The 136,254-nt window shown below is 52.3% G+C and overlaps 3 protein-coding genes and 1 long non-coding RNA gene across 17 annotated transcripts; 1 reads left to right on the top strand and 3 right to left on the bottom strand.

Annotated features, from left to right (window-relative positions):
* The first annotated feature begins 24,787 nt into the window (after nt 1–24,787).
* On the top strand, nt 24,788–59,156 carry LOC134757679 (uncharacterized). 2 transcript variants are annotated; one of them, XR_010131953.1, is made up of 3 exons: nt 24,788–24,906; nt 28,715–28,859; nt 58,918–59,156. It is a non-coding gene; the product is annotated as an uncharacterized lncRNA (long non-coding RNA). The 2 variants fall into 2 exon arrangements; XR_010131952.1 differs by lacking the exon at nt 58,918–59,156 and adding an exon at nt 29,365–29,739.
* On the bottom strand, nt 47,262–72,019 carry HPN (hepsin). 5 transcript variants are annotated; one of them, XM_031004394.3, is made up of 13 exons: nt 71,855–72,018; nt 71,205–71,419; nt 64,408–64,509; nt 64,283–64,324; nt 53,964–54,093; nt 53,770–53,892; nt 53,597–53,637; nt 53,254–53,419; nt 52,950–53,140; nt 48,488–48,583; nt 48,152–48,294; nt 47,802–47,966; nt 47,262–47,585 (listed from the first exon to the last, which is right to left on the bottom strand). In XM_031004394.3, the coding sequence occupies exons 2-13, from the start codon at nt 71,218–71,220 to the stop codon at nt 47,547–47,549; spliced, it is 1,254 nt and encodes a 417-aa protein (XP_030860254.1). In that variant the 5' UTR covers nt 71,221–71,419; nt 71,855–72,018; the 3' UTR covers nt 47,262–47,546. The 5 variants fall into 5 exon arrangements, with proteins under 5 accessions (XP_030860254.1, XP_018871272.1, XP_018871270.1 ...); XM_019015727.4 differs by having other exon boundaries at nt 71,205–71,274; XM_019015725.4 differs by having other exon boundaries at nt 47,262–47,966; nt 71,205–71,556; nt 71,855–72,019.
* A 1,259-nt stretch (nt 72,020–73,278) lies between these two features.
* Nucleotides 73,279–83,269, bottom strand: SCN1B (sodium voltage-gated channel beta subunit 1). 3 transcript variants are annotated; one of them, XM_031004578.3, is made up of 6 exons: nt 82,845–83,262; nt 81,015–81,181; nt 79,970–80,210; nt 74,464–74,605; nt 74,022–74,093; nt 73,279–73,931 (listed from the first exon to the last, which is right to left on the bottom strand). In XM_031004578.3, the coding sequence occupies exons 1-5, from the start codon at nt 82,882–82,884 to the stop codon at nt 74,027–74,029; spliced, it is 657 nt and encodes a 218-aa protein (XP_030860438.1). In that variant the 5' UTR covers nt 82,885–83,262; the 3' UTR covers nt 73,279–73,931; nt 74,022–74,026. The 3 variants fall into 3 exon arrangements, with proteins under 3 accessions (XP_030860438.1, XP_018871712.1, XP_030860437.2); XM_019016167.3 differs by lacking the exon at nt 82,845–83,262 and adding an exon at nt 81,929–82,321; XM_031004577.3 differs by lacking the exons at nt 73,279–73,931; nt 74,022–74,093; nt 74,464–74,605 and having other exon boundaries at nt 79,596–80,210; nt 82,845–83,269.
* A 3,967-nt stretch (nt 83,270–87,236) lies between these two features.
* GRAMD1A (GRAM domain containing 1A) lies at nt 87,237–113,381 on the bottom strand. 7 transcript variants are annotated; one of them, XR_010131951.1, is made up of 20 exons: nt 107,764–108,339; nt 104,373–104,583; nt 104,259–104,279; nt 103,730–103,814; nt 103,507–103,610; nt 103,323–103,418; nt 102,134–102,214; nt 100,318–100,430; nt 99,996–100,146; nt 99,300–99,498; nt 97,716–97,859; nt 94,353–94,471; nt 94,128–94,270; nt 92,066–92,169; nt 91,807–91,980; nt 91,633–91,720; nt 90,327–90,434; nt 90,123–90,243; nt 89,856–89,973; nt 87,237–87,654 (listed from the first exon to the last, which is right to left on the bottom strand). XR_010131951.1 is itself a non-coding variant. In XM_063701227.1 (20 exons), the coding sequence occupies exons 1-19, from the start codon at nt 107,784–107,786 to the stop codon at nt 89,929–89,931; spliced, it is 2,130 nt and encodes a 709-aa protein (XP_063557297.1). In that variant the 5' UTR covers nt 107,787–108,339; the 3' UTR covers nt 87,237–87,654; nt 89,885–89,928. The 7 variants fall into 7 exon arrangements, 6 of the variants coding, with proteins under 6 accessions (XP_063557297.1, XP_018871710.2, XP_055224922.1 ...); XM_063701227.1 differs by having other exon boundaries at nt 89,885–89,973; XM_019016165.4 differs by lacking the exons at nt 89,856–89,973; nt 107,764–108,339 and adding an exon at nt 113,178–113,379.
* Nucleotides 113,382–136,254: the final 22,873 nt, after the last annotated feature.

The following is a 136,254-nucleotide window of genomic DNA, read 5'->3' as shown; positions in this document are numbered from 1 at the left end:
TCCTCCAGGCATTCCTTCCGGATGGGGTCTGTGCAGGCTCCCCCATGGTCCCAGTTGGGGGTGCCCCCTCCCCTCAATTCCGCCTTCTTAGACAGAGGGACTTTTGTCTGGGGGCTGGATGGAGAACAAGGATCCTTTGAGCGGTTGGCGGAGGATTGGGGTCACGGGGAGGGGTAGGGCCAGGAAAGGGGTAGCTCTGCCCTGGACACCAGCTGGACTCCAGGCAACCCCAACACCACCGTGGGGGCGGGGAGGAGGGCTGCAGGGCCTGGCCAGGGAGAAGCAGCTGCTGGGAGTGTGGAGCACAGGACAGGAAAAGGGGGTTTGGGTCAAGGCTCTTCCGGAAACTGGCCTGCTGGGGGTAGAGAGAAGGACCCCCCACTTGTCATCGCTGAGGGATGGGGGAGGGCAATGTTCGCCCAGCGCTACACCCTTTCTCTATGTGGTTCCCTGGGGCAAGTTGTCAAGCCCAGGCCCTAGACAAGGATAAGGCTCCCTCCTACCACTGTTAAGGCGGGGCCAGTTCCCATAAGGAAGCCGGGCGGGGGGACCTCGGGGTAGGGCTCTAAGCAAGAGGTCCAGGAGGAGATAGAAACAGGAAGGGGAGGCCCGGAGGCCAACTCAGGTAGCTAAGGCGGGGTCTTTGTGTCTGGGCGGATAGCGTCTCTTCCCTAGACCCTTGAAGCTTGTGTCTGGGACGACCCCTTGGTGGTCTTGGGAGTGGAATGGTGTCTCCCTCTGCTGGGAAGCCTGGGAACTGCAGGCATCCGAGAGCAAGTAGGGGTGTGTACAGGGTGGCTGGGAAGGGCGTGGGGTGCTCTGCCCTTCACCGGAACGGGGTGAACTGGAGAACTGTTGTCTAAAAATCTTGGAGGAACACCCCTGTCCGTGATTAGATACAGAAGTATTTCCCAGACAGCTGGCTAAGGGAAAAAAAAAACAAGGTGTTGGGAAACCGTTCAGTGTGCTACCATTTGTGAGCGGTAAAATAATGCATATGTATATACTTGTAATGAATAAAATATTTTTGGAGATTGGCATCCATACCCATGGCTTCTGGAGAGGGAAACTGGGAGGCTGGAGGATGGGGTGAAAGTGAGACTCACTCATCATCACGTGCCCTCTTATATTTTTTGAATTTTGCCTCTTGAAAATGTACTACCTTAAAGAGATTTAATTTAAAAAATTTGGTTCAGATTTAAAAAAAAATTTGCAGGTCAAATTTTCAACCTAAGGGCTGGTTTCAATCTGGGGGACCAGCAATTAGAGCCTTCTGACAACCTCTGAATGTTCTGTAGTTTTAAACACCATGATCTTACATTCTGAGGTACAGACGTTTACGGTTTTTACCCAGTCCAGGTCAACCATAAATTCTTCCTAGGCTGGACGTGAACATGCTGCATCCAAGTGTGTGTTGGGCTGGGGCTGGGGCTTGGGTTTATGGTCAGAAGGACTCTGAGACCCCAGTGTGATGAGCACACTGAGATCCTTAGGAAGGGCTGTGAGGAGTAGAGTTTGTGCAGTCACTTGCACCCTATTGGGGATTAGGTCTCATTTGGAGTGAGTCTTCCGGGTCAATCTGACTTCAGTTATGTTTTAAATGCACGTAGGTAATATGTTTTATTAATATATTGTATATAATATACACAATAAACATATTTGAAAAAGTTTCTCTCGTTTTGCTTTTGGAATCATTTGGGCCCAAAGAACCTGTTAAGGCTGTGAGTGGCTGTGATTTCTCCGTATCCTGGGAATTTTTGCAAAATGAAAAAAACCAAACCTACAGATAGTTTCTGACATCATAAGTTTTTCAGGAACGCTGAATTAAAGCACAGAATCAAAGCCAGAGCACGTTTTACCATCCCTGATTCAAACTTTTATTGATTTTGTTTCAATAATTTCATTGCTCTTTATTTAAGGCTGGGAGCGTTTCTGCAGGCTCCCGGCCCTAGAGAGGGCAGCCTGGAGGCACCCCCAGCCATGAGAGGGGTGCTGGTTGGGTGGGGCCTTGCCTTTGCAGGTAGAGCCTGAGCGGCCAGGCTGACCAGCTGGGAGGTGTGGTCACAGCGATACGCCAAGGTCCCACTTCCTGGGCAAGATGGGGCTAGAGAGGCCGGTGGACAGGGTAATGTGGCTTCCTGGGGCTTTGTGGAACAGCGCTGTGGTCTCAGCACCTGTGGGAGAAGAGTGGGCACTGGCAGGTAACCCTGTCCCACCACCATGGGGATGGTGTGGCTGTGGACGTATCACTGTCCGCCTGGCTTCCAGGAGCCATGTGAGGTGACACAGTGGCCAAGAGTCCACAGGCTCCCTGACACCTGCCTCTGTGCTGCTCTGACGTCATCACTCACCCACAGAAGCTAGAAACGGAGATTTTTATGATGAAATCTCCTGATTTTTTTTTTTTTTGAGATGGAATTTTGCTCTTGTCGCCCAGGCTGAAGTGCAGTGGCACGATCTCAGCTCACTGCAACCTCCGCCTTCCAGGTTCAAGCAATTCTCATGCCTCAGCCTCCCGAGTAGGTGGGATTACAGGTGTGTGCCACCACACCCGGCTAATTTTTGTATATTTAATACAGACGGGGTTTCACCATGTTGGCCAGGCTGGTTTCCAACTCCTGACCTCAAGTGATCCGCCTGCCTCAGCCTCCCAAAATGCTGGGATTACAGGCATGAGCCACCGAGCCCGGCCTTCCTGATTTTTTTTTTAAGAGGTGAGTTCTTGCTCTGTTGCCCAAGCTGGAGTATAGTGGTCCAATCATGGCTCACTGCAGCCTCCAACTCCTGGGCTTAAGTGATTCTCCCACCTCAACCTCCCTGGTAGCTGGGACTACAAATGCACATCACCACACCTGGCTAATTTTTTAATTTGTTTAGAGACGGGGGTCTCGCTATGTTGCCCAACCTGGTCTTGAACTCTGGGTCTCAAGTGATCCTCCCACCTTGGCTTCCTGAAGCACAGGGATTACAGGTGCAAGCCACTGCACCCAGCCCTGATTTTTAAATGTTGGTAACTTCGTTTTCTTAACACTTTGTAGACAGAATGAAAAATATCCAGTGGTTGGATAAGGCCCTGGGGCCACCGGTTGGAGCCCCCCATCTTACAGACTAGGCAAACTCAGGGGAGGTTCAGGGTTCCCCCAACCCCTGTTGTCACTCACTCTGCTCCGGCCACCTGGGCCTCCTTGCCGTTCCTGGATCACTCCAGGCATGTTTCTGGCCAAGAGCCCTTGCAATGCCTATTCCCTTGCCTGGCTCTCTTTTCTCCCGCATCTGGACAGCTCAAAGCCATGAGGTTCAAGTGGCCTTCCCCGACCACCATCGCACCTACCCCCTGACCTCTCTATGACCTTTTGACTTAGCTCTCTTCAAAGCATATTCTAGGAAACTTCTGTTTGCTTTTTTTTTTTTTGTGGTGCTATCTGCCTCCCCTGCTAGCACGTCAGCTCCTCTCAGGGATTTTCATCTGAATTATAGAACAGGGCCTGGTGCATAGTGGGTGGTCACGAAGTATCTGTTAATTACCAGGCTGGGCACCATGGCTCACGCCTGTAATCCCAGCACTCTGGGGGGCCGAGGCTGGAGGATCCTTTGAGTCCAGGAGTTCAAGACCAGCCTGGGCAACACAGAGAGATCTTGTCTCTACAAAAATAAAAATAAAAGTAGGTTTAAAACAATTATAAAAGAAAGGCTTTCTCCACCGCCACCCCCCATCCACGGAGGCCTTGCAGGAGCTGAGGTGGGGGTGCCGAGGGTGGAGCTGCTGATGGGGGCAGCGGGTGTGGAGGAATGAATGTCTTGGCCAGCTTCCCCATCATGTGGGGAGTGGGGGCGGCATGGTGGGGGTGGGGAGGGCTTGGGCAGACGGCTGGGGGTCCTGGGTGTGGGCAGGAACTACAGGGAAGCAGGAGAGGGCAGGGAACACATTTGGAGCTAGACATCTGGGACAGGGACTTCTGGTTCAAGTGGGAGCCCTGCAGCCCGCCCCCCCCCCCCCCCCAGCCTGACTCAGTCCCTAAGAGAAGGATTGCAAACTGGCGGTCCCAGGGTGGAACCCAACTATTGTACCTTTAGTTTTTACAAAGCATTGCAAAAATTAATAATTGCAAACATTTAAACAGCAGGACAAGTTGTGTTTCCAGCATCTCTGGAAAAGTCTGGACTAAAAGACCCCCATTCCCACCTGGAAGCCATTGCTGAGGTGGCAGGTCTGTCTCCCTGGGGTGCCCCAGGCCCCAGCTCTGCCTGGTTTGATGGAGGGAGGGAGGGAGGGAGGGAAGGAGGGAGAGAAGGAGACGGGGGCTTGCGGTTGCTCTGGCCCAGACCTGCTCCTGTCACCTCCCATCTCAGACCTGCCTTCCACCTTCAAGGCCATGATTACAGCACAGACTCGACAGATGCAGCTTCTGGGGTGCCTCGGGGCATGGTTGACACAGCAAAGGCCCCAGGACTGTCCTCCGCAGACCAGGAAGAGAGGGCGAATCCGCCTGAAGGATTCAGGAAGAGCTCTGTCCTGTTTTGTGATCTCCCTCCAGAAAAAGGCTAAATATTTATTTATTGGTCAACCAACAACAGAGAAGACTGAGTCTTTTGACAACGCCTGGACAAGTAAATAGGGACAGGAAAAGTGAGACACAGAAACTCAGAAGAAAATTACATAGATATATAAAGATAAAGCGAATCAGGTAAAATACTAAGAATTGAGGAAGCTATGTGAAAGGTATTTGAGTGGATTGTACAGGTTACATGACTTTTCTATAGTCGAAAATCTCAAAAGTTGGGGAAAAAAATCAATTAAACAATATATTTTTTCAAGACAGTGTCTTGCTCTGTCACCCAGGCTGCAGTGCAGTGGTGAGATCTTGGCTCACTGTGCAACCTCCGCCTCCCGGGTTCAAGTAATTCTCCTGTCTCAGCCTCTGAGTAGCTGGGATTACAGGTGCCCGCCACCACACCCGGCTAATTTTTTGTAATTTTTTAGTAGAGATGGGGTTTCACCATGTTGGCCAGGCTAGTCTCGAACTCCTGACCTCAAGTGATCCACCCGCCTGGTCCTCCCAAAGTGCTAGGATTACAAGCATGAGCCATTGCGCCCAGCCCTTAAAAATATAATATTAAAGTTAACACAAAATAATAAATCACAAGATAAAAAACAACACCGAAAAAGTGGAAGGAAAAGTAAATTTAGAACTGGGTAAACTAACAGTTAAGGAAACAGAATTTAAATGAACTTAAGAAACTATATATTTATGTATATTACTATCGTTTATATATTAAATATTTTATCTATATATATTTTTCCTTTTACTGTCTATATATTTTTCCTTTGCCTGTGTTCTTGTTGGCCCTCCCACAATGTCTTCCTTCTCCTTCCTCCTGGATCAGTTCACCGTTCACAGCCCCTTGGGTCCCAGCTCTGCCCCTTCCTGGCTGCGGGTGACTTAACTCCTCCTGGCCACCCAGCCCCGGCCCCCTAACGGTGGGAGCCCCAAGGCTCTGAGGCTGGTGCTGGGGCTGGCAGGCTCCCTGCTGGCTGCAGAGGCAGGACCATGAGTCTGCAGTTCTAAGAGCCTGGCTGGCACCCTCGGCTGCGGGGAGGCACTGACCCAGCAGCCTGCTGGCAGCCGGGGCCCATCTCCACATCCCCTTCCCCCTGCACCCTGGTATCCAAGAAGGCAGTGCCGCACTCAGCCTGCGCCAGCGCCACACCCCTGCTCGGGCCTGAGTCATTTACCTACAATTGCTGACTGTCTCTCTATTCTCAACCAATAATCCGGGGGCTTGTGGCTGCAGGACTTAACTGCCTGCGGAGAGTTATACTTCCACTTAGGGAAACTGCGGCACCCGGGCTTAGTTGCTTAGCGGAAAGTCACCCAGTTAATTAATGGGCAGTCAGGATTCCACCCCACGTCTGGCTGCACACACACCCTGTGTGATTGCAGGGAGTGCACGGAGTACTAAAAACAACAGGGGCGGCCGGGCGTGGTGGCTCACGCCTGTAATCCTAGCACTTTGGGAGGCTGAGCCAGGCGGATCGTGAGGTCAGGAGTTCAAGACCAGTCGGACCAACATGGTGAAACCCCGTCTCTACTAAAAATATAAAAATTAGCCAGGCATAGTGGTGGATGCCTGTAATCCCAGCTACTCTGGAGGCTGAGGCAGGAGAATAGCTTGAATCCGGCAGGCAGAGGTTGCAGTGAGCTGAGATCGCGCCACTGCACTCCAGCCCGGGCGACAGAGCAAGACTCCATCTCAAAAAACAAAAACAAAAACAAAACCAGGGGCCCACGTAAACTTGAGGGCCCCAGGAACAGTCAGCCGGGTTTGAAGAAGGGATAAGACCCCAGAGAATATTTCCAGAACCATCCACTTCTCCCCTCCCACTGCCCTTACCCTGGCCCAGCCTTTGTCCCCTCCAGCTTGGACGTCCCAGAGCCTCCTCCCTGGCCTCCCTGCTCTGGTCCCTGCCCCACCGCAGTCTGTTCCCCCCTGCAGCCAAAGGGAGCCTGGGACCACCTGAGTCCCATCAGGGCCCACCTGGCTCAGAGCCCTGTCCTGGGCGCACCTCGCTCCAGGCAAAAGCGAAGTCCTCACTAGCCCCGTAAGTCCCCCACCGTCTGGTCCCCGTCACCTCTCTGACCTCATCGTCTCTTCTCCCCAGCCCCTCACTCAGCTCCAGCCACACCAGCCTCCCTGTGGCCCCTCCAATGCACCAGGCCCCATCCAGCCCCTGTAGGACTCACTCACCCCTGAGATGCGCACATGAGTGCCTCTCTCCTCTTTCTTGGGGTTCTGTTCAAATATCACCCTCTCCAGGAGGCTTTCCTTGGCTTCTCAATTTAAAACCATCTTTTCCATCTGGAAGCCACCACCGCCCCTCCCCATCCTGTTCTGTATGTTCTTCCCTGACACGAACGCATATAGCTCCTGACAAACTATATAATTCATACTGGTGAGGCCTATTGTCTCTCTCTCCTCTGGAATCTCAGCTCCACCACGACGGAGAGACCTTGACCGTTCCACCCACTGCTGTTTCCCCAGCACTGAGCCCAGGGTCTGGCACATAGTAGGTGCTCAGGAAGTTTTTAATGAGTGGATGAATGAACGCCATTCTTTTTTTTTTTTTGAGACAGAATTTCGCTCTTGTCGCCCAGGCTGGAGTGCAATGGTGTTAGCTCACTGCAATCTCTGCCTCCCGGGTTCAAGTGATTCTCCTGCCTCAGCCTCCCGAGTAGCTGGGATTACAGGCATGCACTACCATGCCTGGCTAATTTTGTATTTTTAGTAGAGACGGGGTTTCTCCATGTTGGTCAGGCTGGTCTCGAACTCCCTACCTCAGGTGATCTGCCCGCCTCAGCCTCCTAAAGTGCAATTTTTTTGTATTTTTAGTAGAGATGGGGTTTCTCCATGTTGGCCAGGCTGGTCTCGAACTCCTGACCTCAGGTGATCCACTCGCCTTGGCCTCCCAAAGTGCTGGAATTACAGGCGTGAGCCTCCATGCCCGGACTAATGAACACCATTGTTGAGAGTTACTATATATCCCAGGCCCCACCACAGATGAATCAGACATGCCACCTCCTTAATTTGGCCACAGCTTTGGGAGCACACAGTAGGCCCGCAGACAGAAAGGGAAGGGCTCAGAGCCTGACAGCCTGGGTTCCAATCCTAGCACAGCCACTTTCTCCTTGTGTGACATTAGGCAAGCAAGTCTGCCTTCCCGGGCCTCAGTTTCCCCATCTGTACCACTGGGATAATATCAGCAGTCCATCTGCTGGGCTGCCCTTTGGAGTCAATGGGCTTGTTGTGTGGGACGCTGACAGCATGACTAATTCTGAAAGCTGGTTCCCTTCCTGGAAGGGGGTGGAGTGGGAGGGGCGTGGCTGTGTGTTTTCCAATAGCCAACAATGGAACTCTTGTAGGCAGTGGCCCTCGGGCGTGGAAAACACATCCACCCCTGTGGGTTCTAGACAAAAGTTTCAGGTCTCAGAGTGGAGGTTTACCAGGGCATTTACACTCTTTGAAGACTGTTAAGAAGAAATACTGGTTTGGGGGGACATAAGGACACTGGGGTGGATTCCCATTTTGCCCTCTCTCCCTGCAAGAAGTGGCTTCCAGAGGTGGGGGGTGGGGGCATGATCTCTCCCACCTACAACTCCTGAGTAGGATTAGATAGGCTTAAGAAAACCTCTGGGCTGCAGTGATTGGCTCAGTGGGGTTTAATCAAAGTGAAGCATTGGAATTTTTGTTGAGTACTTGGGATAAGAAAAGATTCGGGTTTTGGACAATGGGGAATACACATTTAATGACTGGAAAATTGGCAGTTATTTTGCCAACACAAGAAAAGCCAGCCTGAGGACAAAGCTAATGCTATAGAGAAACACAGACCAAGAGAAATGCTGAAAAACCGAGTTAGCACCCTGATCAAACCATGCCTGATCTCCCTCTGGAATTTTCAGTTATGTAATTAATCTAAAAATCATAAAACACAGTCTGTGACTGGTTTGAGTTACTTTTTACGAGGCTTTCTGTAACCAAAACAGCGAAAGTGGTATATAGGGAACTTCTGTGGACCCGGAATCTCTACACTTTCACTAGGCTATCACATGATTTTTACTTAGCTTGAGCCAATGTATTTCTTTTAGCTTCAATCAGTTCAAGAGTCTCTAGATGCCAATGAGTGCTTACCTCATCTGGTCAGGGCTCTCTCTGCAGACAAACCTGGGTCCCACGAACCTACATCTTTGAAATGAGCACAGTGGGACTGCTGGACTTGTTTCTCCTTCCCAAGTTCCACCTTGAAAAGGGGCAATGAGCTGGAGGAGACACAGGACTTGGTAAAAGCAGAAGCGCAAGTGCCTGGAAACTCAACACTCTTCCGGTCAAAGGAGGCGACGTGTGAGTGCATGGTTGCTTGATAAATGCCAGGGGAGAGTGGGTGGCACCCAAAGATGCCCCTGAGGGTCCCACATCTCTGCCCCGGCCCACAGGAGGACGGGGAGCAGCACACGGCGTGGGTGGAGGCCTGGCAGTGGCAGAATTGCTCACAGTGCTCCCCAGCCCAGAAGGCCTCCCCGGCCGGGTGGTGGTACCTGCCCCCCATGGAGCAGCCGCACTGGATTGGGGGCACACAGTCCATGCCACTGAGCACAAAGCCTGGGTCACACTGGCAGCCATCCTGGCATGGTGTCAGGCAGCTGTTGGACAGGGCAGGCTCGGCACAAGAGCTAGGACAGGAGGAGCCGCAGAGCTCGTAATTGCTGTGGGGAGGACAGGCCAGCTCTGGAAGAAAACAGGTAGGAGTTAAATAATTGAGCAAGCATTACTATTCTGGAGCATTTCCAACCAGAATAGGACCAAGGGAGCAGAGAGAGGGTTGTGGGGGCCAAGGTTGAGTCATAAAGGCAAAGGAGGGGAGGTGGAGGCATCATCAGGATGTAGCATAATGATGGTGGCGTGGTCACAGTGGTGATAACGGCGGCGGCGTGGTCACGGTGGTGATAATGGTGGCGGCGTGGTCACGGTGGTGATAACGGTGGTGGTGGTGGTCGTGGTGATAGTAATGATGATGATGGTGGTAGTGCTGGTGATGTTGTTGGTGATGTGATGGTGTTGATGGTGATGGTAATGATACTGGTGATGGTGACAGTGATGATAGTGGTGATGGTGGTGGTGGTGGTGATGACAATAGTTGTGGTTGTGGTAACAATGATGGTGGTGGTAGTGATAATGGTGATGGTGATTATAGTAGTGATGGTGATGCTGATGCTGGTGGTGATGGTGATGCTGGTGATGATGATGTTGATGGTGGTGGTGGTGATGATGATGGTGATGGTGGTGATGGTGATGATGGTGGTGATGGTAGTGGTGATGATGGTGATGGTGGTGATGGTGATGATGGTGGTGATGGTGATGCTGGTGATGATGATGTTGATGGTGGTGGTGGTGATGATGATGGTGATGGTGGTGATGGTGGTGATGGTAGTGGTGATGATGGTGATGGTGGTGATGGTGATGATGGTGGTGATGGTAGTGGTGATGATGGCTGTGGCTGTGGTAACAATGATAATGGTGATGGTGGTGATGGTTGTGGTTGTGGTAACAATGATGGTGGTGGTAGTGATGATGGTAATGCTGGTGGTGATGATGGTGGTGGTGATGGTGGTGGTGATGATGGTAATGTTGGTGGTGATGGTGGTAATGTTGGTGGTGATGGTGGTGGTGGTGATGGTGGTGGTGGTGATGGTGGTGGTGATGATGGTAATGGTGGTGATGGTGGTGGTGGTGATGATGGTAATGCTGGGGGTGATGGTGGTGGTGGTGATGGTGGTGGTGATGATGGTAATGTTGGTGGTGATGATGGTAATGCTGGTGGTGGTGGTGGTGGTGGTGATGGTGGTGGTGGTGATGGTGGTGGTGATGATGGTAATGGTGGTGATGGTGGTGGTGGTGATGATGGTAATGCTGGGGGTGATGGTGGTGGTGGTGATGGTGGTGGTGATGATGGTAATGTTGGTGGTGATGGTGCTGGTGGCGATGGTGATGATGGTTGTGGTAACAATGACAGTGGTGGTGGTGATGGTGATGCTGGTGGTGGTGGTAATGGTGACGATAATGATGATAGTGACTGTGGTGATGACAAAGGTGATGAAGATAGTGATGAAGAAACAACCTTGGTCATGCTGGGTCATGTTCAGGTTAGTTCGTTACTTCAGCATAACCCGGACCATCCTGACTGATGCAATAGCACTCAGTGTCATCTGTCATTGTTATTGCAGAGTTTTAAGCAGGTAGGTTCTTCGGGGGAACAGTTAGCCAGCAAGGCATGCAGTGGGTCACTTTGGGTGGTGTTGACCTAGGAAGACATCCTGGAAGTGGTATTGGGCCAGCTGGGGAGGTCAGGCTGAGAAAGACCCTCCCTGGGAATACCCACTTACTGCAGGCCATGAGGTGTCTCCAGGGCTGCATGGGAAGGCTGCGCTGCTGGCTTTCCTGGGCGTAGCTCCCCAGTATGGCACACGGAGTCTCTCTTGAGCCCCCCGTGGCACAGAGGTCATGGATGAAGTTCTCCACATGCACTGGGGATCCACGTCCTTACTGCAGGCCCTGTAGGGCCCATCTTGGGTTCCCAGCAAGCCACAGAAGGCCTGGTATAGGGCTGCCTTGTCTGGTGGGCACAGAGGGGCTGGGCCCCCGTTAAGCTGTTGGCATCAGAGAGCCACGTGCTATCAGAGCCGCTGAAGTCATCCTGGGTATCCATGCTGAAGTCCCCGCCCAGGCCACAGAGGGTGTTGGTGTAGGTCTCAGGCACTGCCACTCAGAGGGCGTGGGATTCGTGAAAGGTAACGGAGAGGCCGAGTGCCACCTGGACTGTGATGGCCAAGGGCGTGGAGAAGGCCTGGAGTGTGCCCCCCAGCCAGGGTCAGGGGCAGGCCAACCTGGGAGCCGTTCACCTGGAACACAGACACCCAGTCTGCGTCGGGCAACCACGTCCAGACACCTGCCCCTCCTGGGCCCCTGCTCCTGCCACTGCTGAGATCCACTCTGCACATAGCACCCAAGGAGCCCTTTGAAATCGCACATTAGATCCTATCCCTCCTTTGCTCAAAACCTTTCCATAGCTCCCTAGTACACTTGGAGAAAATCCAAACTCGCCACCGTGGCCTGGGCAGTCCCACAAAATAAACCTCTGTCCCCTCTGTCGTCATCTTGTCTCACGCACCCCTTCACTCATCTGCTCACTCTGCGCCAGCTCCCCGGGTCTCCCCACCACTCCTCCAACACACCAGGCACCCTTCCAGCCTCTGCTCCTCTGCCTGGACGCTCTCCCCATGTATCTACATGGCTCCCGGTCTCTCCTTCCGATCTCTGCTCCACACTTCACTGCTTCCCTTTTTGTTTTTTTGGAGACAGGGTCTCGCCCTGTCACTCAAGCTACAGTGCAATGGCATGATCTCGGCTCACTGCAGCTTCAACATCATGCGCTCAAGTGATTCTCTCGCCTCAGTCTCTCGACTTGTTGGGACTACAGACGCACCATCACACCTGGATAATGTACTTGATTTTTTGTAGAGATGGGGTCTCACTATGTTGCCCAGGCTGGTCTTGAACTCCTGGGCTCAAGCTATCATCCTGCCTCAGCCTCCCAACGTGCTGGGATTACAGGCACACATCACCACGCCCGGCTAATTTACATGATTTTTTGTAGAGACGGGGTCTCCCTATGTTGCCCAGGCTGGTCTTGAACTCTTGGGCTCAAGCGATCCTCCTGCCTTGCTTTCCCAAGTTCTGGGATTATAGCCATGAGCCACCGAGCCTGGCCTGTTTCCCTGTCTTAAAGGGCAACACCCTCACTGGCCCCTCACCCCTTTCCTGCTTTTTTCTTCTCCAGAACCAGCTGTCACCTTCTGACATATCAGAAATTTACTTCTGTATTTGTTTATTGTCTTTCTCCCAGGGATTTGTGTCTATTTTTCAACAAAATTAAGTTCCTGCCTTCGAAGAACACATATTCTGTCAAAAGGAAGATAGATCATAAACAAAGAAATGATTGACAGAAAAGATGATTTAAGAGACTGACAGATACTTCAAAGGAAAGGGCTGGGCGCGGTGTCTCACGCCTGTAATCCCAGCACTTTGGGAGGCCGAGGCGGGCGGATCACGAGGTCAGGAGATCGAGACCATCCTGGCTAACACGGTGAAACCCCATCTCTACTAAAAATACAAAAAATTAGCCAGGCGAGGTGGCGGGTGCCTGTAGTCCCAGCTACGCAGGAGGCTGAGGCAGGAGAATGGTGTGAACCCCGGGGGGCGGAGCCTGCAGTGAACCGAGATCGCGTCACTGCACTCCAGCCTGGGCGACAGCCAGACTCCGTCTCAAAAAAAAAAAAAAAAAAAAAAAGGAAAGAAAAGGAGTAGGGTTACAGTAGAGAGAGGGTGGGAGTGGTGGTTCTTTTCATGTGTGTGGTCAAGGAGGGCTTCTCGGAGAGGGTAACATTTGTGCTGAGACTTGAAAGATGAGAATGATCAGTTATATGAGGACCTCCAGGAAGAGTGTTTCAGGCAGAGGGAACAGCCTGTGCAAAGGCCCTGAGGTGGGAGCCTGCCTGGAGTATGGGAGGACACTAGGAGGTCACTGCGGCTGGAGCAGAGTGAGTGAGGGGCAGGTGGGAGGGGACAAGGGCAGAGAGGTGACAGAAACCAGTTTTGTAGGGTCACATAGGCCACAGTTTCACTCTGAGTGAGGTGGAGCCATGGGAGGGCATTGAGACAGAAGGAATGTGACCTGAGTCCATTTCTTGTTCTTTTCTTTTCTTTTTTTTTTTTTTTTTGAGACAAGATCTCACTCTGTAGCCCAGGCTGAAGTGCATGGTGCAGCCTCTGCCTCCTGGACTCAGCTGATCCTCCCACCTCAGCCTCAGCCTCCTGAGTAGCTGGGACTACAGGCATGCACCACCATGTCCAGCTAACTTTTTATTTTATTTTATTTTATTTTTTTGAGACGGAGTCTTGCTCTGTTGCCCAGGCTGGAGTGCAGTGGCACAACCTTGGCTCACTGCAACCTCCGCCTCCCAGGTTCAACCAATTCTCCTGCCTCAGCCTCCCAAGTAGCTGGGATTACAGGCGCCTGCCACCATGCCCAGGTAATTTTTTGTATTTTTAGTACAGACAGGGTTGCGCCATGTTGGCCAGGCTGGCCTCCAACTCCTGACCTCAGGTGATCCACCCACCTTGGCTTCCCAAAGTCCTAGGATTACAGGTGTTAGTCACCACGCCCGGCCTAATTTTTTTTATTTTTGTAGAGTGGGGTCTCACTATGTTGCCCAGTCTAGTCTCAAACTCCTGGGCTCAAGCAATCTGCCTGCCCCGGCCTCCTAAAGTGCTGGGATTACAGGCACGAACCACCACACCTGGCTCCTGAGTTCAGTTTTTTTTTTTTTTTTTGAGACAGAGTTTCGCTCTTATTGCCCAGGCTGGAGTGCAATGGTGCTGTGATCTCAGCTCACTGCAAACTCTGCCTCCCAGGTTCAAGTGATTCTCCTGTCTCAGCCTCCCGAGTAGCTGGGATTATAGGCGCATGCCACCTCTCCTGGCTAATTTTTGTATTTTTAGTAGAGACGGGTTTCATTATATTGGTCGGGCTGGTCTCGAACTCCTGGCCTCAGGTGATCTGCCGGCCTCGGCCTCCCAAAGTGCTGGGATTACAGGCGTGAGCCACCGTGCCCGGCCTCAGATTTTTAAAGACTGCATCTTTACTCTGCCTGCTGGGGGTGGGGATGCAGCACTAGTGGTACAACGTTGGCTTGACTTTGCAGTTATATGCTTTATTTATTTACTATTATTTTTAAATTTTAAATGTAAATTTTAAATAGAGATAGGGTCTTGCTATGTTGCCTAGGCTGATCTTAAACTCCTAGGCTCAAGTGATCCTCCTGCCTCAGCCTCCCAATGTGCTGGGATTAAAGGCATGAGCCATCACACCTCACCTGTGTTATCTGTTGATCAAATGCTTTTATGCCCTTACTAAATGCCTTCTAGACAATTCACACCTCTTAATCCTCACATACAGGTAGGTACCATTCACTTCCCTTTTACAGATGGGAAACTGAGGCACAGAGATGTAAAGCCACTAGGTCCAGGTCCACAGCTAGCAAATGGCACAGTGGGATTCAGTCCTGGCCCCCTGGGCCCATCACCACAGGCTTCACCATGTTACCACGTTGCCAGCTAAAGCATCCACCGAACCCCAGGCGGACCCAACACCCATCAACCCTGAGGGGCCCAGACAAGAGTAGAAATGGAGGCACACATCTTACACATCTTCATGTTTAAGATTACAAACCAAGCTGCCACACTATTACATGGAATACGGTCTATCCTCCTGCCTTGATGCATAAACCTCCCTAGTGTCCTGGTGGTCAGGTGCAAAATCAGAATTTCCAACTTTTCCTGGACAGGATCTGGCATCCAAGGAGAGACTGCCCTGGGCCCGTCTCTTCTCTGTGCAGCCCCAGCTCTGGCCCTCACTGCAAGAGGCACTGCGTCCCCATACATCTAGCCTGGGCCGCTCTGCCCAGCTTGGTCCACACTGGCTTCCTGCAATGGTGCCTAGAATGCGTCATGTGGGCCGCATGGTCCACTCTTGTGAGGATGGACCTGGGGACAAGGCCGGCGTGGACCCTGGAAGCAGCTCTGAGCCTTTTAGGCAGGGAATTCCCATTCCTGGAGCATGGTCTGGCAGGGGAGGGCCATGCAGGCTCCAGGCTCTAGGGGTCAGCGGCGTTTCCCAGAGGACTCCAAAGCCCACGGAGTGGGACGCAGCCAGAAGAGGCCAAAGCGGGTGGATCCTCCGAATCTCAGGGCTGGGGCTCTCTGCCCACTTCTAAAGGTCCCAGTAGCTCTTTCTCCAAAGGGAAGGCCCTTGGGCCACCACCATTTCTTCAGCCTGTTTGTGTTTGTTTTTGTTTTTGTTTTTCTTTGAGATGGGGTCTCTGTTGCCCAGGCTAGAGTGCAGTGGCGTGATCTCAGCTCACTGCAGCCTCGACTTCCTGGGCTCAAATGATCCTCCCACCTCAGCCTCCTGAGTAGCTGGGACTATAGGCACGTGCCACCACTTGTGGCTAAATTTTTAAATTTTTTATACAGACAGGGTTTCGCCACGTTGGCCAGGCTAGTCTTGAACCCATGGCCTCAAGCGATCCTCCTGCCTCAGCCTCCCAAAGTGCTGGGATCACAGGCATGAGCTCCCACGCCCGGCGTTGCTGTTCTTCATGCTCATTACTCACTAGAGATCCTGGAGGCCCAGGACCAGAGCTGGGTGACAAGTACCTGGACGGCTCCAAACTGTCCTGCCAGCAGTGACAGCTGCCATCCTGCCACATCCACATCCACCTGCTGGGCCCACATGGCATCCCACGGCTCCTGGCGCCTGATCTCCACCCAGATGGCATAGGCGCTGTGGTGTGGCCGGCATGTTCTAGCCAATATCTCCCAGCCAGGCCCTTGAACCTGGTGGTGGGTCCCATTGAAAGTGCGCAGGTGGGGGTCTCCGTACAGCCACAGTGTCCCGTAGTGCATGGGGTAGCAACCCCAGACACCCCTGTGCTGGCAGCACAGCTCACAGGGCCTGCAGGCATGAGGGTGGCACTCGAGCGGGCATCCAGGTCCATGGTACACGCACCTCTGGTCACAGGGGGCTGCAGGCAGCACCTCAGTACCCAGGCGGATATAGCGGCCCTGCAGGTGGCAGCTGCAGCAAGCGTGGGGCACTGAAGATGCCCGCCTCCAGGGCAAAGCCCTCGAGGCAGAAGCAGCTCACTGTGCACTGGAGGGTGCAGGGCGCGGAGGAGTTGAGGCTAGCACAGGTGGCCGGGAAGGGTGGCCCACAGAAGTCATAGTAGCTGTTGGCTGGACACGCCACACCTGGGGGAGGGGAAAGATCGCCCAGAGGCCACAACCCTGAAACCTTTGCTCCCTCAATTAGAGGGAGAAAAAAATCAGGGTGAGTGCAGGGGAGGGAAGGGCAGGAATGAACCACAGGACGATTCCCAAACTGCCACTGTTCTTTTTTTTTTTTTTTTCCAGACAGGGTCTTGCTCTGTTGCCCAGGCCAACTGCAATGGCGTGATCTCAGCTCACTGCAGCCTCCCAAATGTTCTCGATGAAACTTTTAACCACGTGGTTTGTTATGCATGTCACACCCACAGGCCACTTCAAACTTGCAGCACACAGTGAGCAACTCGGACAATTTAGAGTCCAGTGCTGGGAGGTGAGAGGTAGGATTAGGAAGGGCCCAAGAGGAGCCCTGGTCTGGCTTGAAGCTTGGGTTAACATCCTAGGCAGGGCTGGGGTCTCCCTGGAGATGAGGGCTTCCGATCCACCGGGGAAGGAGGCATCCTAGCTAGCCAAGTGGGGAGGCCCTCGTTGGAGCTGGGGGCGGCGAAAGGGAAGGAGCATGTAACTGCATCGCAGGCTGGCTCGCCATGCGGGCAGGCAACGTGGAGCGCAGGGCACAGAGCTGGACATAGGCCTCCAGCACGGTGCACAGCATGTGGTTGCCCGTGCCATACTGGCAAAGGTCAGAGACACACACCTGCGTGTAGGACACGGGGCTCTCATACCAGTGGCACTTGGCCAAGGGCCCGGAGCGGTTTGCCAGAACACTGCAGAGCTGCTCCACCCGGGGCCTGTCCTGGCAGGGCTCAACGCCACCAGGGTCCCGCCGGCAGCTGGGGGATCACAGGACTCAACACCGCCACCTCCAAGCCTCCTCCTACTCCTGCCTCCCGCCTGGCCACCCTTGGCCAGTCCTCCTCTGCCCGCACCAGGTTCTCCCTCCCAGCAGCTGACAGCTCCTGGTGCGGTTTTAGACACGTTTAAAAACCTCAACCCCACAGTAACAAATGATTTTCATGCAGTTACTCAACATGAGGGAGTCATTAATTTTTTTTTTTTTTTCGAGACAGAGTCTCGCTCTGTCACCCTGGCTGGAGTGCAGTGGCACGATCGCAGCTCTTGGCAACCTCTGCCTCCCGGGTTCAAGCGATTCTCCTGCCTCAGCCTCTCAAGTAGCTGGGACTACAGGTACCCACGACCACGGCTGGCTAATTTTTGCATTTTTAGTAGAGACAGGGTTTTGCCATGTTGGCCAGGCTGGTCTTGAACTCCTGACCTCAGGTGATCTGCTCACCTTGGCCTCCCAAAGTGCTGGGATTACAGGTGTGAGCCACCACGCCCGGCCAGGATAGTTATTAGTTAGATCATGGATTCTAGAACCAACTTTGTTAGCTTCAGATCCCAGCTCTGCTACTTGGACGAATCCCCAAGTCTGTGCCATCCAATACCGCAGTCACTAGCAACCAGAGGCTACCGAGTATTTGAAATATAGGTAGTGTGACGGAAGATGTTTAATTTAATTTACACATAAATTTAAATAGCACGTGTGTTTGGTGCATTGGACTTTGCAGGACTAAGGTCTCAGTGAAGGGAGGCTGGCACGGTGACTCATGGCTGTAATCCCAACACTTTGGGAGGCCAAGGTGGGCAGACCACTTGAGGTCAGGAGTTCAAGACCAGCCTGGCCAACATGGTGAAACCTCATCTTTACTAAAAATATAAATATTAGCCGAGCGTGGTGGCGTGTGCCTGTAATCCCGGCTACTCGAGAGGCTAAGGCATGAGAATCACTTGAACCTGGGAAGCGGAGGTTGCAGTGAGCCGAGATCGTGCCACTGCACTCCAGCCTGGGCGACGGAGCAGGACTCAAAAATAAATAAATAAATAAGGTCTCTGTGAGGAGTGTTTCCTGTTTCCCCTGTGAGAGGTGGGGGGGTGGAGTATTTAGGATCAGGGACCCTGAAGCCAGGATGCCTGGACTCAAATCCCTGTTCCACCATTTTTTTCCCTCTTTTTTGATAGGGTCTCGCTCTGTCACCCAGGATGGAGTGCAGTGGTGCCAGCATGGCTCATGGCAACCTCGAACTCCTGGACTCAAGAGATTCTCCTGCCTCAGCCTCCAAGTAGCTGAGAATACAGGTGTGCACCACCACAAGGCCTGGCTAATTTTTTTTTTTTTTTAAAGTAAAGACGAGATCTTGCTATGTTGCCCAGACTGGTCTCAAACTCCTTAGCTCAAGTGATCCTCCTGCCTTGGCCTCCCAAAATGCTGGGATGACAGACAAGAACCACCATGCCCGGCCCGTTCCATCATTTCTTATTGTGGGAACTTGGGCAGATGCTTCGCCCTTCCATGCCTCAGTCTTCCCCATCCGTGAATGGGTGTAATCATTGTTCCTGATTCTACCTGAATCAGGAGATTCTACCTGAATCTCCTGAGAGTTGTGTGTGCAATTCACACCCTCTTCTTCCACCTTTCTGTTCTCTAAGGCTGCCTGTCTGCCCACTGTTTTCCCTGAGCCCTGTATTTCTCCCAACCCGGGCCCTTCCTGGTCCCAGGCAGCCACCCACCCAGGCCGGCTGTCCTGGGTCCAACAGGCGTTGCCAAAGATGGCATCACTGAGGGTGGGCACCCTGCTGGGGAGCACCTTGTCATCACTGGGGTCGCCACTGAAGTTGCCGCAGAGTCCACAGAGGTGGCCCCAGAACTCAGGCCCCACGCACACCAACAGCATATTGTGGCCATTGAACTGTACCTGGAGCCAGGTGCCCACCTGCAGGAGCACCAGGCCCTGCTTACCGCCTGGCTGTCCACCTGCAGTGCAGGGGAAGAGCTCAGGATCCATCTCCCCCTACCATCTCCCACCCCCTAGTGCCACCCATACACTCCTCATGACCCCACAGCAGGTAAGGTGTATGAATCTCCAAGCCCAGCTGTCTGCTCCGTGCCACCAAGGACCTCACACCTCACACTGCCAAGTTCAACTTAGCCCCTTCCCCTTCGTTTCCCTTCCCTTAGTTTTCTCATCCACTTGCCTGGCTTTAAACCCCAGCTGTATTCTGACAATTCCCAAATGTCTACCTCCAGCCCTCACCAGTCCTAGAACTCCAGGTGTCTACATCCTGCTGTGTCCCACCTCTGGGAGAAAAGAGGCACCTCGAACTCCCCACGTTCAAATCCAAACTCCTAATCTTACCCCAAGCCTCCTCTCCTACCTTCTCCATCTCAGGCAGTGGCAGCTTGTCCAGGACGCGGAGGCCAAAAACCGAATCATGTTGGAACCTGCCCTCTCTCTCATCCCACAGCAGATCCTTTCAAAATATTTCCAGAATCTAACCATGTCTCACTCCCTCTACTGCCCTCTTCCTGATTCCAACCACTGCCACATTCTGCCTGAACAATTGTGTCAGCCTCCTCTCCAGTCTACCTGCTCCCCCCAGGTCCTCGGCCATCTGTCCCCTGCATGAAGCCAGAGGGATCTGCTGACGCCTGAGTCAGATCAGGGGCCTCCTGGGCTCAGAGCCCTCCCTGAAATCCCTGGAACTCCCAACCCATTCTGAGTGAAAGCCAAAGTCCTTACAGTGACCCACAAGGCCCTACAGGATCTGCCCCCATTAACGCTCCGACCTCACCCCTTACTCTCCCCGGGTTTACTCCACTCCAGCCACACTGGCAGCTGGCCTCCCTGTTCTCTCTCTCTTTCTCTTTCTTTCTTTCTTTCTTTCTTTCTTTCTTTCTTTCTTTCTTTCTTTCTCTTTCTTTCTTTTCCTTCCTTCCTTCTTCCTTTCCTTTCCTTTCTTCTTTCTCCTTCCTTCATTCCTCTCTCCCTTTCTTTCTTTCTCTTTCTTTCTTTCTCTTTCTTTCTTTCTTTCTTTCTTTCTTTCTTTCCCTCCTCCCTCCCTCCCTCCCTCCCTTCCTTCCTTCCTTCCTTGTCTTGCTCCATCACCCAGGCTGGAGTGCAGTGGTGCGATCTCAGCTCACTGCAACCTCCACCTCCTGGGTTCAAGCGATTCTCCTACCTCAGCCTCCCGAGTAGCTGGGACTACAGGCATGTGCCACCACCCCCATCTAATTTTTGTATTTTTAGTAGAGACAGGGTTTCACCATGTTGACCAGGATTCAATCTCTTGACCTCGTGATCTGCCCGCCTCAGCCTCCCAAAGTGTTTGGATTATAGGCGTGAGCCACTGTGCCCAGCCTCTTTCTTTCTTTTTTAAAATTTTATTTTATTTTATTTTAGAGACAGAGCCTCACTCTGTCCCCCAGGCTGAAGTGCAGTGGTACTTCCATGGCTCACTGCAGCCTCCAACTCCTGGGCTCAAGTGATCCTCCCACGTCAACCTCCCGAGTAGGTGGGACTACAGGCACGTGCCACCATGCCTGGATAATTTTTTAATTTTTAATTTTTAGTAGCGATGGGGGTCTCACCTATGTTGCCCAGGCTGGCCTTGAACTTCTGGCCTCAAGTGATCCACTTTGGCCTCCTAAACTTCTGGAATTACCCTGTTATTTCTTAATAAGGCTAAGGGCATTTCTGCATCTGGACTTTGCACCTAAGGTTCCCTGTGCCTGGAGGGCTCTTCCCTCATTGCTCATAAGGCTTCTCCTTCCCTCCAGCAAGTCTCTGCTCCAAAGTCACCTCCTCAATGAGGCTTTTCCTGCTCACCCTGTTTAAAAATTATAACTCCCACCCCATACTCACAAGCACTCCTGATTCTCCTTTCTAGTTTTATTTTTCTAGGACTTATCACCATCTGAAATATTATGTATTTATTTTTTACTGTTTGTCTCTCACTATTATAATGTGCACTCTAGGAGAGAAGAGACCTGTCTCTTTTGTTCTTTGCTGTGTCTCCAGAGCCTAGAGCAGGGCCTGCTACAAAGTAGATACTCAGAAAAATTTTGTGAATGGATGGATGGAAGGATGGATGAGTGGATGGATGGATGGATGGATGGATGGATGGATGGATGGATGGATGGATGAATGGATGAATGGATGGAAGGATGGATGAGTGGATGGGTGATAGATGGATGAATGGATGGATGGCATAGGCCAGGTGGTAGGTGCAGGTGCCCTGGAAGTGGGCTATGACCCCAGCGAAGGTGAAGTAATGAGGATCTCCAGTGGCCACGCAGGTGCCCAGGGGGCTCTGGCAGCCCAGCTGGCCACCCTGCAGACCACAGATCTTGCCAGTGGGGCAGCACGCCGGGCTGCAGCAGAAATGCCCCGTTCTGTCACAGCTGCAGCGGCGGGTGCATCGGTTCAGCCAGACCAGGTCCCCAACCTGGGGAGGGAGGCCAGATCAGCATGCCCTGCCCAGCCCAGCCCAGGTGGACCCAAACAGGGCCTGGTGGAGGCCCGAGGCTGGCCTGGCAGCTGACCCAGAAGAGCTGAGGCTCAGGGGCCGGCTCAGCATGGGATGGGCAGGAATGCCATGCCCAGATTCAACAGCTGGGGGTCTGACCGTCATGACAGGCTACTGCCTTACCCAGAGGGCAGCAAACTTGTGACACCTGCTTTCTCTCAGTGGAAAGCACAGCCTAGTGATTAGCAGCACAGTTTTGGGGTCAGAGAGACCTGGAGTCCAGACCTGGCTCTGTCCCTTGAGATCTCTGTGCATCCTGTAGCCTCAGTTTCCCCCTCTGCACATTGGGGGCAATCAAAGGGCTGTTTGAAGGTCAGTGCGGTCATACGCATGAGGCTCTCACCACCCAGCTGGCCTACAGTAACCAAGTTCTTGACATATATCTGATACCATTATTAATAACATGCTGGCCCAGTGCTCAAGGCATAATAAGCACTCAGAAAATATTACCTTTTATCCCGATGACAGGATTACACACGCAGCAAATGACCAAAATATGTTCACGATGGTTATCATTATATATCATTAAGTGGTTAGCACAGCAATACAGCAGATGCCTGGTACATACCAGCCATTATTATTGTTAATATCACCATTATTTTAATATGCTTACACAAGGCACATTGTAAATGCCCAAACTCTTAATATATTAGCCATTATTATTATTATTATTACTATTCATAAAATGCTTAGCCCAGGCATGAACACAAAGTAAATACCCAATATATTTTATCTTGTTCATTTAATTATTTTTTTGAGATGGAGTCTTGCTCTGTCACCCAGGCTGGAGTACAGTGGTGTTATCTCAGCTCACTGCAACCTCTGCCTCCCGGGTTCAAGCAATTCTTGTGCCTCAGCCTCCCAAGTAGCTGGGACTACGGCATGTGCCACCATGCCCGGCTTATTTTTGTATTTTTCAGTAGAGACAGGGTTTTGACATGTTGGCTAGGCTGGTCTCCAACTCCTGACCTCAAGTGATCCGCCCACCTTGGCCTCCCACAGTGTTGGAATTACAGGTGTGAGCCACTGTGCCCAGCCCCCAATACATTTAAAATTTTTTTTTTTTTGAGACGAAGTCTCACTCTTATCCCCCAGGCTGGAGTGCGATGGTACAATCTCGGCTCACTGCAACCTCTGCCTCCCGGGTTCACGTGATTATCCTGTCTCAGCCCCCGAGTAGCTGGGATTATAGGTGCCTGCCACTAAGGGAGGAGACCACCCCTCATATTGTCTTATGCCCAATTTCTGCCTCCAAAGAAAGAAATAAAAGCCAAAAGGCAGAAATGAAATCCACAGGCAGACAGCCTGGCGCCACACCCTGGGCCTGGTAGTTAAAGATCCACCCCTGACCAAATCAGTTATGTTATCTATAGATTACAGACATTGTATAGAAAAGCACTGTGAAAATCCCTGTCCTGTTCTGTTCTGTTCTTACTGGTGCCTGCAGCCCCCAGTCACATACCCCCTGCTTGTTCAATAGATCACGACCCTCTCACATGGACCCTCTTAGAGTTGCGAGCCCTTAAAAGGGACAGGAATTGCTCACTCGGGGAGCTCGGTTTTTTGAGACGTGAGTCTTGCCGATGCTCCTGGCCAAATAAAGCCCTTCCTTCTTTAACTCAGTGTCTGAGGGGTTTTGTCTGCAGCTCGTCCTGCTACACCACCACGCCCAGCTAATTTTTGTATTTTTAGTAGAGACTGGGTTTTACCATGTTGGCTAGGCTGGTCTAGAACTCCTGACCTCAGGTGATCCACTCGCCTCAGCCTCCCAAAGTTCTGGGATTATAGGCATGAGCCACCGCGCCTGGCCACATTTTAATTATTATTATTAGCAGTACGGGACCTGATGTGTGATCACTACTCAGATGTTGGCCATCAAAATAATACAAACGGTTTGGGTGTGGTGGCTGATGCCTGTAATCCTAGTACTTTGCGAGGCTGAGGCAGAAGGATCCCTTGAGTCCAGGAGTTTGAGACCAGCCTGGGCGATACGGTCAGACCTCATCTCTACAAAAAATTTAAAAATTAGCCAGACATGGTGGCACGCAACTGAAGTCCCAGCTACTCAGGTGACTGAGGGGGAGTATCATTTGAGCCAGGGAATTTGAAGCTGCAGTGAGCTAAGATGGCGCCCCTGCACTCTAGCCGCAGCAACAGAGCAAGACCCTGTGTCAAAAAAATAAATAAATAAATAAAAATAAAAAAGTAAAAAATAGCACTGACCACAATGCTAAAACATTTAGGACAGAGTCTTGTACCTATTAATGATAAATAAAATGAGCTGTTTTGATTATTGTTATTATTACTACTATTACATTGCCAAAGTGTGTAGTGGGGGCTATGCACTCAATAAGTGATGGCTAATATTTTAAAAAGTCAATAGTGCTGACAGTAATAATAATAATACATATATTTTTTGAGACAGAGTCTCGCTCTGTTGCCCAGGCTGGAGTACAGTGGCGCCATCTCGGCTCACTGCAGCTTCCTCCTTCCGGGCTCAAGCGATTCTCCTGCCTCAGCCTCCCAAGTAGCTGAGATTACAGGCGTGGACCACAACATCCAGCTAATTTTTGTATTTTTAGTAGAATGGGGTTTCGCCATGTTGGCCAGGCTGGTCTCAAACTCCTGACCTCAGGTGATCCGCCGGCCTCGGCCTCCCAAAGCGCTCAGATTACAGGCGTGAGCCACCGCACCCAGCCAATAATAATATTATTAAGCACTTAGCACACAGGGAATGACCTTAGTAACTAGTAGCAGTATTGGAATCATCAATAATAAAGCAGGTCAACACATTGTGAACCCACAATGTGCCATCCGCACAATTGAATATAGGTGTCCCGGATTGGGCGCCCATCCCTGGCATGTTTTGGGGGCTCCCTGACCCCCATGATGGGCCGACCCCCTCACAACAGCAAGACCCTGCCCCCAGCTCACCTGGTAGGAGGGGCCGCCGTGCGCCGAGCCGCACTCCTTCGGGTGCCGGCACCTGGCCCCTGCCCACAGGTGCGCGTTATCGCTGGCGCAGCCCTCGGAGCAGGCAGGGCGGCCGCGGGGACGCAGAGCTGCACCCGGCGCGGGTCCAAGCGTTGCTGGTAGCTGCTGTGCTTTGGACACGTGGCGGCTACGCAGGGAGGAGAAAAAGCGCGGGTAAGGAAACATGATCTGCAGGCCACATTTGCCCAACTCCCTGACCGAGTGCTTAAAATCTCGGCTCTGTCGTGGTGCTTAACCTCTCCAGGACTCCGTACCCATCTCTCCGAAAAGAGTACTGACCTCAAACTGACTTTGAGGGTTAAGCAAGTTAAAATAAATTAAGTGGTTGGGACAGCGCCTGGCACCCTGGGAACCTTGGATAAATGCGACCTATTGTTATTCCAGAAATAGCCCCTAGGTGGCCCACCTTTCTCACTCCATGAACACTGTCTTACCTACCCCCCACCCCACCCCGCTCCCCGCCTTCCCTATTCCAAACCCTTTGAGGGTTCCCTACGGCCCAGGTGTCAGAGATTCACATCTGGATCTAACATAGGTGGGTTAGAACCTGGTTTTAGGGGTGTCCTGATCCCCAGGATGGTATCGGACAGGCTTTTGTTGCCTGTTGGTTGAGCAAGAAAGCGGCACCTTCCACCCCCACCCCGTAGAACATGACCTGCCCCGATTGCACCCCTAATGTTGGAACCAGCTAGGAACCCTTAATGGGCAAGCATTAGGGGCCAGCAAAGCTTTGGTGCAAGGGAGGAAAGCCGGATGTTTTAGGGACGATCAGAAAAATCTGAACATGAACTAGGCTTTTCATGATATCTGGGAATTACTGCTTATTTTGTTAGGTGTGAGCAAATCACAGCAGGTTTTTTTGTTTGTTTGTTTTGTCTTTGTTTTTTGAGACGGAGTTTCGCTCTTGTTGCCCAGGCTGCAGTGCAATGGCGCAATCTTAGCTCACCGCAACTTCCGCCTCCCAGGTTCAAGTGATCCTCCTGCCTCAGCCTCCCGAGTAGCTGGGATTACAGGCATGCAGCACCACGCCCGGCTAATTTTGTATTTTTAGTAGAGACGGGGTTTCTCCATGTTGGTCAGGCTGGTCTCAAACTCCCTACCTCAGGTGATCCGCCTGCCTCGACCTCCCAAAGTGCTGGGATTACAGGTGTGAGCATGAGCCACCGCGCCCGGCCACAGCAGGTTTTTTTCTTTTTAAAAGTCCTTATCTATTAAAAAAATAATGCTGGAGTATTTACAGGTTTACACGTTGTCTGGGATTTGCTTTACACAAAATAAATCAATAAGGGAGGGGTGGAGGTGGACACAGGTCGGCCACAACTTGGCTGTTGTTGAGGCTGCCTTCTGGGTACAGGGGCATTCAATAGGCTATTCTCTCTACTTTTATGTTCAAATTTTCCATAATAGTTAAATAAGAAAGAAAGAATTAGACGATATGGCTAGTAATAAAACTTCTTTTGTCTCTGGAGAAAGAAAGTCTTAGTTCAAGTCTCAACTCTGTCTGTTGTGATTAGCTGTGGACAAATGGCTTTACCTCTGTGAGCCTCTGTTTTCCCAAATGTAAAGAGGGAATAATAACAGTCATTGCCTCTCACTTGCAGGGTGTTTCTGAGACAGTGGCGGCAAGAGGTACACAGAGCCTTCGGCCCCATGCCTGGGACACTGTAGATGTTCAATAAGTATTAGTAGTTGTTGGGATTGTTATTGTGGCATCTCAGGTCAGGCATTCTGAGGGTGGAAAAGGACATCCCCTTGACCGGGAGCCAGGGATCCAGTCAACCCAGGGTGGTATTCAAAATACATAGCGGGCTGGGTGCCATGGCTCATGCCTGTAATCCCAGCACTTTGGGAGGCCGAGGTGGGCGGATCACCTGAGGTCAGGAGTTCGAGACCAGCCTGGCCAACATGGTGAAACCCCATCTCTACTAAAAATACAAAAAATCAGCTGGGCGTGATGGCGGGCACCTGTAATCCCAGCTACTCGGGAGGCTGAGGCAGAAGAATAGTTTGAACCCGAGAGGAGGAGGTTGCAGTGAGCTAAGAACAAGTCACTGCACTCCAGCATGGGTGACAGAGTGAGACTCTATCTCAAAAAAAACAAAAAACAAAAAAAACATAACAGTCGGTAGCATACAGGCCCCCTACCAATCCACATGCGTCCAGCTGGAGCCTAGGAGGAGAACCTGGAAGGCCTTCCTGTGCTGGAATTGGGAATATGGGAAGTGGTTGGGGCACTCAGGCAGCCCAGGAGTACAGAAGGATGTCAGTCTGTGTGTGGCCATACAGAGCATGCGGATGAATTCCTGCCCTGCTCAACCATGACTCACCACAGAAGGAAGAATTCCTCCAGTGCCTGATGGTGATGTTGGCACCCTGGCAGATGGCGGCATATGTCTGCAGGGCCAGGCAGAGGATGTGGTCATCATCCCCAGCAAGACACAAATCATCGACACAGCTGGAAACATATGGGTCTGGGTTGATATCCCAGTGGCAGTGGCTGAAGGGTCCCTGGGGGTCCTGCAGGAGCCAGCACTGCCTCCTGGCTGACACAGTCCGCCCCTGGTCATTGCAGACTGAGACTGGACAGGCAGCCCCACAGTTGTCCCTACAAGCCTTGCTCTGCTTCTCCAAGGTAATGTCAGCCTTAGCGTCCTCACTGGGGTTGCAGTTGAAGTTGCCACAGAGCCCACAGGTGTGACCCTCGTAGAGGTGGGGCAGGGTGAGGGTGAGGCTGTAGGTGAGATCTGTGCTGAGCCAGAGGCCAAAGTCTGACTGCAGCAGGGAGAAGAGGCCATTCCAGTGGACGGCAAGGCTGCCCCCATTCAGGCTTACGGGGAGGGCTGTTGTCTCACCATTCACCTAAGGAGCAGGCAGAATCAAAGGAAGGCTCGGGAGCATAGGACCACAGTTGGGTCAGTGTTGCTTGGCACATAGTAGGTGTTCAAATACGTGAAAAATGTTGGTATTTTTTTGATATAGGGTCTCACTCTGTCACCCAGGCTGGATGCAGTGGCACAATCATGGCACACTGCAGCCACGAACTCCTGCGTTCATGCAATCTTCCCACCTCAGCCTCTTAAGTAGCTGGGACTATAAGCTGGGACTATAAGCGTGTGCCAACACACCCTCCTAATTCTTTTTTAGATACGGGGTCTCGCTATATTGCCTGCTTGAGACAGGCTGGTCTTGAACTCCTGGGCTCAAGGGATCCACCTGCCTTGGCCTCCCAAAGTGTTAGGATTACAGATGTAAGCCACCGTACCAATACATGTAAAACATTTTTAGATGAAGGAACAAAGACATAACTATAATAGTGACCATCTCTTGTTTTATCCTGTTCTGCATTCGTTTCTCCTTTCTCTGGATTTCCCTGAGAACTCACCCCTCCAAAATCAATCCATGTGGTTCACAGAAAGTCAATCCTATCCTAACTTCCAGCACATGACCCAGGCCCAGCCAATCAGCTAGTCCACCAGGGATTCAGGGGTGGTCACATGACTCAAGCTGGGCCAGTGAGGGACACTTTTCCTCCAGTGACATTTGCTAACCTGGCAGCTGTCCTTGTCCCTACAAGGTGGGATGGGATGGTGTGTGTCTGAAAATGAAGGAAAGGAGAACCCAGAAATGGAGACAGATTTGAGACATATTGTTCAAGCACCTGGGTCCAGCTATGCCTGAATCCACACACCTGTAGATTTTTTTTTCCAATTGTGTAAATCAGTAATTTTTTTTTCTTAAGCTGGTCTGAGAGTGTTTCTGTTATTTTAGCTGAATGCATCTGATGGATATAGTAAAAAATGGGCATATAATCAGAAAATAGAGGTAAAATGTAGAAATAATGGAGACAGAATAAGTTTTTCCCTTGGGCCTATGGGTTTGGGTGAAGGGTTGGAGTTCCTAGAAACGACACATCCCCAAAGCTGGTGCTTATCTGAGCCATGCCTGGGCTGTCCCTCCGCAGGTGGACCTGGGTCCCATTAACCTGGACAGACACCTCCGAGATGAGCGTGAGGGGGCTGCTGGATCTGTTCTTCTTTCACAGCTGTATCCTGAAGAATGGCAGTGAGCCGGAAGAGCCACAGGATTCGGCAAAGACGGACACACAGGTACCTGAGAACTCAACAGTTTTCCCATCAAAGGTGATGATGTGTGAGTGCCCGGCTGCTTGGCAGGTGCCAGGGGAGAGCGGGTGGCACCCAAAGATGCCCCTGAGGGTCCCACATCTCTGCCCTGGCCCACAGGAGGAGGGGGAGCAGCACACAGCATGGGTGGAAGCCTCGCAGTGGCAGAATTGCTGACAGTGCTCCCCAGCCCAGAATGCCTCCCTGGCCAGGTGGTACCTGCCCCCCATGGAGCAGCCGCACTGGATGGAGGTCAAGCAGTCTGTGCCACTGAGCACAAATCCTGGGTCACACTGGCAGCCATCCTGGCATGGTGTCAGACAGCTGTCGGGCAGGGCAGGCTCGGTGCAGGAGCTGGGTCAGGAGAAGCCACACAGCTCGTAGTGGCTGTCGGGGGGCCAGGTCAGCTCTGGAGGAACACAAGTCATTCAATGCAAGGATGTCAACTCACTGCCCCACGTTCAAATTATGTTCCCTGCTATCTCCCCAGAGCCCAGCTCACGGCAAATCTCAATGGATATTTGTTGGAAGAATTAATGAATGTGTCGAAGCCTTTTCTATAGCACATATTTGTTCAACTTTGGCATCCACTACATGCCGGGAACATCCTAGGGCCTGGGGACACAGCAATGACCACGACAGAGATCCCTGACCTCATGAAACAGATGTTCTAGGGCAGACATTGACAAGCTTCACCCTTGGGCCCAAATCTGGCCCTCCACCTGTTTTGGCACAGCCTACAATCTAAATAGTCTTTACATGTTTAAGTGGTTAGGAAAAAAGAAACCAAAAGAGGAAATTTTGTGAGGTGTGAAAATCATGTAAAATTCAAATTCCGGTGTCTATAAATAATGTCTTCATGAAAGCCAGCTCGTCGGTTCGTGTATTGTCTATGACTGTTCTTATGTTACAACAGAAGCTGTGAGTAGTTGTGGCAGAGTGTGGCCCTGAAAGCCTAAAATATTTATTATCTGGCCTTTTATCATAAAAGTATGCTGACCTATTCTAGAGGGGGGAAATGGGCGACAAACTAGCAATAAATAAAAGATAATTTCGGATTGAGAAACTGGGTTAGATCTGTGTTACCCAGCTTTAGGTAGCGCAGAGTGGCCGAGCCCCATGGGCTGATTTGAGGACAGTGGCTAGGGAGGCCTCTCTGCAGAGGTGACATTGGAGCCGAGGCCTGAATGATGGAAGGAGCCAGCCGTGTGTACGTCTGGGAAAGAGCATTCCAGGCCAGGGGGACAGCAGATGCAAAGACCCAGGGGTGGGAAGGCATTTGGCGTGGTCCAGGGACAGCAGAGAGGCCAGTGTGGCTGGACCCTCGGTGTGGAGTGAGCTAGACAAAGCCAGTGTAGGAGGAGGCAGGGTGAGCGGAGAGAGGCCGCTGTGGGGGCCTCTTAGGAGGAGGCTTGGAGGTCAGCTTTCATCCCAGAGGTAAGGGGGACCCAGGGATGCTTTTAATCAGGAATCTGATGAGATCTGACCTATGCTTTTTCATTTTTTTTATTTTTTTGAGACAGAGTCTTGCTCTGTCACCCAGGCTGGAGTGCAGTGGCACCATCTTGGCTGACTGCAGCCTCCACCTCCACCTGGGTTCAAGCGATCCTCCCGCCTCAGCCAGCGCACACCACCACACCCGGCTAATTTTTTTTTTTTTTTTTTTTTTTGTATTTTCAGTAGAGACGAGGTTTCACCATGTTGGTCAGGCTGGTCTTGAACTCCTGACCTCAAGTGATCCACCCACCTCGGCCTCCCAAAAGTACTGGAATTACAGGTGTGAGCCACTGTGCCCAGCCCTGACCTATGCTTTTAAATGCCTTATGGTAGGTTCTGGTGACACACTGGTGACCAAGAGAGACCCCATCCCCAACCCTTGTCTTTGGCGGTTTCACAGATCAGAGGAAAAACATACTGGAGGAGAGATTGCTGGGGAGGGTTGTGTGTGTGTGTGTGTGTGTGTGTGCGCTGGCGGAGGGGGGGTGTCCCCCAGTCTCAGGATTAATAAAGAAAGTCAAAAAAGGAGAAATGTCCTGGGGTGGGACGTGGGAGATTTTCCAGCTCAAAGTTCATCTTGATTTGAGCACCCAGAGTCTGGGGGCTGGGGGAGACGCCTGCACCCTTCCTGGATGGGTTTCCTGGATTCCCGCTGCCTGGAATGTCCCCCCAACTCCCCGCTCCCCCAGCCAGCTCAGCTCCCTCTCCCACCACCTTCAGTCTCCACTCCTAGGGCACCTCCCTGCACCCCACGGAACCCTGACCCCCCAGTTTAATACTGCATGCCCCTTCTCCAGCACTCCCCAGCCCTGCCCCGCCTGACTTAACTGTTTAATCACCTACTTACTGGCTGGACTGACTGATTGTCTTCTCCACTGGAATGTCGCCTCCATGAGGGCAAGGTTTTGTCTGTTTGGGTCACCGCTGTGTCTGCAGCGCCTAGAATGCTGCCTGGCGCTTAGTAGGTGTTCAGTTAACCTTAGTCAAAGTGTATGATGCCCCCGGGGCTTGTCTCTGGCTTTGGGAGGAGGGGTGGGCCAGACAGGCCAGAGGCCAGAGCACCCACCACCAGTCCCTTGTGTTGGCCTTCGGAGCTTGCAATGGGCTGTTTCTTTTGGACAAAGAGAGGTTTTGTTTGCAGGATGCTGAACTTGCTTCCTGCTCTGAGAGGAGTGAGGGACTAGGGGCAGAGAAAAGGAGTCGCGCCTCGGGGTCCTGGAGGTTAGAGGCCCAGTCCTTCGGGATAAAGTCCTCACTTCTTGCCTGCCATTCAAGGCCCCACAGACACAGCCCAGGACCATGTCTCTCTCCAGGCTCCCCCATCTCTGGCTCAAATTTACACAGTCTCTGGGCTTCTGAAAACCTTGTTCCTTCTCTCTAGAACATTTGGCTTCTCCTTGCTTACCTATTGGCTTTGACTTGTCATTCAAGCCTCAGCTCTCGTGGCCCTTCCTCTGGGAAACTTGGCCTGACTTTCCAGGCTGGGCCAGCCCCTCCTCTGTGCTCCCATGTGGCCCTACGCTTCCCTCATCTGAGCCCTGATCACTCTGCCGTGGCTGCCCCACCACAGACTCAGCCACCCTGGCAGTGTGTGGGCCCTACGAGGTCAGAGACCTGGCACTTCTCAGTCCTGCCCTGGCCCCTGCATCACCCAGGGCAAGATCAGGCCCAGGGGGACCCCTCCCTGCCACTCCCCAGCTGTGCGGCTCTGTGTCTGCTCTTCATCTGTGAAATGGTCCCATTGTCCCATTCACTCCAAAGGGATAAGAAGATGGCTCAGGACCCATCTCAGCTGCCTGCTGGACTGGAGAGTGTGTGGGCCGGGCTGATCCCAGGCCCTCCCCAGGACAGGCTGACCCAGACTCTGGGACAAGGCCTGCCAACAGCAGAGCCCTGTGGTTTTGATCTCGGGACAGAGTGATGTTAACCCAGGTTAAAAATCAATTTCAGGCTGGGCACGGTGGCTCACCAGCACTTTGGAAGGCAGAGGCAGGTGGATCACTTGAGGTCAGGAGTTCAAGACCAGCCTGGCCAACATGGCAAAATCCCATCTCTATTGAAAATACAGAAATTAGCTGGGCATGGTGGCATGCTCCTGTACTCCCAGACATTTGGGAGTCTGAGGCATGAGAATTGCTTGAACTCAGGAGGTGAATTTTGCAGTGAGCCGAGATTATACCACTGTGCTCCAGTCTGGGTGACAGAGTGAGGCTCCATCCCAAAAAAAAAAAAAAAAATCAATTTCATAATGACAGCTAATACTTGTAGAGCATTCACTATATTCACTATATTGCCAGCTACTGTTTATTTGTTTGGCTCTCACAACAACCCCACAAGAGAAGTGTTATTATCACTATTCTTTCTCTTGTTAAAGGGGAAACTGAGGCATGGAGAGGTTAAGTGACTTCCCCAAGAGCACACAGCTGAAAGTGGTGGTACTGGCATCCTAACCAAGGCAGCCTGACTTTGGGATCTGTGTTCTCAATCTCAATGCTATACAGATCAGTGGGAGCATTCCCTGCTTTGAAAAATGAAATAGAATAGAAAAGAATGTAATGCAAAGTATTGAGTGAATTTTCCTATTTGGTGACACTTTGTGTGCTGTGTATGCATATATTGGTGTGGTCAGCTGAAGAACAGCCCCTCAAAGTTGTCCACAGCCTAATCGCTGTATCCTGTGTTACGTTACATGGCAAAATGGACTTTGCAGATGTGATTAAGGTTCTAGACCTTGGGAAGGGGGAGATTAACCTGGATTATCTGGCTGGGCTCAGTGTAATCACGTGGGCTCTTAAAAGTGGGAGACAGAGGCCAGAGAGTCCATCAGAAAGAGGCAAGGGATTTCGAAGCATGATGGGGACTTGACCTGCTGTTAGTGGCCTTGAAAATGATGGAAGGGGCCATGAGCCAAGGAATGTGGGTGGCCTCTAGAAGCAGACACCAATCCTCAGGTTACAGCCAGCAGAGAGACAGGGCCCTCAGTCCTATAACCATCAGAAACTGAATTTGGCCAGCAATTTAAATGATTAAGGAAACAGTTCTCCCCTAGGGCCTCCAGAAAGAAATGCACTCCTGCAGATACCTTGATTTTTAGGCCAGTGAGAACTGTGTTGGAATTGTAAGAAAAAATTTGACATAGCAAGTCCCCATCTGTACAAAACATTTTCAAAAAATTAGCTGGAGTTGGGCCGGGCGGGGTGGCTCATGCCTGTAATCCTAGCACTTTGGGAGGCCAAGGTGGGCAGGTCATGAGGTCAGGAGATCGAGACCATCTGGCTAACATGGTGAAACCCCATCTCTACTGAAAATACAAAAAATTAGCCAGCCGTGGTGGCGGGTGCCTATAGTCCCAGCTACTCGGGAGGCTGAGGCAGGAGAATTGCTTGAACCGAGGAGGTGGAGGTTGCAGTGAGCTGAGGTCGCACCATTGCACTCCAGCCTGGGTGACAGAGTGAGACTCCATCTCAAAATAGATAAATAAATAAAAATTAGCTGGGTGCAGTGGCTCACACATGTAGTCCCAGCACCTTGGGAGGCTGAGCAGGAGGATCGCTTGACACTAGGAGTTTGAGAACTGCCTGGGCAACATAGCAAGACTCTGTCTCTACAAAAAAAGTTTTAAAAATAGCCAGGTGTGGTGGTGTGTGCTTGTAGTCCCAGCTACTCAGGAGGCTGAGGCAGAAAAAGCACTTGAGCCAGGAGTTGGAGGCTGCAGTGAGCCATGATTGCACTACTGCACTGCAGCCTGGGTGACAGAGCGAGATCCTGTCTCAAAAAAAAAAAAAAAGTGTTATTTTAAGCTGCTGAGTTTGTTGCAATTTGTTACAGCAGCAAGAGATAGAAAACTAATAGAATTAGATCCTGAAATGAACTATATTTTGTATTGTGGGTCTCCAACAAAAATGTTTGAAAGACTGCTTAATGCTCTTGACAAAGATCTCTTGGCAGCAGGACAAGGATGAGAGGCCGCAGACATTTGTCCTTTGGGCACCAGCCAGTACTACTGCCCACTGCTAACCTCATCCCAACTTCTGCCTGGGCAGTCTCCCCAAGGGCAGAGCCCGCGGTCAGGCAGAAGTCAATCGGAGACTCACATTCCCCTGGCCACAGTGAGAGGTACAAGAAGGAGTCAGTTGAAGCCACAGAGACGCAGTGCAAATCGTGCTGGAGCTTCGGAGACCCACGGAGCTCTCTTTCCTGCTGGGCTGAGAAACTTGAGTGGCTGCAAGGTGTGGAGCCACTGTGGTCAGGGTGAGCCTGTCTGGATGTGGAGCCAATTTGGTGGGAAGCATGAAACCAAGGCCAGTGATGTCGAGCGCCTCACTGGGCCAGGCCTGAAGTAGCTACTCTGAGATCATTAATTATGCAATCCCACAAAATGGGCGGAACTGGTTTTCTGGACCTGGCCGGCAGAACATGCTGGCTGGCACGGAGAGGATGCCACTCACCGCAGTCCACCAGGTGTCTCCAGGGCCTCACTAGGAGGCCGTGCTGCTGGCACTGCTGGACATAGCTCCCCAGAGCCTCGCACAGAATCTGCCAGGAACCCCTTGTGGCACAGAGGTCGCGGATGCAGTTCTCCATGTGGACTTGGGCCTGGGCCAGCTCATCACAGGCCTGGAAGGGCCCATGATGGGCCCCCAGCAGCCCACAGAAAGCCAGTGACTGGTACCGGCCCTCTCGGTCGTGGGGGCACAGAGGGGCAGTGCCCACGATGGAGCAACTGGCTGGGGAATCCAGGTCCTTCAAGCTGAGTGCAAACGCCTATGGGTCAGGCAGGAGGGAGCCATCAGGGGCATGGAAGTCATCATGGGGTCCCCGTTGAAGTCCCCACACAGGCTGCAGAGGGTGCCAGCGTAGGTCTCAGGCACCATAATGGATACATGGTGGCTCCAGTTGTAGGAGACCAAGAGGCCAGCGTCAGTCTCCAGCATGGCCCCAGAATCGCTGAAATAGACATGCACTTGGCCGCCAGCCAGGCGCAGGGGCAGGTGGGCCTGGGTCCTGTTAACCTGGAGACACACCCGGGGCCATGTCCACATCAAACACCCCTAGGTGGGTCTGGGAATCCCTGAGAACCTTTGGGGTGAGGCTGTGTCCCCTCAAGTCTTCCTAGGATGTGAATGGGTCCTCCCTGGATTCCTGAGTCTAAGCCCGCCCTTCTGGGGCCCGATCCCAGCCCCTGCCCAAGCTCACCTGTACCCTCCCGGGGGTCTAAGCCTCCATCATCACCTTCACCTCGTGCACATTCACCTCGATCCGCCGAGCCCCAGTCATGAGGGCCGTGGGGCTTAGGTACTCATTGTCCACCCACACTGTGAAAGCTGGTGCCCCCAGGCCGGCCTGACAGGTGCTGCTCAGCACATAGTGACAGGCACCCTGGGCTGTGAAGGCTGCACTGTTGAAGGTGCGGTAATGGGGGTCACCTGACACCCAGCTGCTACCTCTCCGGACCCCACAGTACCAGGCCCTGGTGAGCAGAAGGCAGGCCTCCCCGTCCTCACACGCCTGGGGGCTGCAGTGGGGTGGCTGCCCAGCCTCCTTGCATTCACACAGCTCACGGCAGTTGGGGCTCAGCTCCTGCGGCCCCAGGTGCAGAATGTGGCCCTGCTGTGGGGTCGGAGCCTTGGCAGGGGGTGAGTGTGATGGCGCAGGCTCCCAGCGAGAGGCATTCAGATAGAAATGCACTTGCCAGCAAGAAGGAGAAGATGCCATGAGGCTCCGAAACGTAGCTGGGACTACAGGTACGGGCCACCACACCTGGCGAATTTTAAAATTTTTGTAGAAATGGGTTCTCACTATGTTACCCAGGCTGGTCTGGAACTCCTAGACTCAAGCGATCCTCCCACCTCAGCCTCCCAAAGCACTGGGATTACAGACATGAGCCACCGCACCCGGTCAGGTAAAATTCTTAAGAGGAAAAGTAGGAGCAGATTGGTGTGTTTCCATCAGAAAGCCTGGGTGAGTGCCCAGGAATGGGTGAAGGTGGGGAGGAGAGGAGGGCAGGCTGAGCCCTGGGCACTCCAGTGTTTAGCGTGTGGGCTGATGGGGACGCATGGCTGGAGGAAAACCGGGAGAGTGTGGGGTCTTGGAAGTTGGGAAGAGTGTCTCATGGAGAAGGGAGGGACAGGGCTGTGTCAGACATAACTGGCGGTCAATCAGGATGTGGCCTGAAGATTGACTGCTGTCCTGGGGGGACCTCATCGAGAGTGGTTTTGGCTGCATGAAGTTGAAGGCGGAAAAAGCCTAACTAGAGAGGGTCCGAAAGAGAGAATGAAAAGAGAGGAACTGATAGCCAGCCGTGGTGATGTGCGCCTGTGGTCCCAGCTACTCAGGAGGCTGAGGTGGGAGGATCAATTGAGCCTTGGAGGTCAAGGCTGCAGTGAGCCATGACTGCACTACTGCATTCCATCCTGGGCCATGGAGTGAGACCCTGTCTCTCAAAGGAAGAAGAGAGGCATTGGAGGCAGTGAGCCTGACAACTCTTCTGTGTGCTTTTCTTGTACAGGGTATGTGAGAAATGAGGCAGTGGCTAGAGGCGGAGGAAGGATTGAGGAGAAAGGTTTTTGAAGATGGCACAAATTGTAGCCTATTGGAATGCAGTGAGAAGGATCCGGTAGAAAAGGGCAAATTGGCCAGGCGCAGGGTCTCACATCTGTAATCCCAACACTTTGGGAGGCCAAGGTGGGCAGATCACTTGAAGTCAGGAGTTTGAGACCAGCCTGGCCAACATGGTGAAACCCCATCTCTACTAAAAATACAAAAATTATCCGGGCGTGGTGGCACACACCTGTAATCCCAGCTACCTGGGAGGCCGAAGCAGGAGAACCGCTTGAACCCGGGAGGTGGAGGTTGCAGCGAACCGAGATTGCACAACTGCACTTCAGCAGAGCGAGACTCAGTCTCAAAAAGAAAAAAAAAAAATAGCAAATTGATGGTGAAGCTCATTGGAGCTCAGCATGCATCAGAATCCCCGGAAGGGCTAGCAAAAACAGACTGCAAGCCGGGAGTGCTGGCCTGCACTCCCTGTAATCCCATTATCCTGGGAAGCCAAGGCAGGCGGTTGCACTGAGCCAAAATCGTGCCACTGCATTCCAGCCTGAGTGACGGAGACCCTGTCTCAAAAAAAAAAAAAAAAAAAATCCAGATTGCATGTCCCTACCCAGAGTGGTGGTCTGGGGTGGGACCCAAGAATTTGCATTTCAAACACATTCCTAGGTGCTACTGATGCTACTGGCCTAATAGCTGCACTTTGAGAAGCACAGATATAGAGGAGAGGGAGAGGAAGCATTGCTGGGAGATGCAGGAACTGTCACAGAGGTGGCCCAGCCAGGAAGGAGCACAGACCACCCTCCATCATGGCAGCCTGGACTGTAAGGGGAGGGTTGGGGAGTGCCTGGCAGGTTCCAGCTGATGCTACCAGTGAAGTAGGAAGCGATCTCATAGGCTGAGAATGAGTTCCAGGGAGGAGGTTTGGTCTAAAGGGAGAGGAGAAGGTGTGAACAGGTGGCCAGGGAGAGGAGGTGAGTGAGGGTGCCAGGGAGGTGGAAGGAAGGTCCTTTCAAGTTCACAGTCACAGGTACGACACCAGCCCAGGTGTGCTCTGCTGCCTACATGCAGGGGTGAGTGCAAGTGGAGAGGTGTGGTTCACCTGTGGGGTATTGGAGGAAGGGGCGCAGGAGGTATGAGTGTAGACAAGCAGGGATTTGAGGGGGAACCTGATGTCCCAGAAGGTAAGAAGTGGGGAAGCACCGTAGGAGCCTAGGCTCAGCAGATGGGGCGGCCAGTGAGGTCAACCAGTCAGGAAACCAGAGGGTGGGTGGCAGAAACTGGGTTGTGTAACAGAGAAAGGTGGGGTCAAGGGGACAGGTGGCACTGAGGCCCCGGAGGGCTGCATCGGTGGGCAATGCAAGGTCCATGGCTAAGATGAGAGCCCGGGAGGCTCTGTCTGCCTGCGACCATCGTCGGCCTCAGCGAGTCCACCAAGTGCTTCGCCATCTGCTCGCCATGTGTCCTTCTGTCCATCTAGCCCCCTTCTGCCGTCTGTCTTGCCACCTGCTCTGGTCATCCCAACGTCACTCTGTCTGTCTTTCCATCAACCTGTCCAACTGTCCAACCCTCCTGTCTTCCTGTCCATCGGCCAGCTGGTCTGTCTTCTTGTCCGTCTCTCTGCCTGTTATTCATTTTGTCTGTCTCTCTGCCTGCCTGTCCATCTAACATTTGACTCTGCCCGCCAGTCTCTGTGGCAGTCTCTGGGGCTGTGGGGACTTAGTGTGTCTGCGACTCCACGGCTGTCTGGGTTCTATCCTCCAGCCCGGCTCCCAGCCCCACTCACCAGGATGTGTTCTATTGGGCCATGCGATCTCACTACCACATCCCAGCCATGAATGACCAGCCGCACCAGGGCCTCTGCCACCGGGCCTCCCCTCCTCAACTCCACCTCCATGCGGATGCCAGGAAGCAGGGCCAGGACGAAGTGGCAGGGCTGGAGCCGCAGCTGCCGTCTGGAGAGTGTGTGCAGGTGGCCCTGGGGACCCAGGTGGCAGGAGGGGCCACGAGGGGCCCAGCAGCGTGGGAAGGGGTGTGCAGGCATACACTGCTGCCCCACCTGGCAGCCCTCTGGCCAGCACCACACCCGGCCTTCCTGCCCACAGTGTGGTGGCTGCAGGCACTGCTGTTCCAGGCAGGGAGAGCCTGATGCCCACGCTCCAGCCCGTAGGGGTACAGGAGCAAGGCTGGGGACACGAGACCACTGAAGCTCCCCTCAGAGCCCCAGGGCAGGGCTGTGTCCCCTCAGTCCCCAAGAGAAAGCTCCAGGTCCCCTGAGGGACTCCAGGGTGGGGCCATGGCTCCTCAGACCCCTGGAGCCCTCCCTGCCTGTCCCCATGGCCCTGTCCTCTCTCCAGGTTAGGGAGCACATCCATTCTCACCTCTGATCTCCTTGCTCCAAGTCACTTGGTTCTGTAGGACTGAGGGGAAGGATGTCAGCTAAGGGCTGGGGCCCACGTGCCACAGTCGACCCCCTTCCGGAGTCCCCACTCCTACTCACCCACCAGCAGAAGCCACAGTATCCCCATGGTGGCTGCAGGTGCTGTGGGCCAGGCGGGCTTATACCAGGGCAGAGGTGGGGCCAGGGTGGGGACGGGGCGGCTGGAGCTCACCTTCCATTGTTCGAGGGTCCAGGGGGCCTGGGAGTCTCCCAGGGATCCTGGTTCCCATCCGGTCTGCCTGAGGCTGGGCCAGGTCTGGGGTTGGTGGGCAGGGCAAGGGAGGAAAGAGGGGATGGAAATCTTCCAGGGCTTTCCCAGGGGGCCGGGTTGCCAGAACCTGGAGGAACCCCCCACCCATTAGCAGGACTGGGCACAAGTCAAGCCATCCACAGTGGGGAAGTTGAGCCACTGCTTGGTGAAGGGCCGCTGCTGACAGACAGCTGAACATGCAGGCAGCCTCTTCCCATGGGACCCTGCTGGTTCTCTTGGAGCAGGTTAGAGATGAGCGCACAGCGTCCGGGAACGGAGTGCGTGTGCATCAAGCAGGGCCAAGATGTGTGGCTGGGGAGACTCACAGGCTGCAGGCCAGCCCCGGGGGCCCAGGGGTGGGCATCTGCAGGGCATGGCTGGGCTGCCATGGTGGATACTCAGGGTCAGGCATTTAGGAGTGTTACTGGACCCAGAAGGGGAGATTCGCCTGGAGACGTGAACGGGGAGATGGGGAGGAGGAGCATACAGGCAAGGGGGCTCATTACTGTGCACCTGTGAGATTCACGGACCACCCTGGTGGAGGAGGCTCAGAGTTAGGCACTGGGGACTCCATCTTCAAAGCAGTGTCCCAAAGGGGTGCTCCAGACCCTCAAACCCCAGACAGCCCTTTACCTGGTCAAGCCACATGGGACAGAGGTTCACCTGTGTTCCTGGACCAAACTGAGGATTAGGCTGCTATTTCTCATGGCCCAGTGATGAGATGCAGATAAACTGGGAGAACAGGGAGGTTTTTTTTGTTTTTGTTTTTGTTTTTTGAGACGGAGTCTCGCCCTATCGCCCAGGCTGGAGTGCAATGGCGCTGTCTCGGCCCACTGCAACCTCTGCCTCCCGGGTTCAAACAATTCTCCTGCCTCAGCCTCCCAAGTAGTTGGGATTACCAGCAACCACCACGACGCCTGGCTAATTTTTGTATTATTAGTAGAGACAGGGTTTCTCCATGTTGGTCAGGCTGGTTTTGAATTCCTGACCTCAGGTGATCCGCCCACCTCGGCCTCCCAAAATGCTGGGATTACAGGCATGAGCCACCGCACCTGGCGAAAAGGGAGTTTTTATTTCTGTAACTGGTTACAGGGCGAAAGCCTGGAAATTGTCCCCAGACCAACTCAAAATTACAAAGTTTTCCGGAGCTTATATACCTTCTAGGCTATATGCCTGCGTGTAAGTGTGCATTCATCTGAAGACATAAGTGAGCAACTTCTTGTAATCTATTACTAAGATCTGAGTCCTGATGACCTTCCTCTGGAGCCTCAGTAAATTTACTTAATCTAAATGGGTCCAGGTGCTGGGGTGATTACCCTTATTTTGTTTCTTGCTAACTCATGGAGGTTTAGGGAGCTCCTTCAGACTCCCGATGAACTTGTTTGTGGAGGCCTGCAGAGTTTCTTCAGACCCCCAATTAAAGTTGTTTAATCCTAAAAGGGTCCTGTTAAGAATTCATTCTTTATCTTGTCATGCTTTAAAGCCCAGGAAAGACCTGAGCAAAACTCTTGGTAGGCTTTTGTTACATTTCAGCTTTTGTATAGGGCACTGGCTCTATCAGCTTTTAATATTTGACTTCGCCACTCAGTCGGTGCTGAAACAGTTGTTATGGAGGCCTGTGTTAGTGAGACCTGGCCTGCCGCACCCGGGCCCAGTCCTCATTCGAAGGCTCCTTTTTGCACCACCAGTCCAAGGAGTGTCTGGGTTAGGGCATCCCATCTTTTTCCCCAGAACACCCCCGGCATTTGGACACATGCACTTCCCTAGGGGTCCAGGGACCCCCCCACCACCCCGCCAGGGAGAAAGTGTCCGAACCCGCTCAGCAGAGAGAGGCTGGGAATGAGAGCTCAGTGCCATATCCCAAGCTGTTCCAGCCCCAGGCCCCAGCGCCAGCCCTGCCCCTCGGAGGTGGACCTTGGACGGGCTATGCAGCCCCTCTGTAGGACAGCAAACCCCACAGACCCTCCTTCCCAGCTTGCATGGCGATGAAACAAGTGTTTCCCAAAGGGCGGCACATGGGCTGCTGGCAGGAAACCCCGGGAGAGTACAGGATGGCAGTGAAGAAGGAATTGTTATTATTTCACTAGTATTTGTTTATTTAATACATTTGTTTTGATTTATATTGAAAAACATATATCTGCCACCGCCACATCAAACCCACAGTTTCTTTTTTTTTTTTTTTTTTGAGACAGTGTCTCACTCTGTCGCCCAGGCTGGAGTACAGTGGCGCGAACTCGGCTCACTGCAAGCTCCACCTCCCGGCTTCATGCCATTCTCCTGTCTCAGCCTCCTGAGTAGCTGGGACTACAGGCACCCGCCACCATGCCTGGCTAATTTTTTTGTATTTTTAGTAGAGATGGGGTTTCACCGTGTTAGCCAGGATGGTCTCGATCTCCTGACCTCGTGATCCACCTGCCTCGGCCTCCCAAAGTGCTGGGATTGCAGGTATGAGCCACTGCACCCGGCCTCAAACCCACAGTTTCATAAACATTATTGTTAAAGTCAAGGCTGGCAGGGCACAGTGGCTCATGCCTGTAATCCTAGCACTTTGGGAGGCCGAGGCGGGTGGATCGCTTGAGCCCAGGAGTCTGAGACCAGCCTGGGCAGCATAGCGAGACCCCATCACTACCAAAAATACAAAAATTAGCCAGTCTCATAACCCGGTCTCAAAATAAATAAATCAATAAAAATAATACATAAATAAAGTCAAGGCTAAGTTTAAAAAAAAAAGACACACACACACACAAAAGGAAAAGAGATAATTTGAATAAAACAATACAAGTAGCACCAGTGGTATTTGTTTGCCCCTAAGCTCCATAAAGTTGGTTTGTCCTGTCCCCTATATTTCTCCAATTCCTAGAACAGTGTCTGGCACATAATAGGTGCTTAATAAATATTATTTGAATGAATGAATAGCAAAAATTAAGACAGCCACTTTCAAACGTCTGAATTTGGGGAAATACTGAAGTAACATGTATAAAACTCTCAGTACAGTACCTGTCACATAGGAAGTGCTCAAAAATATGCATGGATATGTTTATTAATATAAATTATTATTATTATTTAGAAGTGAAACAGGCATTGTGGCCAAATGCTAATTAGTGAAGTATTAAATTAAAGATTTGCCCAAAGCTGAATATCACCTTCTTAGAATGAACTTCTGTAATGTAAGAACAAATGTGAAAGTGTTCTAAAAAGTTATACTATCATAATTTTATTATCCACAATTTTAGCAGAGAAATATTTCAGGTTGAACACCTTACTGAGGGATCATTTCTCTGCTTTGTCAGCTGTTAATTTGCTCCGATAGTCCGTAAGCTCCTAGGGCAGTTTTAAGATGTGGCCCAAATTTTTTGACCTGCCTTCCACCACCAAAGGGTGGGGTCTCCATCTCCACCTCTAGAGTCTGGACAGGTTTGTGATTGCTTCAGCTGACAGACTGGAGCAGAAATGAGGCTGGGGTGTAAAGGCCAGTGTCTGCTGGAATGCTCACTCGGGAGCCATGAGCCACCACGTGAGAAGTTCAGATGTCTTTGGGTAGCCATATTGGAAGGAAGCCCAAGTTAGCCAGACAGACAATGAGTCCAGAGTACCAGCTGAGCCCAGCTTTTGAGTGATCCCAGCCCGGATACTAGACTTGTGAGTAAAGAGCCTCCTTTTGGGATACCGAGGCAGGAGGGTCACTTGAGCCCAGGAGTTCAAGACCAGCCTGGGCAACCAGTCCCATCTCTACAAAAAAAAAAAATTAGTTGGGTATGGTGGCACACACCCGTAGTCCCAGTTACTTGGGAGGCTAAGTTGGGAGGATCGATTGAGCCCAGGTGGTAGAAGTTTTAGTGAGCCATGATCACGCCACTGCACTCCAGCCTGGGCGACAGAGTGGGACCCTGTTTCAAAACAAACAAACAAAAGAAGCCTCCCTATTCCAGTCCCTGTTCCTTTAGGCTTTCTAGCTAAAGGACCTGGTCATTATGGAGCAGAGACAAGCTGTGCCTGCTGTTCCCTGTCCAACTTTCTGAGCCGCAGAATCCATGAGCATTTACTGTACCCACTAGCTTTGGGTGGTTTGTCATGCAGCAAGAGCCAAAACAGCTCCTCGCTTCATAACTGCAGGATTGAAACAGTGTTACTTTTTTTTTTGCAGAAACTAAAGTCCATCTCCCTACTTACACTGCTATCTGAATGTTCACAATAATTATTTCTGAATATAAAATGAATAGCCTTCACCATCATTGCTAATCATGGCTGTGATTTTATGTATGAAATAACTGTTATGGCAGAGTAGCTGTACATTTCTCCTTCAACCTGGCTGGGAGAATGCCAACTTATAACCACATATGGAGCTATCTGTTCCAAGTAACATCCAGAAAGCTTTTCTATATTTGAAAAGGACTATGGAGATATAAATGCTGAATAGGAATGCAAAACTTGGCTTGGGTTCCTCATGTAGTTGCACTAATTCTGTAAGATGGGTCAAATATTTCTGATTCTGAGCGGCACCACAATGACATGGAAGTAATTTTCATATTCAGCTTTTCTGAAGACTGAGACCCTGGCAGGAACTGAAAGCAAACTTGTGACTGTTATTATTCTTTTTAAATATCTTCCTAGCTCTTTGGGGTGAGTGGCAACGTTGCTGGGAGCAGGAGGAGAAACTGAGGCTCACTGACCCCTGGCATACAAGGGAAACTAGTGAATGGCTGTTGAGTGAATCACAATCTCCCCAGCCCCTCCACTCCTCCAACAAAGCAACAATGCAGACAGAACTCAGAATGGCTGTCAGAGGCGTTTGAACCAGAGCAACTCCATCTGAAATAGGACTTGGGTAAAGTAAGGCTGAGACCTGCTGGCCCGCATTCCTGGTAAATTAAGGCATTCTAAGTCAGAGGATGAGAGAGGAGGTCGGCACAAGATACAGGTCATAAAGACCTTTCTGATAAAACAGACTGCAGTAAAGAAGTCGGGAAAACCCACCAAAACCAAGATGGCCATGAAAGTGACCTCTGATTGTCCTCACTGCTACACCCCCACCAGCGCTATGACAATTTACAAATGCCATGGCAACGTTGGGAAGTTATCCTATGTGGTCTAAAAAGGAGAGGCATCAATAATCCACCCCTTGTTTAGCATAACTAAATAATAAATCAAGACTAAATCAAGAAATAACCATAACAATGGGCAACCAGCAACCCTCGGGGCTGCTCTGTCTATGGAGTAGCCATTCTTTTATTCCTTTACTTTCTTAATCAACTTGCTTTCACTTTACTCTGTGGACTTGCCATGAATTCTTTCTTGCACGAGATCCAAGAACCCCTGGGGTCTGGATCGGGACCCCTTTCCAATAACATGGCCACCTGGTTTTTATTTTCCCAGCAGGCTGCCTGTTGGCTTTTAATGACCAAATTTCCATCCAATCCCCTAGAATAAGGCCACATCCCCCCCAGACTTCCCAGGGCAGGGCCATGCCTTCTTCAGTGCCCCTCACACCTGCCCTTCTCCTCACCAGAACGAACTGTGTCCCTCCAGGACATGGTCACCTCAGTTTAGAACCCCCAGTGTGGACCATGTTCTCTCAGAGTCCCCAGACTTCCTAAAACACAGGTACAGTACAATTCTCAGCTGGCAATTACAAAGGAAAACTCAGTCACTCCCTGTTGTAACTCAATACGTTTCTAACAAAGCAAGCCGTAGGTCAGGTCTCAAATTACATCCCACATGCCATGGGTAGAACACCACAGCCAGAGGTAGACGTTTGGGGAAACTGCACTGAGGCTCTGCTAACACGATGTGGGCCTGGGGGCTCCTGACCAACAAAGCAGTGGTGGGGCTCAACCTCGCCAGGGGTGTGGGGATTGGGGAGTGACGCTGGGATCGTTTTCCAAATGCACAGTTTGTCAGTTTCTCAAAGAAGCTCTTGTAGATCGTCTACATTTTAGGAAGCTGGGCTGGGTGCAGTGGCTTAGGCTTGTAATCCCAGCACTTTGGGAGGCCAAGGTGGGCGGATCACCTGAGGTCAGGAGTTCGAGACCAGCCTGCAAACATGGTGAAACCCCGTCTCTACTAAAAATACAAAAATTAGCCAGGTGTGGCAGCAGACATCTGTAATCCCAGTGTCAGGCCTCTCTGAGCCCAAGCCTGCACGTATGCATCCAGATGGCCTGAAGTAACTGAAGAATCACAAAAGAAGTGAAAATGGCCGGTTCCTGCCTTAACTGATGACATTACCTTGTAAAATTCCTTCTCCTGGCTCAGAAGCTCCCCGACTGAGCACCTTGTGACCCCCACCCCTGCCCGCCAGAGAACAACCCCCTTTGACTGTAATTTTCCACTACCTATCCAAATCCCATAAAACGGCCCCACCCCTATCTCCCTTCACTGACTCTCTTTTCGGACTCAGCCTGCCTGCACACCAGGTGATTAAAAAGCTTTATTGCTCACACAAAGCCTGTTTGGTGGTCTCTTCACATGGATGCGCGTGACACCCAGCACTTTGGGAGGCCGAGGCAGGTGGATCACCTGAGGTCAGGAGTTCGAGAGCAGCCTGGCCAACATGGTGACAGCCCGTCTCTACTAAAAATACAAAAATCAGCTGGGCGTGGTGGGGCACGCCTGTAATCCCAGCTACTCGGGAGGCCGAGGCAGGAGAATCACTTGAACCCAGGAGGCGGAGGTTGCAGTGAGCTAAGATCACGCCACTGCACTCCAACCTGGGAGACAAGAGTGAAACTCTGTCTCAAAAAAAAAAAAAAGGAAATTGCTTGGGAGCTGTGGTCCATGGGTGATGTATTATAATTGTTATTATTTAAAGTCATGGTGAACAGGCTCCCCCGCTGAGCCTTTCTTCAGCAGAACAGCAGGTTTTCAGCAACACGCGGCTGACTCCAGGCAGGAAACCCCTTAATGTGTCACAATGTTGGGGCAGCAGTGCCCCCTGGTGGCCATCGGGGCTGCATGAGGCTCTGCAGAGGCTCTACAGAAGGGGGTTCCTCCCCAGAAGCTGCCCAGATGGAGAAAGGGGTTGGGGGAGGGTCTCAGGCTGTGTTCCCAGCGTCTCCCTATCTCCACCTTACAGGGCCCTATTTTCCTTGTTGGTTCAAGGTAGATGTCTTTTTTGCTCACTGAGCATCTATTTCCACTTCTGGAAATAGCACTCTCCTTTGGGACTCCCACACTCAGGTCACACGATTCTTGAAGGCCTAGCTCCTCCCACTCCACCCCGCTCCACCCCTACCGTGTACATCCGGTGCATAGTGATTTGTCAAGGGATGAGCACGTGACCCAAATCTGTACAATGGGAGCTGGGCCTGGGTTTTTTGTTGTTGTTGTTGCCTGGGACTTTTTCTGCAGTGATTGGGAAAGAGTTTGTGTGGAAGGGGACATCTCTCTCTCTGGTTGTAGGAGAGGCTGCTTGGAAATGAAGCTAACACAGCCTAAGGCAGATTTGAGAGAGCAGCTGGATCCAGCTGTACCTGAAGCCAATTTGCTCCAGGAAAATTCCAGTTAAGTGAACCAATTAAAATCTTAAATCTCAAATCAGTGGGAACTGAGGGACGCACACTCTCTGTCTGATTTGCGCCAGGTCCTAATTCTTCTCTTCCTGCCTGCCAAAATGTCCTCATTGCTGTGTGCATTTGTAAGCTCGGAGGCCGCATTAATCAAAACCATCTTTATTATTTAAAGAGCATCCCGTCATCAGGGGCACCTAGACAGGAGTCCCAGACAGCAGAACAATATTTACATGGGGGTCAGGAGGGTGAGGTTGGGTGGTCTCGGGGCTGAGTGGGCCCGCCACTGTGGAAGAGAGGACCCTGGAGGGAGGGTGTCCTTGGACCTGTGGACCGGGCCCAAGAAGAAAAACGTCCCATCTAGGCCCGGCGTGGATCCCACCACCGGGATCACCTCGGGCCCTGGAGGCTGCGCAGCGAGAAGCCACCGGTCAGAGCTGGGTCACCATGCCACTGGCTTCGGAGTGAGTCTGGGGAAAGACAGCTGGGGGCTCCCGAGGTCTGAGAGGCTTCCACGTCCCACCACTGGCTTCCCTTCCCCAGGAACCCTTCAAAGTCCATCTGTTCCCAAGGTGGGCCCTCTTCTAGGCCTGAGCGTAGGTTTCCTAAAACAAATCTCTGCCTCCCTTCCCCCATTAGACACCCAAACATCCCCACCCTGGCTCCCATCTGGACCCAACTTTCACCTTTATGGCCTGGAAGATCCACTCCCGGAAGTCACTGACTTTGGTGTAGACGCCTGGCTTCTGGGCCAGGGCACAGCCAGTGCCCCAACTCACAATGCCACACAGCCGCCAACGTGGCGTCCGAGAGATGCTGTCCTCACACACAAAGGGACCACCGCTGTCGCCCTGGGAGAGGAGAGGGAGGTCTGGCTGGAGGCCAAGGTGGTTGGACAGGAGGCCCCCCCGGGATGACATGGGCTGTGGCCCCAGAGCCCTCAGGCTTTTAGATGGGGAGCCCAACCACCCACTCCCCTGCGTCTCCATCCCTGGGGTGGCAGCGGCCAGGGGGCTGCCCCTACAGAGTCCCTCACCTGGCAGGCATCAATGCCACCCTCGGGGTAGCCAGCACAGAACATCTTGGGCTTGATCTGGTTTCCATAGAAGTCAGCGCCATTGCAGACATCATTGCTGATTATGGGGACTCGAGCCTCCTGGAGTACCCCGGCCTGTTGGCCTGGGGGTGTGCGGGCAAGGCTGGCCAGAGCTGGGGGGTGTACACACCCCCCTTCCCTCCTGGTGCCCACCCCATTCCCCTCAGCATCCCTACTCCTCATGGCCAAGACTCATCCAACCAGCCAGACTGCCCATCCCCAGCCCAGTTCAGAGTCTCCCGAACGGTGGCATCAGAGGCAGAGGACAGGACTCACCATAGTACTGCGTGTTGCCCCAGCCCGTCACGGTACAGATCTTGCCATCCACCAGGGCCTGGCCGGCAGCTGGGAGGCACACAGGCTGGATGTATTCTGTGAGAGAGACAATGCTGGTCCAGCCCCCACTGGCCTGCCCCACCTGGTACAAACCTCTGTCCAGCTGCTACCATGGCCCCTAACACACCCTGCCCTCTCTGTTCTTTAAAAAAAAAACCACAATAGGCCGGGCACAGTGGCTCATGCCTGTAATCCCAGCACTTTGGGAGGCCGAGGCAGGAGGATCACTTGATGTCAGGAGTTTGAGACCAGCCTGGCCAACATGGCGAAACCTCATCTCTACTAAAAATACAAAAATTAGCCGGGCATGGTGGCACGCACCTGTAATCCCAGCTACTCGGGAGACTGAGGCAGGAGAATCACTTGAACCCAGGAGGTGGAGGTTGCAGTGAGCCGAGATCACGTCATTGCACTCCAGCCTGGGTGACAGAGCAAGACTCTGTCTCAAAAACAAACAAACAAACAAGCCACAACAGAAGTCGCCACGTACCGAGAGCTCATCGCATACTAGGCGCCTTCCTGCACCATTTTCTTTAATGTTTCATCAGCCCAGAGAGGTAGGGTCTATATTATCCCATTTTACAGAGGGGGAAAATGAGGCCAAGTCACGTGTCCAAAGTTTCATAACACGTATGTTTTAACACAGCTTGTTTTCATTTCTAAGCCTGCAGTGTCACCCAGGCCAGAGTGCAGTGGCAGGAACATGGCTCACTGCAGCCTCGACCTCCTAGGCTCAAGCAATCCTCCTGCCTCAGCCTCCCAAAGCACTGGGATTATAGGTAGCAGGTGCCTGTAATCCCAGCTACTCAGGAGGCTGAGGCAGGAGAATCGCTTGAACCTAGGAGGCAGAGTTTGCAGGGAGCCGAGATTGCGCCATTGCACTCCAGCCTGGGTGACAGAGCATGACTCTGTCTCAAAAAAAGAAAGAGAGAGAGAGAAGAAAGAGAGAGAGAGAGAGACACTCCTATCTTGAGACATTTGACTTCCACCTGGCAGAAAATCATAATAATAAATACACAGGTCTACAGAGAGAGTGGTAACCCTGAGATATGGTGTCCTTGTGCAGTGCACAACCTATGCAAGGGTTCCTGGCAGCCCTGCCTGTTGCCTGCTGCCTGCTGCCTGCTGATGACATCACCTGCCTGAGTCTTAGAGCTCTCAGATGTAGAATGGAAATAATAATCACTTATCCCCAGAAGTTGTAGTGAGAAATTGGTGAGTCATTGAGTTGCATGCCAGGCAAACAGCAAGTGTTCACATAACTAGTAAAAGTATTAAACAACAACAGTACAATTGCTAACATTTACCAGTGTTCACTATGTGCTGGCAGTTCTCTAAGCTCTTTACTCATATTAACCCTTTTAATTGTCTCAATAACCCTAGGAAGTCATTTTACAGATAAGGGAAACTGAGGCACAGTGAGGTGAAGCCATGTGTCCGAGATCACACAGTTGGCAAATATCTGAATCTGACCCCAAAGCCCATGCTGTGACCCCTTCAGCCCTGTGTCTGAAACCCCAGCCGCTTCCACCTGTCTACCTGTCCGCAAAGATGCATCCTTACTTCGATATTAACTCTCTCACTCTTTTCACTAAGGAGAAGGGTGTGGCAACGATCTTGGCTCACTGCAACCTCCACCTCCTGGGTTCAAGTGATTCTCCTGCCTCTGCCTCCAGAGTAGCTGAGACTACAGGTGCCTGCCACTACACCTGGCTAATTTTTGTGTTTTTAGTAGAGATGGTGTTTCACCACGTTGGCCAGGCTGGTCTCAAACTCCTGACCTCAAGTGATCTGCCCGCCTCAGCCTCTCAAAGTGCTGGGATTACAGGTGTGAGCCACCATGTCAGGACAGGGTTTGGTTTTAAAGAAAAGCATGTATCACCCCCTTCAATGGGAAACCAGTACCACAGATCATGAGAAATAAAATAAACATAAAAATAAACATAATGCCAACCCCAACATGGCCCTGGATTCTCCATCACCAGAGCGTGGGGGCCACAAGCACAGATTCCAGTGCCAGTCCACCTGGGCACAAATCTTTGCCGTTCACCAGCTGTACAAATTTGGGGCATTGTTTGCCTTCTTCGGGTTGGGACCTTTTCCTGGGTGGAAAACAGGATCTTAAGAGAACCCTCCTTACCAGGGTGCGCTGGGGTTGCTGTGAGAACTAAGTGAGTCCATACACAGGACATATTTGGAATGGTGCCTGGCACACTGCTATGTTTACCAGATTATTTTACTGTGTTGTGTACACTCATCATGTACTCCCTTACTCCCTTTTACTATTTCATGATCGTGAACTCGCTATACTCTAATACTCAATCATGAACTCGAATACTACTCGCTATTACTACTTCATGATCATCATTATCACTGTTATTATTGTTATGTTCTGAGACAGGGTCTTGCTCTACCACCCAGGCTAGAATGCAGTGGTGTGATCATGGCTCACTGCAGCCTTGATCTCCTGGGTAATCAGGTGATTCACCTGCCTCCGCCTCCCAAGTAGCTGGGACCACAGGCGCGCACCCCCACAGCCAGCTAATTTTTTTTGTTTGTAGAGATGGGATTTTGCCATGTTGCCCAGGCGAGTCTTGAACTCCTGAGCTCAAGCGATACCCCCGCCTTGGCCTGGGATTACATGCCCAGCCTATTTTTATTATTACACTGCAGCCTGCTGAAATCTGAAGCCCAGGGCCTGCTTTTAATCCAAAAGGAAGATGTATGTGTTGGAGAGGTGTTAAGGACATGCTGGCACCCAAGTGAGTCTCAGTAAGACCAAGGGAATACTCCAGGGAATTGCAGAGGGAATGACTCCTAACTTACTTTCTAAATCTGATTCATTCATTTTTTAACACATTTTCTTTTCATTTTATTAGTTTTTTGGTAACAGCTTGATTGAACTATTATTCACATATTAGACAATTCCTTTTAAAGGCACAAGTCACCAGCTTTTTGTGTAGTCACAGACAAGTGCAACCATGATCATGATCGACTTAGAATCTTTCATCACCCAGACAAGAAACCTTGTCTCCTTCACCAGTCACCTCCCAATCTCCCATCCCCACCTCCCACCCTGCCACCATCAATCAACTTTCTATCTCTACCGATGTGCCTATTCTAGACATTTCTTTTCTTTCTTTCCTTTTCTTTTCTTTTCTTCCTTCCTTTCTTTTCTTTCTCTTTCTTTCTTCTTCTTTTTTTAACAGACAAGGTTTTGCTCTGTTACCCAGGCTGGAGTACAGTGGCACAATCCTAGCACACTGCAGCCTCAAACTCCTGGGCTCAAGTGATCCTCCTGCCTTAGCCTCCTGAGTAACTGGAACTACAGGCATCCGCCATCACACCTAGCTCATTTTTTTAAGTGATGGGGTCTTGCTATGTTGCCCAGGCTGGTCTTAAACTCCTGAGCACAAACAATACTCCCATCTCAGCTGCCCAGAGTGCCGGGATTACAGGCATGAGCCACCGTGCCCAGCCTTGTACATTTCATACAAGTGGCATCCTACAGTATGTGGCCTTTGCGGCTGGCTTGTCTCATTCAGCACTGTTCTCAAGTTTCATCCTTGTGGTAGCATGAATCAGTACCTCATTCATTTCTATGGTCCAATATTCTCCCGTTGTGTGGATATACCACATTTTTTTTTGTTATTTATTTATTTATTTTCGAGATGACAGAGCCTTGCTCTGTCAGCCAGGCTGGATTGCAGTGGTGTGATCTCGGCTCACTGCAATCTCCACCTCCCGGGTTCAAGCGATTCTCCTGCCTCATCCTCCCGAGTAGCTGGGATTACAGGCGTGTGCCACCACGCCAGGCTAATTTTTGTATTTTTAGTAGAGATGGAGTTTCACCATGTTGGCCAGGCTAATTTTTGTATTTTTAGTAGAGGTGGAGTTTCACCATGTTGGCCAGGCTGGTTTCAAACTCCTGACCTCGTGATCCACCCACCTCGGCCTCCCAAAGTGCTGGGATTACGGGCATGAGACACCGCGCCTGGTCAATATACCACATTTTCTTTATGCATTTGTCCGATGAAACACTCTTGGGCTGTTTCCATCTTTGGGCTATTATGAATAATGCTGCTATGAACATTGATGTACGTACGAGTTTTGGTGCAGACACAGTTTCCTTTTGTCTTAGGTATATACCTCCTGTCCTGGGAGTGGAAGTGTTGGGTCCAATGGTAACTTTATGTATACTTCTTGGGGAAATGCTGACAAGTTTTCCAAATTGGCTGCACTGATCATTGATAGTTAAGGCCCACTTTGTGCTCCCTCGAGATCATTCCCCTTATTGCCAAGGATGCCTGAACCATAAGTTGATTGCCCTGTGTCCCTGGTCCCCTCCTCTGTCCTCCTGGCCTCAGGTCCTCAAGCCCCAAGGCTCAGCCCTTAGACTTACCTGTGAGGGGCAGGGGACTGGAGAGGTGGACCAGGGCAATATCGTTGCTGTTCTCCTCGCTGTTGGGGTCCCGAAAGGGAAGATAGCCCCCGTGGTAGACCACAGCCTGCACCCCCAGCTGCAGGCCGTGGGGAGAGGCCTGGGCCACGGCACCGGCAAACACTCGCCATCGGGACAGGACCCGGTTCCGCCTACCAGGGAAAGGGGTGGAGGGTGGCCACCTGCCTGGGCACAATCCGCCCTCCTCCCCACCGTCTCTCCGCTCCTCTGCCTCCCCATCATCAGCGCCATGGGGGGCACTCACTCCGGGAAGCAGTGGGCGGCTGTCAGCACCCAGTCCCCGGAGAGCAGGGATCCCCCACAGAGGTGTGCTCCATCATAGCGAAGGCTGACTTGCCACGGCCACCGGCCCAAGCTGGTGTCCCGGCCTCCCACGATGCGGTCCACGGGCAGCTTCCTGCGGCCACAGTCTGTGGGACAGGAGTCAGCAGGGGGCGGCAACAGGGGACTGGAGCCCAGGTCCCCAGAGCCCAGGCTTGGCCCTGCCCTAGGGGGTCTGAAAGTACACGGCCCCATCCCGGGGAGCTTGAGGGGACGTGGCCTCCCCAAGGGCCTAAAGGAGAGGGTTCTGAGTTTTAGGATCTCACCTTGGCAGATGGTGGCCAAGAAACGGCCTCTGGGGCAATCACTGGGAGAGATGGGATTGGAGACACAGAAAGAAAGGAAATAGAGACCAGTTAAGACAGGTGGAAGGAAAACGGGGAGAGGGAGTGCCTTGGGGGTCCGAGGTGTTGCCCCACCTGCCCGCTGCCCTCCTCACCACACGGAGATGACCTCCAGCAGCCTCTGGGTGTGGGGCAGCCTCCCCTCGTCCACACAGAAGAAGCCCGACGTGCCATTGGCGCCCGCCGTTCGCACGTCCAGCTCGGAGTGGGTCAGTGCCCTGGGCAGGGCAGGGGTTAGGCCTGCTCCCCAGCCCCTCCCTGCTCCCACCCCTCCGAGGGCCCCCAGTACCTGAGGAAGCCCATCTCCTCGCAGCTGAGTCCAGCTACCCTGGCGTTGGAGCGCGAGGAGCACAGCAGCCGCCACGTCCCTTCCGTCTTGTCAAAGACCATGAGCCGAGCGTCCGCAGAGCTGACCTGCACTGCAGGGCGACAGGGCCCGGGGCCGCCTGGGTCCCACAGCCAGGTTCCCCACGTGCTTCCCCAGCCAGAGCCCCTCCTGGCCTGTGCTCCAGCCATGTGGTGTAGACGTGAACCCCAGCCCATCGGAGGGTTGCAGCCCCCACATCTGCGATTGCATCTGGAATCATGACTCAAGGACTTTTTTTTTTTAAGACAGGGTCTCGCTCTGTTGCCCAGGCTGGAGTGTAGTGGTGTGATCTTGGCTCACTGTAGCCTTGACCTCCCAGACTCAAGAAATCCTCCTACCTCAACCTCCTGAGTAGCTGGGACCACAGGCGTGCACCACCACACCTGGCTAATTTTTGTTTTTGTTTTTGTTTTGTTTTGTTTTGTAGAGACGGGTCTTGCCATGTTGCCCAGGCTGGTCTTGAACTCCTGGGCTCAAGCAATCTTCCTGCCTCTGCCTCCTAAAATGCTGGGATTACAGGTGGGATTACAGAGCACCATGGCACTCTGCCAGACTCAAGGACTCAGGTCGGACCAATCAACAGCAGCGTTGGGGCTGTGGCCGGCCCCTCGGCGAACCAGGGGAACTTCACTCTCCATTAGAAGTCCTAAGTTGGCTGCTCAGGAGCTGCAGGTCTGGAAGGTGACTTGGACATTCGGGAAGAAAAAAAACCATTTAACCAAGTTCCCAAGAGAATCCAGCACATGAGGCTGGATCTGTTAAGGGTCATCTTCACCCTCTTGAGGGAAAAAGTGAGCTAACGTGGAGGAGAGCCAAGAGATTTCTGATAACATTTTATTTTATTATTGTATTTTTTGTGGAGAAACCGAAGCTCTTTATTAGTATGTTTGTCATTTGTCTTTTTCCATTTGTCTTTGGCCACACCCTTAGCTCATATAAAAAGACCTCTCACTTTATATGTACACAGACAGCATATGGAAAATAGAAGAACAAATTTGTTGCCAGTTTGTAGATCATAGCCTGGTTTCTTCATATGAACTTTTCCATAGCTATATGGAGTAGTATTATTATTACATAATATAATATTAATATATTGTTATAATATAATTATATTATATTATAATTATATTATATATTATAATTATATATTATATAATATATTGTTATAATATATTATATAATATAATAGTATATATAAATATTATAATATAATAGTATATTATTATAATATTAATATATTATTATAATATAATATTAATATATTATTATTATATGGAACAGATTAACTCTCCTTCCAGAGTGATTTCTATCTTTTAAAATATGTATTTATTTGGGAGGCCGAGATGGGTGGATCACAAGGTCAGGAGTTCAAGACCAGCCTGGCCAAGATGGTGAAACCTCGTCTCTACGAAAACTAAAAAAATTAGCCAGGCGTGGTGGCAGGTGCCTGTAATCCCAGCTACTCGGGAGGCTGAGGCAGGAGAATTGCTTGAACCTGGGCAGCAGAGGTTGCAGTGAGCCAAGATCGTGCCACTGCACTCCAGTTTGGGCGACAGAGTGAGACTCCATCTCAAAAAAATATATATATGTATTTATTTTTATTTATTTATTTTTTTGAGACAGAGTCTCACTCTGTTGTCCAGGCTGTTGTGCAGTGGTGCAATCTCAGCTCACTGCAACCTCTGCCTCCCGGGTTCAAGCGATTCTTCTGCCTCAGCCTCCCGATTGGCTGGGATTACAGACATGCACCACCATGCCCAGCTAATTTTTTTGTATTTTAAATACAGATGGGGTTTCACCATGTTGGCCAGGCTAGTCTCAAACTCCTGACCTCAGGTGATCTGCCTGCCTCGGCCTCCCAAAGTGCTGGGATTATAGGTGTGAGCCACTGCACCCGGCCTTAAAATATGTATTTATTTTAATTGACAAAATTATATACATTGATGGTGTACAAGATGATGTGAAATATGTATACGTTGTGGAACAGCTAAAGCAAGCTAATTAACACATGCACTACCCTTTGTGTGTGGTGAGAACACTTAAAATATCTTTTAGCAATGTTCAAGTATATAATATATTGTTATTAACTATAATCACCATGTTGTTCAATATATCTCTTGAACTTATTTTTCCTGTCTAATGGAAATTTTGAATTATTTGTCCAACAAGATGTTTATATCTTTAAATTAAATAATATTTAATCATTTTGGTATAAATACTTCTCATTTCTTAAACTTACCCTTCTATGTTTTATGAAAAATAACTTTAATAATATAGTATAAATACACATCAATTTTTAATATCGGAATTCATTTCCCATCTGATAACTTTTTTTTTTTTTTTGAGACACAGTCTCGCTCTGTCACCCAGGCTGGAATGCACTGGTGCAATCTTGGGTCACTGTAACCTCCGCCTCCCGGATTCAAGCTGTTGTCCTGCCTCAGCCTCCCGAGTAGCTGGAGCTACAGACACGTGCCACCACACTTGGCTAACTTTTTGTATTTTTAGTAGAGACGGGGTTTCACCATGTTGGCCAGGCTGGTCTCGAACTCCTGACCTCAAGTGATCTGCCTGTCTTGGCCTCCCAAAGTGCTGGGATGACAGGCGTGAGCCACTGCACCTGGCCCCCATCTGATAACATTTTAAAGCCCCTTGATACAGCCAGGTTTGAAGAACCTCTGTGATTGTCGGTTAAGTGAGTTAGTAAATCATATCCCCTTTTGTTTTTAGCCAGTTTATTTTTTCTTTTGTAGGCTGAAAACCTTTGACTAATACACCAGACTGCCAATCTTGACTATTGCCAGATTGATAACCAATATCCTACAGTCAGAAAGAAAAGAAGAGGGAAAGAAGGAAACAAAGAAAGAAAACAATAGTGATCTTTTATGCAGGACTTGTCAGAGCCTTGAATATGCTAAAGTGCATAATTCTCCAAGCAGAGGATGGAGTATTCATTCATTCACTCAGCAAGCATTAACTGGACACATACTCCATGCCCAGTGAGGGGTGATGCTGGAGACACAGATGGCCGAGACAGTCCTGGGCTTTGCTTTCGGCAAACCACATTATGGGGGATAGGGAGACAGATGGCCATAAAATGTCACCCAGCCAAACACATCATTACAAATTGTGACATGAGGCAGGGCTGGGATATACGAGAAGGCTAGAGGGAGCTCCCGGGAGACTGTTCATGTCTGGGGCTGGTTGGGGGGCAATTTGTGGTGAGAACAGATGTCCCCTGAAACCCCCTCAGTCTGTTCCCCACACACCTCAGAGGAACCTGTTAACACCTAAGTCAGGTCACAGACCTTGGGGTATTGATTTCTATTTACCAAACACTTTGTACCTGCCAGGATCTATTTTAGGCAGTGAACAAATCACCACTGCAATGAACAAATCAGACAAAAACCCCGACCCCTGTGGAACTCAAAGCTCAGTAGGTGAGACAAATCAAGAAAGGGACAAATAAGTAGGATATATTATGTGTCACAAGATAGGAAGGGGCCACAGAGAAAAATAAAATGCCACCGAGGGAGGGGAGTGCCGGCATGGAGGGTGGGGTGAGGTTGCACTTTTCAGTCGCTGCAAGGAGAGCATCCCTGGGAAGGTGGTGCAGGAACAAAGACCTGCAGGAGGTGAGAAAGTGTCAGGAGGTGTGTGAGATCAGCACGGAGACAGAGGGACTTGCAGATGCAAAGATCCCAAGGCTGGTGTGGGGGACTGGGGGGAGTGCTCCAGGAACAGTGGGAGGCCGGAGCAGAGTGAGCCAGGGAGGGGCAGATCAGGTGGGAGCTAGAAATAGAGCAACATCAGGGCTTTGCTGGTACCTGGTGTGAGGTGCAGCCAGGGGAGGGCCCTGACCGGACTCAGGTGGTCACCAGCTCCCTCTGGCTGCAAGTGGGGAACCAGCATGAGCCACTGTACCCGGCCCCCATCTGATAACATTTTAAAGCCTCTTGAGGCAGCCAGGTTTTAAGACCCTCCAGAATTGCCGGTTAAGTGAGGGAGTCATATCCCCTTTGTGGGATATGATTGGGGGGCAGGGATGGGAGCAGGGAGGCCAGGGAGGAGGCTCTGGGATGTCCAGAGGGGAGGGGAAGGGGGCTGGAGCAGGGTGGGGGCAGTGGAGGGGGAGAAGAGTTCAGATTTTGGAGAGGTTCTGTAGGTGCAGCTGACAGGGTTTCCTGCAAGATCTGATTCATGGGTGACTGGAGGAACTGGGAGGGTAACCGAGGGGTTTGGCCTGAGCCTGAAAAGATGGGGCTGACAGAGATGGGGACGGAAGGAGCAGGTTCGGGGAGAGATCAGCTGTGAACCTCTTTGTCCTTTCCTTTCCTTCTCCCAGCCACTTTTTTTTTTTCTTTTTTGAGACAGGGTCTCGCTCCACCACCCAGGCTGGAGTGCAGTGGCACGATCATAGCTCCTTGCAGCCTCAACCTCCTGGGCTCAAACGATCCTTCCGCCTCAACCTCCCAAGTAGCTAGGACCACAGGGGCATACCACCACACCCTGCTAATTTGTTTACTTTTTTATGTTAGGATAAAGCTGAGTGACAATAGCCGGGTTAGAACCCAGCAAAGCCTGAGCTAAAAACGCCTTTTAAATTTATTTTTTTCTGTAGAGACAGGGTATTGCTATATTGTCCAGGCTGGTCTCAAATTCCTGGCCTCAAGCAATCCTCCCACCTTGGCCTCTCAAAGTGCTGGGATGGCAGGTGTGAGCCACCATGTCTTTTTGTCCTTTTCTCAAGAGCCTCCTGCCTGGCCTGGGCTCTGAGAGCACATTCTGGGAGACCGAGTCAAATGAAAACTTGCTTTTGCATCCTCTTAGAAGGAACCTGGTGAGGCCACACACCAGCTGAGGGGTCTTCCCACAGCCCCACAGGTTGGGACAAGGAGAAGCAAGACTTCCAAGTAGAACTCTCCCCAGCTGAGGACCTACTGTGTGCCTGGGGCTAGGCTACCTCTGCCCCACCATCAACCAAGGCCTCGTCGCACACCCCAGGAGACACGAAGATCATCCCCAATTTCCAGACGGGGAAGCTGAAGCTCAGAGAGGTGGGGTGGCTTCCCCAACATCACCAAATGCACGAGAAGCAGGGAGAGAGGATTCGAAATCAGGTCTGAGTGACTTCAAACCCCAAGCTTTTATCATTGCCCTGGATAGCCTCTCAAGAGACTTCCCCTCTGGAGGGTTAAACAACAGCACAGTAATAACAGCACTGGCTACGTTTACTGGGGGGTGTCAGTGGGCTGGCCCCATGCTATGCATCCTATCCAAGTGGCTCTCTGAATCCCACAACCATCCTCGGAGATAGTGACCACTTCGGTTTTTTGTGGTTTTTTTTGTTTTTTTTGTTTTTTTTTTGAGACATAATCTTGCTCTGTTGCACAGGCTGGAGTGCAGTGGCGTGATCTTGGCTCACTGCAACCTCTGCCTCCTGGGTTCAAGCGATCCTCCTGCCTCAGCCTCCCGAGTAGCTGGGATTACAGGTGCATGCTACTACACCCGGCTAACTTTTGTGTTCTTAGTAGAAACAGCGTTTCACCATGTTGGCCAGGCTGGTCTCGAACTTCTGGCCTCAGGTGATCCACCTGCCTCGGCCTCCCCAAGTGCTGGGATTACAGGCGTGAGCCACCGTGCCCAGCCAATAGTGACCACTTCTATGCCCATCTTACAGATGGGAAAACTAAGCCTCAGAGGAATAAACTTGCCCAGCGGCACACGGCTAACCAGCAAAACCGGGACTTGAACCCGGGCCTGCATATTCCCTGTTCCTTCTGTGGGTCTCATACAAACCCTTGCCTGTCTCCCTGCCTAATATATTCAGCTACGGCCGGCACTGAAAAGCCACCTGGCTGGCCTGCCTTAATGATGGCCTCCTGCTCTGGGGTTGGGGCAGGGAACGCCTGGCACCTCTGGCTGTGGGGTCCTCATCACCCCATGAATTCCAAGGCCAAGTCTCAGGGTTTGAAACACCAACAGGGGCGGGGACGGGGGGGATTCTTATTTTATTTTATTCTATTTTAAGTTTGTTTTGAGATGGAGTCTTGCTCTGTCTCCCAGGCTAGAGTGCAGTGGCACGATCTCAGCTCACTGCAACCTCTGCCTCCTGAGTTCAAGCGATTCTCATGCCTCAGCCTCCCAAATAGCTGGGATTACAGGCACCAGCCACCATGCCCGGCTAATTTTTGTATTTTTAGTAGAGATGGGGTTTTGCCATGTTGGCCAGGCTGGTCTCCTGACCTCAAGTGATCTGCCCATTTGGGCCCCCCAAAGTGCTGGGATTACAGGCGTGAGCCACCGCACCGGCCTGGCCTGCCTTAATTACGGTCTCCTGCTCTGGGGTTGGGGCAGGGAATGCCTGGCACCTCTAGCTGGGGGGTCCTCATCACCCCATGAAAGCCAAGGCTTGGAGTTTGAAACACCAGCTGGGGCAGGGAGAGGGGTGGATTCTTATTTTAAAACGACTGTTAACTGCTCTGGAAATGTGATTTCCAGAAAGTGTGAGGTTTTAGGGGGGAAAAATCACTTTATAGATGTGTGTTGGGGGAGATGGGAGTGGGGAGAGAACATCAAATGTCCCGTCTGGCTATTTTTAAATTCACACTCTCTGCTGCTGTTTCTCACTTTTAAATTCTTTATTCTTGTTCCTATCATTTCAGGCAACACAAAAAGGATGTTCTGGGTCACCTGGTGTGCCTGCCAAGTTGTTGGATATATTTAGAAGTGTGAAAATCCCAGGAAAAAAAAAGCAAGGTGGGGATACAAACTTGGGGTTGTTTTTGTTTGTTTGTTTGTTTCATCATTTCCCTGAGTTGTTGAAAAACCCAAGTACCTCTGCAGGGCGGCGGCGTGGCACTGGCCAGAGCCAGCTGTGAGTGGTGGCCTCGCTCCTTTCCAGCTGGAGGCCCATGACTCTCTAGTTCATCTCAGTGTTTTGGCTTTGGGTGCATTCATAACTCAAGGATTTCCTGAGAACCTACTATGTGCCAAGCACCGTCTGACCACAAAAGGTCCCTGCCTTCCTGGAGTTCGCCAGGAGTAAATAATTCACAATGAGTGAGGAGGGTTTTACCGGGGTGGCAGGGAAACACCATAGGGTGAGAGGCCATAGAGTCTGGAAGTCCAGGAAGATCTTGCTCAAGAAATTTCAAGAAAGAATTTCAGGAGTGAGATACAAAAGCCAATGTCCACTGTGCTGGCTAAGAGGCAAGTACTGCACAGCCTTTTTTTTTTTTTTTTTTGAGACAGACTCTTGCTCTGTCACCCAGGCTGGAGTGCAGTGGCGTGATCTCAGTTCACTGCAACCTGCAACCTGCGCCTCCCGGGTTCAAACAGTTCTCCTGCCTCAGCCTCCTGAGTAGCTGGGATTACAGGCGCCCGCCACCATGCCTGGCCAATTTTTGTGTTTTTAGTAGAGATGAGGTTTCACCATGTTGGCCAGGCTGGTCTCGAACTCCTGACCTCAGGTGATCAGCCTGCCTCGGCCTCCCAAGGTGCTGGGATTACAGGGGTGAGCCACCGCACCCCGCCCAAGTACTACACAGATTTTTATCTCCTCTTATTCTCACTGATTCTTCTTACCCCCATCTCACAGATGAGGAAATTGAGTCTTGGAGAGAGTAGGGACTGGTGGGAGGCCCCACAGCTCAGAAGGAACTGTGCAGAACGGAAATCTGCCTCTAGGTGTGAGCTAGAAAGAAGTGGGTGAGTAGAGACTTCTGTGTGAGCAAGTCATTTGAGCAAGGGACTGGGCCCTGAGGGTGCTAGAAGCCAGTGTGAGGTGGGGGTGGAGAGGGGCCTCCACACTAGGAGCCTTGGAGCCTGTGATGGGTTGGGATTTTATCTCAATGCCACGTGTTGTCACAGAGGGGCTTTTGACAGGGGCGTGATCCCTTCGCTCTGTCTCTGATGTGTGGTCAGCCTCGGGCAAGTCAGTTTGCTTCACTGGGACTCAATCTCCCCCAAATGCAAAATGTTGGGATGTAACAGCCCTAACTTCATAGGCCTGCTGGGTAAAGGCTGCCGCCAGGGCCTGGCATATGTCAGTCTTTACTGTGGCAATGAATTCAGCTGTTCTTTTTTTTTTTTTTTAACAAGCAATCAAGTGTAGACATTATATACAGTTACTACGCAGGCTGCCTGGGTTCAAATCCCAGCCCTGACACTGACTAGCTCCATGACCCGGGGCAAGTCACTCAGCCTTTCTGTGCCTCAGCGTCCCCATAGGAAAATGGGTTGTGGTGGTGCACACCTGTAATCCCTGCACTTTGGGAGGCTGATCTGAGAGGACTGCTTTGAGCTCAGGAGTTCAAGATCAGACTGGGCAATGTAGCAAGATCCCATCTCTACTAAAAATTTAAAAAATGAGGTTGGGTGTGGTGGCTCATGCCTGTAGTCCCAGCACTTTGGGAGGCCGAGACGGGTGGATCACCTGAGGTCAGGAGTTTGAGACCATCCTGGCCAACATGGTGAAACCCCGCCTCTACTAAAAATACAAAAATTAGCTGGGTGTGGTGGCACGTGCCTGTAGTGCCAGCTACTCAGGAGGCTGAGGCAGGAGAATCGCTTTAACCTGGGAGATGGAGATTGCAGTGAGCCGAGATCGCACCACAGCACTCCTGCCTGGGTGACACAGCGAGACTCTGGCTCAAAAAGATAAAAATAACAATAATTTTGTTATTGACGAAATAATTTTGTGTAGGCATGGTGGCATTAGCCTATAGTCCCAGCTACTCAGAAGGCTGAGATGGGAGGATTGCTTGAGCCCAAGAGATGTAGGTTACAATGAGCTAAGATCGTGCCACTGCACTCCAGCCTGGGCGACAGAGCAAGACCCTATCTCAAAAAAAAAAAAAAGAAAGAAAGAAAAAAAAAGAAAAGAAAAAAAACATGTTGTTGGGAAGACTTAATGAGTTGATATCATAAGGTCCCAAGGCCTTGGCTGGTGCATACAAATGCTAAATGCTGGTAATGAAGATTAATGTTGATGTTGGCTTTTCTTGTCTGGATTTTCATTTCTGATTTTAGTGTGAACTGAATCCTTTATGGAATTAGATGAGGCTCACAGACATGAAAAATACATCCCACCACCCAACTTCCCCTTTTTTCCTGCTGTCCTGCATCAGGGAATGGCAGCTTGAAGTTGGCATTTGGGAAGATTCATTCATTCATCCCACAGTTAGTTTCTTTATCTATTTATTTGTGTGGCCATTCATTCCACATGCCTGCAGACACACTTACAGTGGATAAGTCTAAGAGCTGTTCCTGGCCCCTCGTTCCCCAGCTGCATGTCCTCTCTGGTCCTCATTTTGCACATCTGTAAAATGGAGCTAATACCAGGGACAGGCGCGGTGGCTCATGCCTGTAATCCCAGCACTTTGGGAGGCCGAGGCGGGTGGATCACAAGGTCAGGAGATCGAGACCGTCCTGGCCAACATGGTGAAATCTCATCTCTACTAAAAATACAAAAAATTAACTGGGCATGGTGGCACACGCCTGTATTCCCAGGTACTTGGGAGGCTGAAGCAGGAGAATCACTTGAACCTGGGAGGCGGAGGTTGTGGTGAGCTGAGCCCGCACCATTGCACTCTAGCCTGGGTGACAGAGCAAGACTTTTTTCTTTTTTAAAACAAACAAAAAAACTACCTCCTAGGAGAGTTAGAAGGGTCCACTGAATTTATATCATGCCTCCCCAACATGTTTTCACCATGCCACGCAGTAAGAAACACATTTTTACATCCTGATGTAGCCCATAGCTCTGTGGTCTGGGGCAAACTGCCGCATTGCTCAAAGCCTCAGTTTCCCCATCTGTAAAACAGGGAGAATAACAGTCCCACCCTCACAGTGTGGGCATGCAGTGGGATTACATGTATATGGATGCAAAAAAAAAAACAAACAAAAATTAGCATAACCTTTACTTACTGAGAGATGCACTGTGATAGTCTGTAATCTAATCTATTTCATACTTTAAAAAAAACATGGTTTTCCAACTCACTAATTTAATTTTATGAGGCACTCATGAGTAATACACTGGTGTCTGAAAAAGCCTGGGTTAGACATGTGGGGTGCTTAGAATAGTGCCTGGTACATAGCAGGCACTCGATACAAATGCACTATTATGATTAGCATTTCTGCATGCATTTGTACATTTATTCAGCAAATACGCTTGTTGAGCTCCCGCCAGATACACGTGTCCTCCAGGGCTCCCCCAGAGGGTCCCAGCCTGCTCCACTCACCTGGGTACAGCGGCTCCTGGTCACTCCTGAGGAGAACAGCCACTGCAGAGAAGGGAGGGGTGAGGGCAGGCAGGCTGGAGGCTGCAGGGGCCAGGGGAGGTCAGAGGCACAGGAACCGCTCTCACCAATGGCCCAGGATGCCGCCCCGATGGCTGTCAGAAGTAGCAGGGTCCCCGCAGTGAGAGCTGCCACCTTGGGTCTGGAGCAGCATGGCACAGTCCGGCCACCTGCAACAGACACCATGCTGGGGCCACAGCCAGGCCTGTCCTCATTGCGGCAGGGTCTGGGCCCAAGGCCAGCTCTGCCCTGCCCCCAGGGCTAACTTATTATGCCCAAGCGTGTCCTCCCCAGGCCCAGTTTCCCGAGGCCAGCAGTTGACAGGGCTGTTCCTCCCCTGCCGTGTGAACAACCAGGTGCCCAGCTCCCCCAGGGTTCCAGCTGGGAGGGGGGCATGGCCGGGCCACCTGCCACGGTCTCCACCTCTGCCCTGCACTTTCCTGGCACTTAGGGAATGTCTCCTCCCCAGTGACACTGTGCTTTTGTATTTCTGTCTTCGCTTTGGGCCATCTCTTCTTGGGACTGTGACCCCCAACCTTTGCCCTCTTGGTAGCTCTCTTCCCTGCCGCTGGCATTTCCTCGCTGCCTCAGTCATTGCTGCTGTTCTAGATGCTTTGCCCCTAGATACCCCCTAAATCAGACCTCTCTCATGGTACCCAGTTGCAAGATCAAATTTGCCCCTCCACTTGAAAATCTGCCAGCCTCATTTTATTTTATGTATTAATTTTTTTAGCGACGTGGTCTTGCTATGTTGCCCAGGCTGGTCTCAAACTCCTGGGCTGAAGCGATCTTCCTTCCTCAGCCTCCCAAAATGCTGAGATTACAGGAGTGAGCCACTGCGTCTGGCCACCCTCATTTAAAAATATTGACCCTACCCCTTCCTAGCTGGAACCTAAGGCAGGTGCCATCATATCTTTGAGCCTCAACTTTCTTATCTATTAAATGGGCATCCACTGAGCACCTACTTCTAAAAATAATAATTTAAAGTTATTTTCAAGAAGAAGAATAGCTCAAATTGTATTGATGCCTCCTAGGTGCTAAGCACCGTTCTAAATACATCAGCTCATTTAGTCCTTATTTCAATCCCACAACTATGATTCCTGTTTTTGAGATAGCTCAGAGAAGCGGGGTCACGTGCCCACAGTGACAGCCTGGAAGAGGCAGAGCAGTGTCCAGAACCCTGGGCAGGTTTGATGCCAGGCCCCCTGTGTACAGCCACGAAGCCATCCTGGCTCTCACTGTGTGGAAGTGCCTGGCACATAGCAAGTTCTCTGTAAATGCTTTATAAATCATCAGAGATGTGTGGGCCTGAGCAACTCCCCTCCCCTCTCTGAGCCTAAGCCTCAGTTTTTTTCTTTTCCTTCCTTCCTTTCTTCCTTCCTTCCTTTCTTTTCTTTTTCTTTCTTTCTTTCTTTCTTTTGTTCTTTCTTTCTTTCTTTCTTTCTTTTTCTCTCTCTCTCTTTCTTTTTCTTTCTTTCTTTTTTTTTTGAGACAGGGTCTCACTGTGCTGCCCAGGCTGGAGTGCAGCGGCGCAATCATGGCACACTGCAGTCTCAAGCGCTCAGGCTCAGGTAATTCTTAGCCTCCCAAGTAGCTGGGATCATAGGCGCACACCACCACACCTGGCTAATTTTTGTATTTTTTGTATTGACGGGGTTTGCCATGTTGACCAGGCTGGTCATGAACTCCCAGACTCAAGCTATCTGCTTGTCTCAGCCTCCCAAAGTGTTGGGATTGCAGGCATGAGCCACCGCGCCTGACTCTCAGTTTTTTCATCAGCCTAAAGAAGCTTTATTTGTTTTCCATCCTACTGAACATCCTCTGTGTGCCTGGCACCTTTCTAGGTTCCGGGAACATAACCCAAAGAAGACAGATAAGGTTACGACTCTCAGGGGTTCAAGTTCTCATGCGTGTAGGTGGGGAGTGGGAGACATTAACAAGGAAACAAGTAAATGAACCCAATAATTTCCAGATTGTGGCAGAGGCTGTGAAGAAAACCATGCAGGCTGGAGCAGCAGGTGGGCTTCTGCAGGGGGATCAGGGATCACAGGGCCTCCCCTAGAGGAGACTTCTGAGCTAAGCTCTGAAAGGTGAGGTGCCAGCCACGCACAGACCACAAGGAAGGGCACTGTGGGCAGAGGGAACAGCACAGGCAAAGGCCTTGAGGCAAGAATAAGCAGGCTCTGTTATGTCAGAGGCTGGAGAGGCCATCGAGACGGCCAGATGGCCAGAGCTTGGGGAAGGTAGTGGGAACCAAGGCTGGGGCCAGCTGGGGAGGCCTGGTGGCACAGGAAAAGGGATTTTATTCCCAGGGCAAAGAGGTCCTGGAGATTAAAAGCCAACTCCTAGCCGGGCTCGGTGGCTCACGCCTGTAATCCCAGCACTTTGGGAGGCCGAGGCGGGCAGATCACAAGGTCAGGAGATCGAGACCATCCTGGCTAACACGGTGAAACCCCGTCTCTACTAAGAATACAAAAAATTAGCCGGGCGCAGTGGCAGGCACCTGTAGTCCCAGCTACTCGGGAGGCTGAGGCAGGAGAATGGCGTGAACCCGGGAGGCAGAGCTTGCAGTGAGCCGAGATCATGCCACTGCACTTCAGCTTGGGCGACAGAGCAAGACTCCATCTCAAAAAAAAAATAAATAAATACATAAATAAATAAAAGCCAACGACTTCACTAGGGATTATAAGAGGGCCAAAGAGTAAAGGCTGCTGAAAGCCTTCAGCTGGGCCTGGCTTGGGTTCAACTGCCCTTGGCAGCCGCAAAGCACCCCAAGGCGGCAGGAGCTCCCAGCTCGCCCATCCGCACCCATGGTGATGTGGCTGGTGAACCCGGCACCAGGCCAGCACCTGGAACAGAGCAGGGAGTGGTCTAGGACCTTCCTGGTGTGGCCATTATCTGGGTGTCTTAAGAATTTGAGAGCTCAGGCTGGGCATGGTGGCTCATGCCTGTAATCCCGGCCCTTTGGGAGGCTGAGGCGGGTGGATCACTTGAGGTCAGGAGCTCAAGACCAGACTGGCCAACATGGTGAAACCCCGCCTCTACTAAAAATACAAAAATTAGCTGGGTGTGGTGGCGGGCGCCTATAGTCCCAGCTACTTGGGAAGCTGAGGCAGGAGAATCGCTTGAACCCAGGAGGTGGAGGTTGCAGTGAATCAAGATTGCACCACTGTACTCTAGCCTGGGCAACAGAGCGAGACTCTGTATTTAAAAAAAAAAAAATTGAAAGCTCAGTGGCTCCCATCAAGGCATGAGGAAACACTCTCTTCCCCAAAAGAGGCCCCAGTGGGCCAGACCAGCCCAACTACTGCCGGCTGACCCCTGCCTGTCCTGCGAGGGGCTCTCAGGCCTGTCCCCCAACTCTGCCCAGGACCACTCTCCAGGTTCCAGCAGGAGGTCTTGGCTCCCGACAGCCACTGGGCTGGTCTTGCTTGCTTTGTTTTCAGCTGTGCCTGCCAGGGCTCTAGGCCACGCAGAATGCAGCCTAGAGGCCTTGGCACATCTGGTGGGACAGGAAGCAATGCCACTATGTATGTCTCCTAGGGTGAGAGGAAGAACCTCCTTCCATGCTGTGTGGTTCAGAGGACTTCAGCGCCTCCAGTGGGACAGGAAGCATCTGCATCCTGGGGTTCCCCCAGTATGAGAGGCATCCTCCCTGCATGTCTCTACTGGGACAGGGAGCATCCTCATCTGGCCCAGGGTGTGGGACGCATCCTCATCCTCCCTGCGTGTCTCTACTGGGACAGGCGGCACGTCATCATCAATTCTTTGATCCCAGCAGCAGGGCCATTTCCCTTGGTAAGCCAGACCTCCCCCACCCCTACATCTCCCTGAGACTCTCTGCCCCTGCTTCTCCAGGCCCCTCTGGATGACTTGGGTCTTCTCATAGGTCAGTTCTTCTGCCTCCACCATTTGGCTGCGCAGACCCCCACACGTAACACCTTTGGCTCTCTGGCTCTGAAAATCCACTCAACTGGTGGCTCCGTGTCTCGGGCCTCATCTTACATGACTGCAGCTTCCTGTATAAATGCTCTCCTCTTTGGACTTCTGGGACACCACGTGCACCTGATTTTCCTTCCGGTCTCTGAGGCTGCTGTCTCCACCCACCCTCTACCTACTCCGTAAAATCCAGAGTTTGTAGGGCTGGCTGCAGCCTCCCCCTGCTCCTCCTTGCCCCTAAGTCTGTCTCACCCACCTCTGTGGACTCAGTTTCCCCTCTGTCCCCAGCCCTAGACCCTCTTCCAGGTCCCAGGTCAGGGCTCCTGCAGTCCTTTAAATACCTTTTAAATACCTTTCCCTGGGACCTCCTAGTCCCTTTGCCCCTACCAGGTCCCAGAATGTCTCCCCAATGTCTCCCCAAGTATATTCTTCCCCCCAAGTCCTGTCTCAGAGGCCCTCACTCCTAGGACCATCCCCATCTGCATAACATTCCCCTCCCCCCACAGCCTGCCAATCCTCCTGAGTGACTCTCCTTCCCCCGGTTCCTTCTTTCCGTCCATCTGCACCTTGCTCCGGCCCCATCCAACCGCTGGGCTCAGTCTCCCTTCTAGCACACCCTCCACACGGAGGCTTGGGGAACCTACTGAGACACCAAATCCAACCTGTCCCCTCTACCTATAGAACCCTCTGTGACTCCCTAGTACCCCGGAACAGCTTAAGTCCCTCAGCCTGGCATTTCCAGCCCCACTAGGGTATAAGCATGGCTTTTAGAGATTTGGGAGTATGTTTCCCCCAATTCTCAGACAACCATGTGGGCCACTATCAGGCACCAGAGAGAGCTTCCAAAAAGCAACCCAAAGAGTAGAACTTGTAAAATACAAGTTAGACAAGAGAAGCAGGGACTGACCACTGGCGCCACCTTGTGGAGAGACCTGGCACTGCAAGGAATTGGCCGGCTCTTCCCCAAAACAGTCCCACCCCTGCCTGGTCCAGCTTGCACACCTCTTCTCCCACCCAGCTCCACTTCCAACTTCACCTCCAGAAATACCACAATTGGCTACGTGCACACCAGCGCTGTGTCACCTCCCAGCTTCCCAGAGAAGAGCAAGAGCCTTGCTCTTCCCTCTGCCTGGCATCCTTGGAATTGCAACTCCAGTATCACCTCCCCCAATTCCAAGTTTCCAGGCAGCACCAAGAAGCCAGCAGCAATAACAGTGACACCAACAACAGCAGCCACTGCAGCCACAACGGCTCTCTGAATCACACACGGACGCACCGCCCTACCCTAACCCTGTCCAGTCCTGCACAGCATCCTTAAATCCTCGCAGCTGTTCATGAGGAAGGCACCATTGCCATCACCCCCAGTTTACAGATGAGAAAAGGAGGCCCAAAGTCTGGCAGCCACCAAACCCGGGTCACCCAGCAAGTAAGTGCAGAATCGGGACCCTTCAGCATCTGTGTCCAGGTTCGACCTCCACACCCCTAGCCCTGACAGCAGGACTCCCCTCCGAGACCAGCCCAGAGCTGCCAGGGAGGCACCAGAGCCCACTGTGTCTGTTTCTCTTTGTACCTAGGCCATCTCTGTCCATCCGGGCATTTTCTGCTTTTCTTCCCTGGCTCATTCACCCATGGGCCCAAGCCCTGGTGCTGTCCTTCCAGCAGCTCCAGGAAAGAGATTGTCCCCAGGGAGCTGGACTCTGTCATCCACCTGCTCGGCTAGGGTGCAATGCCTTCTCCTGAGTAACTGGGAGCCTGGGTTCCCTCTGGACCGCAGCTGATTGGTTTGGGGTCTGAATTGCCAGCTGTGCCGAGACCCAAGGAGGCCAGAGATCTGAACTAATCATTTCAGCCAACACGCTCAGTGCTTCCTGCCCACCCTGGCATTTCAGGCCTCGCCCCACGCTGTTGGACATGCACTGTCACCCTCTCCATTTCACAGATGAGAGAATGGAGGCCCAGGGAGAACACGCCGTCTGCCCAGGGCCACACAGCTAGAAAGTGCTACTGCCCAGGACTGAGCCCGGCTATCCTGCAGGAAGAAGAGAGGGAGTCAGCCCCAGCTAGGGGAAGGCAGAAAGAAAAGGCCACCCCTCCATGCGCCCCTCCAGCTGGGTCCCATGTGTGAGAGGTAGAAAGGAAGCCAGGCTAGCTGGGGGCTGCCCAGAGACTCCCAAGGGCCAGCAACTCCATGACGCAGTCTCTCTCTGTCATCCTTATGGTGGTTTCTCTGCCGTCTCTCCCCTCTCCATCCATCCAGGCCCAGTCCAAAGTCCTCCCTCTGCTCTTTTGCCCACAGAGCCAGGAGGTGGAGGAATGTCTGGGATCGGTGGGGGTCCTGGGTCTCTGGGACTCCGAGTCTGCCAGCCTCTGTCATGACAGCTCTGCTTGATGGCATGCATCTTATATGCAGAGCCCCAGCCAGTGCCTGGTGTGTGTCATGCACTCAACAACCTCAGAGAGGGAGGACTGGGATCCATGCTTGACCCAGAGGGAGACCAAAGCCCTAAGAATAATGTCGCTTGCACAAGATCACACAGCAAAAAAGATGGCAAGAGCAAATTCAAATGCAAGCCTGTGTGTTTGACTCCAAATCTGTGTCCTTAACCATGACAGCTACAGCCTTCCCGCCTCAGTCCCAGTAGAGGACAAGTCCAGAGTTAGCTGAGAAATCACTGGGGGATGAGGGGAAACTGAGGCAGCACGCCAGGAAGGTCACATAGGGTAGAAGGGAGGCTGGTGGTGGCACAGCTGCACAGAAAATGTGGTTAATAGTTAATCAGGTGGAGGAGGACTAACAGGGGGTGGGGATGCATCTGGGAGGGGTGCCCGGAGAGAGGGGGCTCTGAAGAGTAGAGGGTAGAGAAAAGAGCACAGAGGGCGGGGCGCCAGGCAGAGCCAAAGCTGGGGCTCAGGGAAGGGGACTCACCCTCCTTCTGCGCCATGTCACTGCCTCTTGTTAATGATTCCCTGGCTGACCTCCTGGGCCAGGGTGGGACCTGTGAGGAGATGGACGGGGAGGCAGGGCCTGGGGGAGCCCAGCCCAGCCCAGTCCTGGCGCCCCCAGTCCCAGGCGTCCATCCAGGCAGGCTGTAGGGACTGGGCCTTGGCCAGAGCACGCCGTGATCACGGACGCAGATTGGGCTGGGTTCAAGGATGGGGTCAGTGTCTGACCAGCAGCGGGGGGACGCCTGGATTTGCAGGGATGGGGACTCCCATGCCTGAGCCTGGTGGAGCAGGGGACTGAGGATCCCGGTTTGAGGGAGGAGACAGCTGAGGACCTGAAATCATAAGTCTTGGGAAAGGAGGAATTTGGGGGCCAGGACTCCTTAGTATGAGGGAGGAGGGGCCTGAGGGCTGGAACTCCTGGGTCTGGGGAGGAAAGGACTGGGGTCCAACGGCTGAGTCTGAAGGAAGAGCAGGCCAGAACACCTAGGTGCTTGGGGGGACGTCATAGTGCCCCCTCTTCAGGTCCCCAGGAACCCCTCTATTAGGAGGTGGGCATTAGGCTGGGTGGGGGGATGAGGGAACCCCTGTCCTCAGGGCTGGAACTGTGAGTCTGGGGGCCCTTGTCCTTACCCTGGGGTCCAGCAGGTGGGGGCGGAGCCTCGAGGTAGTGCCGGGGTCGGGTCAGTCTCCAGGCCTGGGCAGGAGCATGGTGGCCCCGCAGCAGCGGGCGGCCTGGAGGCAGAGGCGGTGGCGTGGGGCCTGCTAGGCCAGGCTGCCTCACCTGAGGAGGAGGGGGCTGGGCGAGGGGCGGGCGAAGGGGCGGGGAGGGGCCGGACCATTCGATTGGCAGCGCTGGAGGCCACCTGGCTGATGGGGCCGGGCTTGTGGGGGCTGGACCAGGCGGGCCCAGCTACGGGGCTCGCCTTGGACCTCCAGGGGGACCCAGGTGTGCCTGTCTGCGGGGATGTGGGAACAGGGACAGGCCTGGCTGGAGGCTGGGGGTTTAGGGAGAAAGTGCAGGCTGAAGGGTGGGGGTCTGACCAGAAGAGATCAGATGGAGGGCCCCAGCTGCCCTAAGCCCACTCCACCCTCGCCCAGCGACCCCTTTCCCCCGCCCTTTCTGCGTCCTCCAGCCCCAGGTCCTGGCTGTGCCCGCCACTTGCTGCACCTCTGCCTAATTCCCTGCCCAATTCCTGGGCCCAAACCCCAGCCCCAGCCTCTCCCGCCTGCCCTGCTCATCCTGCCCCGGCCCCTCCCCCGCTGGCTTCCTACAAGTCACGGGGCTGGTTTGCTTTGGCAGCCTCCGCCCGGCCGCGGTGACCTCTGGAGCCAGAAAGTCCTAGCACTAGATAGGGGGGATGGGGGGCTTGGCCGGGAAAACACAGCGCTAAGGGCAGAGGCCCAGGCCAAGTGGCCGGAAGCGTCCGCAGGCAGATAACACACTGTCCCGCGAGCAGCCAGGCGCGGTCCACGTCAGACCCAGGGCCAGGTAAACACCAGACGTGCAGGGTCACCGCCAGACACCTGCCCGTGCTCAACCACACGCCGGACACAGTCGGCCTCGGCTGCTTGCCCCAGATAGGCCACCCGCACAACCGGCCCCACCCGCTTACCCACACGTGCCCGCTGTGCCCAGCCAAACCCACCTCCACCGCACCCATTTCCTCCACTCAGCCCAGGGCCCCTCATTGGGACACGCTGGTTTAGCCTGGCTTCCTCTGCCTTTCCATCCATACCCGTCTCTCCTTCCCTCTCCTTCTCCCCAGCGCCCACCTCTCCAGAGACTCACACTGCTGGGCACACCACACACCCCATGCCACCCCTGCACCCCAGCATCAGCCTCGATTCTCTTCCCTCCACGGCACCCCCTCCCTTCCTGGCTCCGTTCCACTCTCCCTCACCCCTGAGCCAATGGCTCCCCCAACCCCGACACAGATCAGGCAGTAAGTGGCTTCACCTGTGGGCCCTCAGGTAGGGTCCCTGGAAAGCGGGCTCTAAGATTCGGGGACGGGAATGGGGGGGAAGGTGACGGGGCTCACAATGGAAACTATGCATCAAGTCCAAGAGTCTTTATTTCATGAACAAAACTACTTCTGTAAAGAGACGAGGCTGAATGGGCCCCTTTCTAGGTGGCCACAGTTCAAGGCTGGTGAGAGAGGGTGAGGTTGGGCCGGGGCAGGAGTGCATTACAGGGAGGGGGGACCCCAGGTCCAGCCGGAGGAAGCGGGAGGGGAAATGATGCCGGGGAGGGGGAGTCGGAGTGGGTCCCAGAACCCCCTGCCCCAAACTGCTCCAGCCCATCATCGCGACCCCTGCCGCCAGGCAGGGAGGAGGCGGGGAGGGGCTGGCCCCAGAAGTGCGTGTCTGAAGCGGCCAATGTGTGCAAATCAGCAAGGAGGAGGGGTGCGGGGCCGCTGCCCCCACCTCACCGCCCCCCTCCCCAAACAGGCAGCAGAAGCAGGGTGGGGGCAGCGGCAGTATTGCTTTACCCATCATGCATGGCGGTGCGCGGCCGGCGGGGCAGGAGCTGGAGGAGGCGAAAGTGGGGGTGCGAGCCAAGCCCCCTGCCCCCTCCCACCCCAGTGGCTCCGTCGGCAGGACTCCGAGGCTTTCTGGGGCCCAGGAGTGGCCACCCCCACACTGGGGGCAGGCGGTGCCTGGAGAGTCCCCATTAGGGCTGGCTCTTCCTTGAGGCGGGGCCCAGGGCCTGAAGGGGAGCAAGAGAGGGGGAATTAGGGACCTGGGGGACTTCGGCCCCTCCCAATCCCCTTCCCCTCTGCCCGCCCATCCGCCTTACCAGGGCTATTCGGCCACCTGGACGCCCGTGCAGTTCTCTTTGCTTTCGGAGGTGATGGCCAGGTATTCCGAGCTGTGGGGGAAAGGCCAGGTATACAGTGACCCCATCATCAGACCGACCCAACCCCCGGGGGATGGGGGAAGGTAGCGGCCTCCACCCCAGGTACACAGGGCTCCTTAGTTAGAGAGAGAAGGAGTCTATGGGTGGACTCCTCAGGGTCTTTGAGGAATCTGGCTGGGAGCCTGGGCTCCTGAGTTGGAGGGAGGAAGGGGCTGGGTCTGACGACCCCTATCCTGTGTCTTGACAGGGAGCACTCCCCTCTGGGTAGTACTGAGAGATGGCGCCCTGAGCCGCTCCGCTGCCTCCTCCCTGCCCGGAGTTCCTCTCTGGCAAGTGTGACGGTGCCCTGGGTGCCCTCCCGCCTCCCAGCCACCCTACTCACGCATTCTCTTGTGCAGCAGTCTCCGTGGCGGCAGCGATCTTCTTGTAGCAGTAAATCATCTCTGCCACGAGCCATATGGTCAACACCACAATGAGCACGTACATCATGATCTCAGACACGATGGATGCCATGTCTCTGTTGGCTGCAGGGGCCAGGCAGGGTTAAGGGGGTAGCCCAGGCTGCATGACAGCCTGAGTGTGCTGTGAGCTTGCTGTGTGAGCTTGGATGAGTGGCTCAACCTCCCTGGGCCTGGTGTATGCACTGTGATTATTAATACCCAGCCTTGGGAAGGCCTGGTGGGGGTCACCCTCAACCTGCCTCCCTGTGTAACTCGAGGCCACATCTGTGTCATTCTGGAGGCCCTCAGCACAGTGCCTAAAAGCCGTAGCTCTGCAACCAGAAGGCTCAGGTTCAAAGGCTGGCTCTGCCACTGGCCAGCTGTGTGACCTTGCGCAAGCATATCAATGTCTCTAGGCCTCTGTTTCTTCAATTGTAAAATGAATACCTCCTTCATCAGAGTGCTGTGAGAATTAAATATGCTTTAAAATCCTTAGAATAGTGCTTGATCTATAAATAGCACTCAATGAAGGTTCACTTGTATTATTATTATTGTTGTTGTTATAACTGGGGCTATAAAGCCTAATGGTTAACAGCTGGGGCTCTAGGGCCAGACTGCCAGGGTTCAAATCTCGGCTCTGCCTCTTACTAGCTGTGTGACCTCAGGCAAAGGACTGCACCTCTCTGAGCCTCTGTAAAATGGAGATGGGAGCACTCAGACCCTCTCACAGGGTTGCTGGAGAGGAAATGAGTTAACACCCGTAACATGCTTGGATGAGCTCGCAGCCAGCACTGCTGAAGTGTTGGCTATTTTCCGGAAACCCTACATCCTCTCTACAGCACTGGCCCTGCCGATTGCCAGCTTCTTCTCCTTGAGCCTAAATTTAAACTGTAAAGGGAACGCGTTCAGCCAGGGGACCAGAGTCAAAAGCCACTCTGGTGTCCTCGGCTGGATTTCCTAGGTGTCCATCCCACATCTCTGGCCCCCTCCTAGATGGCTGAGATCCCATTTTCCCTGCTGTCCTCAAATGGCCTCCCTCTGCTGTGAGTGGGGCACTTTCTTTGGCTCCACCCTGTGCAGATGGCACCAGTGCTTTCTGGGCCAGAGTAAGGGAGGGAGCGGGGCCGGATGCCCCCCCTGCCTGCCCTGCCCCAGCTTCCCTGCGGGAGGATTTGAGACAGGGTTTCCTTCTCATTCCTTCCTTCCTTCATTCATTCTTTTCAACAGACTTAATTTTTTTAAGAGACAGGGTCTTGCTCTATTGCCCAGACTGGAGTGCAGTGATGCAATCATAGCCCACTGCAGCCTGGAACTCCTGAGCTCAAGCAATCCTCCTGCCTCAGCCTCCTGAGTAGCGGAGACTACAAGTGTGCACCACTAGGCCAGGTGAATTTTTTCCTTTTTTTTTTTTTTTTTGGTAGAGATGAGGTCTCGCTGTGTTGCCCAGGCTGGTCTTGAATTCCTGGCCTCAGGAAATCTTCCCACCTCTGCCTCCCAAAGTGCTGGGGTGACAGGCATGAACCACTGCACCTGGCCTCCACAGACATTATTAATGTGTCTCATGTTGTGGGCGCCTGCCATCAGTCAAGCTCGGTGCTAAATTCTTTATCCAACCATCTCCTTGATGCCTCGGAAAGCCTCAAGGATGAGCACATCCTGGCTGCCCATGGTGGCTGGTCTCAGGAACCGCTCTGAGCTGGATGCGCACCGGATAAAGCCCTGTCATCGGAATTCTTGCCCCCACTCCTGGAACTCAGTGCCCAAACGGATTTAGGTAACACGGCATCTCACAGGCAGCCCGCAGATGTGAAGGCCAGCCGCGACTCTGCAGGCCGGATTTCTCACCCGCCTCAGACGCTGCTGTGCCTTAAGGCATTTTCCACTCCTGTTGTGTGGATCCAAAATAGTATTACTGTCCCCATGGGTCCCCATCTGCCTTCTCCTAACACAGGTGGGCAGCCCTCAGCAGCTTCCCAGCATCTTCTCCACCTCTTCCAGGTCAGTGAAGTTCTCACCACCATGACCGGTCACCTCCACCTATGGAAATGGCATGGCTCATTCCTCAGGGGTCATTACCAGGAGGCAATATAGGTCGATGGGCAATACTGAAACTGCAGCGAGATGGTGGATAAAAATAATAAAAAGGTCAGTGTGGTGGCTCATACGTGTCATTCCAGCACTCTGGGAGGCCAAGGTGGGTGAATCACTGGAGGCCAGGAGTGCGAGACCAGCCTGGTCTACATAGCGAAACCCTGTCTCTACTAAAAATACAAAAGAATTAGCCGGGCATGGTGGCGCGTGCCTGTAATCCCAGCTACTTCGGAGGCTGAGGCAGGAGAATTGCTTGAACCCGGGAGGTGGATGGACGCTGCAGTAAGCCAAGATCATGCCACTGCACTCCAGCCTGGGTGACAGAGTGAGACTCTAACTCGAAATAATAATAATAATAATAGGCCGGGCATGGTAACTCATGCCTGTAATCACAGCACTTTGGGAGGCTGAGGTGGGTGGATCACCTGAGGTCAGGAGTTCGAGACCAGCCTGGCCAACATGGTAAAACCCCGTCTGTACTACAAGTACAAAAATTAGTTGGGCATGGTGGCGTGCACCTGTAATCCCACCTACTTGGGAGGCTGAGACAGAAGAATCGCTTGAGCCCGGGAGGGGCAGTGAGCCGACATTGTGCCGCTGCACTCCAGCCTGCCTGGGTGACAGAGCAAGACTCCATTGCAAAAATAATAATACTAAGGAATGGCAGGCAGTGCTAACAAATACAGTAATATTGTGGTATTGTGGGTAATGAAAAAATACAGTAGCACAATGAGTCATGTTAAAAATACTGTAGTATCAGGGGTAATGATGAATATAGTATGGTATAGAATGGAATATTTTTACATGCTACAATAGGATTGATTTTTGAAATACTATAGCATAGCATGGTGGGTAATAAAAATACCCGCCATGGTGGGGAACGTTAAAAATACGCTAGTATGATGGATTATAATAAAAATACTGTAGGCCAGGTGCGGAGGCTCACTCCTGTAATCTCGGCACTTATGGCGGCTAAGGAGGGAAGATTATTTGAGGCCAGGAGTTCGAGACCATCCTGGGCAACATAGCAAGATCCAGTCTCTACAAAAAAAAAAAAAAAATTGCCGGGTGTAGTGACTTACACCTGTAGTCCCAGCTACGTGGGAGGCTCAAGCAGAAGGATCGCTGGATTTCGGGAGTTTGAGCCTGCAGTGGGCTATGATCACGCCACAGTATCCCAGCCTGGGCAACAGAGCAAGACTTGGTCTCTCTTTAACAAAAAACAAAAAACTGTTGTGTTTGGCAATATTATGATAGTAAAATATATTGTGTAATATAAAATATCCTATAGTGGGTAATATAAAATACTATAATATAGTGGGTAATGTTTAAAAGGCAATACTACATATGGTGGGTAAAAAACACTAGAACTGGGTGGATAGTGCAGAAAACACAAACTCTGCAGGGCCAACATAAGGAACTGCATATGATGGTAAATGCTGGTAATAGCATGGGCTGTGGGATGTAGTGTCATACAGTGGACAATCCTAAAAAAGAGAGGCTCAGGCCAGGCGCAGTGGCTCACGCCTGTAATCCCAGCACCTTGGGAGGCCAAGGCAGGTGGATCATTACCTAAGGTCAGGAGTTCGAGACCAGCCTGGCCAATGTGGGGAAACTCCATATCTACTAAAAATACAAAAATTAGCTGGGCTTGGTGGCACATGCCTGTAATCCCAGCTACTCGGGAGGCTGAAGCAGGAGAATCACTTGAACCTGGGAGGCAGAGGTTGCAGTGGGCCGAGATCACGCCATTGCACTCCAGCCTGGGCAACAATAGCAAAACTCCGTCTCAAAAAATAAAAATCTAAATTAAAAAAAAAAAAAAAGAGGCTCTATTGGGTCACAGCGTACAGAGGACACAACACCCTGGCCAACTGCCAAACAACAAGATGGAAAGAACCTGGGTGGCTGAACAGTGCCCTGGAGCCTCCCACCCTCTCCCCATCTCACCTCTGCAGATTTGCAAGAGCAATAACACAGGTTTTGTAAAGTCCCAGTACCGCAGGCATCTTTGTCACAGCAACTCCGCAGGCGGGACTCCATCATCCATGTCTGCGGGTGACCCCCACCCCCCAGCATCGTGACAAACACCAGAGTGGCTCAGACATGCCTGCTGAATTGCATTCTGCTACACCAATTTGACAATAAACGTAAAAATGCTAATTATAAAAAGAAACCCACAGGCTCTGGCTGATCACAGAGTACAGTGAATCATGCCAAGAACAGAAACACAGTCACCCAAGCTCCTCCGGATTCAAGTCCAGCTCCCAATCACATGACCTTGGCCACACAACCTTCCCTCCCTGAGCCTTGGTTTTCTCATCCGTAAAATGGGGATAGGAAGAGCGCCTACCCCAGAGGGTGGGGAGAGGATTCACTAAGGGACTCCGTGTAAGGCACTGAGGCCGGCACCCATCTCACAGAAAAGACGGGCAGTGCGTGTTGCCCATGAGGATGTGTGTGCCGTGGCCCTGAGAGACCTTTCTGCCACGGCTTGTAGCTGCTTCAAGGCCTGGGCTGTTTCCCCAACTCTAAGCCAGTGGCCACAGGGCGCTGGACAATTGCAATTGATGCTGAGCAGAAGATGGATCAGAGAAGGGGCGGACCTCCCTCAAAAAAGGGGTCCAGGGTAGCTGAGGCAAAATGATGAGACGTTCCAAAGCGCTGTAGACCCTTGCTGCTCAGAGGGTGGGCCCCGCACCTGTGGCCCTTCACTGCCTCACCTGAGAGCTTTAGAAAGGACCCCTGGGCCCTCCCCAGAGGTGTTGAGTGAGACTGCAGGCCAGCGCAGCTCCCCCGGGGCAGGAGTGCAGAGGGGTGTGCGGAACTCTGCTCTAGGTGGCACGCTCTCTTGCCTCATCATGACAGAGGGCAGCAGGGCTGAGCTACTCAAACAGTAAGAACCGCCACCCTCGCCACCACCTGCAAGGCTCTGCTGGAAGCCAGGCATGTGCCTGCAGCTGCTCAATCCTCATGAACCCCATGATGGAAGAATGGCTCAAACCACACCCCGAGAAACACATCGGATTGTTATCCCGGGCAAGCCCAGGACAACCCTTTGGCTCAGAGACAGAAGGCACCTGCCAGAGGTCATACAGCACAGGTGACAGAGCTGGGTTCTGTACCCGGAGCGTCTGTGGGGGACAGGCATGCTTTGACCTCTCCGTGGGCTGGAGGGAAACAGAGGCCAGAGCTGGAGTGGGCAGGAGGGGCTGCTCCCCTCCTCCTCAGCCCGCTGCTGTGGGCGGTTGGCTGGCCAGGCACAGAGCCAGCCTGTCCTGTCCACTGCCTGCCATCTGTCCCTCCATCTGGCTCTCCGGTGGGTGACGGTAAAGGGGCAGGCAGCACCCGACTCACCTTTGTCCACTACCTCAATGTGGATCTTCTTGACGACGCTGGTGTTGTGCTCGTAGTTTTCGAAGAAGAGCAGGCGGTAGACATGGCACTCGTAGTCGCCCGAGTGGTTGTAGGTGACGTTGGTGATGAAGATAGACAGATCCTGCAGGTCTTTGGTGCCCCGGCTGCCATTCCACACCACGCGGCCCTCGAAGCGCTCATCCTCCTCCAGCTGCAACACCTCATTCTCATAGCGCAGGATCTAGGGGTAGCCAGGGAGGGGAAGGTGTCACTGCCTGGGCCTCTCTTCCCTCACCTGACCCTGATTCTGTCCCCTGCCCTGACACCCACAGACACAGATGGCACACAGATGGGCTCAGACGCCTTGACCTCAGGCAGGGAGGGCACAGGGGTGGGGGGCTAGGATCACTCCTGGAGTCAACCAGACCCCGCTTTTGCCTCTAGCCAAGATGCACACGCGCACACACACGTTCCTCAGTCATCCTCCCAAGCCCCATCTGGCCTCTAGGCTATCATTCTCTGCAGTTCTTTCCCAGCCACCAGACACACTCCTCCAGCAGAGACAGGGCAGCCTGATTCCAGCAGCTGGAGACCCCAACTCTCCAGCACGTCACAGAATTTTGTGGTTCCCTCACCGATATGTAATGCAAAATACACACATAGTTTAAAGGAGGTTAAAAAAAACAGTTCTGTCTTCCCTCCGTAATGACTATCAGAGACATTGTTTGCTGGTGCCAAATAAGTCCATTGACATTTATTTCATGCCAACCATGTGCCAGGTGCGTCAATGCATTCAGTCCTCACACAAACCTATGGGCTAGAGACCACCGCCGCCTCGTCTTTACCGAGGAGGAAACTGACTTTCAGAGAGGCTCACTGACTTGGCCAAGGTCACCAGCTGGCCACTGGCGGAGCCAGAATCTGAATCCAGGTCAGCAATCACAGCATATTATTAAACAAATAAGCCCCCTCCCTGAGATCCAGCCCCACTGCCTCCCACTCGTGGACCCCTGCCCTCCCATGCCCGTGCCCGGCACCCGCACACCTTGACAAACTCCTCAGTGCCCTTCTGGCGGAAGGTCCACTCGGTGAAGGTCTCAGCGTTGGTCTCGCTGCGGCGCTTGCAGGAGATGCAAAGAATTTTGAAGGTCATCCCATACACGGCCTCGGTCTCCGAGTCCACCTCCACGCAGCCCCCACAGGCTGAGGACACTGTGGGGACAGCAGGCTCAGGTCAGGCAGAGGCACCCATTGCCCTAAGCAATGCCAGACCCCTCACAAACCATCTGTCCCCCCTCAATGATTACCAGCAGACAGGACTGGATGCTAGGCTGAGCCCTGTCACTCACTGCGTGACCTCAGCAAGTCATTCATCTCTGAGTCTCAGTTTCCCTCTCTCTTGTTGAAAGAAATGGTCCTTTGCTTCCAGCAATGGCTGGGCCCATTTTCATACATTAGGTAGGGCCTTGTACATGGGAGGCCCCATAAGTGGGACTGTCAACGTTGCTGGTAACTCAGACTTTTTGCTACCCGAGTGCCCCTTCCTCAGAAAGTCCCTTGCTGGAGGAACCCAAGCATCTAGGTGGTAGAATGAGAATTCCAGCTAAGTTAGAAGTTTAAGGTGGCAGTCATTTTCACCATTAAATTGTAAAACCAGCTAGCTCCAGGAGAAATGGGTTGGGAGAAAAGGTCTGGGGTTGGGGGATTGTGGGGAGGTGGGCACTGAAACCGGGGCTGACCCACACTCAGTCCCTCTCCACAGCCCCACAAGCCCCTGTGTGAGCCATCCCCTCCCCAGCCTCTCCTGCCTCCATCATCCCCTCTTCCCCAGGCTCCTCACCTCTAGAGCTCTTCCCACCCCAACCCCATCCACTACTCAAAGCTTTCCTGAGCTCTCTCCTGCCCCAGGGCTTTTGCAGCCCACTGAATTCCAGTCTTAGAATTCCTTCACACTCTTACCTGGCACCTCCTTTCTGCCTCCCAGCACTCTGTAGCTAACGCTGTGTCTCTTCTGCTGCAGCCCTGTGCTGTCCTTGTTTCCTGAGCCTCAGGACTTCTCATCCATCCGCCTCCCCTGCGGTCCCTTTCAGACTCCCTGAGGGCCTCTGTCTCAGTCCCTCCTATCTTTGTCCCTCTCAGGGGTCTCTCTGAAGGTCCCTCCACTTTTTGTCCACTCTCTGGGCTCAGAAGGAGACCTCTCCTAATCTCTTTCCACCTTTCCACGTCTATCCCTTTTCAAACTCCATGCAAGATTCTCTCCCGGTGTTCACGGACACCCGCATCTCCCTCTCTCTTCTCTCCATCTCCTTCTGCCTTTCTCAAGTTTCCCTTTCTCCATCGCGCTCAGTCTCTTAACTCTCTCTCTCTCTCTCTTCAATACCCCTCTCTCTGTCTCCGTCTCCCCCTTGACCCCCATGTCCCCAGCATCCCAGCGGACCACTCCGGTGCGCTCCGAGTCCTTCTCTGTCTCTCGCCCCCTTCCTCCCGTCTTCATCTCTCCCTGTCCCTCCGTCTTTCCCGTCCCAGTCTCCGGGCGCCGCCTTCCCCCCACCCCCCTCCCGCGGCTGTGGGTGTCACATTGCAGCCTGCGGGGCTCCGGGAGCAGCTGACTCCGCGTTTCCTCGCCCCCGGCTGGGCGCCTGCAGCCGCGAGGCTGTGCCAGCCCGGCCCCCGCCCGCTGGAGCCCACCCTCACCTCCACTGCCCTCCCCAAGCCCGACTCCCGCGCGCACAACTTCTGAAGCTGACTTGGCGGGGCCCGGGGATGGGCCAGGGGTGGCCCTCGCGCGGCTGCCCCGAGTCCCGAGCGCCACTCCCGCCTCCCCGCCAGTGCCCCCGCGGTGCCCCCCGGCCGCGCGCGCCCCCCGCGCACTCACCCAGTGCCGCGCCGACCACTAAGGCCAGCAGCCTCCCCATGGCTGCGCGGCGCGTGCTGCGCCCCCCTCCCGGGCCGCCGGTATTAATAGCGGGGCGAGAGGCGGCGGGACCTGGCGGCGGTTAGAATGTCCCCGGGAGCGCGCGGGCGCAGCAGCTGCGGCTCTGGGACCGGCGAGGGGGGAGGAGGGGGGGCGCGGCCCCCCCGCTCCGGTTACCGCCGGGGGCCCAGCCCCGGGGCCCGGCGTCCGGGCATCCCCGCCGCCCGGGCGGCGGCCGCTGCTCGGGCTGCTGCGCTGGCGCGCGCAGCCGGGCACATCCGCTAGGTGCACCGACCCGGGTCCCGCTCCGGCTCGGGCGCGCTCGGGCGCGGACCGCGGTCTCCTGCGCACTGCAGCGGCGGCGGCGGCGGCGGCGGCGGCGGCGGCGGCGGCCTAAGGAGGGAGGAGGGAGGAGGGAGGAGGGAGGAGAGGGAGGGGGCGGGATGAATCACCGCGGGGGGGAAGGCGCGGCCGCCCAGCCTTTGCCGCAGCGGCCCGGGAGGCGCCCGCTGCACCGGCCTCTCCGGGTGGCGCAGGGACCGCGACTTCTGGGAACGGGAAGGGTGGTCTGTGTGTCTCCGACCCCGCTGGGGCTCTGAGGACCCCCCCCCCACCTTCCCAGGGAGTCTGGAAAGGTCACCCCCAGAGTCACAGGAGGACTTAGAGCGCAGTTTGGGGGCCGGGTTTCCGACTTCAAATGATGGAGGTCATCCTCAGGAGTTCCAGAGGGCGAACCTCCAAGTTGTCTCCCCTGAGCCCTGATATCCAGGCCTGGGGGTCAATGTGCAGGGACCCCAAGTAGGCATTAGAGGAGGGTGGGGGGCCGTCAGGCTAGGACTACAGCTACAATCCAGACCTCACCCAAGCAGGCGGGGCACCCTGGAGAGAAGCAGCCCCGGGAATCTGGAGGTGCTGTTTCAGGAGGACCCCTTCATGATCCCCTGCACCCATTTATGTCCCTGATGTCACCTTCTACCCCTCTTTCCTCCCACTCCACTCTGGCTGTGCAGGCCCTCCTGCTGTTCCCAACACAGGGAACCCGTTCCTGCCTCAGGGCCTTGGCCCCAGCTCTCCCCTCTGCCCCTGCTCTCCCCCCCTGCCCCGCCCCTCTCCCTGGGCCTCCATGGCTCCAATGTCACCTTCGTCAGGTCTTCTGTGTCCCTTCAGGGTAAACTGCCTTCCCCGCTCCTAACCTGACCTCCTTTACTCTTTACTCTTGTTGAGTGTTTTCCACAGCAGCCTCACTACCTGACATTATGTTCTTTTTTTTTTTTTTTTTTTCAGACAGGGTCTGGCTCTGTTACCCAGGCTGGAGTGCAGTGGCCGATCTCGTCTCACTGCAACCTCCGCCTCCCGGATTCAAGCAATTCTCCTGCCGCAACCTCCCAAGTAGCTGGGAGTACAGGTGTGCACCATCATGCCTGGCTAATTTTTTTATTTTTTAGTAGAGACAGGGTTTCACCATGTTGACCATGCTGGGATTACAGGTGTGAGCCGCCCCCCGCCATCCCAGCACTTTAGGAGGCCAAGGGGGGCAGATCACCTGAGGACAGGAGTTCGAGACCAGCCTGACGAGCATGGTGAAACCCCGTCTCTACTAACAATACAAAAAAAATTAGCCGGGAGTGGTGGTGGGCACCTGTAATCCCAGTTACTTGGGAGGCTGAGGAAGAATCGCTTGAACCCGGGAGGCAGAGGTTGCAGTGAGCCGAGATCGCATCACTGCACTCCAGCCTGGGCAACAAGAGCGAAACTCCGTCTCAAAAAAAAAGGCTGGGCACAGTGGCTCACGCTTGTAATTCCAGCATTCTGGGAGGCCGAGGTGGGCGGATCACGAGGTCAAGAGATCGAGACCATCCTGGCCAACATGGTGACACCCCATCTCTACTAAAAATACAAAAATTAGCTGGGCGTGGGGGCACATGCCTGTAGTCCCAGCTACTCAGGAGGCTGAGGCAGGAGAATTGCTTGAACCCGGGAGGCAGAGGTGGCAGTGAGCCGAGATCACGCCACTGCACTCCAGCCTGGTGACAGAGTGAGACTCCATGTAAAAAAAAAAAAAAAAAAGAAAAAAAAAATCTCCCAGGTGAGGATATCGTCTTGTGTCTCTTGCACCTTGAACTGTTCCTGGCACACTGTAGGTACTCAATCAATATTTGTCAAACAAATAAATGAATGCCAATGTTCACTAAGTCCTTGGGATTTGCAGAACCCACTTCTACTGCCCCAAACCTTCAGCAAGTTCTGTTATCCCCATTTTACAGATGAAGAAACTGAGGCTGGGAGAGGGCCGTGCCCTTGCCCAGAGTCATGTAGCTGGCCTAGGATGGATGTGGAATCCTGCCCCAGCAGTGGTGAGTGGCCTGTCCTACCAGTAGGTTCTGCCAAATGGAGAGAATGGAGGTGGGAGTTCTGGGCTGTCAGGACCAGGGTGGGAGTGAGACTCTCGGCTGAAGGGTCACTACCCAGATCCTAGCCTCCAATTCCGGGTGGGGTAAGGTCTCAGAATCCCCCTGGCCCAGCCCTGCCAGGCAAGAGGAGCCAGGGTGTGGGGCAGGACCATGGCAGGGGGCAGGGAGCCAGGGACATCCGACACCTCTGTGGTCTAGACTTTTACGCCAGCACCTCCTGAGCTGTGAAATTCCCCTGCAGAGAATTAACCCTCTTGCTGTTCCGGGCCCTTCCACTGGTGGGGGATGGTAGGTGAAGGCACAGTGAGGACAGGCCTCAGCACTGGACAGGAGGCACCTCACAGCCCTATAAGCTATGTTCAGTGAGCACCTACTATGTATGGGCTTGGTGCTGTTCCAAGCATTCTAAGCACTTTACTAACATTAGCTCATTTAATTCTTCCTATAGGTGATATTATTATTATGCCCATGTTACAGATATAGAAGACTGAGGTTCAGCGTGGGTACCTTGCCATGATCACACAACTAGAGGGTAGGAGAGGTCGGCTCTGCCTCCTATGCCACTCCTGATCCACTCTCCAATCCCTCCTCCAGTCCCCTGCTCCAAGCCATCAGTTAGGATGATTCTTATAGCCGGGGGTGTGACATGCCAAAGGTGTCTCTACCCCACATACTCCCTCTGGAACCAGGACACGGTTTGCGTGAGGTGGACCTGGGTTCTTTCTGGACCAGGGACTTTGCCTCCAAGCTCATTTCCTCATCTGTAAAATAGGAATCCAACCAACGTCAGCCTGAATGGGCTGTGGTGGGGTCCTGAGGGGGTTAGGACCTTGCATGTAAATGTGGAGACCCCAGGGGTCAGGCCTGGAGTCTGACTCCCTGCTGGGTAGCCTCGGGCGTGTACATCTTTGTCTCCACCTCATGGAATCACTGTGAGAATAAAATGAACATCAGATCTTGGCACAGAGCTGGGTACGTACGTACTTGGTACTCACTACACGAGTTACTTTTTTCCCTCTATTTTTATGCAATAAGTGTAACATTTATTGAATACTTACTCCATTCCATCTGTGCTAGGCCCTGTTATAAGTAGCCACATTTATGAACTCCTTGAACCTACAATAGTGGTTCTCAAAGTGTGGTCTGGGGCTGGGCGTGGTGGCTCACGCCTGAAATCTCAACACATTGGGAAGCTGAGGCGGAAGGATCGCTTGAGGCCAGGAGTTCAAGACTGGCCTGGGCAACATAGTGAGATCCCATCTCCAAAAAGAAATAAAAAACTAGCCAGGCATGGTGGCTTACACCTGTAGTCCCAGCTACTCAGAAGGCTGAGGTGGGAGGATGGCTTGAGCACAGGAGGTCGAAGCTGCTGTGAGCCATGTTTGTGCCACTGCACTCCAGCCTGGGCGACAGAGACCCTAACTTAAAACAAACAAACAAAAAAACAAAGTGTCGTCTGGGATGGCACCATGAGCAACTCCTGGGAACTCGTTATAAAGGCAGAATCCCAGCCCTGCCCCAGACCTACTGAACCAGAAATTTGGAGGGAGGGGCCCACAGTCTGTTTTTCATCAAGCCCTCCAGGAGATTCGAATGCAGCTCAAGTTTGAGAACCACTGCCTTCTAACAACCCTGAGAGACAGCTACTGCCATTCTACCCATTGCACAGGAAAGTGCACTGGAGCTCCAGGGGGTTGACCTGCTGCAGTTACACCACTGCTAGGAAGCAGGATTTGAACTCCAGCTACCAGAGTCTGTCCCCGGAGTTCCTGCGTTGACCTCAGATGATGTAAAGCTTGTGTAAGATGCTGCGGGAATTCCAGATCGTTTCAGTGACTATGGCCCCAGAACACAGACAGAGGTCCCCTCCCCACCATGGCAGAATCTGAGTGCAACAGGAGGCTCCCACCCACTCCCAGGGCCCCACAGGCACAGCCACAGCCACTTCTGACCCTTTATTGGGGCACTGTCGGCCCCAAATAAATATAATACATTAAACCCAGAGCTGAGGGAATCGTGCACCCCAGGAGGCGCCCCCCACCTCAGCCGGGCAAAATAAGTTAGTGGGGGGCCTGCCAGAGGCCGGGCCAGCTCCCTGGTCTAAAGTGCATCTCGGTTCCGTGGTCCCCACGTCTGCACAGCCCCTGGTTGGGCCGTCGGGAGGGGCGGGTGGGAGATGCCTGGCGCTCACACCGTGCCAGCAGTGGCCGCCGAGGCTCTGTGTGTCCATCTGTCCATGTGGGGGAACAGCTGCATGGCCGGGGTCCTCAGGAAAAGCTGTCATCGGGCCGGGGCTGGGTGTCAAAGGGAGGGTCTGAGACTGTGATGCCTTGGTGCAGCTTCTCCAGTGAGAACTTCATCTGCGGGGAGGAGGTGAGCAGGGTCGGGGGTGAACGCTGGAGGCTGGGGGGTGATGTCGCCCACCCCCATCTTGCCATTGAGAAACTGAGGACGGTCTAGAGGCCATACTGCCCCACCCCAGGGTCCCTTGGTGAAAAGAGCACAGCCATGCTGCACCCAGTTTAACTTCTCAGAGGCAGCAGAGGAAGGGGCTTAGTGTGTGCCTGTGACCCCGATGGCCTAGGTTCAAATCCCGGCTCTGCTGCTTGTTACCTCAGTTAACCTCAGGCAAGTCCCGTAACCACCCTGAGCCAAAATCCCCTCATTTGAAATACGGGTCTATAACACATCTGCTCCACAGGATTATTTCAGGGTTCTGAAGAGCACTGAGAACCTGGTGTACACTAAGTGCTCAGCACATGTTAGCTGTCACCATTACCCACTCTGTGACCTCGGGCAAGCTCCTGAGCTCCTCGAACCTCTGGATGCCTCATATCGCCTACCTATGTATAAAACCGGGATAACGGCCGGGCACAGTGGCTCATGCCTGTAATCCCAGCACTTTGGGAGGCTGAGACCGGTGGATCACTTAAGGTCAGGAGTTCAAGACCAGCCTGGCCAACATGGTGAAACCCCGTCTCTACTAAAAATACAAAAATTAGCCAGGCGTGGTGGCGGGTGCCTGTAATCCCAGCTACCTGGGAAGCTGAGGCACAAGAATCGCTTTAACCTGGAAGGCAGAGGTCGCACCACTGCACGCCAGCCTGGGTGACAGATCGAGACTGTCTCAAAAAAACTGGGATAACAAGAGCATCTTCCTCAAAGGCTGGCTGTGGGGATAAAGCAGTCATGCTTAAAACTTAGAACAGCCCAGCTGCAGGTAAGTGCTCAGTCTACATCTACTGTGAGCACCAATCTGTGACGTCAACTCTGCACCCTTAGCAGTTTGAGAGAGAGGAAAATGATAAAAATTTAACTCAGGGCCAGGCGTGGTGGATCACACCTGCAATCCCAGGACTTTGGGAGGCCGAGGCGGGAGGATTGCCTGAGGCCAGGAGTTTGAGACCAGCCTGGGCAACATGGTGAGACTCTGGTCTCTACAAAAAATTTTAAAATTGGCCAGGTGTGGTGGTGCCTGCCTATAGTCCCAGCTACTCAGGATGCTGAGGCAGGAGGATCACTTGATTCAGGAGTTCGAGGCAGCGATGAGCCATGATCGTGCCACTGCACTCCAGCCTGGGCAACAGAATGAGATCCTGTCTCAAAAGAATAAAATAAAATAACGCAGGATGGGGGGCCCTGCCTACCCTCTCTATGAGTGATGGGGCTTCAGCCTTCATCTCCTCCCCACCCTGTCCTGCCCCGCCCTTTCCAGTGTGAGCCTCTCCCAAGCTTGATTTCGGGGGGCAATGAGACCCCTAAAGATGAGCCTTCTGATATGGAAGGGTCCAATGAGACAAGGTTTTCACCGTCACCCACAACTTCAGCTCTGATGGCCTTGGAAATGCAGGCAACGCCAGACTCTGTTTCCCATCCGCTTTCCCCCTCGACACCTTCCCCGAGTGCCTGACACTTGCTCTGACCCACCGCAACTGCTGGCCTGACACTTGCTCTGACCCACCGCAACTGCTGGCCTGAGTCTACTGGGGCCTGAGGGAATTGTCGTGTGATGACATCACATTTATTGGGCATCTGCTTTGTCCCTGGCGCTAGGCTCACACTCAGGACAGCCAGCCCACATCCAGTGTTTCCTGCAGGCCTGGCACCACTCCCAATGTCAACTTGTCTCATCCTTACAACAGTCTTTGAGGTAGCATCAGTCATTATCCTGTGCACAGAGGAGGCCACGGCCACCATGGCAAAATCACTTACACAAGGTCACACACCAGAATTGGAACCTGGTTGTCTGAGTGGACATTGTCCCTGAACTACACTGGGTGTCTGGGTCCACTCCGTTTTGGAGATGAGACCTCAGGTCCTTTGGAGAGTCTCTCCCCTTCAGACCATGTGACCCCTTAGTTACCCCAGAGGGGGGTAGCGGGTAGAGGGACCACACCTGGCCTGCCCTGGCTGCTGTGATGTGTCAGGGGTAGGCCTGGGACCCCAGCAGCCAATGAGAGTAAGCTCCGTGGTCCCCTGCGGGGGGAAAAGGGTGGCCTCCAATGAAGCCAACCCTGGAGATGGGCACAGGGCAGAGTGGGCACGAGAGACTGACTCTTACTGCTGTTGAGTGACCAAACCCGGCCGTGCCTAATGTGAGACGCCTCTGGACTTTTCTCCAGGACGTGAGCCAATCAGTTCTGTCTTCCATCCATGCTTCCATGCTTTCCCCTGCAATGCTGTGGGGTGGGGACTCTGAGTGGCTTCCTCATTTTACAGAGGAGGACACTGAGACCCGGAGAGGGGAAGTGCCTGCCGCACGGTGGGGTTTCAACACAGGACCCTGCAGCCCTGCAGCCCCGAGCCCTGCCCGAGCGGCGCCTCCTACCTCATCCAGGAGCTCCACGGAGGCCCGCAGGATCTGCCTCCACTTGTGCACCTCCACGCTGTGGAATTGCTTCTGCAGCGCCAGGATCTCGGCCCACTCTGTGGCCGTCTGGGGGAACTTGCTGTGGGGATGCCAGGCCTGAGCAGGGCCTTGGCCTCCCCCGATGTGCCCAAGCCCCCCCATTTCCCCAGGCTACCCACTCACCCCTTGGCCAGGGCCAGGCTGTGCCAGGACTCAAAGGTGTGGGCTGTCCTTTCCAGGGACCAGAGGCGGTAGAAGAGCAGGACATTGAGGGCGATGAGGATGATAAGGCTGGGGACAGGGGTCAGAGGTCAGGATTCCTGGGGTCTAGATGCTCTGAACACCCCCATACAACTACATCTTGTAGGGACACCTCTATCCCCCATTGCAGAGGAGGAGAATTAGGCTCAGAGAGGATGAGAGACATGCCTAGGGTTGCACAGTCCATAGCAGGAAAGTCAGTGTTCAAATCCAGGTCTGTCTGATGCCCATACCCTTGACTGCCATGCCAGGCCACCTCCCTCGGGGAGCTGGGGGGCGTGGGGTGGGGAGAAGAGGCTGCAGCAGGGGTGGGGTGCAGGGAGGGGAGGGCAGGGGGAGGACTCAGGACCCTACCTCACACAGATCCTGCAGCAGCAGCAGTGAGGGGAGACAGAGAGATGAGCGCCGCCTGGCCTGCCCCCGCCACCCCCAGCCCTCCTCACCCGGGGCAGCTCTTAGCTGAGAGCACCACACCCCCTCACTGGATGAGAGCTGAGAGCTGAGGCTCAGAGGCTGAGCATGTAGCCGGCCTGACCCTCACCTCCCAGGGTCTGCTCAACCCCGGGATCCTGCTTCTGTTTCCTCCCAGCGTCCTGCCCGCCAACTCCTGCAGGCTTCTGGGCAGAAGTGTGGGTTCTCCCTGCCCAAGCCCTTAGCCTACGCGGTCTCCACTCTCTCAGGACGCCCATCCTGACTGCCCCCTCTGGCCTGGGAGGAAGCCGCCGCTGGCCTCCCAGGGCTTCCCCACTCCCAGCCCCAACCCCTCTGCCCATACCTCCCCCATCCCAGACCGGATCACTCTGCTCTGGTGTGAGGTCTATCTTTTCCTCAAGGTCACTGCTGTGTCCTCAGCATCGCCCAGCTTAGGAGTGGGCACAGAGAACATAATGTGCATAAATGACCTCACGTGTTAGGCACACCTCTCCCTGTGCACCTAATTCCAGAATCTTTGTGTGCCTGCCCCTCCAGAAAGCCCCCCTTGATCCTTGGGTGAGTTCAGGCCCCTCTGATCTCCCATAGCCCCCCCCGGGCTCTGCTGTTTTAGCAGCGAAGGCTTCTCCATGACAAACCGGCACATCCCAAACATTGCCTTGTCTAATCCTTGCTGTCAGCAAACCCACGCTCCCGCTTAAGCAGAGAGCTCAAAGAGGCCACACACTTGCCCAAGGTCACACAGCCAGGAGGCAGCTTCAGGCCTGTGTGGCCACTGCTCCTGTCTCTTACTCACACAATGCTGATGAGAACCAGGGCACTGGGGATGCCTGCCCCGGGGCCCTGGTCCACAGACGGTTCGGAGAAGCGGGAGCTGAGGGAGCCTGCAGGAGAGCAGCTTGGAGTCAGATGGCCCGGTCCAGGACCCCCGATCCTCCGCCTACCCCAACCCGGCCCCAACGGAACGCACCCGAGGTGTGCATGCCGGCCCGGGCACAGGGGTCAGGATCTGGGTGCTGGGGCCCATCCCCGTGAGCCCGCCAGCTCAGGGGCCGCTTCCGCCGCCGCAGGCCAGATAGCAAGCCCCGGGCATCCTTCCCGCCTTCCTCCAGAGACAGCTTCTCAGCCTTGGCGAGCTCTCGCTCTGCGTAAAAAAGAGGGGGCTCTGGATGTCCATACCTGGCCAGGCCATCCCCCAACCCACACCCCGGCCGGCCTTCTGTCCCTACCCAGATGGTGGAAATAGTCTTCAATGCCGCTCCACGAGTTCTTCTCAATGAGCGACTTCACCAGGCTCCACGGCTGCTTTCGGTAGCGGATCTCAGAGGACACTCTGGGGTTGGGAGATCAGGGGAAGGAGGTAAGGGTCTGACTCCAGCCCTGGCTGCCCCGTCCCACAAGCTGAGTTCTTTCCTTCCCCTAATTCAGAGAGGGCCCCTTGTCACTCACAGACAAAACAGATGGGTTCCCTACCCCCCATGGCTTCCCTGGATACCCCATACACCACCCCGCCCAGCCCAAATGCCAGCCAACTCAGCCCTCCGTCCTTCTCCACCCATGCCCACTACCTGGGCAACGCTCCCGGCGGCCTGGGCCCTGTCTACTCACAGACTGACGTCTTAACCAGACCATGCCCCTGAACCTCTTCCATTCGGCTGCTGCACCCCAGCTCCACACGGGCTCAGCTCAACATAGACAGCTCAGTCCCAAACTGACCTCCTGGTCTTTCCCCAAACCCATTCCTCCCTGCCGCCCCCATCTGGGTCAAGGGCAGCTCCGAAGTTGTAGTGATTTGGGCCAAATGCCTCGGGATATTCCTTGAGCTCTCTTTCCCTCACCGCCACATCCAATCTCTCAGCAAATCCTGTCAGCTAAACCTACAAAATCTCTCCAGAATCTAAACTCTTCCCCCTCCATTTCCTCACCCTGATTCAGCCTCCATCCCCTCCAGCCTGGATGTCCCAGCAGCCTCCTCCCTGGCCTTCCTGCTCCTGTACCTGTCTTTGCAGTCTGTTCCCACCAGAACAGAGGGAGCCAGAAGGAGCCTGGGACCACCTGAGTCAGGTCAGCGCCCTCCTGGCTCAGAGCCCTGGCCTGGTTGCACCTCACTCCAGGTAAAGTCAAGTCTTCACCATGAGCCACATCTGGTTCACCATTTTTTTTTTTTTGGAGACAGGGTCTTGCTCTGTCGCCCAGGCTGAAGTGCAACGGTGTGATCATGGCTCACTGAAATCTCCACCATGTCTGGCTAATTTTTTAATTTGTTTTTTGTTTGTTTGTTTTTTTGAGACAGAGTTTCACTCTGTCACCCAGGCTGAAGTGCAGTGGCCCGATCTCGGCTCACTGCAACCTCCACCTCCTAGGTTCGAGTGATTCTTGTGCCTTAGCCTCCCAAGTAGTAGAGATTACAGACGTGCATCACTACCCCCGACTAACTTTTATATTTTTAGTAGAGATGGGGTTTCACCATGTTGGCCAGGCTGGTCTCGAACTCCTGACCTCAAGTGATCCGCCCACCTCAGCCTCCCAAATTGCTGGGATTACAGGCATAAGCCACTGCACCTGGACCCTGGCTAATTAAAAAAAAATTTTTTTTGTAGAGACAGGGCCTCCGTACGTTACCCAGGCTACTCTTGAACTCCTGGGCCCAAGTGATACTCCTGCCTCAGCCTCCCAAAGTGCTGGGATTACAGGTGTGAGCCACTGTGCCAGGGCCCGGTTCACCACTTTAATCTCAGCTCCTACTCACTCAATCTTACTCCACTCCAGCCATTGCCCACGCCCCTGCCTCAGGGCCTTTGCACCTGCTGTCCCAAATGAGTTGTTCTCAGCTCCTTCAGGTTCTTGGTGAAACATTTCTTTCCCAGCAGGCCCTTCCCTGACCAGCGTGTCGGGTGTAAAAGCCTCCACACCCTGCTTCTTTAGCCTGCCGTGTTTTCCTCATTTTTCTCCATAGGCCTAACTGCCAGTGAATGTTCTGCAGATTTTCCTGATCATTTCTCTATTGTCCAATTCCCCACTAGAATATGAGCTCCCTGAGAGAGGTGATATTGCCTGGCTTTGCTGTATCCTCAGAGTCGTGAGGCTCAAACACCCTCTGTAGATGGGAGGAGCCATCCCAGGGCCACTCTTCCTCTACCCTCCACTATTCGGAGGACAAGGGCCTCAGGAACCCCACGCTTCTGTTCCTCCACCAGGGTGGGAACCAAGGCTCTGCTGTTGACTTGAGGAGTGGACAGGAGGCCCTGGGGCCACCAGGGCATCGGGTGGAGAGGCCCAGCCATCACTCACCGGAGCCGCGCCTTGTTCCGGGCCAGACCCAAGATGCAGTAGCGGTGGGCAGTGTAGAAGTAGTCCTGGTAGGGGATGCCCTGCGTCAGCACCTCGGAGTCCACCACACACCCGCCGGCCTGGGGGCCGCGCCGGAACAGCGTCTGCAGGGACAGAGCCGGAGGAGTCAGGGCCACCCCACTCACCCAGCTGCCCCCACCCACCCGGCTGCCCCACCTGGCCCACCTGTGTCTCCACCACGGAGGCGCTCTTGGGGCCCAGTGGGTTGCTGATGGGGATGGTGTACGTCAGCACCCGGCGCTGGTGGCACTTGCTGTCCCCACTCCAGGGGCTCAGGGTCACGTCTAGAGGAGGGAGGAGCAGCATGAGGAGGCCACACCCCAGTCCTTTGCCCACAGGCCACAGGAGACTCAGCCTTCTGGGAGGTCTCTCTGGGGACCTGTCCCAATCCCCACCACTCCTCTGTGTCCCCACCTTCCTTCCAGGACCCTAAAACCTTAGCTGTTGGGGTAGGGCCATCTCCTCCACTGCTGCAGCCTCAGATTCCCCCTCTGCACCCGTCTTGGCTTCTGCCCTGAGGATTGGACCTGTAATCTTTTGAACACCTTCCCCTGGAAGGTCCCTGGACCCCTCGAACCCACCGCGCTCCACACAGCCTCAGCATCTCCCCAAACCTGCTGCATCTCCCAGGCCCCCACTCAGGGGTGGCCCAGGGTCCTCCAGGCTCCCACTGGAGTGGTAGGCCTTGCCCTGGACACCCCCTAGTCAGACCCCTAGATGGTTACCTACACTGTGTGTTCACCAAACCTCCTGAGCGTCACTCCTGGTTCAGCCCATCTTTGCCTGCCCAGTGCCCCTGCCAGCCTTCCCTTGAGTGTCTGGCCTCAGTCTCCCCATCTTGTCCAGGGGCATCTTGTTAAAGCCAAGCCTGACTCTATCCCTTCTCTGCCTAGAACACTCCATGGCTCCCCAGTACCCCTAGAACAGAGTCTGAGTTTGGTATAGTTTGGATATTTGTCCCCACCCAAATCTCATGTTGAATTGTAATCCCCAATGCCAGAGGTAGGGCCTGGTGAGAGGTGTTTGGATCATGGGGGCGGATCCCTCATGGTTTGCTGCTGTCTTCATGATAGTGAGTTCTTCTGAGATCTGGTCATTTAAGTGTGTGGCACCTCCCCTCCACTCTCTCTCACTTGCTCCCCCTTTGCCTTCCAGCATGATCAAAAGCTCCCTGAGGCAGCCGGGCATGGTGGCTCATGCCTGTAATCCCAGCACTTTGGGAAATTTGGGAGGCTGAGGCAGGAGGATCACCTGAGGTCAAGAGTTTGAAACCAGCCTGGCCAACACGGTGAAACCCCGTCTGTACTAAAAATACAAAAATTAGCTGGGCATGACGGTGGGCGCCTATAATCCCGGCTACTCAGGAGGCTGAGGCAGGAGAATGGCTTAAACCCAGAAGGCAGAGGCTACAGTGACTCAAGATTGTGCCACTGCATTCCAGCTGGGGCGACAGCAAGACCCTGACTCAAAAATAAATAAATAAATAAATAAATAAATAAATAAATACGTGTTAATGATCACAAATTTAATGTCCACTCTGTCAGGCCTATGCAGGGCTTGGAGGCCAGTGGGAGACCAGGATAGATGAACTCCTGTCCTTAGCACCCAGAATCTCTTGAGAACAACAGGAAATATCTATAAATAAAAACCACACACTACCGGCACGGTGTGAGTTAAGGGCAGAAGCTGTGAGTATCTGGGGGTATCTGGGATCTGAGGAAGGTAAGGGAAGGCTGCCAGGAGGATGTGAAATCAAAACCAAGGCCTGAAGGAGAACTGAGGAAGGAAGGGGGTCAGGGCAGATGAGCCCAGGAGGCCGCGTGATACCAGTAAAGGCCCTGAGGCTGGAGGCCAATATTGAGAGAAGTCCCCTGAGGCTGGGATGGGGCAGCCAGGTATGGAGAGGGGCAGCCACAGCGCTGGGTGAGGCTGAAGGGTTGACATGGGACCAGCCAAGGAACTTGGGAGGCTACAAAAGAGATTCAAGCAGGGGAGGAGCGTGTCAGATGGGAGTTTCTCTTTGTTTCTTTTTCTGTATTGATGAGACATGCAGTATCCCCTGCAGTCAGGAAGATGGTGCCTTGTGTTGGGGGGCTACAAGGCCCCCAAAACTATGCTTATGTCCTAAAAGGACTGGCGTGTCGGGCTGAGGAGCTCTGTATTAGGCCATTCTTACCTTACTATAAATACCTGAGGCTCAGTAACTTATAAAGAAAAGAGGCTTAATGGGTTCACAGTCCCACAGGCTGTACGGGAAGCATGATGCCGACATCTGCTCGGCTTCTGGGGAGGCCTCAGGAGCATTTTTTTTTTTAATGGAGTCTCTCTCTGTCACCCAGGCTGAGGTGCGGTGGCATGATCTTGGCTCACTGCAACCTCCACCTCCTGGGTTCAAGCAATTCTCTCACCTGAGCCTCCAGAGTAGCTGGGATTACGGGTGGGCAGCATCATGCTCAGCTAATTTTTTTTTTTATTTTTGTAAAGACTGAGTCTCATTATGTTGCCCAGGCTGGTCTCCAACTTCTGGGCTGACATGATCTTCCCACCTTGGCCCTCCTCCCACCTTTTTTTTTTTTTTTTTTTTTTTTTTTTGAGACAGAGTCTCGCTCTGTCGCCCAGGCTGGAGCGCAACGGCACGATCTTGGCTCACTGCAACCTCTGCTTCCCGAGTTCAAGTGATTCTCCTGCCTTAGCCTCCTGAGTAGCTGGGATTACAGGTGCTCGCCACCATGCCTGGCTAATATTTTTGTATTTTTAGTGGAGATGGGGTTTCACCATGTTGGCCAGGCTGGTCTCAAACTGCTGACCTCAGGTGATCCACCTGCCTCGGCCTCCCAAAGCGCTGGGATTATACGCGTGAGCCACTGTGCCCAGCAACCCACCCCCCGCCCCTGTTTTTTTGAGACAGAGTTTGGCTGTGTCACCCAGGCTGGAGTGCAGTGTGATCTCAGCTCACTGCAACCTCTGCCTCCGAGGTTCAAGCAATTCTCCCACTTCAGCCTCCCAAGTAGCTGGGACTATAGGCGTGTGCCACCACACCTAGCTGATTTGTGTATTTTTAGTAGAGATGAGGTTTCACCATGTTGCCCTGGCTGGTCTCACACTCCTGACCTCTAGTGATCTGCCCACCTCGGCCTCCCAAAGTGCTGGGATTACAGGTGTGAGCCACCGCGCCCAACCCCGCCTCAGCCTCTTAACTTGTATTTATTAAACGCTTACTATATGGTATTGCTCTAGGCACTTTTCTAGTATGAACTCACTTAGTTCTCATGATAACCAATAAGCCAGGTACTATTATCATACCCCCATTATACAGAAGGAGAAACTGAGGCACAGAGCGTCTCAGAACTCTGCCCAAGCCTACCCAGCTAGTAAGAGGCAGAACTGCTTCTGGTCTGACAGACATTGCTTTTCACCACCCCGCCCTGCCCCACTGGCTAGCAGTGCCTTCCCCTGTCCTGGGCTACCCTTCCTCACCCCTCCCCTGCACCTGGGTAACCTCAGCCTCTCCTTCATGCGCCCGCTGACCTGTGAACTTGCACTGCTGTAGGAAGCCCTGGAGGAAGGGCGAGTCCGAGAAGAGCATCTGCTGGAGCCGCTCAGCGCCCACATGGAAGACAGAGTTGATGAGGAGGCGGCCGGAGAGGTCGGGAAGCAGGGCAGCCAAGTCCGCTGGAGACAGAGGAGAGCCGAGGATGATGACTGCCTCCACTCCTCCCTCCCTCTGCAGGCCACGCCTCCCCACTCCCAGGTCTTGTAGTGTGCATGGGCGGACCCAACCTCCCGGAGCACAGCTGGACACTGACACAGAGCCCTCCTGGGACTCAGGGATGGGTTGAGGGTGGGCATGTGCTCCAGGCCCAGACAGACAGCCACTGTGCTTGGTTCTGGGTGGAGAACACACCTAGGCCCTGAGATTTAAATCACAGGGATTCATTACCAGATAGCACGCCTCCTGGGAGCATCAACCTAGGGGCACAGCAATTGGTTCAGGGGTGAGTGGGTGGCCCAGGTCTATCCGATCAACCACAGTGATTGGTTCAGGGGCAGGCACGCTCTCAAGTTGGCCCAATCAGAGCCAACCCTAGGGTGTCCGCTGTAGACACCAGAAAAAATAGGCTGCTCTCTCTCATTGGGCTAGTCTGGGGCAGGGCTGAGGCCATCTCTGCCCCATAAGAGACAAGAATAGAGTCTAGCTGAAAATTAGTGGAGAGAGAAAATGAATACAATAATGATAATAGAAATACTAATAGTCAATGCTTACTAACTGGCCCAAGTGCTTTAGATGTATGAAATCACTTAATTCTCTCCCTTTGTTCGTTTTAGAGACAGGGTCTCGCTCTGTTGCTCAGGCCGGAGTGCAGTGGTGCAATCATAGCTCACTGCAGCCTTCAACTCCTGGGCTCAAGCGATCCTCCTGCCTCAGCCTCCCCAGTAGCTGAGACTACACAGGGTGCATGACAACATGTCTGGCTAATTTTTAAATTTTTTGTAAAGACAGGGGTCTCACTATGTTGCCCAGGCTTGTCTCAAACTCTTGGCCTCATGTGATCCTCTTGCCTTGGTCTGCCAAGTAGCTGGTACTATAGGTGTGCACCACCACACCTAGTTTTTTCCTTTTTTTTTTTCTTTTTTGTACAAAACGGGGTCTTGCTTTGCTGCCCAGGCTGTTCTCCAACTCTTGGCCTCTAGCAATCCTTCCTACCTTGGCCTCCCAAAGTGCTGGGATTACAGGTGTGAGCCATCACACCCGGCCTCATTTATAGTCTCTTAACAACAATCCTATGAAGTGGGTATTATCATTGTTAACCCCATTTTCAGAGGAGGAAAGCAAGCTCAGAGAAGTTACATAATTTGCCCACGTGACATGGTCAGGAAGTGGTGTGACCAGGATGTGAACCGCGGCAAGCTGCCTTCAGTCTGTGCTCGTGTTCACCCTGCCATGCTGCCTTCAAAACAGAGTAAAGACAGAGATTTCTAGCAACAGCGCCTGAACGCCATCCCGCCTGCCCCTGGATTCTCAGTGCTGCGGGCGAATCCATCCCCTCTTGCTTAAGACTGAGCGAGGCTTGCAAGCACCGGAGGCGAATGAATTGGGCCCGCCTGCCTCACCTTCCTCTCCAGTGGATGAAGAGGAGTTACTTGTGTCCGTCAATAGCTCCTCACTGGGCAGCAGGTCCAAGGGGCCCAGGGTGGTGGGCCCGTCAGGCTGGGTGGGCTCTGTGCTCGGGGGTTCAGCCACCGGGGTCACTGTCTGGCTGGAGGAGGCGTCTGGCTGGCTGTCTACCTGCTCCTCCTTGTCCTCCTCTGCCTGTGGAGAAAGGCCCGATGCAGCCTTGGCCACCTCCATCCCAGCCCCAGGGCTCCCAAGTCCACACTGGCCACAAGGATTCCAGAGCCTGTGCAGCCCCGGGGTGGTGTGTGCACCGAGGGCTCACGGCTGAGCTGCGAGCAGCCTGGGACCACCCAGATGAGGGCCCCTCTCAGCCCCTGCCAGGCTTGTCTCAGATGCCTGAGCCATAAGCTTTCTTACCTGTCCTGTCCGTCTGTCTGTCTGCTGCTTCATCTATCCACCCATCTCCCATCCCTTCTGTCTCTCATCCTTTCTGCCTGTCCCCTCTCTTCCCTGTCTCTCTTTCCCTGTCACATGTCCGTCTTCCCCTCCCTGTCCTGTTCCTCCATCCAGGCCTCCCCTGTCCCCCTATCCATTCCCCTCCAAATCTGTCAGGCTGTTCTTCTCCCACTGCACCCCCAGCCCTTCTCTCTCTTCCTATCAGTATCCCACCCCTCTTCCACCCCTCCGCTCACCCCATGGTCTGTGTCGCTGCTGGCTCGGGAAAGGTTGGGCGTGACACGGCCACGGCGCGAACCCACTGGGCTTGGCTCCTGGCTGCGGTCAGCTGCCCCCGAGGAGGTGATGTCGCTCAGGGCGATCACATCTCCCACTTCCTTGGGGGTCCTGTGGGAAAGGGGAGGAAGCGGGACTGCTGTGTCCTTGAGACCCCATACACCCTCCTGAATCCTCCAGACTTCATACAACCATCTCAGGCCCCCCAGCACTCCAGGAACTCTGCACGCCGACCGTCCTGTTTTCCCCGAACCCTTCAACCTCCTTTGACCTCCAACTCACCCCAGACCGTTCAGCTGCAAGGGGGAGACATAGTCCTCATCCTCACTGGTGAGGCCCAGCTCTGAGCCGTAGCACTGATGCACCAGGTGCCAGAGCTCGCGGGGACTCAGCGTCTGGGGAGGCGGGACCTGGGGTTGGCCTCCATCTCACCCCAGCCAGAGCCCGGCCCGCCAGATTCCCCACCAGCCCTCGGCCTCCGCAGTTCCCCTGGCTTCCACAAGGAGGCAGCCACGATCTCCCGCACCAGACCTGGCCCCAGCACGCGGGAAATGCCCTGCTACAGCCCCTCCAGGGCCTGCGCCCAGGACTCAAACTTCCTGCTTCCCAAGTCCCCACAATACTCTGGCCAGAGAATGTTCCCATTTTTTTTATAACTTTTTTTGTTTGTTTTTTGAAGATGGAGTCTGGCTCTGTTGCTCAGGCTGGAGTGCAGTGGTGTGATCTCAGCTCACTGCAACCTCTCCCTCCTGGGTTCAAGCGATTCTCCTACCTCGGCTTCCCAAGGAGCTGGGATTACAGGTGCGTGCTACCACGCCCAGCTAATTTTTGCAATTTTAGTAGAGACGGGCTTTCACCATGTTGGCCAGGCTGGTCTCGAACTCCTGACCTCGTGGGCACCACGATCCGCCCGTCTCGGTCTACCAAAGTGCTGGGATTACAGGCATGAGCCACCGTGCCCAGCCATGAATGTTCCCATCTTTACAGAGAATACGGAGTCCCAGGAAGGGGAAGTCATGTAGGGAAAGTCATGTGTTCAAGGTCACCAAGTGACTTGGTCAAGCCCTGCCAGACTCCAGGGCTGAGTCTCCCATGCCTATGCCATCGTGGCCCCCCGAATCTTTTCCCAGGTGTCCTCGGGAGCCTTGAGCTTTCAGCCACCCATGGCCAGAGTGGCTGAATGACAGTGATGACAGTTAACAGTAAGTGATGATAGCAGCAGACATTTGCCACCTGGTCAACTAGGTGCATTCTTCTAACCACTTTACAGATGTACTAACTCACTGTGTCTTCAAAACCATCTGGAAAGTAGGTGCTAACCTCATCATCCTTTTAAGACAATGGTGCTGAGAAGTGCAAGGTGACATGCCAGGGTCCAGCCAGGAAGTAGCAGTGCTGAGATGTGGCCCCAGGGGAGCTGGTCTACAGCCGGGGGGCAGAGGGGGTGGCGAGGGAGCTAACCGCTGGGCTACTCTGCTCATAAGAGCTGACATGACTGAGTACTTATATTCTGGGCAAAATTCTGGGTGCTGTGAAGTGGGGATGACCCCCATTTGACAGATGGGTTTCAATCACTTGCCCCAGGGGATGGGGCTGCAATCCCGGGGCTCTGCCCTGTCCTCCTTAGGGCCTGACTGTGCGCTGTCCCTCTCTCAGGATGCTGAATGGGACCCTCAGCACTCCTGCCTGCTCCAGGGACATCGGAGCCTCTGAGAAGGCAGCGCGTGAGTGCCGCTCAGCCGGAGGATGGGGCTGGGGCTCTCTGAGGTGCTGTGGACCAGCCACAGCCGGCATCCTGTGATGACCACCCAGCCTCTATCCACACTCCCCCGCTGCCAGTGGAACCTGGATGTCCTTCAGGGTGAAAATCATTCCCAGCCCCAGGGAAGAATTACGACGGTTTACACCAATTCATGTCCCTTTGCCAGAGACTCAGCTTCAGGGTCAGGTGGGGCCCAGGGAGGAGCTGCAGGGGCACTGGGCCTGGTGCCCATGGAGAAGAGCCAGGGCTGCCTCCAGCTCCGCAAGTTCTGGGGTCCCTGGCTCCATGGTCCCCCTGGAAACCCCACATCCCCACCCAGGCCTCACCCAGGCCTACCTTTTCAAGCAGTGCATTCTGCCAGAGGCGGAAGATGAGGAGGAAGCAGCGGTCACGGGCCCCAAAGGAAGTGAAGAAATGCTGTCAGGGAGAGAGAGAGAGAGAGACAGAGAGAGGTGTGAGCAGGTTGGGGAGTGACCAGGACAGAGGTGGGGAAGCGCCACCCTCATCTGTGCTGATGCCACATCTTTGGCCCCATGAATCCACTAATTCACCCCTGCATTAGTTCCACAAAACGTCTGTCCTGCGCCCGGCCCTGCGCTGGACAATTCCAGAATCACTGGGATGGGGAGACGGCCCCTGGCCCTGTCCTTGGAGCTCCCAGTCCAAGGAGGGGACACATGCATCTCTAGACAGGGTCAGCCCAGAGGGGCTGGGATGTGATGGGGGGAGCCCAAGGAACTTGCCCAGCCTCCTTTGCCACTAAGAATGGTCAGTTAATCCCATTTTTTTTTTTTTTTTTTTTTGAGACAGGGTCTGGCTTTGTCACCCAGGCTGGAGTGCAGTGGCATGATCACGGCTCACTGCAGCCTCAACCTCCTGGGCTCAAGCCATCCTCCTGTCTCAGCCTCCTGAGTGAGTAGCTGGGACTACAGGTGTGTGCCACCACACCTGGTTAATTTTTTGCTTTTTAAGAGACAGGGTCTCACTATGTTGCCCAGGCTAGCCTCAACCTCCTGGGCTCAAGCAATCTTCCTGCCTCAGCCTCCCCAAAATGCTAGGGTTACAGGCATGAGCCACTACACCTGGCCAGATCCACTTTTAACCAACAAAACACAAAGAGAAGTGTGCTGGGAAGTGTCCCCCACACCTGTCCCCCTTCTTGTTGGACCGCTGGTGAGAAAGCCATCTTGCAACCAACGGACATGAGGCCACAATGACAGGGACAGGACACAACATCGGGGAGACTTACAAAGGGAGGGGCGGCTGAGGTGCCACATACATGGAAGAATTTTACTATTTCTGCTGTTCTTGAGCAGCTGTGTGAGGTAACAGGTTGCAGGGAAAGAGAGGAGAGGCTGGTGCGGGGATCAGGTCAGGGGTGATGGGCGCCTGGGCTGGGAGAACAGAGAGAAGGGGACAGCTCGGAGAGAACTCAGGGTGCAGAACAAATGGAGCTTTGCATGTTTGGGGGAGGCGGCCTGCTGAGGGGGGGACCGCGTGGTCCCGTCACCGGGTCCTCCGTCACCTTCTCGCTCTCCGTGCAGATCTGGATGGCGTTGGGGATCAGCTTGGCCGTCTTTTCCTTCTTCAGACATGTCACTTCCTTCAGCTGGATGGAGATCTGAGGACAGCAGGAGGGTCAATAGGAGCGGGGTGGGGCCTGGCCATGGGGGCCTCCGCCCCTGTACCCTGCCCTGCTGTGGGCTCACCGTGGTCTCCCAGCGGAAGATGTTGCTGTAGAAGCAGATCCAGTTCTCGGAGAGGTAGAGGCGGCCCTGGAGCAGGATCTCACGCTGCAGGGCGCAGGAGTAATCTGAGAGTGGCGAGGAGAGACAGGAGAACACCCAAGTCACGAGGCTCAGCCGGCGCCCGCGGGCCGGCGGAGAGTCGCAGGGCTGGGCTAGGAGCTGGGACTGGGGGTCCAGGACTCACCCACAATGAGGCGTTCTGCTTCGGGGAGTTTGCTGAACAGTTTCCGGAAGTCCTCATTACGCTGCTTGTAAGTGGGGCTCAGCATCTGAGGAAGTTTGAGAGGTGAGAACCTGGATGGGGGTTCACACTCCCAATGCTGCCCCACAAAGCTCCTGGAACCCCCTCAGTCTCTTAAGTCCCTGACAGATTCCAATGCACACAACACACCAGTAGCCACAATGACAGCTGCCATTTACAGATTTCTTATGTAAGCCGGGCCCCGTACCAAGCACCCACCAGCATCACTGACTCATTCAATGTTCCCTTCCGCCTTGTAAGGTGGGGCTGTTTCTCAAGGACAGAGAGAGGCCCAGAGAGGTTAAGTAACTCACCCAAGATCACACAGCACATAAATAATAGCATAGAATGTGACCCCAGGTCTGCACCCACTCCATCTCAGCACGCACTCCTTGACTGTTGCAGCCTGGGGCTCCTGGCCCAGCACCCTGTCCTCCCAGCCCTCCAGCAAGCCCCTTGCCCAGACACTTACACTGTACCAGCTCTGCATCTTCTGCAAAGAAAAGGAGAGGAGTCAGGATGAGCCCCTAGATCACCAGCCAGCCCCCACCAGCCCTCTCCCCACCCCACCTGGGCTTGCACCAACCTTGCTGTTGCGGATGAAGTTCCGGCTGCCTAGGCTCTGGGTGCTGGGGGTCCCAGGCACCCCACCCTTCTCTGAGGAGCTATCTGATCCCTTCTCCACCATGGTGCCTGGTTCTGGCTCAGGTGGGGGCCGGCTTGGGGGCAGGAGCTGCAGCCGTTTCCGGAGCGATGGGGAGCTGCTTGGCGTGCTCCGGCCAGAGTGGGGTGTGGTGCTGGGGGCAGGAAGAGGAAGAGAGGTGTTAACTGGAAAAAACAGGCTGGGATTCGGGGACAGGCCTATTTTCAGAGGCCCACCCATTGATCCCCGAATACACACCCATCCACCCAGCCATCCTGTTCCTCTTCCCCGCAGTGAGACTCAGAACATGCTCCTTAACGTCTCTGTGCTACGGTTACTTCATCAGTAATCCGGGGATGATAAATACATGTCCTCATCTGGTTGTTTTGGGGCTTAAACAAATCAGGACATGTAAAGCACTTCCTTTATCTTACTTTATTTTATTTATTTATTTTTTGTGACAGAGTCTTGCTCTGTTGCCCAGGCTGGAGTCAGTGGCATGATCTCGGCTCACTGCAAACTCTGCCTCCTGGGTTCAACTGATTCTCCTGCCTTAGCCTCCCAAGTAGCTGGGACTACAGGTTCCTGCCACCACACATGGCTTTTATATTTTTAGTAGATAGGGTTTAACCGTGTTGGCTGGGCTGGTCTCAAACTCTTCACCTCATGATCCGCCCATCTTGGCCTCCCAAGTGCTGGGATTACAGGTGGGAGCCACCGTGCCCAGCCTACTTTAATTTTTTTTGAGACGGGGTCTTCCTAAGTTGCCCAAGCTGGTCTCAAAATCCTGGCCTCAAGCGATCCTCTGGCCTCAGCCTCCCAAAATGCTGGGATTACAGGCATGAGCCACCGTGCCCAGCCCATGTAAAGTAATTCTAACAGAGCATGGCACATAGCAAGCTCTCAAAGACGCCTGCTGTTTTATTTTATTTTATTTTAAGACGGAATCTCTCGCTCTGTCACCTAGGCTGGAGTGCAGTGGTGTGATCTCAGCTCACTGTAACCTTCGCCTCCTGGGTTCAAGAGATTCTCCTGCTTCAACCTCCTGAGTAGCTGGGATTACAGGATCACACTACCATGCCTGGCTAATTTTTGTATTTTTAGTAGAGACGGGGGTTCACTATGTTGGCCAGGCTGGTCTTGAACTCCTGACCTCAAGTGATCTGCCCACCTCAGCCTCCCAAAATGCTGGGATTACAGGTGTGAGCCACCACGCCTGACCTACACCTGCTATTTTTAAAATTAACTTACTGATTCATACAACAAATATTTATTGAACAGCAACTTTCCACTCAGTTGTCGGAGCTAAAACCCTAAGCATCTTTCTTAATTTCTTTATTTTCTTCATCTCTCATTTCAAAATCTATTTCCATTATTTATTTTTATTTTTATTTTTAGAGATAGGGTCTCGCTCTGTCACTCAGGCTGGAGTGCAGTGGCACAATCACGGCTCACTGCAGCCTCGAGCTCCCGGGCTTAAGTGATCCTCCTGCCTCAGCCTCCCGGGTAGCTGGGACTGCAGGTACACACCACTGTTATCAGCTTTTTTATTTTTAAAAAATTTTTGTACAGATGGGGTCTAGCTATGTTGCCCAGGCTGTTCTCAAACTCCTGACATCAAGTGATCCTCCCACCTTGGGCACTACCAAAGTGCTGGTATTACAGGTGTGAGCCACTGCACCCAGCTCTATTTCTATTATTTTTATTTTTTTGAGATGGGGTCTCACTGTCGCCCAGGCTGCAGTGCAATGGCATGATCTCGACTCACTGCAACCTCCACCTCCCAGGTTCAAGCGATTCTTCCGCCCCAGCCTCCCCAGTAGCTGGGATTATAGGCACCCGCCATCATGCCCCGCTAATTTTTGCATTTTTTGTAGAGACAGGGTTTCACCATGTTGGCCAGGCCGGTCTTGAACTCCTTCCTGACCTCAGGTTATCTGCCCACCTCGGCCTCCCAAAATTCTGGGATTACAGGTGTGAGCCACTGCACCCAGCATCCATTATTTTTATTATACCCATTTCTCCCTGCTCCAGCCTCCATCACCTCCAGCCTGGACACCCCAGCAGCCTCTTCACTGGTGTCCTACAACCAGAGGGGGCCTGTGACCATCTGAGTCAGGTCTGAGCCCTGCCCTGGGTGCACCTCACTCCAGGTAAAAGCAAAGACCTCACCTTGGTGTGGTGATTTGGCCCTGGAACCTCACTGACCTCATGTCCTCCCTCTCCCTGTCCTTCCTCTACCCTGGCCATCCCAGCCTGCTTTTGTCCCTAAGTTCTCCAACCTCATTCCCATGCCAAGGCCTCCACACTTGTAGTCCCTCCGCCTGAATGTCCTTCCATGGCCCCGGCATCACCAGCTCTGTCCCCTTCAGCTCAAATGGTCTCCTTCCCCGCCATCCAGCCTAAGGCAGGCACCTCTGTCGCCACACCCCAGGCTATCTGGAGTGTCCTGCTTGTTTACTGTTTGTTTACTGTCTACCCAGACTGTGACCTTCAGGTCTTGGTTACCAGCGCGTCCCTAGAGCCCAAAACTCTAGGCACATAGAGAATGCTCAATAACCACCAGAGGCTAAATGAATAATCTGCACGCTGGCTGGAGCTGGCATCAGTAGAGCCCGCAGGACATGGCCCCTACCCTTGGGGAATGAGCCTTCTGGTGGGGAGGCAGACACTGAACAAACAGGACACTCCCAACTTCACTGTGCAAACACGAACTGTAATAAGGACTGTGGGGATGGCGTTGGGAACTTTAAAAGGACATTCTTTGTTGACTCCTTATCAGGAAATATGTCAAGCTCTACGTATGATTAACTGTATTATTTCTCAAGCCGGTGCCTTTGATGATTCACCATCCCTGCTTTACAGAGGAGGAAACTAGCTCAAGGCGGCAAACCACTTGCCATAGGATACGGGCCTGGTTTCTTTCTTTTTTCTTTATTTTTTGGAGACAAAGAGTCACGCTGTCGCCTAGGCTGGAGTGCAGTGGCACTATCTCAGCTCAATGCAACCTGCGCCTCCCAGGTTCAAGTGATTCTCCTGCCTCAGCCTCTGGAGTAGCTGGGATTACAGGCACCCACCACCATGCCCAGCTAATTTTTTGTATTTTAGTAGAGACAGGGTTCTACCATGTTGCTGGTCTCGAACTCCTGAGCTCAGGCAATCCACCTGCCTCAGCCTCCCAAAGTGCTAGGAGATTACAGGTGTGAGCCCCTGCACCTGGCCACGGGCGTGGTTTATTTCAAGGCAGGATTCCCATTTGGGGGCCTTGATGTATTCTGGGGTGCAGGTGGGATTCCCTCCACCACCTGGGGCAACTCAAAGTTGTCTCTCTTACCTCCAAGCCTTAACATATGCCATTCTGTCTGTCCAGATCGTAGTTCTTCTTTGCCTAGCAAATGCTTATTTGTCCTTCAGGACTTTGGCTCATGCGTGACCCCACAGTCCCCTGGGCAGCTCCCATCCTGGACTACTCTGGGCCGTCACTGTCTGATGACAGGTCCAAGTCCTTCACGGGTCTATGGGTCACTGCTCTGTCCCCAGCACAATGCGGGACAGGATGCAGGGTAGGCATTCATGTAACACTTGTAAAATAAATTTGTGGAATAAAATACATGAATAAAATAATTAAACAGCCAGTGGCCCAGGCCACTGCTTTTCCCCTGGGCCATCCCAGCAGCCTCCTCCCTGGTCTCCCTGTTCCCATCCCTGCCCATACCTGTAGTGGGAGGGAGCCTGGAATCACCTGAGTCCATCAGGGTCCTCCTGGCTGGTCCCTCTCTGCCCTCATCAGCCCTGCACTCCCTCTCCCAGCTCCTGCCTTGGTCGGTGCCTCTGCTCAAAATGCCCTTCCTCCCAGACATCCACATCCACAGGGCTCCCCTACCTCCCTCAGGTCTCTGCTCAGTGGACATCTTCCCTACCTCCCTATTTAACACCCCCTACCCCGCCCTCCCGATCCCCCTCCCTGCTCTCTTTCTGCGAAGCAAGTCTCCCTGCTGCCTCCCGGGACCTTCAGTATTTCCCCCTAGTTCTTATCCTTCTCTCCCCACCCCCACCCCCCACCCACGATGTTGAGTGTCCCCATCACCTAGAGCAGGGCCTGGCGCACAGGAGGTGCTCCGAGAGCACATACTGTTGGGGATGGCCCTCCTCCCCTGCCCCTCATAGAACTTGGGTTCCAGCAGGTGCACGACTCCTTGGACCCCGCAGGTCTCCAGGGCAGCAGCCTGGAGTGTGGGCCCCACAGTCCAAGGACCTTCCAGTCAAGTGCCGCCGCGTCCTTTCTGTGTGACCCTGAGCCAGTGTCTGAACCCACCTGTGCCTCAGTTTCCTCTTGGGTATGATGGGAATTAGTGCCCACCTCCTAGGGTTGCACAGAGATGGAGGTGAGGTGAGATCCACAAAGCCCAGTAACTGGAGGGCACCTGGTTTAACTACGCTGCTTTCCCTCCCGCAGGGACTGGCGGACTAAGATGGAGTGTACAGCCCGGCTGCCAGCCCAGTGCACCACTGTCCATGACGCTCTGCTGACCCTGACAGGGACCTCACAAGCACTACGCCTGATGTTAGGCGCCTCCATGACTGACCCTCAACTCCAGCCTTTCACCTCTAAATACCCTGCACCCGCCACAAGGAAGTGAGCAAAGCCCATACAAGCCCCTGCCTGCAGGGACCTGACGCTGAAACAGGGAAACATAGACCGTCAGTAAGAAAACAAGTGAGCAGGGATGGCGACCTCAGACACTGGTGAACGCCGTAAAGCAATGCTGCTCAGTATGAGCCCCAGAGAGCAGCAGGCAGGACTTGGAAAGTGTTCAAAAGGCAGAGTCCAGGACCCACTCCCAACCTTCTGAATCAGAACTGGGGTGGGGCCAGAGATTCCGACGCACATTCAAGTTTGAGGACCACAGAGATAAGGGATGGGACAACTAGGGGGGCAGAGATGCTTTTTAAATTTTTTTTAGAGACACGGTCACACTCTGTCACCCAGGCTGCAGTACGGTGGCAAAATCATGGTTAACTGCAGCTCTGAATTCCTGGGCTCAAGGAATTCTCAGTCCTCAGCCTCCCAGGTCACTCCAGGCCCGAACTCTTGGGCTCAAGCGATCCTCCAGCCTTAGCTTCCCTGATAGCTGGGACTACAGTCTCACACCACCATGCCTAGCTGATTTTTAAAGTTTTTTTGTAGTGATGGGGTCTTGCTATGTTGCCCAGGCTGGTCTTAAACTCCTGACCTCAAGTGATCCTCCCACCTTGGCCTCCCAAAGTGCTGGGATTACAGGCATGAGCCACTGTGCCCAACCAATTTCTTTAGTAAGAGTCAGCAAAAGCCTTCCTGAACAAAGCCCACTTGTTCACCTGAGGACAAAGAACAGATGTGGCAAAGGCTGGGAGAAGACTGTTCCAGGTGGAGAACATCAAGCTCAGGGACAGGACTGAGCCTGGCAGGTCTGAGTGTGAGTGAGGTGGCCAGTGGGGCTGAGGGAGTAGCAGAGGTGCACAGGCCTGGTGACCCTAGTCAGGAGTTTGGCTTCACCCAGACAGCACTGGTGAGCAGGGAGGGACTCCTAAGCAGCAGGACCACATCCTCCCCTGCCTGCTTTTCTCAGCCCTCTAGCCTGAAACACAGACCTGCCCTACTTTCCCGCAGCCACCCATCTAGGGGCAGGGCCTGGGGGCCGGAATCCTGAAGAGAGGCTCAAGGCACACAGACAGGGCAGGGACCACGCCCCCAGTTTTTTGCTCCAGGGCTGGGCAAAGAGGAAGTACTCAAGGGCGGGCCCTGTGGCTGCCCAACCAGGATAGCTGAAGGCAGAGTGAAGGGAGGAGCCTGGGGGACTGTTATAGGGGTGAGGAGACTCAGAAGGGATGTTGTTTTGCTTCCGCAGACACCTGACCTCCAACTTCCTAGGCCCCAGTGGACCCAGAGCGGCCTCTGGTCAGAAAAGGGTGGATGCATCCACAGGTGTGCATAAAAGGGAAACTCAATGATTGTCACACAGTAGGTGTCAGGGGTAAACTGCATTTCCCTACAATTGCAAGGAGTCTCTTTCCTCTCTCTCTCTCTCATATGCGCGCACACACACACACACACACAGCAACAGCATCATAGGTATGCTACAGAGAGCCACAGAGTAATTACACACACACACACACACACACACACACCTGCAGCATTGCTAGTCTGCTACAGTCACATGGCAATTTCCCAGAAAAGTTATCCAGACACATGCATGTGTGCACACAGACACAGAGCTGCAGAGGGTCACAGAAACATACAGCAACCCACAGAAAGTCCCGGATAAATTATATTCACACACATAGCCACGAGGAAGTCTCAGCAAAGAGCCAAAGACAGCCATACGGTGAAAGACCAGTCCCAAAAGACCCCAGGTGACACATACATAGTCCCAGGTAAATCAGGTCCCACGGTCAGCCAACACACCCCCAGTGAGTTGTTCCTGCGCCCGCACTGGGCTCACCGTCTGGCAGGGAAGACAGAGAAAAGGCTACTTCTAAAGTGGCAAGGGGCTGGGTGCAGTGGCTGACGCCTGTAATCCCGGCATTTTGGGAGGCCGAGGCGGGTGGATCACCTGAGGTCAGGAGTTTGAGACCAGCCTGGCCAACATGGTGAAACCCCATCTCTACTAAAAACACAAAAATTAGCCAGGTGTGGTGGCACGCACCTGTAATCCCAGCTACTCGGGAGGCTGAGGCAGAAGAATCGCTTGAACCCAGGAGGCAGAGGTTGCAGTGAGCCGAGATTGTGCCACTGCACTCCAGCCTGGGCGACAGAGCGAGACTGTGTCTAAAAGAAAGAGAAAAAGGAAAAGAAAAAGTAAAGTGGCAAGGGGTGGAGGTGTCAGTGGCTGTAGCTGGTGGAGAGCCCTGATGCTCACACAGTCAAGTAGGACTTGGGAATAATGCAGCCGAGCAGGGCATGGATCTCGAGGACACAGTGGCCAGGTAGTGGAATAATGTGTGGCACATGCTATACTAACTGTAACAGGCGGACAACGTCAGTTATCATTATTGCCTCCAAAGTGCCCTGGGTACTCCCAGGGTCTTAGAAGGGAGGGTTCCAAGCCTACAGAGAGCCACAAGGGGTCTCACACTGTTCACACACACACAAAACCACAGAGGGTCTCAGCTGTACACAGAGAGGCCTAGGTACCACTCAATACTGTCACAAAGGAATGCACAAGGGAATGTTCACACAAAGATGGAATCAGATTAAGTTACAGCCACACTCACAGAGCCCCAGACACACAACAATGTCACAAATGTAACTTACATTGGCACACAGAGCTAAATGAGAGTTTCAAGCCAGGCGCGATGGCTTAAGCCTGTAATCTCAGCACTTTGGGAGGCCGAGGTGGGTGGATCACCTGAGGTCAGGAGTTCGAGATCAGCCTGGCCAACATGGTGAAACCCCATCTCTACTAAAAATACAAAACTTAGCCAGGCGTGGTGGCACACGCCTGTAATCCCAGCTACTCGGGAGGCTGAGGCAGGAGAATTGCTTGAACCCAGCAGGAGGAGGTTGCAGTGGGCCGAGATCATGCCACTGCACTCTAGCCTGGGCGACAGAGCCAGACTCTATTTCAAAAGAAAAAAAAAAAAGAAGAAGAGCGTTTCAGAGCTAAATTACAGGCATATGCAGGCACAGAGGGTCATGGTAGAACCCAGAGCCCCAGGCACACTTGTACACACATCACTAAGTCACAATGGGATGCACACTGGTAACTTACAGCGACGCTTGGAGCTACAGATGGAATTAATGGTAAAACACACACAGCCCAAGAAGGATCAGAGCTGCTACACACGGTAACTCCAGACACATGTACACACACTCCAACGTCACACTCAAGACACACAGGGGTAATTTATATTTGCACAGGGAGCTACAGATGGAATGAGACACAACACGCACACAACCAGCTGCTCACAGCCACAGATTTGGAGCCCCAGACACACACAGGTAACTTACAGTAACACACAGAGTCGCGGTCAGAATTAGTGGTTAAGTTACACGCAGGAACTCTATCAGAGGCCCAAAGCTGCTGCAGGCTAGCAGCCCCAGACACACGTACACACACTTGCAAGACAATTCACAGTCGGAAGCACATGCGCCCACCTGGACCGGAAGGGGAGTAAGAAGTCAATTCCGAGCACACAGGACCCCCCGCCCTCCATGATCTCAAGCACGCCGTCCTGGAGAGACGCAGGAAGCCCCCACCCCCGGCAGCCCCGAGACCCGCAACAGCCAAGGACGGTGGGAGGGGGCCCAGGCAGGAGGGGGCTGCCTACTCCCGGCGCGCCCAGGGCTCCGCGGCCTGTGGGCCTGGGCTGGTCCCGATCCTCTCTCCATCCCAGGCCGGAGCCCCAGTTCGGCCTCGCGCTCACCCCTGGCTTACCAGGCAGGGGGTTGCCAGGCCTGAGGGCCCTCCCCGCCAAATGAGCCTGCGGGCCCCCAGCCAAACCCCGCAACCCAGTGCGTCGCGGGCCGGCAGTGGCGACTCAGACCCCGGGCCCTGCCCTGCGTCCGCGCCCCACTCCCCAGCTGCACCCCTCGCCCGGGGGCCCCCTGCCCCGCCCCCACCCCGATCGCCCCGGCCAGGGCCATGTGCAGAGGCCCCCGACCTCTGCAGCAGCCGCGCCGCCCCCTCCCCAAGCCCGCGGCGCCCCGTCCCTCCGGTGGCCTCCCCCGCGCGCCCGGTCCCTGAGCTCTAGTCGCCCGGTCCTTACTCGAACATGGATGCGGCGCGGTGGGCGCGCCCCGGGCGCAGGGCAGGGCAGGGCAGGGCTGGGCTGCGCGGGGCTGGGCTGCGCTGGGCGTCCCCGCAGGGCACCGGCCTGGCCTTCCGCGGCCGCCGCCCCCACCCGACCCAACCGCCCGCACAAAAGGCCGGAGCCGCCGGAGGCCGCCGCGGCGTCAGCGACACCCCCTTCCTTCCCCCGCCCCGCCGCGTCACGGCGCCGCCCCCAGCCCGGGAGGGAAGGCGGGGAGGGGCCGCAGAGGCCTAGAAGGAGGGAGAAGCCGGGGAGGGACTGGACAGAGAAGGGAAAACAGAGGGGCAGAGAGACAGAGAAGGAAACAAAGAGACTTTATTAAAACCAAACATCGTGGAGGCAGCTGCCTGCCCGCAGGTTGGGGAGCCCCCTCCCCTAGTACCTAGAAAAGGGTCCCTAGCAACTACTATGCCCCTGGCCAGAAGCTCCTGGACCTCCCAGGGAGGAACCTGAGAGCCGGGGCGAAGGTGGGGGAGGACTGGAGATGCTGGGAGACCGAGGTGTGTGTATGCCGGAGGGGGCCCGAAGCTGGCGGGAAGGGGTGGGGCCGGTTGGCCGCCTCCTCCTTCCCTCGCCCAGTCTCTGAGCCCGGGTTCCTGGTCCCAGGAGGTCCCGTGCCTCCGTTTCTAGGGACTTCCCAGTTTTGGTCAGCCAGGCCAAGTACCAAGTCAGAATCCAGCCTCCCTGGCTCTTATCTGTGCTGAGACCTTGCGCTCATCACCCCAGTGCTGGGAGTCCCACTAACTCGGTGGTAAGGGCTTTTCCCGGGGACAGCGCAGGAACGGGCAAAATCAGTCCTTTTACGGAAGGAGAAGCCCGGCCTCTAAGATGGGAAGCGACTTGTTGGGGTCACCCGGTAGGTAGGCGGCAGAGTTGGATTCGATCCTGCTCTGACGCCATAACCTGCGTCCCCCACCCCCCGCCCCGTCTGCAAGAGGTCAGAGTCAGGTGGTGTCCTGGACTCCTGGCCCAACCACACAGAAATGCGAGTCCCACCTCACAGCTCCGGGGCTGTGGCTCCCCAGCGCTCTCCAGGGTACGCTGTCCCCGCCTCTTTTGAAAAAACTCCCTTCCCAACCCTCTCCATCAACCCTTCCCCTCCTCCTGCAAAAGAAGCCCACCTGACTTCTCCATTTTGATGAATGGCAGAACCAGAACTTCAGAGTCTTTTCTGACCCTCTCTTTTCCTTCACACCACATCCAATCTGTCACAAACTCCGTGGGCTCCACGTATAAAATCAATCGCTCCAGATTCTAAACTCTTCTTCCTCCGCTGCCCACGCCCTGGCCCAGCCTCCATCCTCTCCTGCCTGATCTCCCTGCTCCCATCCCTGCCCCTACTGTCTGTTCTCACCTGCAGCCAGAGAGAGCCTGGGACCACCTGAGTCAGTTAACTACCCTCCTGGCTCAGAGCCCTGCCCCAGCTGTACCTCACTCCAGGTAAAAGCAAAGTCCTCACCTTGGCACCCAAGGCCCCTGTCAGCTCTCTGACTTCAGCTCCTCATCTCCCCCTGGCTCACACCCTCCATCCAGCCTACCCGCTGTTCTTCTAACTGACCAGGCACCTTCCTGCCTCCTACCCCAAGACCTTTGCACTGGCTATTCCCTCTGCATGGACAGCACCCCCCCCTCGCCGTGCCCTACCTCTCATGCTACCCCCCACCTCTAAAACCCCCATCCACCATCTGACATTTGCTGCCTCCCACCGGCCAATGTAAGAGAGGCCCTCCTCCCACCACCTTCCTCTGTCCAACTGATCTCTTTAGATTTCTCTTTGGTCTGTTTCTTCTAGTGTAATGCTTTTAGTTTTTTAATTAAATAATATTTATTTCAGGTCGGGCGTGTTGGCTCACGCCTGTAATCCCAGCACTTTGGGAGGCCAAGGAGGGTGGATCACCTATCAGGAGTTCGAGACCAGCCTGGCCAACAGAGTGAAACCCCATCTCTATCAAAAATACAAAAAAATTAGCCAGGTGTAGTGGCTTGCACCTGTAATCCCAGCTACCCAGGAGGCTGAGGCAGGAGAATTGCTTGAACCCAGGAGGTGGAAGTTGCAGTGAGCCAGGATCGCACCACTGCGCTCCATCTTGGACAACAGCGCAAGACTCCATCTCAAAAAAAAAAAAAAAAAAAGGAAAAAAATATAACGGTCCTCTGTGTCCCCTGTACCTATATAGAATAGATGTGGACATTTTGCCATTTTGCTTCAGGTCCTTTTTTTAAAAGAAATAAATGATTACACTTACAACCAAAGGCCTGGCTCCCCATCCCTCCTTTCCCTTCCCGTGCCCCCCAAGGAGGCTTCTGCCTGCCATGCAGTTGGTGTGTTTTCCTTCCTGTGCTTTTTTTTTTTTTTTTTTTTTTTTTGAGACAAGGTCTTGCTCTGTCACTCAGGCTGGAGTGGTGCAGTGGCTCGATCTTGGCTCACTGCAGCCTCCACCTCCTCGGTTCAAGCGATTCTCTTGCCCCAACTTCCTGAATAGCTGGGATTACAGGCATGCGCCACCACGCCTGGCTAATTTTTGTATTTTTAGTAGAGATGGGGTTTCACTGTGTTGGTCAGGCTGGTCTTGAACTCCTGACCTCAGGTGATCTGCCCGCTTCGGCCTCCCAGATGCTGGGATTACAGGCATGAGCCAGCACGCCTGGACCCTGTGTACTTTTCTGTCCTTTTTCTACATCAGGAGGCATCCACCAACACTATCACCTATTATCCAGTATCTTTTTAAAAAGATACATGATTAGGCTCCCTCTGTTTCATTTGCAACTTGCTGTCCCCCATCATCATTGTTTCTGCGATTTCTCCACATCCATGCACAAAGCTCTGCTTCCTAAACTTTAACTCTTATCGAGTGTCCCTTGTTGGAAGAAACCACAGTGGCTGCTTGTTCTATTCAGGGTCGGTAGAGTTCTTTCCTCTTCCCCCTATGGCCCTGAACCTCCCATTTCCTGTCTCCTTGTACCAGAGATAGTGTTTCTTTGCAGAAGTTTTGTTTAAACTTTCTTTTTTTCTTTGTTTTTCTTCTTCTTCTTCTTTTTTTTTTTTTTTTTTTTTTTTGTTTTGTTTCTTTGGCCTGTGATCTACAGCAGGAAATACCTTTCACATGGGCTTCCAGCACGCACTTAGAAATAAACATAATGCCACAGAAGTTGTAAGAAACCACACTTACCCTCATTAGGCCTCACGCATGGTGTTATTTGCAATTCTATTTTATTTTGATTTGGATAAAGAAGTGCTGATTGCGGCCGGGTGCCTCATCTCACAATCCCAGCACTTTGGGAGGCCGAGGAGGGTGCATCACCTGAGCTCAGGAGTTCAAGACCAGCCTGGGCAACATGGTCAGACCCCGTCTCTACTAAAAATACAAAAAAATAGACAGATGTGGTGGTGCACATCTGTGGTCCCAGCTGCTGGGTGGAGGGGGGAGCAATGGAAGTTGCAGTGAGCCAAGATCATGCCACTGCACTTCAGTCTGGGTGACAGAGAGATGCTGTCTCAAAAAGAAAAAAACAAAAAACAAAAAACTAGGGCTGATTGCAATTCACTATATTAGTTTTATGGCCCTTAAATGGGTCTTGACCTACAGTTTGAAAAACACTGGGTGGTGTCCCTCTCCACCCATCCACTCTTTTTTTTTTTTTGAGACAGGGTCTTGCTCTGACGCCCAGGCTGGAGCAGTGGCGCAATCTCGGCTCACTGCAACCTCCGCCTACCAGGTTCAAGCAAACCGCCTGCCCCAGCCTCCTGAATAGCTTGGATTACAGGCATCCATCACCATCGCTGGCTAATTTTGTGTTTTTAGTCAAGATGGGGTTTTACCGTGTTGGCCAGGCTGGTCTTGAACTGTCGACCTCAGGTGATCCACCAGCTTTGGCCTCCCAAAGTGCTGGGATTACAGGTGTGAGCCACCGCGCCCAGCTTCCCCTCCACTCTTACTAGGCAGAACTCAGCTGAGCTCACTCATACCTGGTTGTCCCAACGCACACCCTCAGTTTTTACCTTTTGTTTGTGCTCCTGTTTTGTGGCTTTGAGTCAGCCCTCTGTGGGGCTAAGGTTGTGCTCTGACCCGCAGCCACAAGGAACCCACCCTTGACAGAGAACCCTCCCTAGACAGAGAGACCCTCTTTCCTGTCCCACTGCCCAGGTCTGACCTGTCCTGGGACAGACTCTGCAGGTCTGGCATCCTCTGCTGCTGCCGGCGTCGGGGGGTTGGGGTGCAGGCGGGGGACTCCCCATCACTGGATGGCGTTATGTGAATGATGGGCACCTCCAGGAGCTTCCAGGACTCAGAGGCCAGGCCCTGGGCCCTGTCACCCTGTGGCTGCTGCTTCTGCTGCCCTGCTGGGAGATCAGGCGAGCCCTGGGGACTGCCCTGTGCCAACAGGGTCTCCCAAGGCATCAGGGGCAGGACATCATCCATGGAGAGGGTCTGGAACAGCGGTATGGTCTCTGGGAAAGAGAAAAGAGAGATAAGGGATAGAGCTCCCGCTTAAGCCCCCTTACCACCTTCCCCCGTGGCTCCACTAAGAGAAATGAGCTATGATTAAGAGCACAGTTGGGGACCAGGCACGGTGGCTCATGCCTGTAATCCCAGCTCTCTGGGAGGCTGAAGCAGAAGGATCACTTGAAGCCAGGAGTTTGAGACCAGTCTGGGCAGCATAGCAAGACCCTATCTCTACAAAAAGTTAAAAATTAGCTAGGCATGGTGGCACGTCCCTACAGCCCTGGCTACTCGGGAGGCTGAGGCGGTAGGATCACATGAGAATCCCGGAATTTGAGGCTGCAGTGAGCTATGATTGTGCCATTGCACTCCAGCCTGGGCAACAGAGCGAGATCCTGTCTCAGAAAAAAAAAAGCAAAAAACCGTGATCTGAGAGTCAGAGAGATCTGGGTGGGATTACCACCCCTGCTAACCTTATTCCCTTATGACCCCAAGCCTGTTTCCTCTTTTGGAGACTCGAGATCTGATAGGACCCCGCAGGGTGGCCAGGCAGTATCTGGAGGGCTCTGGCATGCACGGGGCTAGGCCAGGGCCCCAACACAGTAAGTGCTCAGTTAATCCCATTTGCCTGTAGCTGGAACTGAGGTTTACCGAACCACATAGCTCCTCTCTCATCTGTGGGAGGCCTGGGCTATTTTTTTCAGAAAGCCCTGGGTGTTCTCTGTACCCACTCCTGCCCTGTGTCCCTTTCACACAAAGGGCCAGGAAGGAGCCAGGCCTCAGTGGGCACCAGATCCCGGGCCAGGATAATGGCTGGCCGGACAGACAGAGAGGCCGAATCGGGATTCCCCTTCCCTGTTTGCTTAGCAGTCCCCCTTCCCAAGACAAACAAAGGGAGGTGGCCAGCTGGGGCCTTCTGGGCCTGGGAGGAAGCCAGGCCAGTTTCTGCTCTGCGGCTGTTATGTTAGAGGCTGCCTGGGTCTGGGGAGGCCAGACCGCAGTCTCTCTGTCCTCAAGACAGGGGCTTCTTGGCACCCACCTGTTCAGCGAATAGGGAAGGGAGGATCTTCGGGAACCAGAAAGGGTTTCCCCTGTTTTGGAAAAGACCTTGACCCTATAGGCCGGGCTTGGATCTTCCCAGGCACCCGAGTACTCCAATACCCCTACCTTATGGGGTCCTCCTCCTTCTGTCCACACAGCATTCAGACTTGCAGGGGAAGGGCGGTAGACCAGGCACTTCCTTTCCCCTAGGAGTCCTAGCTGGGCCAGAGAGTCATGACCTTGCAGGCTGAAATAGTCATGACCATGTCCGTCTGGAGTCGTGTTACTCTCTGGCCAGCTGCTCCTGGGAGAAAGGACAGAGTGGGGATGGAGGTGGAGGTGCTCATGCCAAGGAGGAGGCAGAAAGAACCCCTCTCATCCTTCCATTCTTGGCTGCACAGGAAGGAAAGGCTAACTACCCCAGGCCTCTCGTGGTCCATTGCTCGTGTTGGTCTGTGGCCAGCCACAGTGTAGCACCTCCAACTACATCGGAGCGCAAGTCTCTAGACAGAGAGGCCCCCTTTCCCGTCCCACCGCCGAGGTCTGACCTGTCTCAGGACAGACTCTGCAGGTCTGGAGTCCTTAGCCGCTGCAAGCATCGTAGGGGCACAAGAATGCTCCTCCAAGTTCAGAAAACACCCCCAGGTGGCCAAATCCAAATTCCAGTCCTCGTCTTCCCCAACTGCTCTTAGAAGCCCTGACCCTGGGAGACGCTTCTTCCTCCTGGAAGGCTCCCTTGGCCACTGCGATGTCACAGTTTCCTCTTCTCCCACCTCATGCAGCTCCATCTCATTTCGTGCACAACTCCTGCCCCTCTCCCTGGTCCGTGAAAGCTGGCATTCCCCAAGGCTGAGGTCTGGGAACTTTTCTCTTACTTTTCCAGTTTTTTTTTTTTTTTTTTTTTTTTTTTCTGGGATGGACTCTTGCTCTGTTGCCTGGCTGGAGTGCAATGTCACGATCTCAGTTCACTGCAACCTCTACTGCCCAGGTTCAAGCAATTCTCTGGCTTCAGCCTCCCAACTAGCTGGGATTACAGGCATGCATCACCATGCCTGGCTAATTTTTTTAGTAGAAACGGGGTTTCACCATGTTGGCCAGGCTGGTCCCAAACTCCTGACCTCAAATGATCCTCCCACCTCGGCCTCCAAAAGTGGTGGGATTGCAGGCATGAGCCACTGTGCCAGTTTTATTATATGAGAATTGACATATACCCGTAGATGTGGGTTATAATGTATAACAATAAAATGTTATAAGATATGGGGTGTAGAACAATAAAACGACCCCCTAACTCCATCCACCAACTCAGTTTGAGAATCAGCACATTACCAGGGAGTACCCTGTGACTGCCTTGGGCCCCTCCCCATTCCACTTTTGTCTTCCTTTCAGAAGTCTCCGTTACCCTTTGTTTGATGGTTATCATTCCCTTACATTTTTATTTTTTTATTTAATTTTCTTATTTATTTATTAGAGACAGGGTTGCACTCTCCCAGGCTGCCGTCATACTCATTGTAGCCTCCAACTCCTGGACTCAAGCAATCCTCCTGCCTCAGCCTCCTGAGTAGCTGGGACTACAGGCGCCCACCACCACACCCAGCTAATTTTTTGTATTTTTAGTAGAGATGGCGTTTCACCGTGTTAGCCAGGATGGTCTCGGTCTCCTGACCTCATGATCTGCATGCTTCAGCCTCCCAAAGTGCTGGGATTACAGGCGTGAGCCACCGCGCACGGCCTCATTTAGGCATTTTTTAAAGTAAAGGGTTTTTTTTTTTTTTTGGTCGGGGGTGCTGGTCATGGTGGTTCACACCTGTAATCCTAGGACTTTGGGAGGCTGAGGTCGGAGGACTGCTTGAGCCCAGGAGTTCGAGACCAGCCTGGGCAAGATGGTGAGATCCCATCTCTGTTTCTTTTTTTAAGTTTTTCTTGTAAAGTTCTTTCATATCTTGTGTGAAGACACATAAGTGTCCATCAGCAATTTTTTCTTTGTTGCTTCATGTTTTTTAAAACCTTTTTATGACAGATGATATACACAGAAAAGGGACTAAAATATGAATGCACAGCTTAATATGTAATTATAAAGTATACACCTTGCAACCGCTACTGAGATCAAGAAAAAGCATGCGGTCAGCACCCCTAGACACCACAAGTGTCTTCCCACCAAACCCTCTTCCCCTTGAAGACAAGCACTGCCCTCTTCCCTTCCTTTGCTTTTTTTGGGGGGTGGGTGGGCAGAGTCTAGCTCTGTCACGCAGGTTGGAGTGTAGTGGCACAATCTCGGCTCACTGCAACCTCCATCTCCCAGGTTCAAGTGATTCTCCTGCCTCAGCCTCCTGAGTAGCTGAGATTACAGGTGCGTGCCACCACGCCCGGCTAATTTTTGTATTTTTAGTAGAGACGGGGTTTCACCATGTTGGCCAGGCTGGTCTCGAACTCCTGCCTCAAGGGATCCACCCACCTTGGCCTCCCAAAGTGCTGAGATTACAGGCATCAGCCACTGCGCCCGGCCCCTTTGCTTTTCTTTAGAGTTTTACTACTTGAGTGCATATTCCCAAAAGCTCTCGTTTTGCCAGTTTCTGAACATCATACAAATAGAACGATACGCTTAGAATTCTTTTGTTTAGGGTTCTTCTTCTTCCTTTTTTGTTTTTTGAAACAGGGTTTTGCCCTGTTGCTCAGGCCTGAGTGCAGTGGCACCAACACAGCTCACTGCAGCCTCGAACTCCTGCACTCAAGCAATCCTCCGACCTAAGCCTCTCAAGTACCTGGTGTGCTTCTACATCTGCCCAATTTTTGTATTTTTTAAAAAGACAGGGTCTCGCTATGTTGCCCAGGCTGGTCTCGAACTCCTGGGCTCAAGCAATCCTCCCACCTCAGCCTCCCAAAGATTACTGGTGTGAGCCACTGTGCCCGGCCCAGCTGTTCTGATTTACCATTGTGGTTGTGAATCATCCGCCTTATTGTGTGTGGCTAAACTTTGTTCATTTTTACCATTGTGTAGCATTCCACCTATGAAATAAATTGTGAATAAATACCACTATTTACTTAATGATTTAACATTGATGGATATTTGAGGACTTCCCATTTTGGACTAGGTTCATTGTGGCATTATTCACCGTAGCCAAGACATAGAAACACCTTAAGTGTCCATCAGTGATGAATAGATAAAGATACTTGGTATACAATACAACAGAATACTATACAGCCTTCAAAAAGGAGGAGACCCTGCCATTTGGATGAATCTGGAGGATGTTATGCTAAGTGAACTAAGCCAGACACAGAAGGACAAATACTGCATGATCTCATTTATATGTGGAACCTGAAAAAAACTCAAATACATAGAAACAGAGAATAGAATGGTGGTTACCAGGCTCTGTGCTATGGCCCACACCTGTCACAGTGGCGCAATCTCAGCTCACTGCAGCCTCTGCCTCGCGGGTTCAAGTGATTTTCCTGTCTCAGCCTCCCAAGTAGCTGGGATTACAGGCGTGCACCACCACACATAGCTAATTTTTGTATTTTTGGCAGAGGTGGGGTTTCACCATGTTGGCCAGTCTACTCTCGAACTCCTGACCTCAAGTGATCCACCTGCCTCAGCCTCCCAAAGTGCCAGGATTACAGGCATGTGCCACTGCGCCTGGCCAGAAATGAAATATCAAGCAGACCAGGGCTACCTAACAACACCCCCATGTTTTCTCATCCAAAGAGCCCTGTGGATTGAAACCATTGCCCTCCTATTCTATTATCTCTGACTTTCTCATATTCAGAGGAATAACAGGGTCAGGGGACTGCCTACTGAATTCCAGCTGGGGTGGGTTGGTGAGTTGGATGGTCCAGATCTTGTACTGTTTCTATAGCATTTTTCCACAAGAAGAGCTGAGGCACAGATAGGTTGTGTGCAGGCCTGAACATCTCCCACTCCCACGCAGATACTCAACACAGTGTGGGCTTGTGTATTTCTGACACACAATAAGGAATAACGTGATATTTGCGCTCTCCAGATACATGAAGATTTGTTGACTGTATCTGTCTGTTTCCAATGAACTATGACTTCTGGGTTTCCCCTAAATATGCCCACTTGGATCTGGTTAAGTTTTGACGTCTTACCAAATCTCGCCCACATTCTCTGTAAGGCCTAATGTTTCTTCCCCACGTGTGACTGGTTTTCACCCAATCCCTTCCCATATTTTCCACTCGGGAAAGTCCCTAACCTTTGATGTCCTACCCTCAATCCTTTGATCACAGCCTGGGCGTTCTCCCTTTGGGCTAGATGGAGCCCCGTTTCTGTAAAACTGATGCACTCCTATGCACTAACGAGGTGTCCATGGCGCAAGCTGCACAGGTCCCTCCCCGCCACCCCAAGTGATGCTGGGGCCTCTGTTTCTCATGAACTTCTGCTTTGTCTTTCGGACATCTTGGATAGAAGTACTGCTGTTCTCTCAGCAAAGACACCCAGTCCAAGGCCATTTCCTGCCCTTAAACTTGCGGCTATCCGGGGAGAAAGCTTGGTGTATCCTGAATTGTCAAAGGAGCTAGCATCTTGACAATAACGGGACAGGAGGGATGAGAATGGATTTTTTTTTTTTTTTTTTTTTTGCATTTTATGAACCAGAGCATTAAAGTTTGGGCCTCCCAAGGGTTCCTTTCCTCTGCCCAGCTTCCTCCCTAGTACCTCTTCCCTGTTTTGACTTCTCATTTTATATACTTTATTCCCACCCTGAACACCCTGAAGGGCCCAGGATGTATTCTAAGAAAGGATGCCCATTCTGCTTCTGAAAACCTAGAGCAACAAATATTCCTGACCATTTGAGTTCATTTTTGCAAGAAGTTGTCAGACCAAATATAACATTTTCTGTGGAAAATACCTATTTTGGAAGGACCTTTAACATCCAATGGAAATTCCATCCCATATTTCTTCTTATTATTATTATTATTATTATTTTTGAGACAGAGTCTCACTCTGTTGCCCAGGATGGAATGCAGCGGCGCAATCTCAGCTCACTGCAAGCTCCACCTCCTGGGTTCAAGAGATTCTCCTACGTCAGTCTCCCGAGTAGCTGGGATTACAGGCATGTGCCACCACGCCTGGCTAATTTTTGTATTTTTAGTAGAGATGGAGTTTCACCATGTTGGTGAGGCTGGTCTCGGACTCCTGACCTAAAGTGATCCACCAACCTTGGCCTCCCAAAGTGCTGGGATCACAGGCGTGAGCCACTGCGCCTGGCCGTCCATCCCTTATTTCACCAAGACTGGGAACTCTTCAAGGAAACTCCAAGATAGTGGAGGCTCGGTTTCTGCAGTGATGGAGGGGGTGGGGGTGGCTGTGATAAACTGCAACGATTTTCTGGGCTCTCCCCTCTCCCACTGACATACACATAGTCAGCTGCTCTTCTAGAGAATGGGAATTAAGCCTCAGACACTTAGACACGGTGCCTCTAGTCAATGAGCGTACAGCCCTCATCTGGAAAGCGTGGAAAACCCCCACCTCAAGGAAATTCCCCACCTCCAGGGGTTTTGAGAGAATCTAACGATATAAGTAAGAGCCTGAGCTGAAGCACACACCCAGTGCCCACTCACTGTTTTAGCTATTGTTAAATGTTCCCGAGAGAGTCGATTTCAACAACCACATCATATGAGATGCTGGAATGGCTCCTGCCTATCGTCTCTGCACTTTTGGAGGCAGAGGCAGGAGGATTGCTTGAGCCCAGGAGTTTGAGACCAGCCTGGACAACATAACAAGACCTCATCTTCACCAAAAAAATAGAAAATTTAGCCAGGCTGATGGCACATGCCTGTGGACCCATCTACTTGGGAGGCTGAGGCAGGCAGATTGCTTGAGCCCATGAGGGCAAGGCTGCAGTAAGCACTGATCACACCACTGCACTCCAACCTGTCTCCAGACTAAAAAAAAAAAAAAGCTGGAAACCAGATTCTGGGGGAATACAGCTATGAGAAATGTAAGAATTCTCAAATGCTTGTCACTTCCCCATGTTGGTTTTGTTTAGCTCTGGGTGTTTTCCCACACCACTTATTAAGAAAGTTGTTAAAGGCTGGGCACAGTGGCTCATGCCTGTAATCCCAGCACTTTGGGAGGCTAAGGCGGGTGGATCACTTGAGGCCAGGAGTTCAAGACCAGCCTGGCCCACATGGTGAAACCCCCTCTCTACTAAAAATACAAAAAATTAGCTGGGTGTGATGGCGTGCACCTGTAGTCCCAGCTACTCAGGAGGCTGAGGCAGGAGAATCCCTTGAACCTAGGAGATGGAGGCTGCAGTGAGCCAAGATCACACCACTACACTTCCAGCCTGGGTGACAGAGCAAGACTGTCTGAAAAAAAGAAAAAAGAAAAAAAGAAAGAGAGAGAGAAAGAAAGAAAGAAAGAAGAAAGAGAAAGAAAGAAAGTTGTTAAAATGAGAAGTTGATGTATGCCTGTTCGCAAAGGGAGAAATTGGAACAATTCCATTTTGCTCTGCAGTCAGGTTTGTGAGAAGAACCCTCCTATCAGGGCAGGTTTAGTTTAGTAAGGTTAATTTTTTTTCCTATGTGTTTTTTTTTTTTGTATTGGCATTGTATATTTTTTTCTTAAAAAAAAATCCTTGAAAATTCAAGTATAGTTAATATTAACAGGAAACAGCCAGTCTTGCACCTGTGAACTTGCAAAAGGGCAGGGCAGGAGGAGGGGAACTGGCCACCCTAGCAGAGGACACTCAGGCTGCATAAGGAACAGATGCTTCTGGTGGGGACACAGGGCTCTCAGAGTGCCCACACTGTGACAGGTAAGATTTACAGACACACATCAACAAGGACATTGGGGTCACTCTCCACACTTCTGTACACTGCGCAAAACATCCATTCCCAGAGAAGGAAGAAAAAGTTAGCGAGGCTTGGGAAAGTCTGTACTCCAAACACTTTTTAAAATTTCCATTGGAGTGTTGTGCACATCACAAACAAATATAAACGAGTATTAATAAAGTGAACTTTTGTATTATTAATTTCCTTTGGCTGCCGTCACAAATGATCCCAAACTTTGTGGCTTGAAACAACAGAATTATTATCTCAGTGTTCTAGAGACCAGAAGGCCAAAGTCAAGGTGTCAGCCACGCCATGCTCCCTCTGAAGGCTCTAATCCTTCCCTGCCTCTTCCAGCTTCTGTTGGCTCTAAACAGTCCTTAGCTTGGGGCTGCATAACCCTCATCTTCGCCTCTGTCTCCACATGGCCTTCTCCTACTCCCTGTGTCTCTTACGAGGACCCTTGTCATTGGATTTACAGCCCACTCAGATAATACAACCTGATCTTATCTTGAGATCCTTAATTTAATTACAAGTGCAAGCTGTGTGCGGTGGCTCACACCCACAATCCCAGCACTTTGGGAGGCCGAGGTGGGCAGATCACCTGAGGTCAGGAATTGGAGACTAGCCTGACCAACATGGTGAAGGCTGGCCAACATGGTGAAATCCCATCTCTACAAAAAAAAAAAAAATTAGCTGGGTGTGGTGGTGCATGCCTGTAATCCCAGATACTTGGGAGGCTAAGGCAGGAGAATTGCTTGAACTCAGGAGGCAGAGGTTGCAGTGAGCCGAGATTGCACCACCACACTCCAGCCTGGGCAACAGAGTGAGACTCCATCTCAAAAAAAAAAAAATTACACGTACAAAGACTCCTTTTCCAAATAAAGTCACTGTCACAGGTTCCGAGGGTTGGGATGTGGACATATCTTTTGGGGGGCTATTATACTACTTACTACAACACTCAAGTAAAAAGACCACAAATGTCCATTAAAGGTCCTGAATAAGAATGATCATACCAGCTTTATCCATAACAGCCAAAACCTTGAAACAACCCTAATGTCCATCAACAAGAGAATGAATAAATAAATTGTGATATATTCATACAGCGGAATACTATATGGCAACGAAAATGAGCAAACCGTTGCCACAAGTATCACCGTGAATGCATCTCCGTTAATATAAAGTTCAAGAACAGGCGAAACCAATCCATGGTGATGGAGGTCAGAATAGTGCTTACCCTCAGGGGATAATGACTAGGAGGGCGCAAGGGATCTTCTGAAGTGTTGGAAGTATTCTATATATATTTCTTATTCTTTTAGAGACAGGGTCTTGCTCTGTAGCCCAGGCTGGAATGAAGTGACACAATCATAACTCACTGTAACCCCAACCTCCCAGACTCAACTGATCCTCTCATTTCAGCCTCCCGAGTAGCTGGGACTGCAGGTATGTGCCACCACATCTGGCTAATATTTTTACTTTTTATTTTTTGTGGAGATGGGGTCTCGCTATGTTGCCTAGGCTGGTCTCAAATACCTGGCCACACGTGATCCTCCTGCTTTGGTCTCCCAAAATGCTGGGATTACAGGTATGAGCCATTTGCTTCCAGCCAGTATTCTATATTTTCATCTGAGTGGTAGTGGTAGTCATATGAAAAATTAATTATACTATGCATTTAAGATTTATGCACTTTACTGCATGTATGTTATAAAATTTAACTTGTCATTAAAATTTTATGTATTTTAAACTCAATTACATGTACAATTTCATGTATAAAAACTCAATTAGTTTAAAATACATAAAATTTTAATGACAAGTTGCAATATATCATCATTGTTAAAACTATTTTAACAGGCTTATTGAAGTATAACTGATATATGATACGCTGCACATATTTAAATTATACAATTTTGATCTTTGATATTGACATTTGTATATATCCATGAAATCACCACCACAATCAAGCTGACCAACATCACCCACAAAAGTCTCTTCCTGCCCTTCTCCATATTCCCCATGCTCCCTACAACATTAAAATTATATTAAAATTTTCTAAAAAATAAAAATAAATAAATACCTGGTTGATCTTGCTAGTAGCAGAAAGAATCATAAGTAAAATTACTGCAGTATGCCTTCTTTCAGGAATTACACCAGACCAGCAAGGAGGATTCAGAAACATAAATGCACTCTGCACTTCTGGCATAACTAGGGGGTATCTGAAAGGTCAGAGGAGGAAGAGCTACCAACACAGGAAAAGTCAAGTGAGTCGAGGAGGAAGCCAAGAAGGAGTGCCCATGGTTCTGATCTTAGACTAAGCCTACAAGGCACAAGAGGCTCGTTGTGATGGGCAAACCAGCAGTCACCTGTTTGGAACACAAAGAGTGAGAGATACAGCCTGGCCGTTGGAACCTTCCTGGCACTTGCTGCCATTGATGTCTGGGGCCAGGAAAGCAGTGCTGGAGGAGGGATCGACACACAGTTGTCTGGACAGGATGCTGCCTGCTTGCCAGGAGGAGGTGGGGCTGAGCTGCTGCACTGTGAGTGGCTTTCTGGATGCTGTTCTTGGCCATCTGGGGCAAAGGAAGTTTAAGCAACTCACACATACACATATTCCTCTAAATTAGCAACGTTCCTGGAAACTGGAGATGCTTCCTGCTAGGCAGAAACAAAAGCTTCCCCCTACTGTGCACAAATGTCTTCAATTACTTGGCACAGGAAGAGATCCCCCCAAGTCAAAGGTAGCTAAAAGAGAAATGCATAACCGGCAGATTTAGGGGTGGGAACCTGATGTCCGCAACTCACTTTAGACACATAAAAAAGTCATATAGAGCAAGTACAGTGAAATGTTAAGGGCATAGGTGGTATGTATACAGTTATTTGCTGTATAGTTCTTTCGACTTTTCTGTGTTTGGAAAGTTTCATTAAAAAGATAGAGAAGAAAGGGTATTCAAGGAAACTGAACAAAGTTATCAAAAGAAAAAGGATAAAAGCAACATTAAAAAAAATTCAGAGGCCAGGCACCTGTAATCCCAGCACTTTGGGAGGCCAGGGCGGGTAGATCACTTGAGGTCAGGAGTTCGAGACTAGCCTGGCCAACACAGTGAAACCCCCTCTCTACTAAAAATACAAAAATTAGCCAGATGTGGTGGTGCATACCTGTAATCCCAGCTACTCAGAAGGGTAAAGAACAAGAAGGGCTTGAACCCAGGAGGTGGAGGTTGCAGTCAGCCAAGGTCATGCCACTGTACTCCAGCCAGGGTGACAGAGCAAGACTCTGTCTCAAAAAAAAAAAAAAAATCAGATGAAGAATATGCCACTGAAAAATGCTAGTAGTCTAGGAAGCCCAACAAATCCAAAGAATAAATAAATAGAATAAAATAGATAAAAAAGGAATAAAATAAATAAAATTAAACATTAATTCAATTCACTTTTTTTTTCTTTTTTTTAGACGGAGTCTCACTCTGTCTCACCCAGGCTGGAGTGCAGTGGTGTGATCTCGGTTCACTGCAGCCTCCACCTCCTGGGTTCAGGCAATTCTCCTGTCTCAGCCTCCTGAGTAGCTGGGACTACAGGCATGTGCCACCACACCTGGCTAATTTTTGTATTTTTAATAGAGACAGGGTTTCACCATGTTGGCCAGACTGGTCTCAAACTTCTGACCTCAGGTGATCCACCTACCTCGGTCTCCCAAAGTGTTGGGATTACAGGCATGAGCCACCACGCCCGGCCTCAATTCACTTTTTAAAGAATAATTTAAAAAGCATACCTAGAAACCACAGAATACCAAAGACAATTACATAATCTTAAAAGTGGCTGGAAATAAAGGATGGATTACATATATGAAAACAAAATTAGACTTTCTACTGATTTCTCAATAGCAAAAATGGGAACGAGAAGACAATGGAACAATAGCTTTGATGTGCTGGGAGAAAACACATGTCCATCTAGAGCTGCAGGCCCAAGAATCATTCAAGGATGAAGATGAACTGAATACACTTTCAGAGAAAAACTGAAATATTTTGTATGAACATATCCCCCTAAAGGAAATTCTTAAAAAATTAGGTCAGAAGAAAGAAAAGCAATATCAGAGGGAAAATATGAGCTGTAAGATGGAATAACAAGCAATGAAAATGATAAATGTGTGGGTAAATCTAAACGAACAGTGATTGTTTTGGTTCATTTTTTGTTGGTATAACAGAATATACCACTATAAATTACAGACTGGGTGATTTATAGTGAACAGAAATTTATTTAGCTCATGGTTCTGGAGGCTGGAAAGTCCAATACCAAGCGGGTGGCATCTGGTTGGCTTTGGGGGAGGGGCTAGTGCTGCATCATAACATGATGGAAAAGCAGAAGAGAAGCAGGTGTGTGCCAAAGGGGCAAAACTTAACGGGAACCTCACTTTATAACAGCCTGCCCTTGCAATAACCAATCCAGTCCCAAAAGAGTGAGAACTCACTGCCTCCAGAATTAACCCAGTCTCGAGAGAATGGCATCAGTCTCTCTTAATGACCAAATCACCTCTTAAAAGTCCGGTCACCCAACACCACCACACTGGGGACCAAAGTGGGAGGATCTCTTAAGACCAGGAGTTTGAGATCAGCCCGGGAAACACAGTGAAACCCTATCTCTATTAAAAAATTAACAGGGCATGGTGGTACAAGTGGTACAAGCCTGCAGTCCTAGCTACTTGGGAGGCTGAGGCAGGAGGATTGCTTGAGCCCTGGAGTTTGAGGCTGCAGTGGGCTATGATAGTGCCACTGCACTCCAGCCTGAGTGACAGAGCGAGAATTTGTCTCTTTTTTTTTTTTTTTTTTTTGAGATGGAGTCTCGCTTTGACGCCCAGGCTGGAGTGCAGTGGCTCAATCTCGGCTCACTGCAAGCTCCGCCTCCCGGGTTCACGCCATTCTCCTGCCTCAGCCTTCCGAGTAGCTGGGACCACAGGTGCCTACCACCACGCCTGGCTAATTTTTTGTATTTTTAGTAGAGACGGGGTTTCACCGCGTTAGCCAAGATGGTCTCGATCTCCTGACCTTGCGATCCGCCCGCCTCGGCCTCCCAAAGTGCTGGGATTACAGGCATGAGCCACCGTGCTCAGCCGCTGAGAATTTGTCTCTAAAAAACAACAATGACAAACTAAAAGGAAAACTTCTGGAAAGTAGAATAAAAGACAAAAGTGGATAATAAGAGACAATATAAGAAAATTAGAGGATAAATTCAGAAATTCCAAAAAAGAGAAAACAGAAACTTCAGTAGTGAAGAAAGTATTAAAGAAATGTCCCCGTAACTGAAAGAAATTTGAAGAGCCTGCAGAGTGCTCCACAGTTGTTAAAATATGGTAATAATATTTCAGAACATCAGTTCTAGAGGTTTCCAGAGAGAAAAAAAAAAAAAAGCGAAACAGATCACAGTCAAAGGATCATAGGTGGGAGGACATTGGACACTCTGGGGAAAAACTGCTGTTTAACCTGGACTTCTATCAAATTATCACTCAAGAGGAAATAGGGTTAGACATCTTCAGACAAACAATGTCTCAAAAAATTTCCTCCCAAGCAGTCTTTCTCAGGAAGCTCCTGGAAGATATTTTCACCCTAAACAAGGGAATAAACCAGGAAAGAGAAAATGGAGGACCAACATGACTAGATGGTGAAGTGAAGTCCCAGCAGGAGAATCATGCAGCTGGCTTGAAGAAAGTATAGATTGGAGCAGAAGGACAGAGATTGGAGTTTAAATTATTCAAAGCAGAGAAAAGGACAAATCTTAACTACAGTTGTAAAGAAAAGCAAAAAGTTTGCATGAGAAAGAAATGTAAGGACAGCGCGCGACATAGCTCATCTCTAACATTTTCCTGATCTCCATAACATAATCAGTGAACTTAATAAAAATCATGACATGACAATTCTGGGAGGATTGAGGGAGGGGAAGGAAATATGTGTGTGGGAGAGGAGTGAAAAGAGCGAATTCATCATCTTCTAGTAAAAAGTAAGTTGATAATATATAGCACTCAAATTCAAGACTGTATATAAACCTGCTATTTATAAACGTGGAGCCGGGCACAGTGGCTCATGCCTGCAATTCCAGCACTTTGGGAGGCTGAGGTGGGCAGATCACTTAAGGTCAGGAGTTCGAGACCAGCCTGGCCAACACGGTGAAACCCTGTCTCTACTAAAAATACAAAAATTAGCCTGGTGTGGTGGTGCATGCCTGTAATCCCAGTTACTTGAGAGGCTGAGGCCGGAGAATCGCTTGAACCCGGGCAGCAGAGGTTGCAGCGAGCAGAGATGGCACTGCTGCACTACAGCCTGGGCAACACAGTGAGACTCCAACTCAAAAAAAAAAAAAGAGATGAAAATAGAACTATTCACTAAAAGAGAGAGTGGCTAATTCTGGAGAGGGGGATGGGGTGGGACGGCATGGGGTAGAGAAGAGAGCTGCTGGGTTTAGAAATCTTGTTGAATTCTTTGACTTTTTCTATTGTGCATTTATATGACTGATTAGAATTAAAATTTTAAAAGTTTGCAACTGGTAGAGCCAAGAATTTTGAGTTTAAGAATCCCAAACTGATGGAAATACTTATAATACACACAAAAATTTTTGTTTACAGATGGCCTAGGCAGTATAGTTTGCAATGAGGACAAAGAAAAAAATGCATTTTGTTTGATATTTACAGGATATTATTAATGGGACATTATAATTAGTTGTTTTATTTTCCCCACTGCTGACATGCCTGTGTGAATATGCTAAGCTAGTGGTTTGATGACTTATTTGTAATGCACTTTTAGAGCATCGTAAACACTTAATAAACACATGTGGAATAAAGGTGTTTCAAAACGATAAGTAACAAAAAAGAGATGCATTTTATTGAATATAAACTATCCTTCAATAATACTGATTAAAATGCAAAAGAGATATTAGAATATGCAAATTATTCAGCAACATAAAGCAATAATAGAAGAGCCAAAAGATGAAAATGATTGATTATGGGATGTGGATGCAAGGTAGAGGACAGTTATTTATTTATATGTCTTTTATTGTTTGTTTATTTATTTATTTGTTGTGACAGGGTCTTGCTCTGTCACCCAGGCTGGAGTGCAATGATGCCATCCCAGCTCACCGCAGCCTTGGTCTTCCACACCCAAGCCATCCTCCCACCCCAGCCTCCTGAGTAGCTGGGACTACAGGCACATGCCACCATGCCTGGCTAAGTTTTGTATTGTTTGTAGGCATGGAGTCTCACCATCTTGCCCAGGCTGGTCTCAAAACCCTGGGTTCATTCCATCTGCCTGCCAGTCTCCCAAAGTGCTGGAATTACAGATGGGAGCCGCTGGACCCAGCCATGTCTTTTAATGCTGCATGATATTTAAATGTTAAATATGTATATTTTAACACTACTTCATATATACTCACTACATAAGGTAAGTACAGTTATAAAGTAAATAAAAGCTGGGCACAGTGGCTCATGCTGTAATCCTAGCACTTTGGGAGGCCAGTCAGGAGTTCAAGACCAGCCTGGCCAACGTGGGGAAGCCCCATCTCTACTAAAAATACAAAAATTAGCTGGGCGTGGTGGCGCATGCCTGAAATCCTAGCTACTCGGGTGGCTGAGGCAGGAGAATCACTTGAACCTGGGAGGCAGAGCTTGCAACGAGCCGAGATGGCGCCACTGCACTCCAGCCTGGGCAACAGAGTGAGACTTTGTCTCAAAAAAAAAAAAAGTAAATACGGCACATAGATGTGTTATGCATAATATATATATATGTATGCATGTATGTACGCTGGGTCTAGAATTTGAAAGGCACCTGAAAATATAATGCTTAATTTTTCAAACACTTATTTTATGATTAGAACGAAGATAATGCATAGTGGATGATGTTACTGCCTTTCTATTCTATCACTATCTATGCACCATGTCCAAAAGGTCATGAACTGCCACTGGGTGAAGGCAGATCTCGGAGTCTGTTTGTTATATGCAGGGACTCAATGACACTCACTGGCTGCAGTACACCCGTGAGGTAGGATGTGCGCTCAACTCCAGAGGTGAGGCTCAGACACCTGACCAAACTGAGAACTAGCTAAAACAGGGATGGGAGGGAAGCAGTTTTCCATAAGACACACCCACCAGTGCGCCATGTCAGTTTACCATTGCCATGGCAACACCGGAGAGTCACCACCCCTTTCCATGGCAATGATATAATGACCCCAAAGCTACTACCCCTTCCCTAGAAATGTCTACATAAACCGCCCCTTAATCTACATGCAATTAAATGTGAGCATAAATCTGACTGCAGAACTGCTCTGAGCTGCTGCTGTCTGCCTACGGGACCGGGTAGTCCTGCTCTGCAGGAGCAGTCATGGAGCTGTAACACGGCTTCTTCAACGAACCTCTTTTCTTCTACCCTACCACTGGCCCATACTGACTCACCCTTGAATTCTTTCTTGAGCAAAGCCAAGAACCCTCATATGCTAAGCCCCAGTTTGGGGGTCACCTGTCCTGAATCAAGTTGGGAGAACTTGAAGATTCCTCCAAAAGGAAATATGGAAACTGGACAGTGCTCTCCTCATCATGCTGAGAGCTCTCTCTCCCCTGGTGCTCGGCTCCTGGCCACCTCTGCCTCCAGCCAGACTAGGTGCTCCCAGTCATACCTGATCCTCAGCAATTTTGACCAAAGATGACTCTTGGTACTGAAAGGCCACCAGGGTCTGCTCTTCCACACACCTAAAGTTGAGGCAGTGATAGGGGAATGCAACTGGGAGTGAGGTCCCATTGTCAGGGTCCTTTCCAACCTCCTTATCTTGGCATCCAAGGGTTCCGTGTTGACCCTACCCTAGCTAAACACCCAGCCAAATATCCCCCTGCTCTTCAGGCTCTTCAGGGTGCTCCCTCAGCTCCACTCACTCTGTCTCTCACACACCACCAGAAGGTACCCCTTAAAACCTGTGTGATCCACCTTCCTGCAATACTCTTCCTTCCTCTACAAATCCACCCGCTTTCCAAAGTCCAGTTTCAGGCCCTTGTCTTTCTTCCTGGAACAAAGTGCTCATTTGAGGTTTTGAATAGCTGGAGCCCTTCTGCTTCATGCAGACCTTTGGGGCACCTAGTGAACATCAACTGTGTTTTAACACCCCGTTTAGCAGCAACTTCCACTGTAAATACTTCAGCAATAATTCTCTCCAAGAATTCTTTTTCTCCTTGGTTCCCAATGAGATAGGTTTTTTCCATTATAGTAATTAACGCTTTGAATCATAATAAAGTGTTTACCACCATTTGGAATCTCCTGGTAGAATAAGAGTTCCCCAGGGAAAAGTACCTGGAATTAATCACATAGCATTGATGCCGTAAAAGCTTGCTGAATTAAGACATTCCTGTGTACGGCTTGGCATTGTGGCTCACGCCTGTAATCCCAGCACTTTGGGAGGGTGAGACGGGAGGCTCACTTGAGGCCAGGAGTTCAAGACCAGCCTGGGCAACATAGCAAGACCCTGTCTCTAGCAAAAAATAAAAGAAAAAAAATTAGCCAGACATAGTGGTGTGCACCTGTGGTCTCAGCTAATGGGGAAGCTGAGGCGGGATGATCGCTTGAGCTCAATAGGTCGAGTTTATGGTGAGCTATGAGTGCCACTATATAGTGAGTGCCACTGCACTCCAGTCTGGGAAGCAGAGTGAGACCCTGTCTCAAAACAACAACAATAACAACAAATGCTCCTGTATTTTTCTCTCACTCTCCTATTCATCCTTCAGCACCCAGTTTAACCACCACCTCCTCTAGAAAGCCTTTCTGATTACCTAGAGCAAGGTGGGTTCTTCCATCATATCTGATGGCATCTGGCTTCTTTATATGGATTATGAAAGTCACCATTTACCTGGGCAATTATTTGTTAAGCGCCCTTCTCTTTCCCTCCACTGTGCAAACCATCGGGACAAGGGCAGGCTGTGACCTTGTCATAAGATTTCCAGTGTACCAGCCCAATGTTTGGCACAAGGCTGGTGCTCAATGAATTGCTTGTGACATGGAAGAATTAAAGTGTGACTCTTACATACCCAATGACACTTTGCTTCCCAGAACTAAATGTATTAGCACAGAGTAAATTTATTTTTTTATTATGAAAAATTTAAACATTCTCAAAAGTAGAGAGAAAAGCATAATGAGCTGCCACGTGTCCATCATCCAGCTTTGACAATTACCAATATTCTTGCCAATCTTCTGATGCAGTTTTTAAAAATCAACTTATTGAGGTATAATTTACACATACAATGTACTCATTTTGAGTGTATACTTCAATGGCTTCTAGCAAATGTGTGCATTCATAGTCCCCAAAAGTTTCCCTGTGGCACAGAATTGGGTGATTTTTTGCTTTTTTGAGATAAGATCTTGCTCTGTCACCCAGAGTGGAGTGCAGTGGTTCGATCATAACTCACTGCAGCCTCCACCTCCTGGGCTCAAGCGATCCTCCTGCCTTGGCCTCCCAAAGTGCTGGGATTACAGGAATGAGCCACTGCATCCAGCCTGGCACAAAGTTTTGTGAATACAAATTCTTTTTTTTTTTTTTTTTTTTTTGAGACAGAGTTTTGCTCTTTTTGCCCAGGTTGGAGTGCAATGGCATGATCTCGGCTCACTGCAACATCTGCCCCCCGGGTTCAAGCGATTCTTTGCCTCAGCCTTCCAAGTTGCGGGATTACAGGTGCCCGCCACGACGCCCAGCTAATTTTTTGGATTTTTAGTACAGACGGGGTTTTGCCATGTTGGCCAGGCTGGTCTCGAACTCCT

The sequence above is a fragment of the Gorilla gorilla genome, chromosome 20 (genome assembly GCF_029281585.2).
Source record: "Gorilla gorilla gorilla isolate KB3781 chromosome 20, NHGRI_mGorGor1-v2.1_pri, whole genome shotgun sequence".
Classification (NCBI taxonomy): domain Eukaryota; kingdom Metazoa; phylum Chordata; class Mammalia; order Primates; family Hominidae; genus Gorilla; species Gorilla gorilla.
Note: the sequence above shows the minus strand (reverse complement) of the source record. Positions and strands in the feature narration are given on the sequence as shown.

Coding starts and splice junctions, on each gene's coding strand:
- GRAMD1A (XM_063701225.1), bottom strand. CDS start 107,786: ATGGCATATGTTAAGGCTTGGAG. Junction 92,170..94,127: donor CGGAACAAGGCGCGGCTCCG/GTGAGTGATGGC, acceptor TCCCAACCCCAG/AGTGTCCTCTGAGATCCGCT. Junction 90,244..90,326: donor AGCCTGGCCCTGGCCAAGGG/GTGAGTGGGTAG, acceptor GCATCCCCACAG/CAAGTTCCCCCAGACGGCCA.
- HPN (XM_019015725.4), bottom strand. Junction 53,638..53,769: donor CTGGAGGTCATCTCCGTGTG/GTGAGGAGGGCA, acceptor CATCTCTCCCAG/TGATTGCCCCAGAGGCCGTT. Junction 53,141..53,253: donor GCCGCCCACTGCTTCCCGGA/GTGAGTGCCCCC, acceptor TTTCCCTGGTAG/GCGGAACCGGGTCCTGTCCC.
- SCN1B (XM_031004577.3), bottom strand. CDS start 82,884: ATGGGGAGGCTGCTGGCCTTAGTGGTCGGCGCGGCACTGG. Junction 81,182..82,844: donor AGTGGTCGGCGCGGCACTGG/GTGAGTGCGCGG, acceptor CTGTCCCCACAG/TGTCCTCAGCCTGTGGGGGC. Junction 80,211..81,014: donor GCACTGAGGAGTTTGTCAAG/GTGTGCGGGTGC, acceptor GGCTACCCCTAG/ATCCTGCGCTATGAGAATGA.